The sequence below is a fragment of the Vicugna pacos genome, chromosome 19 (genome assembly GCF_048564905.1).
Source record: "Vicugna pacos chromosome 19, VicPac4, whole genome shotgun sequence".
NCBI classification, from domain to species: domain Eukaryota; kingdom Metazoa; phylum Chordata; class Mammalia; order Artiodactyla; family Camelidae; genus Vicugna; species Vicugna pacos.
In genome coordinates, this window is record NC_133005.1 from 39,487,472 (window position 1) to 39,631,650 (window position 144,179).

General features: G+C 42.0%; 1 protein-coding gene and 2 long non-coding RNA genes across 16 annotated transcripts; 1 reads left to right on the forward strand and 2 right to left on the reverse strand.

The window, feature by feature from the left end:
* Positions 1-4,728: 4,728 nt before the first annotated feature.
* On the reverse strand, positions 4,729-30,079 carry ZNF217 (zinc finger protein 217). Of its 4 annotated transcripts, none has more exons than XM_072944433.1 (6): positions 29,985-30,079; positions 14,064-15,826; positions 10,650-10,766; positions 8,353-9,900; positions 6,740-6,872; positions 4,729-4,912 (listed from the first exon to the last, which is right to left on the reverse strand). In XM_072944433.1, exons 2-5 carry the CDS (start codon positions 15,451-15,453, stop codon positions 6,763-6,765), a joined length of 3,165 nt encoding a protein of 1,054 aa, XP_072800534.1. In that variant the 5' UTR covers positions 15,454-15,826; positions 29,985-30,079; the 3' UTR covers positions 4,729-4,912; positions 6,740-6,762. The 4 variants fall into 4 exon arrangements, with proteins under 4 accessions (XP_072800534.1, XP_072800536.1, XP_072800535.1 ...); XM_072944435.1 differs by lacking the exon at positions 29,985-30,079 and adding an exon at positions 26,479-26,669; XM_072944434.1 differs by lacking the exon at positions 29,985-30,079 and adding an exon at positions 26,132-26,267.
* LOC140687466 (uncharacterized) lies at positions 26,103-100,913 on the forward strand. Of its 11 annotated transcripts, none has more exons than XR_012061835.1 (6): positions 26,103-26,208; positions 32,540-32,665; positions 37,248-37,369; positions 42,581-42,678; positions 57,326-57,433; positions 100,734-100,913. It is a non-coding gene; the product is annotated as an uncharacterized lncRNA (long non-coding RNA). The 11 variants fall into 11 exon arrangements; XR_012061834.1 differs by lacking the exon at positions 100,734-100,913 and adding an exon at positions 78,828-79,051; XR_012061836.1 differs by lacking the exon at positions 100,734-100,913 and adding an exon at positions 58,360-58,374.
* Positions 98,945-114,001, reverse strand: LOC140687467 (uncharacterized). The gene is made up of 3 exons (XR_012061851.1): positions 113,815-114,001; positions 110,033-110,148; positions 98,945-99,961 (listed from the first exon to the last, which is right to left on the reverse strand). It is a non-coding gene; the product is annotated as an uncharacterized lncRNA (long non-coding RNA).
* Positions 114,002-144,179: the final 30,178 nt, after the last annotated feature.

A 144,179-nucleotide genomic window follows, 5' to 3' on the forward strand; every position in this document is an offset into this window, starting at 1 on the left:
CTACAGCGCACAGAACGGCCCCACAACAGCAACCTGGTCCCGAAGTACAGTACTGCCAAGGCCGAGCCCTGCAGTCTGCAGCCACGCTGGCCTCCGTTCACATCTTCAAACACATAGAGGCTTCCCGATCGCAGAGCCCTCCCTGCCTCTAGCCTTATTACAGGCTGCTGTATCAAAGGCTCACACCGCATGGCCAGCAACTTTTATATTTTGGGGTCTCAGCTTGGAACCTGGCCTCACCACCCGGCTCACCTCCATTCTCCAGGTGACTCTCTCCTGGGTTCCCCCACCACTGCAGCACGTCGGAAGTGGGCCTGCGTACCGGCTTCCAGTCCGTATGCAGCACTCCCGTGGAGAGGGTCAGGCCCGAGGGGAGACAACTCATGACTTCAACTTGGATTCCTGGGACACACATCCCTAGCACTAAGCACCTAGCACTAAGCACCGAGCTCTGAGCAGAAGGTCGGTCAAGATGTGCCGAGTAATCAAAAACAGGCAGAGGCCACCAACTTCCACCTCTCCAAATTAAGATTTTTTTCTTTGAGTCATTTGATTTTTAGGAGGAAAAGTGTACTCTTTCATTCTTAACATTAATGAAACAGCCCTGAAATCAGCCTGTACTAATGTGCACTGTTCGCTCCTTTTTGCAGAAGGAAATGTGAATACACTGCCTGGGTCCCTATCTTTTCAAAAAGAAACAATGGAAGGATAAATCAAAAGCTAATTTTTAAATAGTGTCACTTTTGAGACGGGAGGGAACAGGGTGAATGGGATGAAAAGCTAGACTTCTCCGAACATACCTGGTTTTATAGCTTTGACTATGGAATTGCATGTTTTGCATAATAAAACTATTTAAAAGAAGAAAGCCAAAGCAGTGTCTAAAGATGGAAAACACTGACTCTAACAGCGGGGAGGCTGCGGCTGTGCCCACAGGTTAAGTAATTCTATTCCAGAGCACGTGGCACATCTCTTGAGTGGAAGTTACTCGGCAGAGACCCTGGAAGAATTGACGGCTGGCCCCACCCACAAAGTTCCTGATTCAGCAGGTCTGGGGTGAATTTCTAATAATTTCTAACGTTAAATTTCCTAGTGTGCTATAAGTAAAACTATTTTTTTTTCTTAACTGAAAGCTTCACTTGGTAATCATGCTGTTAGTGACAATATTAGCATCGTGATTTGTTAGTGGAATGAAGTAGGTAGGTCATATCATCAGGGATCCAGGTGTTCAGAGAATTAAATATAAATTAGTGAAAATGCTATCTTAAATTTGAATTAAAAGCAGCAGGACAGCTCGTCGATTTTTCCCCCTTAAAAAAAAAGTGTAGGGGCAGGGGGATAGCTCAGTGGTAGAGTGCCTGCCTAGCACGCACAAGGTCCTGGGTTCAATCCCCAGTACCTCCACTTAAAAAGTAAGTAAATAAACAAACCTAATTACCTCTACCCCTAAAAAAAAGTATTTCCTTGTCCCCTACGTCAAAAAGGCCCAGGAGCTGAAGCAACCCAGCTGTAATGAGTACCCCTTACCCCCAAATTGCCACCCCTAATTGCCACCTCCCATAAGAGGGCCCCAGGGTCCCTGGGGAGACCACTGCCTCCAGGGCTGCGGCAGGTAATCTGCAAGATGAGCTCAGAACTCGTTGTCGTGGCAAAAAGCTAAGGGGCTACTTCAGGCTGTGCCCAAAACATGCTGAGCCAACTCAAAGGAGACCTTGAGCATCAAAGCGACTCTGCAATTGCTTAAAATACGTCAAATGCATGATGACTTCATGACGTGACACTTTCATGCTCACTCACCAGTCACGCCTGGAAAACGCAGGGCACGGACTCCCTGCTCTCAAAGCTGGTTCATCAAAAGGGGAATCAAGCTTTATAACTTTTTTATTCAAATTGTATTTCAGGGTCACCAACCCAGCACAAGGGAGACCTTCTTTACAGAATTCCAACTAGTAAGTGCGGAAGGAATGATAGAACCTCTTCAAAAATCACCTTTTGCAATATTCCTCATGTTCAGCAATGACGCTAAAATCCAGACGAGAAAGGTTGGTGGGGAACTGGCTGCTTAGCCCGACATCTGAACCCACCATCACTTCGGACTGGAAAACCAAACACTATGCGTCCAGAGTGATACCAAAGTCCGATGGGAGGAAGAAGCACGCCCTCCCCCAAAACTGAGCGCACATCTGCTTTAAAGCTCTAGACTTGATTCACCCGTGGAGCCAGAGAAATGGTTAGATGAAGCCACAAATACGCAGTAAATCCAGACAAGAAGGTGAGAGCTTGTGTGTGACAAATGACTCTGTTTCTTCAATAAAATGCCACAAAGTGTGTGGGTGTGTGTGGGCGGGGGTGGGGGTTAGATTAAAATAGGCTTAAGGAACCATCAGTTAACCCGAGAAAGTGGACCTTGTTTGGATCCTGACTGCAACTTACCAACGTCCTTGCGACTACCTGGAAGGGCAGGCACGGAGGCTGGTCATGCAAAGTTGCTGTGCATCTAGTTAGATGTGATCAGGAAAAGCACTTACCCATGAGACACACTTACTGAAGTATTTTAGGGATGAAATTAAATCATCTTAAGATTCGCTTTAAAATACTCGGGAAAGGGCAGGGGTCACCAAAAAAAGTGACAGATGTTGCCAGCGAGCACATGGGGATTCATGATACTAATCTCTCTACTACTGTAGACGTTTAAAATTGTATTTATAAAAAATGAAAACAAAATCAGAAACCAGGGACACAATAACGACCAGAGCCCAAGACTGCAAAACACCAAATCTATATTTACATCCACATATAATAACATAACTTTAAGCTGAAATATATCATAAATAAAACAAGTAATGTCTACAGTTTGACAACTTAAGTATCAACAATTAAAATAAATCAAACTGGAATGAAATAAATACATAAACAAAAAATCCAAAGGATTGTACCTCTATTATATGTACTGTTGTCTCAAAGGAAAAAAAAAAATACACAAAACCAGTAGTATCCCAATAGTTAATACTGATGGACCAAAAAAATATATTTTGGAGAACAAGGACTGTGGGGGAAAAAAAAAACTGACATCTGTATGCATTCAGAAACGTAGTTAAAAAGGAGAAATCTAAAAGCCCCCAAATTTCAGCAAAACACGAATTGACTTGTTTTCAAATAGATTTGGTGATTTTTTTTTTTAAATACAGATTTAAATTTCAGCCCTCTATTATCATGTATCCACTTTTAGGATTTATATTTATAGTCACAGCAAGCTGTCTGGAACACTCACTGGATTAGGTCAAGATCAGGTCAATTATCTTGTAAATGTGTTAATCTTCAAAAATAGGCTATAAAAGTGCAAAACTATGAAAACAAACATCTAGATTATGTACATATGGCTCAGCTTGTGGACAGGAAAAAAGTAAATAGTGTACACTTTCCTGATACAAAGCACTTCATCGCGATGCCAGAAGACTGTTCTCCAATTAGGCCTCCCTTTGCCCACGGGAGTTAAGACTTCTCTATCAAGTAGGCGTCATGTTGCATAATGAAAACAAACAAAAAAAATCAGGATTCTTTTAGGACATTACCCTTCCTCTGATGGAGAAGGGCCGGGCAAGACAAATTAACAGTGCAAATTTATTTTGATACAGTTTCTTCATAAAGTATATTTTGTGGTCGCTAAACCCAGGTACTGCTGAATACACTCAGCCGTGGACAGAGGATTAAAGGAACAAAAGTTTAAAACATTTAGTAAGCCGGCTGGTGGCTATCCTCTCTTTTAAAAACCCAAATTGCTTGTACACTGACAAAAACGCTGCTTCAAACCAGCCAACCCTGGGAAGACAACTGAGGTCTCAGAACTGAGTCCCTCTTCCCCGGGCACCACTCCTGGTGCAGAACTGACGTGCCCGTGATTAACTTGAGTGTGTCCACAGTTAACCCAAATGCCAGGCGCACCCAGCCCTCCAAATACAAACCTAAAATTCACCCTCGTTTCCTTTAAAATTGCTTCCAATGTATGTAATTCACATGTATAGTTCAGCGTTTATATTTTTTAATGTACTAATTTAGGCAAACGCCAAAAAAAACCCCACGAATTTTCCAACAGAAATGATTAACTTGATAGAAAACAAATTTAAGTAACTCTACATACAATGTGGTATGTTTACTGAACGTGTAGCTGGCCTACAGAAGGAATACTTCTCTGTAGACACACGCACTTAAAAATCCCACAAACCACCCATTTACTCAGAAAAGGATGGTGGATCGAGGTCCTTCTCGGATGATGCCCTGAAATTTGCAGTAAAGGGCACCCAGGTCAGAACGGCTGACCTCGATCACGCAGCACGTATCATAGGTCGATGCTTCAGTTAACAATTTTGTCAAAGACAATAGACTGTGGAGGATTTAACATTATACAAATCATTGAAATTTTTTTTTAGAAACATACATTTTAAATGAAAGAGGACAAATAGCAGAAACTTGCTCAAAGTGATGAGCTACATTAGAGAAAAAGAATACACACAGTATTTAAACAAGCAGGTTTACAACATATATTTACAGATTTTTACCTGAGGTGCAAGCGTTATATACTTTCTCCCCGCCCCACCCCCCCAACCCAAATGATTTCTTTTCAGCAGCGCTCAAGTATGCAAAAAATTCCATTTCTTATTTGGTCAATTCTAAAAAAAAATATTATTTGGGGCAAAATAGAGATGTCTGGTCTCCATCTGTGTACAACCCAACTGTTTCAACTATAGTTTTTATTGCTATTTGGTACAAAAATTAACAGAACAACTTTACAAAACCGTAGTGTTCCTTATATGTTATATTTACAGTACAATCACAGCTTATTTCAGTAGCTTTCACCATTTTCTTTTTCAAAAGATGAACTAATTTAATTTCATGGAGAGTACACATCCATCAAGACCTAAGGAGGAAAAAGGTATAAAAATGATTAGAATAAAACTGAATACAGTTCAGAAAAATCTTTTAACAAAAAGTGTAACAAATAAATAGAACTATATAGAGACCCAGAAATGCAACAGATTCAATTTAAGCTTAAATTTTGCAAAGTCTCAGAAGACTAAAAAAATAGATCAGCTGCATTATTTAGGAGATGCTAATATCTACTTAACTGTGATTTACTGAAGATGATTTAACCAAGAACCAGAATTACATCAGTTACAGTTGCCAAAGACAACTGCCACCTCTAAGAAACCCTGCAAGTTTACACCTGATGAAAGGAAAACACATGACGTGGACTTAATACAGCAAATGACTCAGAAGAGCCTCCTGCATGGGAAGGCTGGTGCATGAGACCCGTGTAACACGCATTCAGTCAGCACCTGTTCGGGAACAGGTACGAAGCACAGCACAGAGGGAACACAAACAGGCAAGCCCCAGCCCCCAGCCAATATTCTGCAGAAATGATATGTGAGCTGGTCCTGAAGCATCCAAATATCAGAAGGAGGTTGTTTGCCAAGAAGGTGCAGGAAGGATGTTTCCAGGTGGAGGGAGACGCAAGCAGAGAAGCCCAGAGGCTGCAGGAAGAGGCCTGAGCTGGACAACCAGGGCCGTTCCCATTTGCCGTTATCGACTGGCTGGGACACATAGCGCAAATGACCTGCTGCTTCTAACCCGTAAGTTGTTTTCATGTTTCAAGGCAGAGTGGATTTAATCTCATCCCTGTGATGACACCACTCTTGTACTACTGATGTCATCAGAACTGCACCGGCTGACGCGCCCCATGAGCCTCGGGGAAAAATTCTACCCTGGACCTCGAGAGTGTCTCATCTCCGTACCAAGAACCAGCAGGCCGTCAGTCAAGAGACTGCTCCATGAGGACGCTGTGGTGGTTTAACCGGACAAGAGTCATCTGAGAGGGAACTAAATCTTGTCCAAGAGCCCCAATCTTTCCAACCAATTTAACTTTAAAAGCGTCCCAGTGTAACTCTCACATAGACACCATGCCCTCTGCCCAAACTTGGAATTAACTAAACTAACGTGTGTACGCCTCCCAGGACACTACCGAGACTATTAGGTATCTCTAGTTAGATACCTCTGCGATGTGAACCAAAAAGTCAAAATAAACCTACTTGCTCTGTCCCACTCCCCTCAGATAAGGTTTTATAAAGGCTTTGAACAAGAACTTAAACTGGAGGGTTGGAGCACAGGCCTTGGACGGTGCAGACCTAGGATCAAAACTAGGCAGAATAAGGCCTTGGACAAGTTACCTAATGCAAGGCTCAGTCTCCACATCTGTAAAGTGGGCCCAGAACCTCCTAATCCAGGGGTCAGCCAACTTTTTATGTAAAGGACCAGACAGTTAATATTCTCAGCTTTGCAGGCCACGAAATCCGTCAGAATCTGCTGTTGTGGCACAAAGCAACCACAGACAGACAGTATGTAAAGGAATGGCTGTGGTTGTGTGCCAATAAAACTTTATTGACAAAACGAGGTGGTGGGCAGTTGGCTATCCTCTGCCCTTGAGTCCCCTGCTATAAGAAGAGTAAATGAGTTCACAACGAGTAGACACTTCATTCAATGCCCGGCACGAAATAAATGCTTAGTAAATTCCAATTGTTATTACTGTTTTGACCATTATCATCACCACTGAGATCCAGATACCCTAAGGACTCTGTTTTAAAACACCTCAACATTCACATTAAAAGCAATTTTACTTCAGATTATTATGTTGGATAAGCTAGATGGTTTGCTTTCAATTAAATAAAATCAGTATGTTATATATGCTCACCTTTCATCCCCAAAATAGAAAAATCAAGTTTTTTTGTCATTTGGTCGATAATGTGCATTCCCAATAAAATTCTCATAGTTCCGCTTTTGTAGCATGCTGCTAGATAAGTGTTGATAAGACACTGGCCTTTTTCCTGATTGAAAAACAAAAAGTGTAAAAGGGCATTTAGAATTAAGTTCCACAATTAGGTGAGAGTGCATGGGTTGTCAGAAGTCAATTTGCAAAATTCCTAACTGATCAAATGATCAGAACACATAAGACAGATACATGTTGAGAAGTTACAGGTGACATATTTTTAAGTCCCATGAGGACATTTCTTAGCACAGCATTTTAAGTCACTAAAGCTAAAATTATCTAAGTTCTAGTCAGTCATTAGTAAGAATTAAAAAGCCAAAAGAAAACAGGAGCATAAAAATTTTAAACCTTTGTGCACCATGAACCAAAACTGGGTGGAAGAAGGAGGGAAAAGACCAATTTACTTGCAATATAAAGCTTTTCTCTTCAAGCAGGCAGTTATGACTCATGTCCATTTTAAGCATCAAGGGGGGAAAGAATGGACGCTTTTAATCAAAAGGCAGCAAAAATTAACTTTTCATCACAATTTTTATAAAATTGGAGTGTGTGAAAGCAATTGTTTTGTAATTTGCTGTCCCTACCAGATCAACTGGTATCAAGCCATCCTTGATAAGACTGTCACCACACAGAATCCTTAATTCGAAATTAATACAAACTGAGGAGTTTAAAATGGATCTGTCCCTTTGGGGCAGACAGACCCGCAGAGCTTCTGTCTGGCAAAGGCAGGCATGCTGGTTTGATCCCGTTTGCCAAGTAGGACAGGCGCCGAGGACACTCTGCTCTACCTTTTCACACGCACAGGTAACACCTCTACGAATCGCTGCCATGAGGGAGCAGGGGCTATAAGAACACCTCCACGAGGAGACAGAACAGTAACAATGGACAATCCTGAGAAAAACTTCCCTTTTAAAATTCACTTACTATTTAACCAAGGCTAAATAAGGCAGCATAATTCTGTAGGTCCTAACATCAAAGCTGTTCAAAAGATTGTTTAACCAGCAGTGCTTACACCTTCGGCTCTGGTAGACCAAGGGTCCTCGTGGGTATTTACCGAGGACCCCTCGCACCCCCTTGTGCGAGGGCGCGTGACAGGGCTCCACATCAAATGTCCATAAAATGTGTTTTCTGCCCTGAATGAGTTCACAGTCCAGTCAGGGTGGAAAGGCATGGAAGGAAGTGCCCCACATCTCCCACCTCCCAGGCTGGGCTGGGCTGGGGTGCTGGGCACTGCCTTAACGTGCAAAGGAGAAAACGAGACTAGGATGAGGTGAGGTGAGCAGGGTAGAAATGACACCTGAAATTTCAACAGCAAGGAAAGGATCAGTCTCCTGGTCCCCAGCCACTCTCCATGACCCCCACCCACCACCCCAAGGAAGGGAGAAAACGAAATTAAAAGGGAGAAATGAAACACTGAGGAATAAGCTTTCCCCTGCGGGGCTGATTCTTGGGGTCCCAGACCACTGCCACATCTAAGAACGTCTGGCCCCTTCAGAAGTCCCCCACCGCGCCCCCTTCCCCTGGACGCCCGCCGGGGGTACCTTCCAGCGCTGGGCCGGCCGCGGGGCCCGCGGGGCCGCAGGGGAACAGGGTTCCGGCCCCGCCGTAGGGCTTCTGCACGCTCAGCACGCCGGCCGCGTCGGCCTCCCCGGACCCCAGGAACCTGGGCTTGGGGGGCAGCACCGTGGGCGGAGGGCACACGCACTCCTGGGGCAGCAGCGACGTGATCCCGCGGACCACGTGGTACTTGGGGAGGTCGAAGCCCCTGCGGTAACTGGGGCCGGACTGGTCCACGTCCAGGGCCGGCGCCCCCGGCCTCAGCCTTTTGGGGTGCGGCTCCGCCAGCTCGGCGCCGCTGCTCCGGCCGCAGAAGTAGTCTCGGCCCGGGGGCACCCAGGGGCCGTCGTTCTTGGGGGGGTGGTCGGCACAGCCGTTGACGGCGCTGCTGCCCGCGGGGGGCTGGGCCGGGGCCCCCACTGGAGGCTTGAGTTTGGGCTCGGGCCTCTTGGTTTTGTCCGGAGCCGGAGAAATGCTGGTTTTAACGAGTATCTCGGAAGACTGCTGCCTGGTGGCCGTGGCCGCCTGCCCCGCGACTCCCTGCTGCGGCCGGTGGGACTTCAGGTTACTCGGGGCTAAAGTGCTGGCGTCGATCCCGGAAGTGAGGGCGGCCCTGCCGGGCCCGGCGGGGCGGGGCTTCGCCTTCTCGGACGGCAGGGCTTTGGGCTGCGCTGGGAGGGCGGGCTTGGGCTTGGGCTTGTAGGAGTCAGACAGCGGGGGCACGTCTTTTCCCAGTAAAGCTGGCGGGCATCCGGTCCGTCTACTTTGAAGTAAAGACTTGTTTCTATAGCTTTTCTGGATGTTGGGGTTGTATTTATGCACCAGTCTCTGGTGCATCGTTAAAACTTCTGGGTAACAGGTCTTGAAGGTACAAAACGGGCAGGTGTTACTTGTGGTTGCACTTTTACCCAGAGGAACCGCCGGGCACCCGTGGAGAGCCCCGAGGGATAGGTTCAGCGGCTTTTCTTGACAGTCCACGCCTGGCCTGTACTTGCAGTCCGCCGCAGCCTCCGCTCGCTTCTCCTTGTGGCCGACTTCCACGCCGTGGGCCGCACTGCCATCTGGGTGCGGGGTGACGTCCACTTCTGTTCTACAGATGAGGTTGTTGGCCTGAGGTTCAGCTGCTGATCTCTTTTTTAGCATGTCCAAATAAGCAGGGGCAGGATTTTTGCTCGTTTTATCAGCACTGTCATCAGCTGCATTTTTGCTGAAATCCTGAGTATCTCTGTGTACTGGTGAGAGGACAGCGCTGCCCAGAACGTTCTGAAAGGCAGAAGCCATCCCCTTCAGTTGCTTTGCAGGTGGGCTGCCTTTAACATCTTTGGCACCATCAAAACATCTTTTCAAATTTTTGGTTTGCGTACTGTCAGCGGTTAGAAGTGCATCTTCGGTCTCCTGGTTCTTCCCATCGTTCTTGACTTCGGCAGCAACATCGACCTGCTTGTCTTTGTGATGTCTCTCCAAGTGATACCGCAGAGAGGTCTTCTGGGCTGCAGCATAGTCACAAAATTCACATTTGTATGGTTTTTCACCTAAAACAAGAAATGTCACTCTATTATGGAAGTTTATGAAAAGCATCCAAACACAGACCTTTGAAACCAGAAGAATCTCAGACAGAAAGTGGAATTCCTTCCTCTTCCCTTCTTGCCTATTCACCTTCATATCCAGGATCAGTCATGAGTTGATTGTTTTATCACCCTTTCTACACCAAATATTTGAAAATGTGAACTCAGGTCTTTAATTTTAAAAAATTAAAAGCACACTTTAAACTCATCTCATTTAATCTTCATAACAGCCTTACAGAAGTGGGAATATTACTATCCCACTTTTACAACAAAGAAAACTGGAGCACAGAAAGGTTAAATAATTTGTCTAAAGTTGTACAACCAGTGAGTAAAAGATGCAAAAAATGTCCACACAGCCTGGTGAACACCATGCTGCAGCTGCTTCTGCGAGCTAAAGACTACTAAAGACATTCACCCCACCCCAAATCATAAAAAAAAAATACCAAAAAGCTGTGGTATTAAAAAATATTAAAGCAGTTTTAATAAGATGAGAATTAGGATAAAGGAATCAGAAATTAAACCAAAAACTTACTTCAAAACAAGTTTGTTACAGTGACACTAAAGGAGGCAAAATGACAGCTACAATCAACACACCGCATTTATTCTTCAGCTGTTCCAAGGCACTAGCAGAATATCTCACAATAAGAACAAAATCAGACCCAGATCAGGACCCTTTGAAATAATACATGCTGTAAAAAATCTTAGAAGTTCCTTACCTGTATGCGTTCTGAGATGAATATTGAGGTAATAATTTGAACGGAAAAACTTTCCACAATAACTACATTCTCTTGAGGATGTAAGATGCTTTATTTTCCCTCCATCATCATTTTTATCTTAAAACAGAAACAAAAATATTCATGTAAGAAGACAGCTCAAGTATGTGAACAGGGTGAGCTGACAAATATTCTTGATAGGAACATTTCTGGAAAGTATAAAATAATTTTTATATGAGGTGTTGGGGTAACCCAAAAACACTAAGAACACACCAAATGTTGTTTTGAGGTTGTCTGCAGTAGGACAGCATGTGTGTGTGTCAGTTTTTTGAGTGTAGCAGAGTTCACTGTTAGAGATTCAGTTCTTCATTTGCCTCTATCACAAGACTACATAACAGACTGAAATGCTTTCCCAGCAAGTCTGAAACGGGCAGGGTCTGACAAACTCAAGCAGGACCTGCATACAGGCTGGAATAACCAGCTTCATCAGAGTAAGTCATTCAGAAAACTGAGCCAATACAGATCGCCAACTTTCCCAACCACCAGAGGAAAAAAAAGTTTTTTATTTTAAGATTAAGCAAGTTGCCACTAGAGGGTAGTAAGGACAACTTAATCTTTACAGAAAATAAAAAGTTTGGCCCTGGGCAAACACCTAGGAAAGTTTGTCAAAATTTAGTAACATTTTGGAAAGCAGATTATATTGTCCACCAGCACTCACACGGGCAAAATGTAGCTGATAAGTCAAAATCTGTCCCCAAATGACAATGGTTAAACTTTAAATTTCACTCTCAGCAGGACGATCGGGACAGTGTATCTTGTGTGCAAGGGAGTAAACAAAGGTCTCCTGGGGGCGCTAATGAATGACTGTACTTCCCACACCAGCCCCCCAAGATCGTCAGAGACGCTACAGTTAAAATACCCACTCCACCACACGAGTATGTTAAGTTCCAGATGAACCTCCACTGGTCGCCGGGCATGTTACATACGTTACAACAGAAGTACAACAGAAGTCAGGTCCTCTCTTTAAATTTACCATAACTGGTCATTTTGCCTTGAAAAACTATAATTTCCAACTAAATGACCTCTTCCTGGCTCCTTCCACATTCTGCAGTCTGGATTTATAGATTTTACTGATTTTAAAAAGCCACTTACAAGCAAAACACGGCTAGCCTCCAGGTACAATAAAGACAGGACTGTATAAATCTCGGTCACCCCTAAACATCCCTGAGGACAGCATATCCACCTCCAAACCTCTACACACTCTAAAATAGCACAGAAAACCCTGGATCTAAAAAGGTGTCATAAAGACTTTTAAAAAAACAATTTGCAAGAACTATTACTAAACCTATTTATAAAAGTTAAAAAAAATTATTTACTTTGCTTTTTGATCTTACAGGTATATAAATCTACAGAAAGCCAGGCAGATAATAAGTAACAGTAAAGGAAACCTAGACGAGGAACCACACCATAATGCGAGCTCAGGAAGACCCATTCCCTAACCTGGAAGGAACACCCAGCTTTCCTTCTTGCAGTCACACCCAAAGCTGAGTCCGCAGCTGGGTTTGCGCCTCACTGCAGTCTCCTACTTCCAACTCTGTGTCAGGGTTTATGGGATGTTGCGTCACATCCACGAAGTTACGGAATGCCTTTATTCTAACACAAAGGACATGCAGTGTCCACTCTACCTGGTCCTGATCCTTTAGCATCAGCTTTGATTTTGTAGTGCTGCCCTTTAAAGGAGTTTTTATGAACAGACAAGTGAAATCATCCTTGGGAGGTGGAAGGCAAGGGTCGATGAACTGATTTTGTAAACAGGGAAATCAGGGCAAAGAAAGGTTAAGCAACATGGCATGGCTCACAGAACGACGCAGTGGTAGAACCAGACTCCTGCGAGTCCTGGCGCTCCCAGCTATTCTGGGCTCTTCTTCCCGCCTGCCAACTGAGCCTGGGTTTTCCACCCAATTCTTCTGCTCACACCAACTACCCGCAGAATGCAACTGGCCAGCTCATTTCTTTCAGGGTTCTGGGGCATCTCACAGGCCTGACTACCTCCCCATACTGCAGGCCCACGAACAGAACTGATGCTAAGAGGAATCACTTAGAAGACGAGAGGCTGTGTTTAAAGCCATTTTTATGATGTCATTAAGACACTATAATGCGTTTTCTAGATTTCTAAAATCTGAAGATTGTCAGCATGCTGAGTGCTAGGTTTCCTGTGTTCCAGGAAACTCAAAACATCCTAAATATTTGATATGAAAACTACTGCTCTCACATCCATCACATGATCAGAAAGAGAACTGGGCACTGACTTAAGAGAAGATGGGTTATCTGGGCACATTCATCCTGGGACTCATACACTGAGTTCTTAGAGAAAACAACACACAGTCAAGTTACAGTGAAAGACAGCATTTGTTTAAACCCAAGACCACTTCTGTAAACGATGATGTTTCTCCGAGACTAATTCATGTGCTCATCATTCACGTGCTGATTACACACACAGGGGTTTATGAACTCCTCCAGCAGCAGGGTCTTCTATTCAAACAAATTATTACATGGACACGAGAAGCTGCGGTTTAAGTGAAGATGAGCAAGACCTGAACCCCAGGTGGAATCCTCTGCCCGAGATAATGCCCACTGGGATGCAAGAAATACGGCAACAAGCCTTCAGTGAGGGCTTCCACTTCCTATAAATGCCTTTAGTACATTAAAAAACCTGACTGAGCAAATGAGACCTTCTTTCAAACATCTTTGGTATGTTCACATTCTCTTTACTTTACAAACTGTTTTAGTTACTGCACTGACTGTTGAATACCTGCCCGGGACAGAAAGGATGGGGTACCAGGCAGCACCGAATGGCTTCTCTAACAGTAACGTTCCTGCTCTGGCTGATAATCACTCCCAGGACCTGCTGTACCCACGCATGTCCATCTGGAATAAACATAAGAACGCTCTGGCCCCAATAGAAAGGGACATTTGGGGCCAGGTCACTCTGCCGTGGGGTCTGCCCGGTACACGGGAGGATGGCCAGCACATCCCTGGCCACGACTCACGGGGAGCCCGCACTCACCGACCCAGCCGCGACAGCCGAAACTGTCTCCAGACAGTGCCCCTCGTCCACTCGGGACTAAATCGCCCCAGCGAAGGGCACCGCTTTAGGCTGATGCCTGAGTTACAATAATGAGTGACTTTTGTTAGCAACCCAAGAAATCACCTCATTTTTAGAATGGCCAGAAGCCTTTCAAACTCAACCCTATTGTTACAGAAATGAGAAAATGAAGGCCCTGAGAGGTTAAGTGACTTACAAGAGGGTGACACCAAAAAGAGCCAGGACTCCAAACCAGCTCTGCCTCCCCCCAAGCCTGCTTGCTAGTGTTCCCGGGGCGTGGTGGGGGGGACACACACAACAGAGCAGCTTACCCAGGGGGAGCCCTTCCGGAAGCCCGTCCTCGGACCCGTCTTCTGAGCCACCTTCCCGGTCGATGGCTCCGTTCTCATCCAGGGTGGGCGGCAGGTCCGGAGAACACGTCCTCGGCTGCCTCCCGTCCACGGACATGGTCGGCGACTCGGCATCGGCCCGCCGGTCCTTCTTGTGCACCCGGGAGTGCAGGACCAGCTGGTGGTAGGTTCTGAAGGCTTTGCCACACTCGGAGCAATGTGTCGGCTTCTCTTTGTTACTGGGTAACTTGGGGTCCGCGTCCCCGGAAGGCACTTCGTTGGGGTGTCTAGGCTTCTCCTTGTCTTGTGAGAGGCCCGGACAACCGCTTTTACTTGTCTTGGACTTTCCAGAACCTTCGGGATGGCTTTTACTCGCGGTCCAAATTTCTCCCAGCTCTTCTTTGTCTGAACACGACTCATCATTGTCAGTGCTCCCTTCCTGGCCCGGCTGTTCCTTCACTTCCCGGCACACGGCGACCTTCCCTTTGGTGGCCAGCTGCCAGGCCTGGTAGGTGGTGAACGGGTCGAGCTGAGGTATCCATTTGGCCGGCTTCCTCGCGATCTCGGGGTGAGATTTTGGTCTTAAGTTTAAAAACTGCAGCAGCTCTTCCCCCGGAGATGGCATTCCCTCCTGCTGAGAGTCTGTCTGTGGGTTGCTGGGACCGGAAGCAGTTTCTTTGGTGTGCATCTTCCTGTGATCAATTAGACTTTCTTTATTTGGAAACAGAAAGCCACAAACCATGCAGATCTTGTAAGGAGATGAGATGGTCCCGGCTGCGTGCTCCTGCACCACCTCGTTGATCGTCATCGGGCTCTCCAGGCCTGGCTGCAGTCTGCTCTTGGCCCCCGACTTGCCCGTGTGGGTTCGCATGTGATTCTTCAGAAACCAGGGCTCCTTGAACCTCCTCCCGCACACGTTACACCCGTACGTGAAAGAGTCCTTGTGCTTCTTCATGTGGATCTCGACGTCGAAAGCGACTCTGAACGTCTGCCCACACACTTCACAGCTAAGTTCTTCGTTCTCCTTGCAGTTCTTGTCCTTCAGAGGTTCTGTTCTCACTTGACCTTTATCAAGAGGACTAAGATACTCGGCTTCAACACGCAGAACGGCGGGCTCACAGAGGATCGGCCGATGCTGCAGTAAGACGTGTTTATTGAGGTCTTCTGAACGTGTGAAGGTCTGACTGCAAAACATGCAGTCCAGGGGCAGGTATCCTTCTATCTGGATGATGCTTTTCTCCTGCGTGGCCCTGAAAGGAACAGCGGTGGCCCCTTTTATTGTCATGGCTTCATCTATCTCCATCTGGGAGCCAAGAGAATTGCCGATAACTTCTGGTCCGTCCATGTACACCAGGAGGGATTGAGTGGGCATGTCTCCTGTCTCTTGAGGACTGTATATAAAATAAGGGTCTGGCTGAGGAATCTCCGCAGCTGGAATAAGGCCACTTGTAGAGACTTGTCACTCACACGCCCAGCAGCCCGAGGCTTCAAAACTAGAGCAAATATTTGCTATAAAAATTCAAAAGAGTATATTCCTCTAACTTCGTATCTTCAGAAGTTTTAGGAAGCTCAGGGATAGACACTATCACTGGATCTCTCCACAAACAAGGCAGACAGACTCCCCGGTGCTTTGATTCAAATATGAGTCAGCACAAAGCATTAGTTCTCTTTGTCTTCATCAAGTGAGTGATTCAGTTGAGCAAGAAGTCAATTCCAGCAACCTGGAGACAAGGGATTTCCAAAACCTAGAGAAAAAAAAAAAATAGAAACGGTTAGCTCTGGTCAGAGAAAAGAGGAGGCTGGCCGGTGACTCACAGTGGTCTTGCCCACGTAGCAGAGAAGGGACCTACTGCAACTGCTTCACTTTTAACTAAGACAGCACATGCAGTTAAATATGCTAGTTAATTCAATCATCAGCATTTTATCCAATCAGCACCCTTATCAAATGCTAGAGATTCACTCAGTTAAGAAACTTAAAACATGGTGCTTTAATGATTTAAATCTAAAATGTAAAGTTTCAAGAGAGAGACTGGTATATTCAGCTGAATAGGTTTTAATTGCCACTAAAATGCACATGAGTATCCTTACGAACAGCCTCTACAAGTCTGGAGACTGTAAGAATGGTGAAAAACAAGATGATAATGAAAGCACTTCAGGTCAAATGTTAAAAGCCAGAACTTCAAACTGTCTCATATACAAACAAACAAACAAGAAATATAAATGCCTAAAAGCACACATTACATAGGCCAACAACATAAGCACAAAGAAATGGGAACCTGTCCTAAAATCCCCATTCAAGAAATACACACCACCTCAGAATGGGTGTTCATCTTGGTCAAGGGGAATCCTGATATATTTTAGTTCATGGGATATTCTAAACCTCATTCCACTGCCCAAATCCCGTTTGCTTTCAACAACTTTCTGCCTTCAACAGGCATCAGGGTAGGGCTTCCTTATCCAAACAACAAATAAGGAAATACATACACAAAGCTACAAATCCTCAACAGAGCTGGTTCAATATGGCTTAGTCCTCAACCAGGAAAGGGGTCCTCTAACTTTTGACCCACCTTCCACAGGATGCACTGGCCAGGTGAAAAATCTATCACTCGACTTAACTCTGCAGGCTCTGACTCAGAAGCTCATCTCCACTCCTGGAGAAGAACTAACCTCCAAAGCCAATACCCTCCACCTATGCGGCTAGCACAGGGATTGTTTTAAAATCGTCCCAACTACTGTAACTGAAGTCAGTTAATTCAACCCAAGAAAACAGTAAGACATGCAAACTATTCCCACCACAGTCAACGTTAAACTAAAAAAAAACACAACTTTCCTTCCCTTCTCCCCACTTCCTCAAAGAGCGAGGGCCAGCAGGCTCGGAACAGGAGGACACACTTCTTCCCCTTCTTCACACTCATGAAAAGAAAATTCTCATACTCCTTGTTATCTTTAGTTTTGAATAAACTAGATCTTTAAGCTTTTCTGAAGACTGCAAATCAAAGTTCAGGGTAAAGAAAGAATGGATTAAAATGTTTTATCCTAATTTCTTCGTCTTCTGTTGCAATCCCAATGGGCGGACTACCAGCTCGCCTAGCAGAACACTCCAGCGTCCTGAGTTCTGGTCCTGGCTAAGTCACAACCTTAAAGCTGTCACCCCCCCACATACCTCATCTTTCTCCATCTACGTAATGCGGAAGGTTAAATTATAGGACCCCTGCAGTGTTGTGAAACCCTGTGGTTTTGGGGTTAGATCCACATTTATGAACAGACATGCTCAAAAGAATACTTAATGATTATGCTAATCAAGATGGGAAATGATATTTGGATATGTGATTGATAATTTAGGTTTCTGTGCAGTCATTTACTCATGGGCAACAAATATATACTGAGTGCCCATGTCCTGAGTAATATTTTAACTGAAGAAAGCAACAGGATATACTCTAGAAAAGTAGTTCTCAAACCCTGGCAACACTATTTTCACCAGCCAACAGCTGAATGAGAAATAAAGAAATAATTCAATGAGCTCCACACAAATCTACATGAAATAATTTCAGTTTGAATAAAGATTGTCCTTTATTTGAGGTCCTTCCTACTTTTGAATGCCAAAGTGCTCTTTTTATAAAATGAAAAAGTGGCAAAAGCAGAGTTTGGGTTTTGGTTTTTTTTTTATGTCCTAATTTGCCAAAATCAAAGTCCCCCATGCCAGACCTCAATATTATTTACTTTTTTTTTCTTTTAAAGACTAGTCTGTGACATTTTTCAGTTTGGGGGAACTCCACTTTTCTATAAATAATCTTTCCCCAAAAGACACCAACCCTAAACTCAGTCTCTGGATTGGAAACATCATGTGGTACATCCCTATTACTTTCCCCATGGACTAAAGGCACATACTGGAAATTCCTGTCTTAGAAGAATGACTTAGTTTCAACTTTTATCTCTGAAATGGTCAAATATCTGGTTAAGTAAGTCACCATCAGCTTCCAACACAAGCCCTAAAGGACTGGTAAAGGAGGGCAGTGGGGACATCTCAGGATAAAGAAGGGCTTCAGTTTTGCCGGAAAGGGTGAATAGGATGGCTGCCGGAAGAGGAGAGGAAGGATGTCCTAGGCCGGGGGTGCAGTCTTCTAGTTTTGTCACATGGGGCAGAAGGTCCTCCAAGCAAGACCAAAGGACTTCCTCCAGGAAAGTTGCTGGGACGGATTCTAATCATCACTAACTGTGCCCAACTGTCCCCAGCACTAGACTACCTTGGGTCACAGCGATCCCCACTACTCCCCCAAAAGATACTTTAAAGGGATGGCCCATGTCTTCTGTAAGATCCTGGGGGACAGAGACTGTCCATCTGGTTCACTGCTGCCCCCCAGTGCCTAGAAGGGGTGCCTGGCACAGGGTTAGGCCCTCAAGACACATCTGGTGGATAAATGAACAGACACCACGTAACCAGTACAGGTGTAGAATGAGTATGTGCACCTCTGGCCACAGTCACCAACCATAACTGACTAGATATTAAAATTAACTTGAATGTTCATCAAGATTTCTACATGGCTACCTGTGGCTGCCATCTAATTAGCATTTCCTGCAATGTTAAGAGTATAATAAAAAAAAATGAATCACAATCATACCATAAAGTTGACTAGCACAAGCAACACTACATCACTTGGGTATACAACCCCTCCCCTCACTGACCTACCAAAACAAAAACACAGGGCAGGCTAGGGAAATCTCTCAGACCAAATGCCCTCAACTCTTGACTTAGAAACTTCAGGCAGACAAAACACTTCCTTAAACTACTAATCAGAAACTACATCACTTAAAACCAATCTGCTAAACAAAAATCAAAAATCTTCAGAGTGACTGTAATAATGAAAACTTTAATAATAACAGAACTTACAAAAACAGCCATTCAAGCCTAATTACCGTTAATAACAAATCATCATTCCAATCGAGGGAAGTGTACGAAGGCACACAGGCTTCCCAGAACCTTCGGCATCCTACGTGTGAGCACACAGGCGCCAACAGTACACCAAGGGCACTGCTGATAAAGTAAATTGTCTGTCTTGACAAAGAACTGGGGGCGGGGGGGGGGCGATAGTGACGACGACCACTACGACACACACACACACACACACACACAAACACCTATAGTCTAAATGCTTTTTGTTTGCAGAAAAATGAGCATTCTGAACACACTAAGCTTATTGAAAGGCACTTAGCAAAAATTTTTTCAGTGTCTTAAGAAAGATTTAACCTTTACTCAGGTTAATGACAGCACTTAACCATCGGCCATAGACTCCTAAAGCACCTAAAGCAAGGGGTTGTTCAGAATAACCTTATATTTTGAGAGAATATTAGGGTTTAATTTATATTGTGATCACTTAAGAAGATACTTTTTTTCTAATTTACCACAACATACGCTTTGAAAAGAGTAGGAACCATACTGCTGTAACTGCCTGAAACAGAAGTCTGAGGTCCTTTGGGTCATTATTTCTTTTAAGCAGATATTCATTTGTGAGTAAAGTTACTATGAATTCTGCCAATACCTACAGACCCTGAAATTGGCAAATATTACACATCAGACAAAGCTTAATGAAAAGCACAATTTGTGCTTAAGCACAACAAATGAGAGGTAAATGCCACCTCGCCAGAAACGGCTGTGGCTTGGAAATCCTGTTCTTTATATACAGCTGTACCCAAACTGTCAGCTTTAGGGAGAGCACACTTCTACTGCAGTGTAACAGCTTATACTACACGTCTTGGTACGGGATATTTATTACTATAGTATGGAGCAATAATGTATCCAAAGTCCTCAAAACCTGTCAAAAACACATAAAAATTCTATTCACAGCCTAGTTGTTTCAATATTCCTGTAACTCTACTCCCCCCACCACCACCCAAGTTGTAAGTGTCAAATGATCATTAAAACTCCAGTCTAAACCACTAGTCTCTGGCCAATTCATTTGTATCCTTTAAACTTCAAAATTATCTCCAAGATCTGATTAGGAAACTGATGGGTTTTTCTATAGGTTTCTTGTCTATATTTTACACATAACAATATTACATATCTGACAATGAAGAGAACTAACTCTATAGAGGCAGTCAAAACCTGCAACTCTAAACCCTTCATCACTTATTTCAAGGAAATTACCAAGGTCACACCCATTGAGCTAAATGGTCAACCCAACTTTCCTAATATAGCTGTGGAAAGATGTTTAAAAGTTAAGTGAGAGAAAAAGAATAAAATATTCAAAGTTTATATTCAACAGTTACAACCTATTCAAAAGCAAATGATTGTTCAAAGGCAGAGCTTGGGAAGATCCTATAGGACAGAGTCTCATTTTCTTGAAACTGTATGTAGGTGCTCAGTTCTAAATGGGTACAATAAAAATATAATCATACTAGCACACTGGAGTGTCAGGATTAAGAACTCTGTCTGCTTCCTCTTAAGTCAATTCAGTTAAATGACCTAATACGAATTTAAAGCAACACGTATCATTTTTAGTTTCAGTATTATCAATATTAACAGATACTGTGCTTTATAAACTGGCTTTAAAAATTCCATCTTGGCCTGAAAAAGAGAATTATAAGGGAAATTAATTTTTTAAATTTTAATTAAGCAAGATTAAGCGCTCTTTATCAGTGAGTTCATATTATTACTACTTAACCGGCACTACTTTAAATATTTTGAAAAGATTTTGGACAGGACTAACTGCAGAGAGATTTGAATGAACTTAAAAAGGGAAAAAACTAATCTATCTTTACCCATATTCTTTAACTCTACAAAGAAAACACTGCACACACACACAAAAATAACTGTATACACACAGAGATACAAATCACTATAACCATTATGTCACTCATTACCCTACACACCTACACCTCTTTTTCCACAAGGCCAAATGGTGAGTGTTATTAATTATACCCAATTTAACCAACTACAGATTATATACAAACATGGGCACTGCCTTTTAAGTCATGAGCTCTTTCTTCAGCCACATTTAATACTCCTCTCCCTATCTCTGCTGAACAAATACTAACGCTGTATGTCTGACTCTTTCAAATCACCTCTTTGCTTTCAAAATTAAGTGGGGAAAAAAGTCTCCTTTCAATTAATAAAATCACTGTTCAGTAGATTTATATACTGAACTGAAAAGCACTTATCCACTAATTTACAAAACACAAAAACACTTCTGGTATAACAGAACTGTTTTGAAGTTATCCTGATTTGTTACAGGTAGGAAATACAAAAACGAGTGTTTCTCCTAATGCTGATTCAAGAACACAAGAACAAAATCTATCTGGACTCTCAATGTCCAGTCCACAGAACTGTATTTTAAATTCGAAAGGTTTCCTGGCACACTAGAAACTAATGAACACCAATACACAAAACATTACATGAACCCACTAAAAAAACTAGCAGCTAACTCTAGGGGTGCTCTTCTGTATCAAGTGGAGGAAGGTGTTGGTGAAAAGCAACTTTGGTATAAAGGTTAAGGAATTTAAGCTAATTCTCTCATACAACTTACTCAGCTGTCTTTTCGGGTTTAGTAATTTTATTTCTCAACTTTATCATAAAATTACCAAACTGGCCCCAAATTTCCAGTAACTCACTTGTGTTGTTACCCTGGGCAGGAAGTTAATGGGGATGTTCAGAACAGTCTGTCAACAAATGCTCAAATACAAAGTTTTTTAATGAGTATCCCAATGTTAAACGTAAATGGGCAACTTGTGGTGGCACCTGGCTGACAGGCGCTGCCCCTCCATTTATTGGGGAAAACAGATTTATACAAGAATTGAGCTTGCTCGTCACGAGCTGCAGATTTTAGGAAAGGATGGTCCCTGTCCTGCCACTTCCTCAAAGTCTATCGGCCCTCATGGTCTCAATTGAAAACCCTCTGCCCTACATACCACTGCAAATTTGCCTAACTATAGTGTCAGCTGGAGAAAAATAATCGAGATCACCTCATTCCCAAAAGCCAACATTTCATCAACATCTCACCATTTCAAAAGCTTTTTATATTGCCCCCAAAATGAGGCCAGTTGTAAGGATCACGCCTCCCTTACCCAAAATTTAAGAAATTTCCTGCTGTCTTTGTGCAATTCATTCTTTCTTCCACGTGCACTTAAACTAGTCAACACCCCTCCCCCAAAAATGTGGAGATGAGGTGCACAAATCAAGACTTCCACCGCCAGGACTTTACATGCTGTAACTAAACCCTTCCCTACTTAGAATATTTAATATGACTGGGATTCCTTTAATTCCACTTCAGGAGCTGTTCTGTAAATACCTTCCAGGTTTTTATTTTGTAACACACCTCAGTAATTTGAAAACTACTCTGTATGCTCCAAATGAAGTCATTACATTTAACTTAAAATCTCATTACATTTATTTTATTCTATTGGAATGAATACTCATCAGTTTCTCCAACTGTCTCATGTGTTTCACTCATACGGTATATAATTTTAAAGTTTGAAAATATATAGCCATAGTTCAATTCTTTGACTTCACCTTTTCAATCCATTTATTACACATACTGCTACACAATTAAACTGAAATAGGAAATCAGAAATGAACCGTTTAAAACAAGTCACATCCAGCAACTTCAAAACCCTTACAGGCCATACTGGCATACGTGAGCTAGAAGAATCTGAACTCAAAAAAAAATTTTTTGAGCAAACAGAAACAAAGCTTCATGTAAAACATAAAATCACTTACAGTCCTAAGAGAGATAAAAAGTCTATCCTTTTTTTAAAGTAGTAGATTGTGAGCAGTCAAGAGTCATTAAAACTACTCGAAAGTTCTTATCAACCAATATCATGTTCGTGACAACTGTGAGAAAAGAATGTAATTTTACAAGGTGGGAAAACAGCACATCTTTTGGGACCCCTGAGGCTCTAATCAAGCGTATCAGAATTAAGAGTGCTCCGGGTTGGGAAAGCAGCCCTGCTGTGGCAAAAACATGCCATTTCATCATAAATGTTGTTAAGAGAGAGAAAGGTGATTAGCATTTATCTGAAATGAGGAGACAGAGAGACTCTGTCCTTGCCAGGCCATTATAGTCCTTAATTATTTCATCAGTTTGTAAGTGACTTGATGATTAAGTCTTATTTTCAGATTTCCTCTTGAAAAGGACCACTGGAAGGGGCTTTTATTAAAACAGGGGCTGCTATTCCTCCCTGAAGTTCCACTGCCAAAAATGGAGGATTACTAAGAACGCAGAGCTGCCTGCACCTTAAACCTTTACTGGCAAAGTCAAAACCTTCACCCCTCCCTCTTCCTCTCCAACTTGGGGGAAAAAAAAAATCAAGCTGTTATCTAAATCAATTCTTCAGGGTGAAAAGGGGAAATATTTTCTACAAGCTGTATCTAAGTGTATATTAGTTCCTTTTTGGGGGGATTAAGAAGGGAAAAGGAATAATAGGAACCCAAGATATCTACTAAACTTCCATCTCACGTGTTATTAAAAAACAGCAAAGGTAGTGTTAATTAATGTCGTGAAGATAAAATGACAGAAAGAAGTTGGACACCAAACAAAAAAGTATGTGTCCTTTACCTAGAAGTCATAATCTTTTCCCCCTCTTCCTCCGCAAGCATGCAAATCAATGTGCAATTCTAAAGGAGCAGCCTCCCTCTTCACGCCAAATAATTAAAATTCCAAACCATGAGATTATTAACCCTATTCTACCAAACAAGCCAAATAAATGATAAATTTGGCTTGCAGCTATTGACAACTGAATTTCTAAATAAGTCCCTGTCTCTTGAATTCAAAACTTACATAACTGATTTAAAACGGCAGCAATTTGGGGTGGGGGTCGACTTGGACTGAAACACCAGGATTAAACACCCACACACAACTACAGTCTTTAGAATGCTGAACAAAACAGTATCTAAAATAAACAGGACTTCCCAGAAAAAGTCATCTACCATTAAGGACACACCTTAAAAGTTCTCAGCACACATTAACTAAGCAAGCACAAACTAGTGGTCTGACTGTTACATTTTTCAGACAAAAAGCAATTAGGTTATTACTCTGCACTTGTCACTACAGACACTAAAGGCTATTTAGAAAATCTAGATCTATTACTCATTCTCAAAGTATTACAAAATTTAGTATTTTAAGTCTGATTTGATATCAATCAAGGCAGTCCATCCATTCCATGGGGGGGGGCAGTAAAGAACATTTTAAATGTACTTCTTGACACATACAAAAGAGAAGGTGAAAGGCCTCCTAAAGACCCCTACCTACTGGCCGGGCCTGGCGGGCAGCTGCTGTTACCCTGCCTTTTCTTTTGTTGAGCTTAATCTCATGTCAACTCATTCAACCAACTCAAAAGCGATGAAGACATAATTGAATCAACCTGAACTAAATCAGACCTAGGCTTCTTAAAACATACAGCTTAATGGTTCCAAACGATCTAGAAAACTAGGAAACCAGCCACTACACTCGGTGGTCAATAACAGAGGACCCCAGACCGGCCAAAGAACCACTGTACCCGCCATGTCTTTAATACACGTTAAGGAATGTTCAAGCTCCAAGCCCTATAGGCTGATCCTGAAAGATAAATTGAGGCTCAAGGAATTTCAAAGGGGAAAACACACCAAAGCCTTAAATTCTCAAGTGACCGTTCTTTTCTTGAAATAAAAAAAGAGAGAGAGAAAGTTTATACTGCTCCAAGTGTGAACAGGCTACTTGGGGTCCCAGAAGTGGCCATTAGTGGCCCTTTCCTGCTCCCGTTACTAAGCCTTGCGGGAAACTCCCCCCCACCTCACCCCACCCACCCGTCCAAGAATGCGTCTTCCCGTCCTCGGTGGCCCTACCCAGAATCCAAAAATGTGGGTTCCAACCCGGGACCTGAAGGTCTGTCCCAATCCCCAGGGCGCAGGTACCGGCCTATGCACCCCGCAGGCCACGTCTGGCCCCCTTGGAGCAGGACAGCCCGGGCAGCCCCGAATCCAGCCTCTCGGGGGCCCCCAGCAGCGCACTCCCCTCCCCATCCCGTGCGGCTCACATTTTGGGACCAAATCAAGAGTGAAGAAGGTTCTACATCTGAAACTGAGCGGTTTCGCCACTCAGCGCCTCCTGGCAGAAACTTCCCTTTTTAAAAAAAGAAAGAAAGAAGCACTTTTAGGCTAACACTGCAATCCCTCCTGCCCTTTAGAGTTCCTAGTTCTGCTTCCAGCTGGCTTTGCGTCTCCCACTAGAATTGATAAGGATAGTCTTAAAGCGTTTGAGGACTATTTTTTTTTAAGTTAAAAAAATCTTTTAAAATTAAAGGGGTGAAATAAAACCTTATCACACACATCCAGGAAACGCTGCCCGCTGCACCGCCTGCCCAGGGATGGGCAGAGGACCTGGACTCCCGGGGACGGATTTGGGGGTGCCCGGGGGCTGACGGGGGTGTGCGTCCGGGTTCGCGGCGAGGCCCAGCCCCTCCCTCGGTCCCTGTAGACGCGCCCTCCGCCCGGCCCGTGCGGACGGTCCCGGCCATTGTTTGCGGGGGACGCCTGTTAGGACGCATTGTTTTGGCTGTTTCCAACTTGCCCTGGCCCCTCCCGGGCCATCGCAGGGGACCCCGCGCCGGCCCGCTCCCTTCCGCCCGCCCCCCACGGCCGAGTGGGCAAATGGGGAGACCTGCCCAGAGGAGCCACCCAACTTTTCAGGAACAGCCCCCAACCCAGCCACCCACGCAGTCCCCGGGCTCCCTTCGTTGGGCCCCTCGCTCCCATCCCAGGGAAGGGGGCGCTCCCCTGCCCTCAAGCCATCTAGACTGTTTCCAAGAGTGAGTGTTATGGTCAAACACAGTCTGTACACACCGGGGGCTCGCCCGACACCTTCTCGCCGGCAGAATGGCTCAGAAGACGAGTGGGGAGGGGGCGCCCTAGAGGAGCGGAACAGAGAGTAGGGATGGGGGGGCGGGCGGGGCGGCAGGACCATCCGGGGAGGGGGGCGAGATAACGAGCTCCGGAGACTCGAGGGCGGGCTCGCGGGACGCCGGAGGGGCGAGGCGAGGCGCCCCTTGGGGCCCCGCGCGGGCGTGGGGCGCGCCCCCTTTACCTGCGGCTCCGGCTCCTCGGCCATTTCCTCGCTCGGCGGCGGCCGGGACTGAACTGACACCACACGAGCGAGCCGAGGTTTGAATGAGGAGGGAGCAGGCGAGAAGGGGAGGGGGCGGGGAAGGCAAGAGGGAGGGGAGGCGACGGGGAGTTTCTCTCGGCCTTTTGTGCGGACACCTCCCGGATTCCGCGCCCGCACCGGCTCCCCGAAAGAGACGCGGGGCCACTGAGTGAGGGACGAGGCCATCCCCCAGAGAGCCTCGGGGCCTCACGCCTTGAAGACCCCCCAAAAGGAGCACCCCCACCCCCACCCCAAACCCGCTTGGAGGATTTGGGGGCCGGGCTCACCTCGGGCGCGGGGCTAAGGTGAGCGGGGCGGGGGTGCTCACGGGGGGCAAAGGCGCGGGCGCCCCCTACTCGTCCGCGTGAGGACAGTGCAGGCACGGGGGGTCCCTAGAGCCGCCGGGGCCCGGCGCGTCCGGCACAGGGGGACTGTTGGGTCAGAAAGTGCTCAGGGAGCAGCTGTTGCGCCCTCCCTCAGCCCCGCCGCTCGGAGACGCCCCGCCTCCTGCCTTCACCGGCCGCCTGGCCCCGCCCTCAGTCCCGCCCCCGCACCCACGTGATCTGCGCAGGCGCGCCCCGCCCCGCCCACCGCCTGGACTCCGCCTCCTAGCGGACGAGCGCGCGCACTCCCTGTTCTCGCCCTGCTACTCCCGCGCACGCGCGCGCCTTTCACCGCCCCCACACCCCCCGCCTCCCGCCATCCGGCTTAACGTGGCCCGCGCGCGCCCCGGCGGTTCCAGTGACAGGTACGCGGGGAGGGGGCCACGAGGGCAGCGCGCAGGCGCAGTTCCTGACCTCTGCCTCGCCGCTTCCCCCTCCTTCGCAAGGTGTGCCCAGGCGAGGGGAGGGGCTGGTTGCCCCAACTCCTGGGTCATCCAACATTACTAACAAACAAAAAGCCTTTACACCCATCTGGGTAGGCTAGAAAGCAGCTGTGCACAAACAACATTTTTTTCAGTTTTAAGATCTTTTTCAGAGATAAGATGATTAAAATATTTTTAATTAGTGTCTTCATAAAGCTATCCTTTAATTGTTGCTGTTTTTCTGAAAGGGCTGGGCCTACGCCGCTATAATAACTTGAGATTTCTAAACTTGGCTTAGGTTCCAAGAATCCACTTGGCTTTGATAGAAATCCACATAGATGAAAACCAGGCTTAAAACTGGGGACAAAAAAAAAAAAAAATAGCCCTCCCCCTGCCCCTCAATGCCAACTTATTTAAAGCGTTTTCCAATTATACTTTTTATTTGCTCATTAAAAAAGTAAAAAGTTATGATTCTTAAGTGATATTCCCCCGTTTTAAGTAACCCCCAAGGAAGAACCATAAAAGCCAACAATCACATCCACCAAGTTCTCTGCCCCACGATGCAAACGAATGCAAAAGTAAAGGGAGCTTTGCAAGTCACCACAAACAAAATAGACGAGGTTTTTTTTTTTTTTTGGTATTGGCCTTGGGTGTATCCTAAATGGAAAAACTTAAAACACATTATGAAAGGCACTTAAAGTATATATTTAATAAATCAGAAGCAAAAAAAATCCCTACAAAAATGCTCCACTGGTGAGCAGTGCAATCCTTAAAAAATAGAAAATGGAATTTAAGAGTTTCTTAGCAAAGGGGAAGAATTTGCCAAGTGTGATGTTTTGCTGTCATTTTATATATAACTACTAACCCCAAATATGGTCTGGTTAGTCTTTTTTAAAAGGGAAGTGAACCAATTACTTACTCACACTTAATTAATTAGCAGTGCCAGAAGTAGATTCTTAGGCCAGAACTCTTTTTTCTTTTTTTTTTTTTTCACTCAAGTACACTGATACTGATCACTTCTACTACTAGAGTTCCTTTTCTCAGGGAAGATGAATATCTTTTTAAAAATATTTTTTAGTCTTATAAATAGTCACATCCCAAAGCAGTCCAAAGGCATACTCTTCCTAAACAAGAAACTTCGTTTAACTTATCAAAACAAATGACTTAGGGCATTGCTACAAAACAAAGAAACTATGAACAAGTGAAACCAAATTGAGTCTCCACATAAGTGTAGCCTTACTCTACATGTTAATGGATAACCTTTGAACTCTGAAACCTTGAATGCTGTAAACACAATAGCACTGATAGTTAAAAATTCTAGTGTCAAAATTGAGGAAAAAGAAAAGTCCAAACTTTTCAGTAGGAATAGGGAAACAATCAAATGTTTTGACAAATAATCGTTTCACTAAGAACAATGAGACTCTTGGCTCTCAGACCTTGTTGCTACTGAATTATTTTCTGAGCAAAAAAAAATGGTGCTTTTCCCCGTATGCCCTCACAGAGCTACCACTTTGTAAGCATAATAGTATCATATGGTTTGTTAGTTACAGTTTCTCCTCCCCCACTCCGCAAAAAAAAAAAAACAACAAAAAACAAAAACCACAACACCTTATTATGTTGTAGCTTTAAAACTGAAAGATAATTGTATTAAATCTATCTGCTAAGAGTTTTATACACGAGCCTTGTGTTTGAGCAAAGAATTACAAAGAACCTTACTCCTGGAGACGTGCCAACAAAACTGGGAAGTCGTTGCAAAATTCTGCCAGTGGCTGAGTGCTGGGTTGCAAACACATACTGTGTTTTTAAATGGACATAGAGTGATCTGAATGCGCCGTAAGACACATTCGCCCCTCAGAAGGCGGAGACTCACACTTAAGATTTATTTGGAAATCATGTATAGTTAAAATAATTAAGAATGGAAACTCCAAAAGCAACAGGAGGACACTGGGAACATTTGGTTTTGTAGTAAAACCTGAGAACTCATTATTATCGCATGAAAAGAAAATTGAAAGTCGAACGTTGGTCTCCATATACTTAGCTCCGCCCACCCGTAATCCTGTTTTGCCATCGCCCCCCACCCCACCCCACCCCCACCCCCACCCCCGCCCCAGCGAGACTATCTCTAAAGGAGTCAGGTGCTGCAGAAACGCAGGCAATACAAACAATGGAAGCAGAAATGTCCCTTCAAATGTGAGCTAATGTTCTGCACATGTTATTCGGGGAGAGGGCACAAGACCCCACTTCACCTCTTTTTAACGCGGCAGACATCAGCTACACCTCATTTTTCACAATTATCAAAACAGACCAGCCCTCCTTAAAATACATTTCCCAGTGTACGCTTATAAAATCGCACCATTATCTCTGATTTAATCCTACAGATAGGAGACCTCTGCCTTTAGCTAACTTCTGTTTCCCTCCAGCTCTTGACTGCCACCGCATTCTCGGATCTAATAACAAAACAAAACCAAAAAAAAAAAAAAAAAAACAACCCTTCTAACTTGCTATATTTAACATTCATTGGAATCATCTTTTGAGGCTTAGACTTAATTAGAAGAAGAGAATGCCTGTATGATCTTCTTATTTCGCAAGTATTTATTTTACTGTGAAACTATGATAGAGAAACGATTTGGAAACTGTATGTAAATCCCTGGAGCTGAAATGGAGCCAACAGAGACTTAAAAGAATTCAGTGTTCAGAGCAGGAAAACCTGAAAAACTGCAGTGAGGAGTTAGCAGGAAAAGAAAATGAAAAACTTAGGCAAACCTGCCAGCTTTGCAAACTACAAAGGACATTTGAGAAGGAAACCGGGGCAGCTCTTTGAACAGAACTGAATGCACTAAATGAAGTAGGGGATCACCAAGACTCCAGGGAACACTAGACTTCTCTCTTTTCTGTTAAGTGTCTTGATCCCACACAAGTCATCCCACAATTTTAAACGCCCTATAAAACATCATAATAATACATGATAAAAAAAATAGCAGAAATTACCTTTCAGAAGTGGAGGCAGGGTCTGGAACCTGGAGACTTTCTCTCCCTGAGTTGGACAGTCCACCTGACTCGGAACAAAACTGGAAGAGATGTGATTGCTGGTTTTTATAAGCAAACCAAAAAAGGGAGGGGCCAAGAATAAGGCTCAATATAAATAGAGGTTTAGTTGCAATCATGACGTGACTAACCAATCTTGACTGTATCTGTCCCATTGGCAAGTTTGGTGAGTACCCTCCCCTGCTTTACAAGCACAACTTATTTACATCTTCCTCCAATATCCTGGATGGTTTTCCAAGGTTGACCTCACTCAAAATGTAACTGTAAACTTTCTTTAAAAATTACATGGGTCACAAATAAAACAAACTAGTGACTATAACAAAAAAGAAACACAGATATAGAGAACAAGCTGTTGGTTACGTGGTGGGGAGGGGCACGATGGGGGGAGGGGACTGAGGCACAAACCACTATATATAAAATAAATAAGCTACAAGGATATATTGTACAGCACACGGAATATAGCCAATACTTTATAATAACTATAAATAGACCTTTAAAAATTGTGAATTGCTATGTTGTACACCTGAAACTTACATAATATTGTGTATAAACTATATCTCAATAAAAAATGTGTATGGGGGAGGGGTATAGCTCAGTGGTAGAATGCATGACACCCATGCAGGAGGTCCTGGGTTCAATCCCCAGTACTTCCATTAAAAAATAAATTAAATAAACCTAATTACCTCCCCCCATACCAATAAATAAATAAATTTTTGTTTATATATATATATATAAAGTACTAGGGATGTAACATGCAACATGATTAATATAATTAACACTGCTGTTTGTTATATATGAAAGCTGTTAAAAGAATAAATCCTGAGTTCTCATCACAAGGGAAGAAAAAAAATTTTTTTACTTTGTATCTATATCAGATGATTGGATGTTCACAAAACTTAAGTGGTAATCATTTCATGATGTATAAATCAAATCATTACTTTGTCCACCTTATACAGTGCTGTGTTGATTACATCACAATAAAAGTAAAAGAAAAATAAAGTACGTGGATCACGAAAACCTTGGAGCACCTCCAAATGGGGGGGCTGTGGGATGAGGGGAGGCGGTGGAAGAGGAGAGTAACTGACATCTATTGAAATCCGTTTCTCATCGTCATTTCAATAAATGGAACCATCTTCCATCCACCCACTTAAGCCAAAACCTAGTAGTCAAACATACACACACATCTTTAATCCATCAGCGGGCCCTATAATTTCTATCTTGGTATATATCTCAAATATGTCTACTGACCTTCATCTCTTTTTTTTTTTTCCAGGGGGGAGGTAATTATGTACCTTGTGCAGGCTAAGCATGCACTCCACCACTTGAGCTATACCCTCCCCCGCTACTCACCTTCATCTCTAACGCAAGGCTACTCCACTGCACCACGACCTCTCACTCTCTCCCCCAGATACACTGAGTACCCAAGGTGTCCCCAAGCTTATTCCTCTCTAGCTTTGCCTTAATGCATTCTCCACCCATAGCCCAAGAGATCTTTTACAGTGTAAATCAGATCATGTCACCGCCCTGCTAAATGGCTTCCCATGGCCTCAGGAGAAAAGAACAAACTCCAGAGCTTGCCTGCCAACCCTGTAGATCTGGCCTAACACTCCAGCCTCAAGTCTTGGCAAGCCCTTCACTTAGGGCTCTGAGCTTCAGCTATTAGGCCTTCTCTCTGACCCAGAGGCTCCAGCCCTGTGGTTCCCACCTCCCTCTCCCCATTCTTTCAGGAAGTCAGCTTCTGCTCCTCCTGCGAGCCTTAAACTCCAGGCTCTCTGGCTGGTGCCCTCTGACCAGGTGCAGGAGTGTCTTCTCTCCAATAATCCAATACTGGGCTCAGATATTCCTGTTCCAACCTCTTGAGAACTGCTTTAATCCCAGAGTATTATTTAATCTCTACGGGTTTCAATTCCTGCTCCATTAAATGGTGTGAAAAAGGAGGAGGAGGGGGAGGAAGTAAACCTTTTTAAAATTTTTTTTCAGTTGAAGTATAGTTGATTTTATAATATTATATTAGTTTCAGGTATACAACATAGTGACTCAAAATTTTTATAGATTACACTCCATTTAAAGTTACTATAAAATGTTGGCTATATTCCCTGTGCTGTATAACATACCCTTGTAGAAAGTGCAAGTAGATCCTGAAAGTTCTCATCACAAGGAAAAAAATGTTTGTAACTCTGTGAAATGATGCATGTCACTAAACTTACTGTGGTCACCATTTCAAAATGCGTGCACATATCAAATGTACTACTCTGAGCACCTTAAACTTACACAATGCTGCATGTTAATCATATCTCAATAAAGCTGGAAGAAATATATACAATAATATAATTATATTATTTACATAAATAGTATTTCTATTTATGTAAGACTCTTTGAAGAATTGAGACACACTGTGTAAAGCTTGTAAACCCAGAGTCTTGGGGGGATCTGGCACTGTTCTAGGCACGGTAAGCAACACAAATGAAGTTCTTTCCCCTTTGGAGCGTATCTTCTAGGGGCAGATGACATCAGGGTCACTGGAGATGGGAAGATGCCTGCTGTTTCTTTGGATTGGGGCTTCCTGAGGAGCAGAGACCACCAGGAAGTCGGGTGACAAGGCATTCAAAGACGGGGAACAGAAGGTGAGAAGGCTCGGAGCAGAAAGCTTGGCTTGGGGAAGGCTCTGCAAGGCGGCCAGTGCGTCGGGGCCCAGGGAGTGAGGACAAGGGAGCAAGGAAGTACGACAGGACAGGACCTTGTAGAGACAGGGGCAAGGGCTGGGTTTTGACTCCGGTAGCGAGCTACGGTAAGGTATCAAAGATGGTCAATTCTCTGTTCTCATTTTCTTGGCTACATCTGGAGCACCTGACAGAGGGAATCCTTCCTCTTCCTTAAAACACTTTCCCCTTTATTTGGGACACCACGTCCTCCCGATTTCCCCCAGTCCTCACTGGCCGCTCCTTCTCCATCCCATCTGCCGAGTCTTTTCCCCTGACCTCCAGACTCTGACATGTGCCAGCGCCCAGTGCTGGAGCCTGGTCTTTTCCCAATTCATTTCCTAGGTATTTCATTGGGTCCAATGGCTCAAAATACCATCATCTATAAGGCTCCTAAATTGAAATATTTCCCACCCAGACCTCTCCCCTCAACTCCCAAAACATACTTGCAGCTGTCTACTCCAGCTCCCTTTCGAAGGCCAGAAATTATTTCTAGGTTTCAATCCCAGACCTTCTCCCACAACCCGCCACCACTAATGCATATTTAATATTGTGGAATTGTATGAGACTCTCCAGGAAGGGACTGGACATGGAGAAGTAGAGAGATGGGTCAGCAACTGACATTGGACCCTGAATCTCTGCCAGGTAACCCACCGAGCTCAAACCGATGCAGTTACACTCATCACACATCAATTATTCCTGCCTGGCCTCTTCCCACTAGAGTCTAAACTCCATAAAAATAGGTGACACTGTGATTTATTCTCTGCTATATCTCCAAGTCTTTGCATGACGTCTGTCTATAGCAGAGATCAATATATGTTTTCAAAACAAGTGAATATAAAAATAATATTAATGCATAGAACTCAGCTGTAGGAGATCCAGCCAGAAGGGAACTGAAGTTTGGGTGTTCAGGCCAGTCACTGGGGTCTTGGCTCAGTTTCCTCATCTGTAAAATGGGGTTTATAACCTCTACTGGGCCTGCCTCATTGGACAGTTGGGTTGCCCACGTCATAGCACGGGGAAGCTGCGTGTTGTATAACAGGAAAGGGTTGTTTTTACAGTGACTCTTGTGTCTACGGAGTATTCACTCCACAGAAGACTCCACTTTTGTGTGGACTCATGCTTGAACACACCTGGAACTCCAGGCCCAGCCCCTGGTGACGTTTCCATCAGACCCAAAACCCAGAAGGTTCTGCAGTTTTTGCTAGAGCACTCAGGGTCTTTGAACGCACTTTTCTCCTCTTCCTTGACTGTTCCTTTTGGATGAGATCATGGTGTAGTGAGTGGAATGTACAGTTGGTTGGTCGGGAATTTTACTTTTTTGGTCTGAATCAGACCGGTAACTCCATCAAGAGCAGGGACTTGTCCGAACTCACCGCCAGCAGTGCCTCCTGTGTTTCTCTGCCTGGGGTGGGCTGGGTGGACTCCAGCACTGATACTTCCAAAAAGTTCTGTACAGAAGCGGGGCCCGCATGCCGCGAGGCTCAGCTGAGAGCACTCTGGTCTACTGAGCCCACCCCAGGGTACCTTTCACTTTGTGACTCGTTTAATCCAGGTGACGACCCTGTGAGGTAGGGCACTTATGTTTCCATTTTTAGAGGTGAAGAACCTGGGCACAAAAGGGATTCAGTAGCTTTCCCAAGGCCCGCCAGTAACCAGCAGCAGCGCTCGGAGTCTAAATCGAGCACCTGCCTCCAGGGCCTTGGCCTTTATCCACAGAGATATACGGCCTCCCTCAGCCCAGGGCCCTCTGCCTAGGTCCCCCTACCCCGTTCTATCTCCCCCTCTTCCCTCCCTCACTGCCCTCCTTTGCTGTACAGACACTGGCCAAGCCTCACCCCAACACCTCATGGTGTATCCCCAGGACCTTGAACCATGCCTGGCACAGTAGATGCTCATTAAACACTAGACACAAAATGAGGGCGCATACTGGGTGCCACACACTTGTTGTCTCTTATCCCATGACACGCTCCTAGCCACACAATGAAACGGCTCTCCCTGGTCTTGCTTGAAATGCAGATGTTAAAGACGCGTTCAGCCAACAGAACGCACACCCACTAGGGGCCCGCGTTTCCCCCACGTGCCGGGGAGACGGGCTGTCCGGAAAGTGAGCTCCGTGTTTGCAGGGCTACCGTCCCAGCAGAGATGCAGTCACACCTCTGTCACGGTGATCTTTTCAAAATCTGCATTGATCTTTTCAAAAGGCAAAAATCTGATCACAGTAGGACCCTGCCCCAAACTCCCTCAGAATAAAAACAAAAGTTCTGGCAGGAGCCGGTGTGAAGACTTTGTGTTTTATTCCAAGAGCACTGGAATGCCACTGAGGGGAAAAAAAATAGAAGTAAAACTGAAAGAACTATTGAACATCAAGTAAGTGTTTCTTCCTCGAGAGAGATTATCTCTCAAAAGATCTCACCCTGGTTAAACAAAGGGGCCATGGCAAACGTGAACTCAGAGTCCTCTTACTTCAAGCTGAAGTTTTCCCCTCCTTATGCCCAGGGCGGGATCACAGAATCAAGGCAGTCGCTGATAACCACGCCTGGCACCCGTCTAGCTGTAATCTGATCAATCTTCACCCCTTGAATCATTGCTGCCTTTCCTTTAAAAAGAGGAAACTGAGGCCCAGGATAGTTAAGTAGGCCGGCAGGGGTCACACAGCTAACAGTTTGTTTGCTATCTTCCAGACTCAGGCCAATGGGCCAGTTGAACCCAGTGTCAAAGCTCAACCCTCACTTATGTCCTCACCTAAATGTCCTCACTTCTAAAAATCAACACTGATGCACATTTCTCGACACCCGATTTCCTGAATGTTCAGCGGTCAGCCATGTATGGCTCTGGGGCAAGGTTGAAACATTCTCACCCAGTGTGCCTCCCCTCCCCCCATCCTGGAACAGACCTACTTCACTTGGTCGCCCAGGGGCTAGTCCCCTCCCACCTCAGTCCCTCCCTTGCGTTCCTGGTGTACCTGTGTACCCTGCCTGTCTTCCCCAACAGATTGCAAATCTCCTTTGAAGGTAGGGAAGAAAGGTCATGCAAAGTATGTCCCAACAGCTATTAGCAGAGTGCTTTTCGCACAGAGCTGGGAGGCAATGTATGTTTGTAAAATGAAAATCTCCTAGACCAGGTCTTTACCTTCCCTGCCTTCCTTCACATTGCCCCTCAGAGCTAATCGGTTAGTAAATCTTACACATCCTATCACCTGAAACCCTCTCAAATGCACCCTTTTCCCGTTTATTTCCACAGTCCCTGTTTCTTCTTTCATTCTGATCTGTGTAATAATCTCATAACCAGTCCTCCTGTCCTTGTCTTCTTCCTAACCCAGGGTACGTCTTCCTGAACTGCACAAATGACCATCCGGCTACTGCCCTGGGCAAAAATCTCCAATTTTCCCCAAATAAGTCATCGGTCCCTCTCTTAGGATGCAAAACTACACATGGGCCCAGCCAAGCTTTCAGCCAGATTCCTTCTATAAATTATTTGTTTGGGACCCCTTTTTTTGTCCCAGGCACTTGGCAAGGTAGTAATTAAAGAGTTAGGCTCCACGTACTCATGTGACTAGATGGCCAAGACAGGGTGGAGTGAAAAAAAAAATACAGCCACAAAAAGGTATGCCATTTTTGTTCAAACACACACACAATAATATATTTTCTAAAGGAAATACATGTATATGCAGATAATACATGTATGTGTGTGTATGTGTATATATATATATATTTTATATATATATGTATTGTATATATATATATGTAATATGTATTTTATATATTATATAAAAAATATACATCCGTATGGGGGAGGGTATAGCTCAAGTGGTAGAGCGCATGCTTAGCATCCACAAGGTCCCAGATTCAATCCCCAGTTTCTTCTTGAAAAATAAATAAATAACCCTAATTACCTCTCCCACTAAAAAAGTTTTTTTTTAATTTTTCCGTATGAACATATACACCCACGGAGATCATAAGAAATATGTGTGCTGATCATATTGCAATACACCCAAGTACTGAATCATTATGTTGTACACCCTGAAACTAATATAATGCTATATGTTAATTATATCTCAATAAATAAGTTTTTTTATATATATACACACACATATGCAAGTACAAAAATAAAAGCCGGTTAATTCTCAAGCGTGGGCAAGGACCCAGGCCAGTTTGGTGGTAGCTGAGCATTTTAATCCCTTTTCATGTAAAGCATACTCATGCGCCTACTAGTAAGAAATGCCGAACTGGGGTACATAGCCTTGGAAATGAAAAATAGAGAATGAAATATGTATTATCTCCATCTATGGCTTTTTGATAAACATGCGATAAACCGTTCTCTGCTTACCCACCTCCTTTCTCTACACCAGTCCCGCTCTCACTTGGAATCTCTCCAAAGCCATGTGCCCCCTATGTGCAAAAATCAGTCTGGAGCCACCCTCCCCAAGGCCCCCTCCAAATTCCACCACCCTCTCTTTGTTCAGTCACTCTCTGTTTGTTCAACACCTCCTTTGTGACACTTGCAGGGTTCTGCCCACCCTGCCTGAATGGGCCACAGGCCCCTTGAAGGGAAGACCAGCTCCCCCCACGTCATGTCAGCTGCCGGCACAAAGGAATTGTCCCATATTTAGCCATTCTACTCAGTCAGGTAAATATGCCCTCTGGATTCTTTCATTCACTCATTTACTCTCTTACTCAACAGGTATTTATTAAGCACCGACTGTGTACCAGATCCTGGTCTAGGTGCTGGGGACACAGCAGGAGAGCAAACCAATCAAAATGACTGTGGAGTTAACATCCAGTATTAGTGCATGAAATCAGTGTTATGGAGAAAAATAAGCGGGGCACAGGAAACAGAGGGGGCGGGTGGGGGCGATGTTAAAGAGGCTCGTCGAGGAAGACTTCAGAGGTGGAGGCATCTGAGTACAGCTCTGAATAGGGTGACAGTGGGAGCCATGCAGAGTTCTGGGGAAAGAGTATTCCAGGCTAAAAGATGGCCTGCAAAGACCTTGAGGCGCTGTGCCCAGTGATTCAAGGAACAGCAAGGAAGCCAGAATGGCAGAAAATGGAAATGGAGGAGATGCATAGTGATTGCCTGGGAACTTCAGGGCTTTGTAAAGATCGGACTTTATCCAGATAAGCCAGAGAGCCGCTAAATGGTATAAGCAGAAGAACAGTGACCTGGCTTGGGTACCGAGGCTTATGAAGGCCAGGGGTTGGGGGTAGGTAGGGTGTAGCTCAAGCGGTAGAACGCATGCTTAGCAGGCACAAGGTCCTGGGTTCAATCCCCAGTACCCCCTCCAAAAATAAATAAACCTAATTACCTCCCCCGCCAAAAGGGAATAATTAAATAACACAATAGTGAATAATTTTTTTAAAAAGAGGCTTGTTAAACATGATAAACCCAAGAGCACTTCTAAAATAGTACTGGAGATATTCTCCCTGGCTGAAATCACTCAGATATTTAAGTGTGTTTATATTTTCGGCTACTTTTACAACAACAACAGGACAGCGGTAACAGGAGAGAGAAGGGTAATGAAAACAGGAAAAATCAAGCAATTTACTGAGCCCCTGCTGTGTGCCAGAGTCTTAGCTCCACATCTGAGGAATCCAATCGTGCTGTTACTTGGTGCTCCTGATAACCAATCTCCATTTACATATATATATATATATATATAATTTTAAATCTATGTATAAATGAAGTATATGTAAATTCATTTGACAGATGAGGAAACTGTAGCCATCAGAGGTTAACTTGCTCTCTGACTTACTAACTCCTCTAAATTCCTTGAGGTTCTACAAGAAGAATTAAGTGGAAGTCTAGCCCAGTCTAATTCCAAAGGCCATGCTGCCTCACACCATTCTTCTCTGGTCCTAAGTCTTTGACCTTGGCCTTAGGTAAACAGAGAATAATAACACAGATCATCGATTAAGTACTTATTATAGGCCAAGCACCCGGTACCCAGGCAGTCAGAACCCCTTTCGCCCAGATTAGAAACGTGCTGCTCCCAGGGGTGATATAAATAGTGGTTAAAAGGCTTGAAATTGGCTTTCTGGGTTCAGACCAAGACTCTGTGCTACCCAGCTCTGCAGCCTTTGCCACCTCGCTGGAGCACTCTTTGCCTCTGTTCCCCCCATTTTACAGATGTAAGAACACTCACTGACAAGTGTATTTAAGAGGAATCAGTGAGTCCTCACCTGTAAAATGCTTTGGAGGAGAATTTGGCACACAGTAAGCACTTAGTTAAGACACGCTATTATTATGAATACCGGTGCCCACAGTCCCAGAAGCACGTGCAGTCACCCACTGCACGGCCATGCCAGGGCACTTATTCATGGGTTGGAAAAGAGAAGTGAGTGCATTTATAGCAAGTAAGGGATACAATTGGATTTGGACCCAGATTTGTCCTCTCCAGCACTGAGTCACTCTCAGTCATCTGCTAGACCACACAACGTAGACAAGGCAAGCAGAATTCTCTGAAGAAAGATACCTCAGTCTGGGGGGCTCCTCATGGACGTTCGGAGACAACCCACCTTTCAGGGTTCCTTGGGCATCCTCTTCAAGGTAGAGGTCAAGGGAGGCCTGAGGGACCCCTGAAGGAAGAGGTCAGAAGTGAGTGGCAGCAGGAAAAGATGTGGAGCAGAAGAGATCCAACTCTCCTGACTTTAGGTGTGCCCTCTGAAGCCACGCCCTCCACCAGGACACTGGATTGGGGGAAATGCTGGAGAGGAGATTAAGGTCGGAGCCACACCCTTAACAGGCTGGCGTGACCAAAAAAATCCAGAGTCTAGACTAAAGATCAGAGAGCTGCCCTAAATTTCTGGAGTGTAAATGATCCCAAGCCAGCTACTACACCACTTCACTTTCAGCTGATGGACTTTTGCTCAGCAGCTCCCAACCCCCAACACAGCACGTTTTCCCAGAAACCGGAAATGAATAAAACCCAGTCTTCAGAGCCTTCCTGGATCCCAATCCTGACTCCACAGCTCAGCTGCTGGGAGACCTCAGCCCAATGATTTAGCCTCTCTGCCTCATCTGTAAAATGGGAATAATAATGTTGCCCACTGCAGTAGTGCTCGTTTAAGGGTTAAATGAGCTGGTGGAGAGGAGACCTTAAAAACCTTCAAACTAACTCAGGAAACCTCAGCCAAAATGACATTAGCCATTCTTTTCTCCGGATGGCTCCCTGTACTAAAACAGCCCTTCAACCTAACTAATCCCCTTGGCTTCTTCAACAACTTTTTTTTCAGACGTGGTTAGCACATTTTGTTGACATATTTTCACAAATACCAAGCCTGCATGTCCTCTTAAAAATATTTTAAGAGATTATGTTTTGTTCCCACTTGCTTTGAGGAACGGCTTCAGCATCGTTAAGTGAGATGAAAACAGTATAAAACAAATGAGGGTAATAGGACCATCTTTCCTGAACTTTTTCAAAAAGGAAAAAACAACAGAAAGAAAAAGCAAAGAATTAAAGATTAAAATGCTGGGCTTTTAAAGACCATCTTGTTAAGTATTTTCTTATCAAGTTCCTTTTTTTCCCCTCCCCCATAAACACGACAGTAATGAGTTTTTCTTTCTCCCTGCTTCAAAAAAAAAAAAGTGTCACATAAATTTCTCCAAACTCATACAATCTGAATTTTCTACAAGGATTTGTAACTGATATGCTATATCCTTTAAAGAAAAGAAGAATGCTATGAACAGAAATAAACAGTTTCTGAAGCAGTTTTATTTGAAGTCAAGGAATAAGAACAACTGTCCCCAAGGAAACAAAGTAGAATTTGGACTCCAAGCTAAAATGGCTCTGCCTTAATCCTCTGTTACCCGGTAAAATGGGGCTGCGTTTACAGGAAACGCCTGCCATCAGAAGTTTTCTGCTAGTTTTCAACCCGTTTTCAACCGTATTTTTGCATCATCAACTCAGCCATATGGAAACAAATAAAAGCCTCAGCTTTAAAAAAAAAAAAAAAACCGTAAAGGAAAGGAAGAGATTGCTGACCTGTTCACTTCTACCTTCTCCAGGATGGTAGAAAGGCAAGAAGAAACGCAGGCTCCCCTCCCCCTCCACGACTGGGCTTCCCGGCTGGGTGGAAACTATCTCATTACCACATTTTCAACCAGCAGACCGGTTTCCTCGTTTAATCAAAGTTAGTTTGTGGTTGTTTGGCAGTCTGCGCATGCCAGGTTTTTATGGCTATAGAAAATGTGTATTTATTTATTTTGGGATGGCTTTGACCATATGACACACGAGCCAGTCTTAGCCAATGATTTATAAGAGCTCTGAAAAGCACTGCCTTTAAACATTTTAATAGAGGCTTTCTCATCCTTTGTAAGTGGAAGTGTAAATTGGTACAGTCCTTTTGTAAACAACTCAGTGAGACAAGTCAAGGGCCTTACAAATGTTCATACATTTGGGTGCAGCAGTAACACCCTAAAATCAGTCCCAGGGAAATAGCCCGAATCAAGGGGAAGGTGTTATGAACAAAGACATTCATGGCAACAAGATTTACTATAAGGGGAAGAAAAATACACACCCACCCCTCTCTCCACGTATATGTGGAAACACACAGAGGAAGCGCTAATCATCCAAATGATGCCCCAATTTTGCACACAAGCCATTTTGAAATTAGAAGTTTTGAAAAGCCGAGTCATTGAGAAATAGTTATAAGAGCAACTGGAAAAAAGATCAAGGTGCAAAATCCTATTTTTAATAAATGTCTTTTTATTAGTAAGCAAACAGAAAGAATATAATGATAAATAAAGCTGTTAAAATTGGCTTTCTTGTCAGGGAAATTCTAGTATGGACTGCACATTATGTGATACGAAGGACTTCTCGTTAATTCACTTGCTCTGATAATGGCATTATTAGTTACTAGGGGGAAAAAAGGTACATATTTTTTAGAGAAATATACCGAAGAGCATAGGAGGAAAATGGCATGGTATGTTGGAATTCGTAATACTTCAGCAAATTTTAAAAAGGAGAGAATTGAAGCAAATGTGGTTAACACCCTGAAACTGCAGAAGTGGGTGTTGGGCCTGGGGCAGCGGGGGGAGTTCATTTTTACTGTTCCCTCTATGCTACTGTTCATTTCAAAGTTTTGGTTAAAATTGTTTAAATGGCTGTTTTCTGATCATTGGGATATGCATGACCTTTTCCTGCCTCCTGTTTTTCTCCAGTGATTTCCTATAATACGCCTATGTCGCCCTGGGAAATAAAACAAACTAACATGTATTTTACCAAAAAGAACTGAAAAATAAAAAGAGCTGACAGTCCCACAGCGATGTTTTTATTGCTGTGTAATAGTGAATCCTCAGAATGCCATGATAAGCCGTGGTACCTCAGAACACAAGCCCATAAATGGTCCAGATCCTCCCTCCGTGGGATAGCAGCGGAGTCTGAGACGACGCTGTAAATATGATCAGCTGATAAAAAGGCCAGCTGCAACGAGCCATTTTAAAGATTAGGAACCATTTAAACACACACACCACACATACACCACCTCCTGGCTCTTAAGTGTGAAGTGGCAAGACACCCTGGTTTTATTTCCAAAGTTTCATGCAATAATCACCTAAGCGGCAAGCAGCGCAGAGTTCCACATACCGCCAAGCTGACTCAGAAGGAAGGGTTCCACATTCCTTAATTAGCAGCATCAGAAAAGCACCACTTCCTGCAGTGGAGTTTCCCATTTCACCAGGCGACTCAGCTGGCTCAACACACCCCACAAGTTCACGCGGAGGATTTCCACGAAACGTAGATAGTGTTACTTAATTTACCTTGTTAATTTACTTTCCTGTCTTCTGTTTTATTCTATTACACTATTCTATTATTCTCTTCAGTGGTATTCTAATTTTTTGCAGATTGAAGAGGTTCATGATGAAGTGATGCATTTTCGCCTTTGTTTCCAGGCTTCATGGACACCCCGCAAATACTGAGATCAAAGCTGGGGGCAGAATAGGTAAACAATACACCAACTTGAAAATGCAGTTCTCTTGGTTATTAATAGTCCAAAGATTCAAAGTCCTGGGCTAGAAGTTTCTTTTTCAGTACCGTTTACTTAAATTAAGTTTCTGATTCATATTAAAGTTCTCTGGCAGAACTCTTACAGGGTACAAGAACATGAGGAAGGTTTCCAAACAAGATTACACGGTTTTCCAATGTGATATATTTGATCATCTTTGAAAAGGCAGGGGCAGAACTAGCCCAACCTTAATTGAAATGTCAAATTCTCAGGAAACAGTCTCCTTGTAAATATTGGATTTACCCTTTGTAACAGTTATTTACTTTGAACTTCAGAGGTTTTGAAGAAATGTAAAATAACGTTGAGCAGGTGATTGACAGATTTGACAGACATTTTAAAAAAAAGCTATTTGGAAAACATTTTATTTTGCACTTTGAGGGATCTGAAGTCTGTTCTATAATGCATTATTCCATTTTTCTCTTTTAGACTTCTTCCTTAAACTCCATCTTTTCAGAGACTTCTCTCTGAGCACTAGGTTGATAGATTTATATTTAGTGTTTAATTCAGAACCTTAGCTATAAATATGAAAACAGATAAGAAAAGCTCACAGTCTTAGACTCCAAGATAAAGCAAGTGTTTGCCTTCTTGGCAGACCTGCCTTCTCAGGGGTCTAAAAGGCAGCAGAGAAGGCCTACTTAGGAATTTTATTTCTCCTGAAGACATCTGGCATTTGAGAATGTCTGAGGCTATTTAGCGAATAAACGAACCCTCGACTGGGTCTCTCAAGAATGAAAGCCTTTCCCTCTGACCCCAGAGAGTAATGAATTCCTTCTAACACTACATGATAATGAGGATGAAAAATATTTTTACAAATTCATGTACTTTAAATAACAATTATGTCAAGCTGAGTCAAAAGCCAAGGGCACTGGCTTCAATTAAATAGACTTTGGGGTTTTGGTGTCCTTGGATCATGTCGGAGCTATAGTTTGAGCCTATTCCTGACTCAGGTTCCCTCTCTTTGTCCCAAGACATCAGGAGGTGGATGGAGGGTGCCCCAAGATTATGATGGTGTCTCTTTGGAGACATAGAGATGTCATGGACTTTTTGTTGTTGTTTGTTATCTTGAAAACAATGCTTATAAAACAGTACTTTGCAGGAGGGTCCTGAACCCAAGACGCTGTCTGCTGTCACCTTCAGAGAAATCAAGATTGAAATAAAACTGTCCTTATTAATAATTTAGGGAGATCATTCATACCTAAGTGAGTTTTGGTTGTGAAAAACGCTGATACCTGAATTGGCTCTAAAGTCTTATCTCCTTCCATTTCTGTATATTAAAAACAGTTTCTAACCACAAGGACCTCCTGTAGAGCTCAGGGAACTATATTTAATATCTTGTAATAACCTATAATCTGAAAAGGAATATATACATATAGATATCTGAATCACTTTGCTGTATATCTAGAACTAAATCAACTATACTCGGTTGTTAAAAACACAAATAAAAACAAAACAATTTCTGCCCTCCTCTTCAAGTTATTAAAGATTTTTTTTCTCTTTTTTTTAAAAATTAAAAAAAATTATAGGTGGGGGGGAGGGTATAGCTCAGCAGTAGAGCACGTGCTTAGCATGCACAAGGTCCTAGGTTCAATCCCCAGTACCTCCACTAAAAAATTAAACTAAAAAATTAATTTAAAAATACATGAAGAAACCTAATTACCTCCCGCCGCCAAAAAAAAAAAAAGGATAGTTGATTTACAATGTTGTGTTAGTTTCTGGTGTACAGCATAGTGATTCAGTTACACACATATATATATTTTTTCTTTTTATAATAGGTTATTAACAAGCTACTGAATATAGTTCCCTGTGCTAGAACAGTAGCACCTGTGGTCAAGGTATTAAAGATTTTATGTCTTTCTTCATTTTCAAATATCCAGCAAAACACTGTCAATTCATCAGAGAAACACTGGAATTTTAACTTGTCATAATTCAAAGTTTCTGCTTTGAGCATCGGGCACCCACCACTCATGTATATTCCATTGTATTCTGGTTACATAGAATCCAGTATCTGGTTGCATAGAATTCCCTTGTATCCTGGTTACACAGAATGGTGCCCGCCCGGAGTTGCCGAATGGGCATAATCTTAGCAAACTTGCAATGGTTTGAGCACAAGCACTGCCCCGCACCATCGAGCCGGGCCTGTTGCTGGTGGCACATCAGTTAGATAGCGACTTACGAGGCCTCCTGGCCTTGCAGATATTTCTTCCCCTATCAGTGGATCAGAAGTTGGAGCATTTCCTTAGTCACAGAGACCGGCCGTTTGTTGGGATGTTTGCAGTAGGAACTACAGTTGAAGATAACAAAATTAAACATGAATGGGGAAAAATACATAATTCTTCTTTTGGGGAGTTTAAGATTGTTTTGCTGTTTTCTGATTCTTAAACTATCAGTTGTTTAGAGTAGAGATCTGATTTCTTTCTTCAGCTTTTTCCTATGGCATTTGAATGGTGAAGTCTTTCGAAAATATTTACCTTTTCTGACCAGCCAGCAACGCTTAGTCTTTTCTATAGTTCCTAAGATTAAGAAAATAAGAGAAAACTAGAGAGACTTGGCAAGCAAGTATGTAATAATCTGGCAAGGAAATTCTTGAGCAAGAGTTTACGGGTTTGGGTTTATTGGAACATTTGAAAGCAATTAAAATGTTTTTTTTTCCTCAAACTTATTTTTGTCCTTTTTCCTTTAAGCACACAGGCATACAACTGAAAAATAACATAACAATACAAATGAATCATTAAGTGGATCAGGCCCAAAAGCTACCACTAGGGATCTTTAGAGAATATTAGATGGAGTGTCTGTAAGCCATTCTCAGGCTTATTATAGGTGTCGAGACCAACCCTTCAAGAAAAGCTGACCAGATCTTCAGTCTTCAAGTCTAACTTCTATTTACTGACCTGATACAGAATATCCTGTGTAGTGTTAAAAATACCAGCTTCCCAACTGTGGGGATAGGCTCTGAAATGTTATCTATACAGTTAAACTATATATAATATATATTGAACAGATGTAAATAGGACAGAGTCCACAGTAGATGAATCAGAATTTTTCGAGATAACTCCACAATAAGCTGAAAGAATACTGTTATTAGGTCTACTCACCTGCCATGTTTTAGATACCAGAGTTCTCAGATTTTACAATATCACTGAGAAGAGATCAGAGGATACATTCTAGCATGCCATATACAACCCATAAAAGATACTTTTTGATTTTTATAGTAAGAGAGCCTTACTGTTCATTACAGAAAATTTGAAAACTGCAGAAAACACCCACGAACCCAATACATGACACTCAGGAACAACCACGGTTCCTACGTTGGTGTGTTTCCCCGAAGCTTTTTAAAAATGGCATAGTCCTTGGGTCTACCTTTCTTTCTTCTTCTTCTTTTTTTTTTTTTTTTGCTTGATCATTACAATGAAGGTTTTTCCCATATGTTAAAAATAATGTTAGCTTCTTCAATCATGCCTTGTTTTCTTTTTCTTATAAAAATTTATAAAATCCAAATGCTGTACCGGCTTCCCCTACTCCCACCCCCCACTCCCGCCCAACTCCTTTTGGCCCACAGAATGGTATAGAATATCTCTGAGAAGTGAAACAGAAAAAAAAAAAAAAAGGTTTCACTGACAGTTAAATTAAAACCCTAATAGGTAAAAACTATCATACCACTGAAACTCTTTTTTCCCTTTGTACCTTAAGATATTTCAGAGAAAATTATCCAAGAATAAAGACCACAAAAGAGGTATTCACGTTGGAAAGGAGAACCAAATGGACAGGATAATTATCTCCTTTTTTAAAAAAATCTTCACTCTGGATCACAGTGGTGACCTCTAGGGAGGGAGGGGACCTGGGAGGCTGGGGGACCACGGTGGGAGGGGGACAGGCTTTTTCTCTGTGCCCCCTTTGTACTTCTTGTTTAGTACCAGAAGCAGGTATGAACTTAGTAGGAAGCTAGACATGTAGGTTTTTTGAAGTACAGTAATACGTCTGCATCACATTCCTCCGGGACCAAGCTCATTAAAAAGAAGCAAAGCACCTCTGTTTCTCAGTGCCTCAGCTTCTCACCATTCCTCCCTTTCCCCACTTTCCACTTCAGAATCAAACTTCACGGTGGCGGTGGGGCGGGGTGGGGGTGGGGGGTGATACACAGGAACTAAAAATAGGACACCTGCTCCATCTTGCCCAGGAGTGCATTGTCAGAGCAGCCTTGACCACGCCCCCAGAGCTGGATGAGCTACCCAGGTGAAAATAAACAGCCGGAGACGGTTATGAAATGAATCCTTACAGCATTTGTATTTGTTTCTCCTCCAAACGTTTTCTCACGCATTCCCTGCCCCTGGAAGGTGAACGGATGTCGGATTCGCTCGCTGAGGTCCAGAGGGAGACATGCTGCCTGCGGGGGGTGGTGGGTGCCACACGCCATCAGGGCATCTCCCCGCTCCCTCCTCCTCCACCGCGGGTGTGAGTAATTTCGACATTTTCTGAAGCTTGAAATCCATTCTCTTCCTGAGTCAGGATGGACTTTGCCTAATCTATTTCCTGGAAATATTTCCACCACCAGCCCCCCCCCCCCGCATGGATGAGCAATTGCATGGGAGCGCAGTTTCTTCCGGAGCACAAAATGGATCATATGTGCTTATACAGATGTACAAAGATGTACAATTCGAGCTTTTCTTGCAAAGTGAGGACATGTGATTCTGGCTTTAGTTCACGGAATTAAACGTTGCAAGATTTGTGATTGATATATAGCGTGAGAATCTGCTCGGGGGCCCCTCTCTTGGTTTCTCTTTATTCTATTTCAGTGTGAGTGTCTGTCTGGCTTGAAGAACTAACCGGGGACCCACGCAGTGATCAGCCCAAGCCACTCGAACAGGGCAGACTCCTGAAACCCGAGTAGTAACAGAATCAGTCCTGATCTAACATACCAGATGTGAGTGACAAAAAGTTTGATTGTGTCATTTTCTCAGTAAGATGACCTGAGGCCAGTCCCTTGTTTGCTTTCTACATTCGAGAAAATGTTTCTAATGTGTTTTGGATTCTTCCACACTAAGCACTTTTTTTCGCTTGTTAAGAGGGCCTGGACCCCTGAGCCTAATTGTAAGATAGTATTTTGAGAACCTGTGGTGAAACTTGGGATTTGTCTCTCCCTCCTCTTTTTTTTTTTTTTTTTCCCTACTGCTTTAAAAACAAGATAAGCCTGTATGCAAATAGAGTCCGCGGTAACCACAGTAACATTCTCAACCTTATTTATTGAATTGCAGAGTCTTCCTTCACCGATTAAGCGCTATTTGCATACCTTTAACATTAGAAACATTAAGTCCAGTAATGAGTCATTCAAGACGTCTTCTGGGTTTGTAGCTCTGAAGCTGGATTCAACTGTATTAATGCCGGAATAATGGGTGTCTTCTGTGTTAAAACTTCAGGATTTTTTCTGTGCAGAGAGAGAAAGAGAGAGAGAGGTTTTTATTGTCTCGTTTTCTTTCAATTCTAAAACTGAAATGTGTCCAAATGAGTTAAAGATAATATTTGAAACAGATTTAGTTATTTATTTCATACACTAAAGCAATATACTGTATGACCTTTTCATTCTATGAAGAGATAAAGAACTTGTTATTCTCTTCTTGTCTGAATATAACCAGTCTTACAAAGAAGAGTAAAAGCTTTATATTTTGAATATCTTTTCCAGCTTGAGGTATAACTGACACGTAACACTGTGTAAGTTTAAATTGTACAACGTGTTAATTTGGTACCTTTCATTTTGCATTTTTCAATGGAAAAAAAAAAGGAAAGAGAGAGAGAGAAAAAGACAACCTCAATGCTTTTCTCAGAAAGAACAGGAAGCTTGAAGGAGGAAGTATGTGACAGTTTATTTTTCAACAAGTACACGTTATCAAGTGAATGAAATTCCTCTGGAAGCTATAAAAATGAAGATCGGAGCATGGCTGCGTTCAGATAGCACAAAACGCTCCTCAATATTTAGAACCTTTTTTTTTTTAAAGCTAAGTTATTAATGAAAGCCAATTATTGCACTTTTCCAAAAGGAAACACTGAGTCATTCATGAAATGATCTAAGATTTCGAAACTTGCTTACACCATTTTTTTTTTCCCTCCTCCTTTCCTACCTGTGCCAAAAAGCAGGCTCAGAAAAGCCAACCAGTAACCATGGCCTAAATCCAGGGAGCCGGCACCGAATTAGCTCAGCACTGCTGTAATTTAGCAAAGACTCACGCTGCCCCCAAGGGTTACTGTCCCACCAGAAGGGCCGGCTGGAAAGTGCCTCCGCAGCCCGCCTGGGTCCAGAGTGGGGGGGGGGGGGCCTCCGTCCCCCCCGGCCCCAGAGGGCCTGTGATTAACTAGTTCTGGCGCAGTCATTTGGCCATACCCTGGCCTGCCTCCAAGTTTCATGTGGAACAGCAGAAGGGCGTGGGTCCTCAGATAGGCAGGCCCGTGTTCCTAGGAGGCATTACACATTTATGGCCAGAGCCCTACAGAATTTGGCCAGAGAAGGAATGGAGAAGAGAATGTGTTTGGCGAGGAAATACTGACTTCTTGATCCATTTATCAAGAGTGCTTAAGCTTAGGCCATTAAACCGTGTCCAGAGACAGTCAACAAATGTTTGAGTCAGGAATAAACTGAGAGAGGTGGTTTTAACCTCGGGACAGCTGAGGAAGAGCATTTCTAGGTACTTATTTTTAAAAATATGACTTTAGATAAATTTACAAAAGAATCAAACCACCCAAGTTTCTGCTCTGCGGAAGCAGCCTCTTTCATCTTTACAGACAACTGTAAGTTCATGTAGATAAATAACATAGACAAGGAAATAGTGTTTGGATCCAAACAATACAGAAAGAAGCTTGGAATTGTGCCTCCTTAAGAAAATACCATACCATACGTTTGCATTGTATCACTAAAAGGATTTTATAGATACAGTATCTTAATATGACTCTGCAAGGTAGAAAGCGGAAGTGTCCCATTTCACAGATTAGGAAACTCAGAGAGACCTTGACCTTCCTAAGGTCACAACGTTAGTTAATTGCAGAACCCAAACTTAAATCCAGGATTCCTGGCAAAGAGTACTGGTCTTTCCTCAGCATGCCCTGTCCCTTGTAACCTGAGTCTGCGTGTTCCCTTCTGCACGTCCAGACTCTGGAAGCTCCTAGACCTGTTGCTTTTACGTTAAGCCTGTTCTTTTCAACTCCCGGAATTCCCAAGAAATATTCAAGTCTTGTTTCTCTCCCTACCTTGAAGATCCTGGTCCTTTTTCACAACCCGTTTGAGAAGGAAGTGGTCTCGATGCTGGTTTTCTTGTACAATAGCTTCCTCTTTTTCTCCTTGAACTTATTTTGGTCTTATTTTATCCTGACCCCCCCCCAAAAAAATCCCAGATTCTGCACCACATCTGAGGGATTTTTTTGATAACCCTTTCTCAACCACTAAGATGTTACTAATCGATACCAGTCATTTTTAATTTCCTCTATGTGTGTGTGTTTATTTTTCACATTTTTTACAATGATTTTTGTTGTTGTTGTCATCTAGGGGGGAAATTATTTTTAAAACTATTTTATCATTTTTGTGTAACTCACATGATGCGCTTCACACAATGGATGGTTGTTGCTAACACCAGTGGAAGAACTACTGCGGAGTTTTCACGACAAGCCATGAAACAGTTATTTGGGTATCACTTATTTAGAACATGCCTGGTAAGCACTGGTTAAAAATTGATGATTCAGGGGCAGTCTTTCTCAAGTGGTTTTTGTAAAATACCTAGGAGACCTTGAACATTCTGTTACGGAGTTTTACAATCACGGGGAGAAGGGCGGAGGGCAGTGTTCGCCAGGAATATTGCTTTATTGCTCAGCTAAAAGTCCCTTTGGCTCTGAAAGTCCCTCCTCCCTGGTGCCACAGGCTGGGAGAAATCAGCATTTTCTCTTCTTTACTGGCATTTTTACTATGCAGAAGAGCTGTCTTCGGTGAACGATCCCATTTTCAAAATACATAAAAGAAAACTTTCAGTTTCTTTCAGTAAATGGCTTTCCCCTACGGTTACAGATCCCTCCCTCTGGAATAGACTCTTATTTGCTGAGCCGTAGCCATTGGGGGGAGGGGGAGCTGTCACCAACTCTCATCCAATCATGGCAAACATTTTAATATCCTGCTCACCTCATCTCAAAGTGCTCTTCTAAGCATTTTACATCTACTAGCTCAGTGAATCCTTAGTACAGCCCCACGGGGCAGATGCCACTTTACAGAGGCAGAAACAGGCACAGAAATGTTAACCCACCAACCCTAGATCACACAGCTTTGGCGCCAGGCTCGGACCCATTATTCTTTGCTGCCTCCAGGCATTAATGCAACCTGCAAACCTGCAATGAAGTTAGCTCATTGACCTTTGTCCTAGAAGCAGAATTTTTTTTTTCTAAAGTCACAGGAGCGTAGGTGAAAGTCGGGAAAATCTCACTGCAGAGACTTGGATTCAATAGAGAACCAGAACCCACTGAGAAAGGGAAGGTGTGTGACATGGATCTGCGTCAAGCTTTATTTCTACCCCTTAACATTTCCTTTAAATCCTTGAGCCAAATAATTTGTTCCATTACCAACACATAGAAGTTCCCTAGCTAAATCAGATCAGCTAGAAAATACGATGTGTGTTTAAGAGTAAGCACTAGACACTTTGTCTTTGAACAAGCAGATTTATTTCAATTCATTTAAAATGCTTATAAAACTTCAACTTATAAAATGTTAAAATGTGGAGGATTGTATTCACTAGCTGAAGGACTTGTAGTTACCATCTTAAAAAAACAGCAATCAACAAACTAAGGGGGGAGGGTATAGTTCAGTGGAAGCGTGCACACTTAGTATGCAGGAGGTCCTTGGTTCAATCCCCAGTACTTCCATTAAAAAATAAAGTAAAGAAATTAAAAAGAAAAAAGAACAAGCAAACTGGAAACAGACCAAAAAGAAAAAACAAACAGAACCAAGCAAATGACAAATTCAGTCTATCCATAATATTTGAGAAAATATATATTTTGCTTAATTATATTTTCTAGTTACTCAAATGAAAGTTTTGTGTCAGCTTTTATATACTTTAAATACATATTAGAAATATATTTATATATAAATATTTCGTGTACATTAAAAAATATACAAGAAATATCTTTCAATCTTCAAGCATGTGTAATATGGAAAATATGTCATCTTTTATGAAACAAGTTTGGATAGCAATAATGCAAACCATGAGTAGAAAAAAAGTATCATTTTTCTTGGCTAATTCACAGTTCTTCATTGCTCTCATTCTGAAAAAATTGAAGGTATATTAAGTCAAATTTTCCCTACATGGACTTCACAACATTCCCTGGAAGCTTCTTTTTTGGACCAGATTCCTAATATCAGTTCTGTTCTCATGATAAATTTCTTCCTCCTTCTAAAGGGGAAGTGAAAAAAATAAAAGGGCTCAGTTTTTATACACACACACTGTTTTTTTTTTTGAAATGCAGCACCCACTCTATGGAAATTGCAGTGCAGTTTTAACAAGAGGAAGAAAAGCTATCTCTGGGACACAACTGAAATATGCAGAACTTACACAGGTCATTCAAACTTGCTTTTATTATCAAGTTGCTAACCATAGCACATACAACTGCTATGACGAGTATATGAAGCTCTCCATTCTGTGGATAATGAAACGACCTGAAGGCTCCCATCCTAAGGTGAACTCAGTGTAAATCCCACGAAATGATTTCATTTTCTGTGAACTTTTAGATTTTTTTGTTTGTTTGCTTTTGTTTTGGGGGGGAGGTAATTAAATGTATTTGTTTTTCAATGGAGGTGCTGGGGATTGAACCCAGGACCTCACACAAGCTAAGCATGTGCTCTACCACTGAGCTATACCCTTCCCCCTGAACTTTGTAATTCTTACTGCACATAGGAGAGTTATACTGCTACAGCCAAACACCATGAATGCAAAAGCCTACGCCAGTCCCTTCTCCAGGGAGAAGTAGCCTTCTATCCACCACATACAGGATGTTTTTCAAGTCTCGGATTCAAATAGATAAAAAAGAGATTTATGAAATGACTAATCTGTAATTGGAGTAAAATCATGAATGTGTGTAATACATGCAAATTTTGCACAGTGCATGACTGTTCACCAGCATATCTTTATTGTAGAGCTGCTCTACCAGGCAGTCCTCTAGGCAGAAAGGGAAGGGGTACATTGATACATAAGACTCACAAGGTCCTTGAAAATATCATTACTTTCCCACAGCCCTGTTAAAGGGGGAGCCTTGCAAAATACGCCCAGGTACATCCCTTTTTTTTTTTTCCTCTTTTCTTAGTCACTGAAAACTTATTGAGCACCTACTGTCTGCCAGGACCTATGCTGGGACAGAAATGCAGAATTGCATACTCAAAAAAAATGGTCTTAACTTGAGTCAAAGTTTTAGCCAGGCAACCAGACATTAAACAGCGAAAAGCCCAGTGGAGATCAGACATTTGTAAGCATTAGAATGACCAGAGGCTTGATTAAAAATGCAAGGTGGCCTTGGCCCCTTGGCCAGCCCCTCCCTGGGTACTGGGGGGGGGGTCTCACACTCTGCATGTCACCCCAGGGGATTCAGACGTTCTCAGCCTGCAACTTGCAGAAAGTACGTAACTACAATCGGAGTAAGTGCTCAGGAGAAAAATTTCACGGCGCTGTGAAGGCCAGCTTCCGCACGAGGAGCTGGAGGAACAGTACTTCCAGGGGCCCCTCAGAAATGTTTTTATTGTCCTTTCTTTGAAAGCCAGAAGAAAAGATGAATGTAATAATCATGAAAATATTATGAATCGTATCACAATCATGAAAATATCATCAATTCAGCCTGGATTGTATTCATCTTTATTCATTTATATATTTGCACACTTGCAAAATAGAATTTTTAATAACCTTTCATGGAGGAAGAGGCCCACAAAGGCAAAAATACCTTGGGCCCACAGCAGTCATGACTCGGCCCTGGCGCTATAGGAATATACATATATACATAAAAGGAACCCTAAGGGTGGTAAAAAGTTAGTTAAGGCTTCCAGGTAGAAGGGACAGTGGAGCTGAGACCTGAAGGGTAAATAGAAATCAGCTATACTAAAAGCACTGTAGAGGGGAATGAGCAAGGGGAAATTAGAAAAAGGAAGAGATTTCAAGCAAAGGGAACAGAGTATGCAAAGGCCCTGGGGTAGGAAGGAGCATGGAAATGTGAGGAGCTAAAAGTTGACAAGGCAGTCAGAGAAATTCTGGCCTTGGGGAGAATAGTGTGAACTGAAGGAGCAGTCAGTCAATGCTGGGCTCACAGACAACAAAGAAAAAAGTGGGTCTGTTTTTTGCCTCTCCTTTGCCTGATTCCTAGTTTGCTTCCAAGAGGAGATAAGCCTTTCCAATATATTGATTTTTGTATTATTGATTTAAAAAGTGTGCATGAGTGTCTACTTTTATTATTTTTTCATGCTAATAAACATCTAGATTTTTGTTTGTTAGGAGTTGGGGATACCTCTGAAAGAAGAAGAAAACACTCACGTTTTCTGCAAATTGAATGAACCAACTTCTTTGCCTTTCAGAAGTTTTCTTGGTTTCTCTGATACGGAGATTTGATAGCTAGGTAGGAAAATCAAGTTGTTATCACTAGGGCTATAGTTTGGAAGTCTCTCAAATGCTTTATGTCTGATTATAAGAATATTTGAGAAGATTTTCATTTCAGATACTCTCTTTTGGTAACTGGGAGGTGAGGGGAGAAATAAAACTGAATACTGTGATTTTCATCTCTCATCCCACTCCATGTCTGCAGCACAAGGCATGTGAAATTGACTGCATCATGTCACGTAGGGGCCTCCAGTAACCGTACCCCACTCATCACAAGGAGAGCAGCAAACTGTGGCAAGGAGAGGAAACACGAGGCAGCCATACTCAGCCTCAGCCAGATGCTGAGGTGCGGAAATTCTGGTCTAATATTGACGAATATTCCACTATTTCAAAAGAAACCAGATACCAGCGTTTTCATGTGAAGTCTCTCAACTTTCTTAAAAACCACACTCCCACCAAAATGTATCTGTGGCCACGTTCAGCCTGTGAGTCTTAAACTCAGGGTCACTGCTGTGGCTTCACACGACTCCAGGGGGGACCATTCATGGAGCAGTGCCTTGGAGTTGCGCAACATGGCAGCTTTGCCTTCAAATCACAACTTACTCATTCTTAATAACCTCCAGAATTTAGGCCCCAGGCTTGTTCCATTCTCTGCCTCACAGCAAGCACTCGATAAATATGTGTTGAATGAATCAAGATCTTCTTTACAAAGATTTGCCAGCTGACCCTAGCTCTTGAGAAAGGAAGGAGAATCCTTCCAAATCCTTCCTAATCAATACCATCTGTTCGTCCTGTGTCCACAGCTTATAAGCGGTCTGACCTGGGACAACTTACTTAACCTCTCTGTGCTTCTGTTTTCTCAACTGTAAATGGGAATGATGATAACTCTCCATCTTGCTGTGAGGACTAAACTAGTTACTATGTGTAAAGTGCTTAGAACTTTATCTGGCACATACTAAGTACTCAGTATATGCTAGCTGGTATTATTATTTATTATCACATCTTAATTAATCATCTTATATTTTGTGTATCTTTCCCTCAGCTAAATCGAAAAACCCTTTATATGCTGAATCTACAACTTTTATCTTGTTTCCTCATAGCAATTAACATGATAGAACATGCAGAGTAAATACTTAATAAATATAAGGGAATTGATAAAAATAAATTTTAGCAACTATATTAATTAGGATCAGAATTAGTTGTGAATAAAATTAATTTGGAGGTAGTCAATGGCTGTGTAGGACTCCATCACGTGGGAACTGGGCTCTTTCTATCTCATGCTTCCACCATTTTTTCATATGGCTTCTGCCTCATGATCCAACATGGCTGCTCAAGCTCCAGCCATTTAACTACATTCCAGAAAGCAGGAAGAATTGGGGGAGGTCAGAAAAGGAGACATGCCTCTTTAAAGACACTTCCAGGAAGTCACAGATACCACTTCCCCTTACAAACTATTGGTCAGAATGTAGTCATACAACCACCCTCAAGTATAAAGGAGGCTGGGAAACATACCCTGTTATCGGGGTGGCCACATTCCAACTAAAAGCTGGAGATTTTATTGCTGAGGGAGAAGCAGATACAGATACTGAAACAACTAGTGGTCTCTGTCCTGGCAGTTCAGTTTGATATGTGAACACCCTTTATGGTATCAAAATGGGAATGATTCCAGCCCCCTTGAAGGAAGCTGGCAACATGGGCTTAGCCATGATTTTTGTAAAAAGCACTGCTTTACCTTCTACTTAAAACCCTAAGAACACTTTTAGACTTGATGGCTTTTCATTTATAAATGTCAGTGTTCACTTATAATGGAACTCCTTAAGGAAGAAAACACAGACATAAACCCCATTGATGAAGTGGCTTTTACAAATTTTTCTTATTATGGACAATTTCAAACAAAAACCAAAGTGGAGAAAAGAGAATGAGGCACCTCTATTTACAGCATCAACAGCTGTGAACTCATGCACCTCTGTATCATTGACACACCACTCCCTCCGCCATGTTACGTTGATGAAAATTCTAGATATCATAGAATTTCATCTACTAGCATTTTAGTATCTCTAAAAGATAAGGACTTCCTTAAAAAGCATAACCACAATATCATTATCACACATTACACAATTAGCAATGTCTGTAATATCATCAAAGATTTTCGCCAGGGTTTAAATTGTCTCATAGATTTCTTTTTTTTTTTTTTTTTAAGTTCATTTGTTTGACTATGAATCCAAAGTCTTTCCAACACAGTTGGCTGACATGCCTCCAAGTTCCTTGTAACCTGTACCTGCACGGTAGTCACACGTCACATGGGGCTATTTAGACACGTTAATATTAATACAATTAAAAATTCAGTCCTTTGGCCACACAGGTCACACTTCAAGAGTTTAATTGCCATAGATGGCTAGTGCCTGCCAGTGAACCAATGCAGTGAACATGTCCATCATCGCAGAAAGTTCTATTAGATAGCGCTGCTCTGCAGGACGCCTCGACCCTTTTCTCTCCCTGCAGTTTATCTGTTGAAGAAACTGGGGTGTTTGTCCTGCAGACACTCCCGCTTTTTAAATTCTGCTGATTCCAACTCCTTCTGTCCTTTCACATGTTTCTTTGTTCTCTGTGCTTCCTGTGAACCAGGAGTCAGACTTAGAGCCTTGATCAGTTTCAGGGTTGATTCCTTGGTGCAGTTTAAGATGACAGGCAGCCCAGTTCTCAGTATTGTGTTAAAAGGCACACAAAGAGCTCACCATCTGGAGGGCTGTGCACCCGAACCTTATCAGTAGTTATTTTGGGGAAGTAGAAAGACCTTAGTTTTTGTCTTATTTTTGCTGATCTATCTTTCCATTATTTATTCCCCCAGGAGTGTGTCTTTCTCACAAAGAGTAAATAATAGCTGTTATTTATTGCAAACAGTGTGCCAAACACTGTGCTGACAGATACACTTACATGAGCTCATGGAATCCTCGTGACAATTCTGTGAGGTAATTACAATCTCTGTGTTGCAGGCAACGCTCAGGAAGGTTAAGTAACTCGGCCAAGGTCATTTGGTCAGTGTTTGGTGGAGTCTGGCTTTCATCTCTTAACTGTCTGCCTCTCAAGGGATTCTGATTTTGGTGAGTGTAGTGTGCTGCCCCAGAGAATCGATTTCTGGAAAACTCTGTCGGGTTGCTTTGCGGCAGACCCAGGTCTGGGAACCGAAGTCCATCCCTGCCCAGCCCTCTGCATCACTGTCCACAAACATCTTGGCTCCTGCGCCAAGCCCTCCTCTCAGCCGGAAGCTATTTCACAGCTGGCACGTCTGAAGCCCGAAGCCCGATGCTTCTGCAGAGAGTGTGCTCAGCAGATGCGGCCTCCTCTCCCCCCGCCCCTGGGGGCAGAGCTGGAGCGTCCACTCCCCAGACTTCCCCACAGTCTTTGCTCCCAGGTGCCACTCTCTCACAGAAGTGCCTCGGGCTGAGCTCCCTGTACATGCCGGGGACTTAGGGATCTCAGGACACATCAGTGCACCAAAACAGACAAAAATCCCTGTCCTCACAGAGGTTACAGGTGGAGGTTTGGGAGGAGAGATGAAAAAAATAACAATAATAATAAGATAAAATCAACAAGATAGTAAGTTAGATACAGAGAAAGCCAGATGGTGATATGCTAGTAAGAGAGAAGGATGCAAAAAAAGGGAGCGGGTGTTTGTGTGTGCGTGCACATGTAATTTTGGAGAGGGTGGCCGGAAGGTACTCTGTAAGGCAGGGGTCCACATGCCGGGCAGGGACTCACGGCCTGTTTTTGTACAGCTGTGAGCTAAGAATGGCTGTTTCAGTTTTAACTTGTTGGAATACAAATCAAAAGAGGAACATTTGAGAACACATGAAACTCATAGGAAATTCCATGTCAGTGTCCATAAATAAAGTTTTATTGGGTCCCAGCTCTGCTTCTTTGTTTATTGTGTATGGCGGCTTCTGCATGACAAAAGCAGGGTTTCTTGTTGCCAAAGAGACCACGTGGCCCACAGGGCCTAAAATATTGACTCTCTGGCCTTTGACAGAAAAAAAAAAGACCTGAAGTAAGTGAAGGAGCAAGTCACACATGTCTCTGAGGGAATATCCAAGTACCACCGCATATGCAAAGGCCCTGAGGTAGGATCATGTCTGATGTGTTCTTAGCAGGACAAGGGGACTCATTGTGACTGAAGCAGAGTGGATGAGGTCAGAAAGCACAGGGACCCGTGGACCACATCATGTGCAGTCCACCGTAAGGCCTTTGGAAGCCATGGCAGTTTTGCGGTGAGGGGTGACGTGGTCTGGCTTATTTTAACAGATTTCCCTATTTTAAGAATAAAGTTGGAGTGGGGAGGGTATAGCTCAATTGGTAGAGCACATGCTTAGCATACACAAGGTCCTGGGTTCAATCCCCAGTACCTCCTCTAAAAAACAAAATAAGTAAACCTAATTACCTCCCTCCTTAAAAAAAATAAAAAGAAAAAGAATAAGGTCAGGGGAGGGGGCAAGAATGGAAACAGTTACAAGGTCATTCTAATAACCTAGCTAAGAGATGATGAGGGTTTGGATCAGGGAAATGACAGAATTGCTAAGATTAATCTAGTGAGACTTTTTTTTTTTTTGGTTTGTAATTATATTTATTTTTAAATACAATTTTAAAAGGTTGCACTCCTTTTATAGTTATTACAAAATATTGGTTATATTCCTCTAGTGGGATTCTTAATACATTTTGAAGGTAGAGTCAACGGGATTTGCTCTGAATTAGAAAAAGTAGCTGAATGAAAGAAGCAGTCAAGGATGACTCCAAGGTTTTTGGCCTGAGCCAACAGAAGCCTGAAATTTTCTTTAAAAGAGTGAGGGAGATTGGGAGAAGCAGGTTGAGTGGGGAAAGATGAACGGCTTGGTTCGAGTTCCGCTACATTTGAGATGGTTTTGACATTCATGGGGGAGATGTCACGTGAAGAGCTTGGGGGGAGGCTTGGTTGGAGATGCACGTTTGGGTGTCATCACCGTACGGTTACAGCGAGATCTGAATGAGATCGCTGAGCCAATGAGTAATGACAGATGAGATGAAATAGAACTCACTGGATGCCCCCCATCCCACAGACAGCCTCCCTGGGGGGGCTCTCATCTTGTTCATAATAAACCCTAAATTCCTACAGCGTCCACCCTTTCTGACCACAACTCCTATCAACTTCTCCACTTTCTGTCCTACCAGCTCTAAATGCACCGGTTTTCCTTTGCCTCCAACGGATCCAGCTCATCCAGTCCCAGGCCCCTTGTTTGCCCCCACTTCTGCCTGGAACCCTCTATTTGCCAAATCTGCCTGCTTGCTGGCCCACTTCATTCAGGGCTCTGTTCAAACACCAACTCTGTGGGAACCTTCCCCAACTCCCTAACCCAAACAGCTCACTGTTCATCACCCCACGACCCTGTTTTATTGTCTTCCTGTCTGTAAATTCCTCTGTTCAGTATTTGTCTTCTCCTACAAGACCACAGGCTCCCTGAGGGCAAGAGCTTTGTCCTGCCCTTGAGCAGAGCCTGACACGTGGTGGGCACTCAAATATTTGCTGACTACCTTATAACAGCATGCATAACATGTGATCATTTTTACTTTTTACCTTCTGCATTCTCTACCTAAAAACCTAGCAGTCTACCCCCTAAACTTTCAGTTTAGAAGCCTTTAGAAGTCTCAGTCACAGCCTTAAGAGTCAACACTGACATGCGCGTAGTAACAGAGAGGACTTGGGAGCAAGACGTCACATCTTCAAGAGACCAGCAGGAAGCAATCCTGTGTTTCAGCAGCTTAATAAGATAATCAGTATGTGCAAATGTAAACCAGGGTGAGGGCGAGTGGAGGGGAGGGGCAGACACACCCATCCCAGCTCTTTGCTTGTTTGTGCTACTGTTTCCGGGAAAGGGGCTTCCTCTTGGGTATTTGGCAAAGCAAGTTTTGGTATTTTGGTAACTTCCTGCCTGGGCAGAAACACCAACACTAGGAGAGGGCATTTTCCAGGCATATGCAAGACTGCAGCCAAAGAGACTTTCTGTGGGTCTCTGCCAAAAAGGAGAATCAGCTCTCTTCTAGTCCTAAAATAAAAGCCCCTTGGAGAAGGGAAAAATAATAGTACTTACATTGAAAGTACGGAATTTAGAAGGGTTGCTGGCTGGAACAGAAGGGGTAGGTTTTCGGGCAGTGAAACTGTTCTGTGTGATACTGTAACAGTGGATACGCATTGCGATACAGTTTTCAAAAGGCATAGAACTGCACAATATGAAGAATGAACTTCAATATAGACAGTGGGCTTAAATTAATAACCATGTATCAATATTGGTTCACCATTTGTCCCAAATGTGGGACACTAATGGAAGATGTTAATAACAGGGACATTGTATGGGAGGGGGAGGAGGCTATGTGGCAACTTTCTGTACTCTCTGTTCAATTTCTGTGTATTCTTACATTCTGAAAAATAATCTGTTAAATAAAAAATAATAATAAAAGTTTAAAAAGCACACTTTCTAACGAGTGCAAAACTTGTGAAGAAAACCCTACATTTCATTCTTGTGTAAGTGGGAAAGAAAACCATCTTTAAGCGGACGTATCTCTTAAGAGAGTGAAGTGGAACCAGCGCCAGCCACCAGTCATGAAGCTGGGCTCCATCCACGGCTCCTGAGTTTGAACAGTGTTGTGTGTGATTTTGCCACTGCTGCTGTTGTTATTTTTAAATGTCAGTATTTTGTCATCCAAAGAAAGCCCTCAGAGCTCTGTGACTCTCAAAAGACAATATCAAATGTTTCAACAACTGACAAACCTCAGACTTCCTGTATTTCTGTAACTTGCAGTTTTCCCTTCCTTCTTCTTTTAATTTGTTAATGATCTCTCGGGCCACCGGCTCTCTGTCACACGTCCCTAACTAGATCAGGAGATCAAACGTGAAGCTTTGCTAAGTAATCAGTGTAATTTCACCCATGTGACAAGCTATTAAAACAGACCTTTCAGGGGTTTTCAAGGACAACCAAGGTATTGATTTGGCAACCAAAAACTCCTGTAGAGCAAGAAATAGGCAAGGCCAGTATTTCCACACCATCCTTATCCCTGCTCTCTCCATTCCCACTGAAATCCTGCAGGCTCAGCAAAGGAAAATACACTCAGCCACCCCCCCACCCCAACCCCAGTTCCTGACTTCAGAAAGGAATGTCACTGTTATAAATTAGACAAGGGAAGAGAAACCTCTTTTCTTTGACAACATTTTGGTTTTTTTTTTGAGATCTGCTTTCCCATACATAATTTTTCCTCCAGTCGTTACACCTTTATGAAGATTTTTTAAGAACATATTTCTTATGTAATTTGTTTTGCATTTCTGGAATGAGGAAACTTTTCTGCTTGTATTTGTTAAAATCTAGGCAAGGCGCTGGGGTGATAGATGACCCTGAGCCTTGGAGGGAAATGATTCACCGCAATACTGTAACCGAAAGTGTTCTAACACCAGGGAAGGAGGCAGGTCATTAACCAAGTTACCTGCACAAAACAGCTGTGAGAGGCACCGGCGCCTCCTCAGCTTAACCCTCAGAGGTTCTATACCCAGCCCACCTGCCATCAGCTCAATTCCTGTCCTCTGTTTCCTCTGTCCAACTACAAATAATTGATGCTGGGAACTCTTCCTTCATATTAACTTTCCAAAGACACCCCCAAATCATCCACATCTGTCCATCTGCTTCCAAATGTTCTTCGCCTGGCTTTTCTCACTTTGTACTTAAACGTTTTGCCCTTAAAACATGTTTGCACTTAAATTTGTTGGATAAATGCACGAGTAAAACCCAGAATGTTCTGAATAAATCCAAAGTTGTAAAAATAAAATACACCTTTAAAAAGATTAAAAAATAAAATGAAATACATCTAAAAAAATTGAAGTATAGCTAGTTACAATGTGTCAATTTCTGGTGTTATACATTTTATTTTTTATACTTTATTTATTATTGTATTACTGAATTGTTTTATTTTGGTGGTGGTGGTGGGGTAATTAGGTTTATTTATTTTTAGAGGAGACACCGGGGATTGAACCCAGGACCTCATGCATGCTAAGCATGCGCTCTACCACTTAAGCTATACCTTCCCCTAAAATACATTTTTATTTAAATAAAAAGCATCACACTAAAGCAATGCGTGGGAGAGGTGAACACTGAACACATCTATTACTAATAAAATGATGCCAAACAACAAAAATAAAACAAAGGGGAGACTAAATGAAAAATGTTTCTTCTATTTTCCGCTCAGTATTTTGCTGATGGCTGATCATCATCCTTTATGAAAAGTGATGTGAAGTATGTCTCATCTCCCTTTACTGAGTTACATTTCTTTTTTTTTTTTTTAATTAGATTTATTTATTTAATGGAGGCACTGGGGATTGAACCCAGGACCTTGTGCATGCTAGGTATGCACTCTACCACTGAGCTATACCCTCCCCCTCTGAGTTACATTTCAAAATTGAAAATTGGTCATTATTGATGGAAAACTGAATATTTTACACATTGGGATTCAAGTTGCCACTTGCATTCCACTTATTTTGCCTTAAAAAAGCCCGACTTGATCCATGTGTTTTGAACAAATACGCTAAAACTAAGCAGGGCCATAATATATGACTTTCATTAAAAAATAAGATAAAATAAATTACATTTTATAATTGCATCAGCATAAAAATAAATATATTAACATTAAATATTAAAATATTTTCTTCAACCTAAAAGATCACTTTTTTCTTTTGATTTTAAGAGATATTAAAACTTTTTTCATGGGCTCACTGTGTCTAGTGAAGAAGTCATCCGTGGAGGAAGATTATTTTATAGAAACACAGATTAAATAATCATAAAATCCAACAACAGATGACAGATTTTCTTAACATTAAACATTAAAAAAAAATCTGTCAGTGATTTTTCACAATTATGAAAAATATTTGCACTCAATTTTAAAAGACCAAAAAGAACTTCAGTACCAAATAAAAATCAACTGAGTATTCAAATCTGGAGAATATAAATAAATTGTGGTACCTCTATTCAGAGGAAAATTATTCCATTACTAAGAAAAGTGAGAGTTTTCAACAAACATATAACTTTTTTTTTAATGTGTGAAGTGCAAAACATATTTTTAAATGGATTTTCTCCCTAGAGTTAGTGGAGGTCTATGGAAATGGACACATATATTTAGTGGATAAACTAGCGTTGACTTTTTGGAACTTTTTGGAAGGGAGACGTCTATTGAAATGTAAACCATGTATAGTCTTTAATTCACAAATTCCACAAACTCTACTTTTAGGCATTTATTCTATAAATTCATTCCCACATGTGTGCAAGTTTATAAGGGCACAGATAGTCATGGTAACATGTAACAGCAGAAAACTGAAAAAGAAATTAATATCCGTCATAACCAGACTGGTTATATAAATTATGGTCTATTTCCACCATGGAATACTATACAGTCATTAAGAAGAATTCTGTAGTCACAGAATAGCATGACTCATTGGCCAGAACTGTATTACCTGCTTATTCTTAAGCCAGTGGTTCTTTTTTTTTAATTTTTAATTTTTTTTGACGGGGGAAGTAATTAGGTTTATCTATTTATTTATTACTTCTGGTGGAAGTACTGAGGATTGAACCCAGGACCTTCAAGCATGCTAGTCATGCACTCTACCACTGACCTATACCCTCCCCCACAGTGGTTCTTAATCAGGTGCATTTTTGCTTTCCACAGGACACTTGACAATGTCTGGACAATGTCTGGAACATTTTTGGTTGTCACAGCTGGGGTGTGTAGGGGATGTTACTACTGGCATCTAGTGAGTAGAGGCCAGGGATGCTGTTAAACATTCTACAATGCACAGGACAGTCCCCAACAGCAAAGAATTATCTGTCCCCAAATGTCAAAAGTTTTGAAGTTGAGAAATCTCATTCTAAACTGATCACTGGTAAGGAAAATGGAACATTGAGATTTGTGTGTTAAAGTAACTGAGTTTTACTTTCTGGGACAAGGGAGGGTCCAGCCTCCCCTTTGAAGTAAAATATCTAAAAAGAGTCAGGGTTCTGTGAGCAAAGAATAGAATGGTTGTTGCATAAGAAGCCAGTAGTATCTGCCATGTATGTGGAAAATCAGAGCATTGGAGGTATAGCTCAGCAGTAGAGTGCATGCTTAGCATGCATGAGGTCCTTGGTTCAATCTCCAGTGCCTCTATTAAAAAATAAATTAATTAAATTTAAAATAAAATAAAAAGTTTAAAGAAACTCAGAGAACAATATAAAAATCAGAGAACAATATGAAAACAAAAAATATTTTCATATGCATATAAAACCTTGAAACGGATAGTGTCAAACTGTAGAAGGCATTAGCTGGGGAGGAGTAGAATTTTGAGTGATTTTTATTTTGAGTTTTTGTGCTGCTTCATATTTTTTAAATGTTCTATAATCATCATGTCTTAATTTTATTAACAGAAGAAAATTTATAAAAATATTTCAGTAAAATTTAGGTATAAATCTGGCAAGAAAATAGTTCGTGAGTTTTTTTCACTGTTGCCCTTTTCTAAGATTCATGAAATTTAAAAATTGAAGTGATGACATGTATATATATGTATGACTGAAACATGATGAAACACCAGAAATTGACACAACATTGTAGACTGACTGTACTTCAACTAAAAAATAAAGAACTCTGAAATTATAAAAAATTTGAAGTGAATGTGTCTGTGAAACCTGAATAAATCTGACATTTTCTGAAAAAAACTTGATTTTCCAGATTACAGCAGAAACTGAGTTAAGCTGATACAAATATCCAGGTTGTTTAAAAAAAATTTTTTTTTTTGCTTTGAGTAATCTAATTTTCCATATATAGCATTGAATGAAAAGAGGAATGAAATGGGAGTTAGAAAGCCCAGCTTCTAGAACACAGTCTGTTAGGCATAAGAAACTGGGCAAATTTTTCATTTATCACAATATCAATAGCACCTGAAGGAAATGAAATCACTGTCTCAAAAAGATATCTGCTCTCCCATGTTCACAGCAGCATTATTCACGGTAGACAAGATATGCAAACAATCTAAGTGTCCATCAAGGAATAATTGGATAAAGAAAATATGTTTAATAAATATATTTAATAAACAGTAGAAAATTTACATTTATAATACACATATTTTTCAAATAGTGAAATATCATTCAGGCATGAAAAAGGAGGAAACCTACCATTCGCAACAACATAAGTGAAACTGGAGGGCATTATGCCAAGTAAAATAAGCCAGACAGAGACAAATACTATGTAGCATCACTTATGTGTAGAATTTTTTCTTTTTAAGTTGCACTCATAGAAACGCTCACCTTCTTGGAATCTTTCAACAGCTTCTTGTTTGTGCTACAGGGAATCAAACTTTCAAGCCCAGGGACCACAGCACTGCAAGGTGGGTCCCTGCCCAGCCCTCATGTCAGAGCGTGGGCACTGGTGGCTGAATTCAGCCTGCAGACGGGTGCCATCTGTCCTGCACAATGATTTCATTTTTCAAAAATTACCTTTTAACAGATACATGTACCCCAGTGTTCATAACAGCACAATTTACAATAGCCAAGACACAGAAGCAAACTAAATGTCCATCAACAGATAAACGGATAAAGATGTGATGTACATGTGGTTGAATACTACTCAGCCATAAAAAAGAATGAAATAATGCCATTTACAGTAACGTGGATGGACCTAGAGATGATCATACTAAGTGAAGAAAGTCAGACAGAGAAGGACAAATATCATATGCTATCACTTATAGGTGGAATCTAAAATATGATACAAATGGACTTATTTACGAAACAGAAACAGACTCAGAGACATAGAAAAGAATCTTATGGTTACCAAAGGGGAAAGAGGGGGTGTGGATAAATTAGGAAAAAGGAATTAATAAATAGACATGACTATATACAAAATAAACAACAAGGACCCACTGTGTAGTGCAGGGAATTATATTCAATATCTTATAATAGCTTGTAATGGAGAAGAATCCAAAAAAGAATATATACATATATCTGAATCATTTTGCTATACACCTTAAACTAACACAACGTTGTAAATCAAGTATACTTCAGTTAAAAAAAAAAGAAAGAGGGTGAGAAGGGATACATTGGGAGTTCGAGATTTGCAGATACTAACTACTTTATATAAAATAAACAACAAGTTTCTATTGTACAGCACAGGGAACTATATTCAATACCTTGTAGTAACTTATAATTAAAAAGAATATGAAAAGAAATAAATGTACGTACATGTGTGACTGAAACATTATGCTATGCACCAGAAATTCACACAACATTGTAAACTGACTATACTTAATTAAGAAAAAAAAAATTACCTTTTAAAGTCTAAAATCCTGGAGAATGAGAAAACAGCCACATAAATCCCCCAAAAGGGACATTCTAAGGGACAACTGGCCGGGGCTATGTAAGGCAAGGAGAAAGAAAAAAGGGATGGTGCTAGACTAGAAAAGACTTGAGCGACATTCCATGCCTGGGCCTTGACTGCATCTTAGTTTGGATAAACCAGCTACAAAAGACATTTTCTGGGGGGTCAGTGGGGAAACTTGAATATGGAGTTGTCCTAGATAAGAAATAAAGTTACTGAAATGGAAAGGTGGAGATCACTAACTCATTAAATTAGGCATGATCTCCTTTTGGTGGGAAAAAAAACACGGATGTTTATGTAGGCACAGAAAAACAGATCTAGAAGCATTAAGTGTTAACAGAGGTTGGAGTCTGAAGCTTTTTTTTTTTTATTATTATTGTTTAGCTCTATTTGTTGACTTTCTATGAAATGCCCGTAGACTGCACTTGAGATAGCAAGTGGTCATTTTTAATTAAAAATAAAATAAAATAACCTGGAGAGTTTACCTTATAAAATCCAGATTTCTGGCTTAACATGAAGAATTACAGGAAGTTACTAGAGTCCCTCGTGAGCTCAAGCAGGGATCTCCTCGCATGTGGTGGATGGGGCATGGACTCGAGTTCAGAACCACCCCATCAGGCCTGCTTGCTTATTCCATTTGTTCATTCAGCAGATATTTTTGAAGACTTTCCCCGTGCCTGGCACTATTCTGGACACACTGAATAGAAATAAGTCTCTGCTTTCGTGTGACTTAGATTCTTGTGAGGGTGAGCAAAGAGCAATTAAGTGATTATTTAACACACGTTTCAGGTAGAAATCCAACTCTGAAGAAATACAGAGATTGGTGCAAGGAGTGGTTTGTTTAAGGAGGCAGATGGATAAGCACGACTGAGGTTCAGGCCGGAGGACGGAGCTTGAGTGGGACGTGGGTGGGTCTTTAGCCTGTAGATGGGATGGAGAGGCAGGGAAGGGGGAAGTGACATGGGCAGGAAATGTGGTAGCCTTTTCTACCCAGGAGCTCAGAAGTCCTGAGGAACACAACAGTACTCTCTACCTTTTTTTTTTTTTTAATTTTAATGGAGCACTGGGGATTGAACCCAGGACTTTGTGCATGCTAAGCATGTGGTCTGCCACTGAGCTATACCCACCCCACCCTCGCCTGTGTCTTGATTCAAATGACAAATAAGGAGGTTAAAAAGAAAAAAAAGGTGAAAACAAATAGGGACCAAGAAAGCCAGCACTGATGAAGCAGTGAGGTTCTTGGTACTGAACTCCAGGACGAGCCAGGCTCACCCTCCCGTGACAGGCAGTCCAGGGGCAGCACAGGAAGTCAGCTCAAGGGCAGGGCATTGATTTGAAGCTTGTCAGTCAAAAGCTTTGACAGCACAGGTTTTTTGCTGGCTCCCCAGGGAGCGAGTGATCAGAAGGGGCTGAGCTAACCCAACCCAGTCTTCCTTCCAAACTCAGCCATCAGATTGAACCACTCCACCCACCTGCACACAGCCGGACATGTGTGAGAGAGGCAGAGAGAGGCGCACCGCCGCCGACATGAAGGGAAACTGCAGGGATGGAGTGTTCCCCTTCCTACCGCTCAGTCCCCACTTCTCGGTTCTCTTCCTAGTTGCTTCTGAGCAGAATGCACCCCCCCATCGTTGACTCCTCTTTCACTCACAACCACACTCCCAGTGCCTCCATATACGTCTTGTAATAGTAACAGGGAACATTTATCATTCTATGACTTTGCGCCAGGCTCTTTCCCAAGCAGCCTGACACACGCTAGCTCATTTAAACCTTACTGTGATGAGACCCTGATACCATCCCATTATACAGGTGAAGATGGGGCAGGCAGGCCACCTGCCTGTGGTCTCACAGGTAGTAAGTGCAGAAGCCAGGGTTTGAAGCTGCCACTCTGGCTCCAGAGTCTGCACCGTTCATAAAAGAGTCTGTGGATAAGGCTCATTTCCCTCACAGGGAAAATGGCCATTCACATCCCAGTTTCCACAGTCACTGGCTGTGTGCCTGTGTTAAGTTACTTACTGTCTCTCCAGCTTCCGCTTCCCCCTTCCAAAATGGGAAGATGAGCACAATCTTTGTGCTGGCCTCCAGGGTGGGTGGTGACAGTTGAAGGACTCAGAACAAGGAAAGCAGTTCTCAGTAATCCACCGCCCAGGGCATATCTGGGCAACTGCATGTTTTTATAAATAAAGTTTTATTGGAACACAGGCATGCTCATTCATTTACGGATCGTCTATGGCAGCTTTCCCACTGCTTGTTAGCTGAGACAGACTACATGGCTCTTAAAGCCTCAAATATGTGCTATCTGCCTTTTTACAGAATATATTTGCTGACCCCTGATCTAAAGCATGGAGTCCCTTACACCTGGAAGACATTTGATATTTACATATTGCATAAATTGAAGAGCAGACATCAAGTTCCATTTATCATTCTTTCTCCAGGTCCAGCAAAGACCTTGCACATATTAGGTGCTTTGTTAAAAAAAAAATTCTCATCATTAGTGATGATAAAACATAACTGTTATGACATAGCCTTCAGAGGAAATTGGGTAATAATAAAATTTCAGGCATGCTTTCAATTTCAAATGACCCCAATTTGCTTTTTTCAATATTCTGTAATTTCAGTTAGAATGCAAGTAATTATATAATATCGGAATATCGTTCAGCTGTTTGCATTTACATGGGGGGGGGTTGGGTGATGCGGGAGGAGACCAGCTTTGCTATTTTCTATTAGTTTTGAAGGTATAGTGATCCTAAGATGACATGTAAAACACTCTGCAAACTTCAAATACTGTTTTGCAAGTTTGCTTTTAGAGCAGACACAAAATAGGATAGGGTGCTGGATACTGTTTGATATAGTGATGATATGGGGAGGGGGGAGACAGAGTAGAAAAGAAGGCAGAAAAAGAGCAGGAGGAAGGGTCATTAGCTGAGCACCCCAGCTGAAAATCGGAGTTGTAGGAGGGACCCCGTCCCACACCAGTACCCAGTATGGGCACTTCTAAGTACACTCAATGGGCATTTTGTTCTTAGGGGAGGAATGTTAACTTCCAAGCAGAACTTAACCAGAGGCAACACTCAAGGATTCCCACGAGAACAGTCAGCCTTGTGGTTTCCCCCCAGCGCGTCTGGAACGGCAGGCCGATTTCCCCCAGCGTTCTCCAGACCGATCGTGGGCTGCCCCGTCTTGCTGCCGGTTGCGGGGTCTTTCCACTCATTTTTACCATTGATAGAAGACAAAAAGCAACAAAGACAACCACCACTCTTAGCCCAAATGAAGTACTTTTAAAGCCAGATATAAACTGGTTTGGGAACTAGCCAGTCGTTTTGCATTGGCCACTTTTTCCTCAATGAGTGCAGGAAACAGTGTTAATAGTGCTCCTTCCACCAACGTCGCCTTGCTTTATCTAATTTTTTACTTGTTTATGCAAAGACTGTAGTAACCCATGAAGAGAAACCAGCTCACAGCTGTATTTCCAGCATCTAAAGCAACACCTGACAGGTAGCCTGAGTCCAGCGCTGTTTGCGGACAGGAAGTATCAGCTGGTTCTGTTCCAACCGATGGTGCTACCATGATGAGCGAGATGAACGTGTTCCCTGCCTTCCTGGAGCTTCTCTTTCACTCCGGGGAGCCTGTCAAGGATCCTGAGAGCAAACAAATTCATTATTACTAATAGTGACAAATGCTGTGAAGGAAACTGTGCCGTTAATTCAGGGTCTCACATCAGAGAACGTGAGACTTCCTGGGTCTGAATTTTATTTCTTGATCCAGGGCTGAGACTAGGGTGAGGCTAGTGAGGCATTCGCCTGAGGCACAACATCTCAGAGGCACCAAAAACTCAGTGATTGACGTAGATATTATTTCAAAACCGTATTTTAAAAAAATCGAAATCATGCCCCCCAAAATCCATGCTGAACAAAATGTCAAACTTTTAAATAAAGAGAGAGACTAAGAGGGGAAGGTATAGATCAAGGTCCTGGGTTCAGTCCCCAGTACCTCCATTAAAAAAATTATAATAATAATTCAATAAATTAAACCTAATTATCACCACCCCCCCAAAAAAAGACAGAGATTCAAGTGAGGCGAGTGAGGGCAGCCATGTAAGTGTTCTCTGGGCTTCTTTCTCCATCTACAAAACAAGATAACAATGGTACCGACCTTCTAGGGCTTTGTCAAGGTTAAATGGCAGGGAATTCGTGCCGCTGCCGACACACAGGAAGAGCTCAATGAATGGTAGTTATTATTATGTTCACCAGTGTTATTAGTGCTATGGAAGTCCATTGTGGAAGAAACACTTGAGCAATAACATCAAAATAATTCAGAAAACTGAAAGGGCTAGTTACAGCATTTTTGTCGGACCTAAAACACCACCACTCGACGTAAGCTGCCCCATTATTATTTTACGGACTATTAAGGAAGAAAGAAGGGCTTCCCAATATAACTGCAAGATGCCATCAACTGCAAAATGCATACTAACTTCAGTTATATTAAAATGTGAAAACTAAAGTGTACCTTAGAATTGATCAACTATGGTACTGGGCCACCCTGAGCCATGACAATGAAGCGTAAACGTGTGTATTAAAGATCACCTACTTCCAAACAATTGAGGGTTTAAATAGACATTTTTGGGAAATTCTGTCTAGCTCACAGATCGAAATTCTACAATCCCCGAGCACCTAGAGCTCATTGTTTAATAATGATTGTTGAATGAAAAGAATGAATGAATGAGAAATGAAAAATTAGTTAAAGCTATAATGGAAAAGAGCCTCTGCTCAGAAACAGCAATGAAAATTATATAAAACAACAACAGATGCCCTGGAGAAAGGCAGATGGAAAACTATAGTGATAAAAAATAAGGAAGATTTGGGTACACATTTTCTTAATTTAAAAATTAAAATAGCAGTGCCCCCTGTAATCCCGCTGTGGTTAACCTGGGATGTTTTTAGAAGAACTGCGTTATTTTGACACAGCGGCACTCCGTTAAAATCGACTTCTGTGCTGAGTACCTGTCCTGTCTCTATCCTGGACAGGTAAATCTGTAGTCAACATTTTTAGGAAGTGGATCTTAAGAAATATTTTGAATGAAAGAATGAATGAATGAATTCTGTACATACGGGGGATCTGAACCTAGCCCACTAATTTAGTCCGATTATCAACATCAGAAAAATATTTGGACTACTCCCACAGAGAGAATATTCAAAGACAGCGAGCCTCCTTTCAAAGGGACTTGGCTTGCCCTCAGTTGAGGTTTATGACATTTAACTTAAAAGAAAAGCTGTCCATTTTTTAAACTATTATTATTTCCAGACATTTTATGAGAAAGGAGTCACACACATCTCTGTAACTAATGAATTATTTTCTGCTTAGAGTTAATTTTTCAGTCACTTTGCATAGTTACATAAGCTAGTTTTCTCCAAGACTAGTCGTTTTTTTTTTTTTTTCCTTTTTCAGAGTGGGGGGGGGGAATGTTTTCATCTAAATTATCTTGGAATATTATCACCATTCCACATTGTTGCTTTGTTCAGTTAAGTATATCCCTTAGCATTTATAAAATTTGGTAAATATTATTGGTGTACCTTTCTGTTTATGTTCTTTTGAAGAAAAGCAGGGGGAAAAAATTATACCTCCCATGTTGAATTAAGAGCATACAGACTTCTTTTTCCCCTTTTCAAAAAAAAAAAAAGTATTTTGGCAGTTGAAAACAGGTGCTTATTCAGTTTATTCACGATATGAGAAAGATCAATGCACATTTGAAACTCCTCTTTCTTCAGAGCAGAAAATTCTAAGGGTTGAGCAAAACAGAAAACAGAGTCCTTTCCTAAATATAGCAACGTCATATGACCCGACTCGTCTTTGTACTCAGAGCGTTAAGGTATTAGACACATTGCTTCATGGATGCAGCATATAATTACTTTAGGAAAGAGAGAGCCTGACCAACCAGCACAGATACAAATGTTGGGCTTCTGTCTGTCCTTTTTGATCTAAGGAAATAGATTGAAGAATGTTGTTGGGACGTCCCCACGTGACAGCTTGTCATTTGGGTAAACTTTCCCGCTGCACACAGAAACCCTTCTTCCATTTCTGGTTTTATTTTCATACTCTTTTCACAATGACCGATATTTAAACACTTTTCCCACAGTAGATTTTTTTTTTTCCCCGCTTGCTTCTTTAACTGTGAGTCTTCAAGCTGAGGCTAATTCAATTTTGTCAGTTATCATGATCACTCCCGCCAGCATTATATAGTTCTCAGTATCAAGCCCCTGTAATTAATCTCTGAAGGTGGCGTTTTGCTTGCTTTATTTTCAAAGGCTTCTTTATAGGGGAATTTGCACGTGTATCCTTCTTTTTCAAGAATGTTTTCCAGGTTTACTGCATTCCTGGACGTTTCCATTCAAGATTAAATTGGGAATGGGAAGTTCAAGAGCTATCACTGCATTTAGGAGTGTTTATCTGCCAACCAACATTCTTAAAATGCCATTTCTATTTTGCAAAAGGTAGATCTTTCTAGCCAAGCAAGGGTTTGCAAAACCCTAATTAAGAAGGAACCTGCTTTGGTAGGGGTGGGGGATGGGTGGAACTGCCACATATTAAAATTGAGAAAAAGCCTGCCCAAAACTGGAGAAAGGCAGCGGTTCTCCCATTGCTTTTAGCGTTGATCAGAAGGAAGGGTTTCTTCGTTTGCCCTCTGGGCCCACGGGAGGGGACGAGCAGAAGGAAGTAACAAGGATTGTCCCACACTTGAAGGAAGCTGAGGCCTCAGCTGGTTGCTAAAAATTAAATTAAAATTAAAAAAATGTAGCTCAGGCATATGGCAAGTTGTGGACCAGAACTGAGAATTTGGTTGTAGAATGCTGGTGTTTCTACTTGGAAATTTATCACCCTGTCCCCTGGACCTGTCTTTAAACAAGTTCAGTGGTGATATCCACTCATTAGTTTTGGAGGCCCCTTATGAAATCCATTTTTTCACAAATCTTTTACTTCACAGTATTTTTTTTTTTTACACTCAGCATGCATTTGAATCTTATTATAAAGTTAAAATTATTTTTTCAAACTATGTGTTTTTGACAGACATATCAAAAGACTCCAAATTTCTTTAAATACTGCTCTTTTCAAAACAACCCTCCAGAAGTTAGATTAAAAATTGTGTATGTCTCTATGACCTTTACTTGTCTTAAAAAAAAAAAAATTAAACAAACTGCCTTTTTGGAATGTCCCTTGCAAAACGATAAATCATAGCTTTATCAACTTCCCCAGAGGCCTTCAGAACAAAAGGAGAAATTTCAGCTAAGATCAATTGCTCTGTAAACTTATCCTAAGAGGTAGCATTTCCCGCTAGGTATTTTGTTCACGGTGCAGCATTTAAACAATTAACCGCAAAAACCTGCTTTCCTTTTTGATACTGAGTGAGGATCCCAGGCCTGAGGGAAAGGGCAGACACCAAGCACAGCTCAGGGATTTACCCAGATTCGGGTTTTATTTCCTTAATTGCTGAGCTGAAGCCTGCTATGTGGTGAGTGATCAAGAGTTAAGAGTTTCAAAGTTAGGTAAGCAGTAAACTCATTTCCAAGGGTTGTCGTCCCAAATTACTCCTGCTTCTAAATATGGAAGCTTCCTTTGTCCCAGTGCATGTGTATGTAGCGCTTCCCAGCCTGCGACAGTGTTCTCTCTCTCTTCCCTTCTCCCTTTTAATAATCCAGAGTACTCAAGTGCTCATTAATACTTAAGAGTATTTTGTAGTTTACTCTGTAAAACATCAAGCATGTCAAGAAGGGAAGGAATTCCTTCCATAACATTATCTGTGGACATTTTCTGCCTCTTTCTAAAATCTCCCTGAATCCTATTCCTGACTTCATTTCTGATTAATCACTTGGCTCTCAAGATTATTCAGGAACCACACTCCACCAGCCATGAACTATCTTTGGGAGATGAACTCACTAAAATGTGCTTTGTTACTTGAATTTGCCCAAGCTGCTGCATTTTTCTTTTCTAATAAAATCTAGAGATATTTCCATCTTTGCAATAAAAGAAGGTAGATTTAAAAAAACCCCATAATTTCCCCATATCTCTCTAATCAATTTCATTTTATCACGAAAAGAATTTTAAATCTCCAGAAGTAGCTGGCTTCTCCTTTTTTTTTTTTTCTTATATAGTCACTAGGTCAAAAAAAATCCACATGTAGTAATAGGAAGTGAACACATTACACATAGATTTTAAAAATCCTGTCACATACAAGTCATTTTAAACCAGAATCCTTAAAACTTTGCTCTTACAGAACTTTTCATTGAAGTATAGTATTTTCACATATATACACATATTTATATATGTTTATATATCCATCAATACTTAGGCTCAGTGAGGTTGAGAAAGTAGACCTGGAATCAAGATACTGAAACCACCACACTGGAGAATTAGAAATCATACAACTGGGTTTATCCCAGCTCTTCAATTATCTACAGGGAAATTTAGGCTGAGAAAAGCTATTTAGCTTGCCTTAGGGTATTTTACTTGGACTCTGGTTCTAGATTTGCCATATCATTTTGCACTGAACCTGTAGGGGCTCCATTTTCTCATCTGTAAAGTGGGTCCATTGGGAGACACGATTTTACGGTACTTAAATGTATGTGATTTTGAGAACTGGGATTTGGGTCATGCAAAAGAGGACAACCAGGTCTCCATGTGACCAGTCAAATCCACCTTTTCACCGATGAAATCAGTTTATTTTGGCCCTGGACAGCCATTAGCCATCTTTCACTAAAAGGCTGGGTTCTGGCAGCTGGGGTTTCCTGCACATTTTCTGTACATTTTCACCAGCCTTTGATTCAGAAGAATCCAATTAGAGTCGATTCCTTTAGTGCAAGTGGCAGCAGATACTAGACTATCCAGAATTGTCAGAATCTCATTTCCGGCTTCACCCAGCCTCCCTGTCTCTGTTTTGCATAGTTTTCAGCTTTGCCAGAATGGGTCCGTTGTACTTTTGGGAATTTCCTCAACCACCCGTCATTTCAGGCTGAACATTAATGATTTATCCAGCAAGAGTTATTAAAATTGACTGTGGTCTCTGAAAAAGGGATAGTCTGTCAAATCCACATCTTCAGACTAAATTGGATATATTTTGCACGGATTGTGATTAATGCAAGGTAATTTCAGAGGATGGCTTTTACTAATTAATAAATCAATCACCTTGACTCATCTCGGTAGACTAAACGTTGAAAGTGCGTTACTGACTTGTTCAAAACCAGGATCTCATGCATACATAGTTTAGTGGTTTAATGTAATTCTTCTTAAGAAAGCAAGCAGATTGAGCAATATTTTAATTCAGAAACAAGTTGCTCAATGTGTATCCTCTGAGCATAACAAGCTTGAGAAGGGAAGCGATAAAACCCAGGCAGTCTACTAACGTGTTCCTGCTTCTTGACTGATTATACATTTACAACCAAACTCATATTGTTACAAAGGATTTGGAGAGGTCGGACGGGAGCATCTTACTACCCACAGAAGGACTTCTGAAGTACCAAACTTCTGAAAGCACCAGACTGACTTAAAACAACAAAATAAAGAGATGATTTATCTGAGCTGTTATAACACGTCTGGCTCTAAAACTCTACAGAGCTTGTGAAATAAATGCAGGTGAATTTCTTCCCCTCTTCTGCCCACAGAGAAGTTTTGTTATTTAAAAAGCCACTGGTTATGGTTTCAAGGAAGGAAAATGGTTTGTGTTTTTCTTATCATGTCGAAAGGGATAATATACACCACTTAACAGTTAACAGACAGTGATAAGTGGCCTTTCAAAGTGTCTCCCTGCAGCTAATTTCAGAGGGGTCTGAGCCAGGTAATAATACATACACATCTGGAAACTTCCAGTAACCAAAAAGGAAAAATAAAAAAGTAATTCAATTCCTGTGTAAATGAATCTAAAAGGCTTTCTCGAAGTATATTTTCTGTTTTCTGTTACTAGAGTATTTAAAAAATTTCTCCGTGGAGGAACAGGCATTTAATGAATGTTATACAAAAGAAGGCAGAGCTCGGGTCCCAGCCCTGGAGGGGTTTACAACCACCTAGAACACTGGGAGAACTACAGTCCTGCCCTTCTAGAATATTCAGTGACTCGGCCCAGAACCCCAGACACTTCTGAGCCTGGCTTCTCCGAATGGGGATGGGGAGGCAGACAGGAGAGAGTGGGAACAGCCCCCTGAGGTGGGAGGGAGAAGAGGGATGGGGAGGAAATGAAATCAGAAGGACCCAAGCTTCCAGATCACTTCTCCACGCCCACCCTCACTGGCTGTGGCACACAGAATTCTTCTCCTTTGAATGCTGATACGGCATTCACAGCCAGTCAGGTCTCCTGAGCAGATTAACACGTAGTCAGTCAGACTTTTTTTTTTTTTTTTTCCGTTGGTTGGTGGAGGAGGACAGAAAAAGGAGGGAGAAAGAAGAAAAGGAATTTTTCTTATTTTGTAATTGGCTTTATTCCTTTGACAACTATGTAAGTTTAAAAATCTAAAGATCTAATCTGTTCTTAGAAACAATGATCAGTACATATATAGAAGCTAAAAAAAAGTGCAGTGTACTGTATATACGTATTTACATGCGATATAATGTGTATGTGCAGTCGAACTGTAAAAATTCTACCTAATAAAACTGAAAAAGGAAAAAAATTTAAAAATAAAAATTTTGAATAAAAAAGGAATTTTTTAATTTAATTTTTTGTGGGAGATAGATTTCTTTATTTATATGTATGTATTTATTCATTTATTTATTTAATGGAGGTACTGAGGATTGAACCCAGGACCTCATGCCTGCTAAGTACACTCTCTACCACTAAGCTATACCCTCCCCCCTTACTTTAATTTTTTAATTAAAACATTTTTAAATTTACTTTTTAAATAATAAAATAATAGTAATGATGACAATAGTTAACTAGTATAGATGTTTTGAAGTGCCGGGTCTAGGAGGAGTAAGGACTTTCTAGCCTTATTCCCTGAACGCCTAGTTAGGCAAATCTCACCCTAGCTGACACACCCTCAGTTTCCTAAAATCCTTTAGTCATCTTTCCTGAGGGCATTTGATGATTTTCCCGCCTTAAACTCCCACTCTTGCTAAGGGCCATCTATGTGAGACAGGTGCACCTTCCAGGGTGAAATTATGAGGTTCCCAGCTAAAACGTGGTAAGGAGAGAAGAAAATGCTGGATTCTCCTATAGTGTAATGTACAGTCTTTGCTACCCTGAACAGTCAGAGCCATTCTCCATTGGAATCCCCATTCTGCCATTCAAAGTTGCGTGACCTCAGGCAACCTCGCCATACCTCAGTCTTGCCTTCTATAAAATGGGTATAATAATAGTATCAAGCCCTAGCATCATTACGAGGGCCAAATATGTTAACACATACATCTGGCAGGGAGTAAGCTGCAAATAAAGGCTGACTATTGTTTACATGGTCGTTTGGGGGTCATCTGTTAGGACACTGCCAACTGCTGGTAACTTTCTTCAGCCTGGAATTGGGTTAACGAATAATCACCTAAGAAAATATTAAAGATCAGTGATTCTTGAGAAAATGTATCTTGCCAATATCATGACTTATCCACTACAGAAACTTCTAAAAGCTAAATTAATTTCTAAATGAGTCCATTTTTAGATTAGAAATTCTACACACTTGAGTCTATCTTGCCTCCTAAGAATATAGTACTTTCATGAGAAAAGGAACTCAGAGTCTCCTACAATTTTCTATAATGGGCATTTAACTTACACTGCGTCAAGGGAACAGGTAAGGAGAAATAATACTTTCAGGTGTAAATGGGACACCTGATTGGGCTGATTTGGGTAGTTCATTTTTAGATTTTTCAAGCCAAATGATAAATAATAGTGCCTAAAAATTTAAAAAGCCTGCTCTCTGCCTGTAATTATATTTGTTTTTATTCTTGATGTTGTTCATTTGTGGGTTCCCTCTTTTCTTACTCATTCCTGCGAACGGTCTGTGTTGATTTTATTGGACTTTGCAAAGAACCAGTGACTGGTACTGTTTTTTTTTTCATGTCACATGAAAAAAAGTTTACTTAATTACTTTAAGTTTACTAATTCCTTCCTTCCGTTTATACTTATAGGTAATATCCATACACATATGGTCTTGAAGGTACGCACCAAACAGAATAGCATTTGGCCTGGAGGAATGGAGACCAGGACTAGAACTGGAAAAGGCACCTCACAGATGATTTCACCCTGAACAAAAATGTGGGAGTTTTCTGGTCTTGTTTTGTTTTGAGATGTTACTTTCTTACAAGAAGAATGTATTCAGATTTTATTTGAATAATTAAAAATACAAAGAAAACACCCCAAGCTTCCTTAACCATCTGCTGCCCGCTGGGCTCACCTGCAAGGTCCAAAGAACAGGAAGCAGGGAGAGGGGAAGGATGGAGGGTGTGGAAGGGGGTGGGCGGGGCAGGAAGAAACGGGGCGAAGGGGGGAGCTGCTCAGGCTGCTTTCTTAGGTCGCCGTGTTCTCATTTTCTGCCTCCCCCACCCACGGATTTCCCCAAAGTGTGCTAAGACCGGCACATCTTTTAAATTTGGTGAGAGAGAGAAAGAGAGAGAGAGAGAAAGAAAGTGACGGATCACGTGATTTTCTGGAACGCAGACTCACTTCTTTATTTTGATTCTCAAGTAAACTTACTATCTCCAAAATGCCTTGCAAGCATCGGAAAGAGTAAAGTCATGTTCCACTGGAAAGGGTCACTTCTTAAGTTCACATGAACTGATTCTTTGATCCTCCCTCGTTTTGCTCTTAAGATTTACTTCTCTTTCAAATCAAATAATTTGTTTCTTTCTCATTCTGAGAAAAGCTTTCTAGATGTGATTTCCCTTTTGAAAGGAAGACTTTGATGTCCTTCTCCAGCACATCCTTTCTTAAAGGGATCGGGTAAAAGGAGACAGGCCTCCGGGGCTGAGAGCAGTTTAAAAAGTCACTTTCCAAATGCCCCTGTCTTCCCCTTCAGAGTCTTGGATTGAAACCTCCCAGCTGCTGGAAGACATTTCCAAAGGCAGCTCTGTGGCCGCGACACCCCTGCTCCCAGGGGAAGCCCCCACACTGGTGTCTTTGGACTCTGGAGGCCGGTGAAGGTGGAGGTGGCAAAGCAGAAGGGAAGCCTGTGTTCATTTTTGAGTAAAGCCATTTCCATGCGAGGATTATAGGCTTTGAATGAGCAAGAATTCTATCATTTATTTAGTCCTTGTCGCCTAGGACTTCAAGGCAGCAACAGGCGAAAATCCACGGTGGTCCATTTCAGGGGGGTAGATTTCAAGCGTCTGGTTTGTGGCGTGCTACCTTCCTTGATCCCGGTTTGGAGCATCTCTAGGGATGGCGCCAGGTTGCAGCACCTGCCCCACAGTGGCCCAAAACGCTGACAACCAGTCAAGCCTCTTAGTGAGGAATGAGATGTTTGTACACGAAATGACCTTTAATCGTGTCTTAGAAACTCGGGGCAGATCAACATGTGGTTTCAGTTATTCTGCAGAGGTTACTGCGTTTCAAGCTGTTTTGTGTTAGTTTTCAGCATTTAAATGAAGTATTTTCTCTTTCATATGTTTGATGTGGCTCAAAGAAGTTTGCTGCTTTTTCTCCCTTCTTCTCATAGGTTTAATTGTTTGATTAGATCTTTTTGTTAAGTCAGATCAAAGATGGCTTTTCTTTCTTTAGGAGAGACCTTTTCTGGTAACAAATCCATAGAAGGGATCCCATCGTAAAGAGAGGCATTTTATTTGAAAGACTTTGAAAAGGGAAACGTGGGCGTGAAGAGATGTTTTTATTTTTGTATTATGTTTATCTGTCAAAGAGTTTGATGAAAGTAGATACTCACTCTCAACTTCGGGTTGACTGTGGGAAGGCTTCTGTGGTCTTAGCTGGATGGCCGTATTGTGATGGAAACATCCACTTCATATGTCTTGATGCAGGACAATCAAAGAGCGGTAACAGTTCTTCCCCATTCCTGCCTTTAATATGGAGAGGCTGGCTTCCTGGCTTCTGCTGTTCTAGCCACCTGAACTGTCCCTTCCATGCCTCTTTGTTGGACAAACTTCTTCCTCTATTTCAAGAGGAAACTCAGGAGTTTCCAGAAAGCATGTGTGTCCCTGCAGCAACCTACGGTTACATCCACCAAGGGCCCACCATGCTCTAGTGAGATGATGTGTTTACTTGGTGGCCCGCCTCCACCTTAGGGGCAGGAAGTGTGCTGTTCCCCTTTGTCCCTCTCCCCTCCCTGCGCTTGCTGGAGCGCAACAGGTATCTGTCAATCTGAACTGAACAAAGGCAGAAACGTGGTCAGTATTTGCTTCACTATAAAAAAGGAAATTAGGGTTATATTAGGAGTATTTGGCAGTGACACGTAAATGACATCTGTAAAATGTCACTGATGGACCATGTGGATGCTCCTAGTCAGAATTTACTGGGATCTCAAATGATGCATATTTTTCTTATTTACCGTGTTACTTCATCTGTCTCTTCAATTTAAAATATCCACCCACGAGGGCAGAGTTTTTGTCTACTTTTCTTGACTGCTGTGTCCCCAGCATTCAGAACAACCCCTGAGACAGAGCAATGGCTCAAAAATTTTTTGTTAAATGGACAAAGCAATCTATACACCATTCCACCCCCGCTTCCAGTCATGATGATGGAGGGGGTGGAAATTGATATAGTCATCCAAATTCAAACCATAGATTACTAAGTAAGTCCTAGGGGTGTAATGTTTAGCATGGTGACACTAGTTAACAATACCATATTACATATTTGCAAGTCGCTAAGAGAGTAGATCTTAAAAGTTCTCATCACAAGGAAAAAAAAATTGTGTAACCACCACGCCTGGTGATGGATGTTAAGTAGACTTGTGGCAATCATTTCGCAAGGTATGCAAATAACAAATCATTATGTTGACCACCTGCAACAAATAGAATGTTGTGTGTCAATTTATAACTCAATTTAAAAAAGAGATTACTTTCTTTTCAGTTATTGGCATTCCAGGTTCCCTCGGTTACATGATGGTTGTTATAATTCTCCAGTTGCCTTGACTGTGAGGTTCAGCCTTAGGCATCCAAACAGTGCATCACAAGGTAGATGCTGTTCTGATGCTCAAAACAGTATATTCTTTATTCTTCAAAAAAAAAAAAACAAAACAAAACTCAGGAAATTCCATGAAAACATTTCAGGAAAACGCATTATTTGGTGACATGAAGAACTGCTGAAACCGAATTGTAAAATACTTCTTTTGCTGTCATTTCCTGTAGCATTCTTTAAGAGTAGGTGCTTAATACTGAACACTGGAATTTGACACAACACTGTAAAATGATTATGAATCAATAAAAATGTAAAAAAAAAAAAAGAGTAGGTGCTTAATAAGTCAGACAGAGAAGGACAAATACCGTAAGATATCACTTATATGTGGAATCTAAAAAAAAAAAAACAACTAGCGAATATAACAGAAAAGAAACCGACTCACAGATGTAGATAAGGAGCTAAGTGGTGCCAGTGAGGAGAGGGAAGGGAGAGATGGAGGTTGGGGGTTAAGAGGCACAATCTACCAGGTATAAAATAGTCTACAAGGATGTATTGTACACCATGGGGAACACAGCCAATATTTTATAATAACTATAAATGGAGTATAACCTTTAAAAATTTGTGAATCATTAGATTGTATACCTGTAACATATAATATTGTACATCAACGATACTTCAATTTTTAAAAATATGATATTGTTAAGTAAATTAATTAATAAAGTTAAAAAAAAAAGTAGGTGCTTAATAGAACTTTCTTGATTGGTCCATGGCAAGGAAATGGAAACAGTGAAAGCAGCTGGTGTGTAAAGCACAAGCTGCCTCCCTCCAGGACCAAGCCGGTGAGGCTCTCTGCTGGACCCCCACAGCACGCCCGGCACACGGGAGGCCACCCGGAGCTGAGCTGATGGATGAATGAGTGAATGAATGAATGGTGTCCATCTCAGCTACCAATAAAGAACTTGAACTTCAGGCACCATTTGAGATCATGAGAAGCTGTGGGAGAAATTTCCCCTGCATTTGCAGCCTAGTGGTTGGAGGGCTAACCATTTAATTTGAACATTAGGTGGCCATTCGTATGCCCAATTAAAAGTTTCCAACCACAGTTTTGCTTCTGTACGTACTGCCCCTGTCATTAACCGTGTGTGTAAAGTGCATTAGGTTTTTGTAACAGGAGAAACAAGGAAATACGTATACCTGTGGAAGAGAGGTGAGCATCCAATGATGCTAGGAGTGAAAAGCAACAAAAATTTCAAGCCATTAGATAATGTTTTTTCCTTCTGTAGAGCACAAGGCCTCTGAGAGCAGGCCCTGACCAACCAATCAACAAAAAAGTAAAATTAAAAAAATACTTTTAAGGCCAACACAAGGTCTGGCCAGCTAAGTATCTTTACTCAGTGTTATCAATTTGCTTTTTTTTTTGGTGTAACAAGCCACCCCCAAAATGCAGTGGCTTAAAGCAACCAACTGTCAAAAAAAAATTATTTTAAGACTTTTTTTTTTACAGTAATTTTAGATTCACAGCAAAATTGAGGGGAATGTACAGAGATTTACCAAATACCCCCTATTCCAACACATGCACAGCCTCCCCTCAGCCATTTTTTTTTCAGTTTTTTTTCTTCTAGATTAAAGTTATTTGGCTTATCTGTCCATATAAGCAAACTGTCACTGTTGGGTTCCCTTATGCCCTTGTGGTCAGCGGGTCGGCTGCTGGGTGACGGAGGGTGGCCTCCCCATGTGACTGCTGGCTGCCCCACTGGACAGTGCAGGAGTCCTCGGCTTGGACAGTTTGCTCCATGTGGTCACTCATCCTCCAGTGGGGTAGCCCAAACTTCTTCCCTCCACGGTCTCAAAGAGTGAAATATACAAAGCGCCTTGCTCAGGCCCCGTGTCCCGTCACCAGGGCTCGAAGATACTGCTAATGAATGATTATCATTGGGGGAAACTGGTGTAGGCAAAACTAGGTAATGTGATCAGTAGATTAACACAATCTGGCAGACATAAATCACTGCATAAAAACACAGGAGAGAGGCTATCACTGCTAGGGTTGTCAGATTTAGCAAAGCAATAATAGCATGCAACAGTTGGACTACATTTATACCAAAAAAATTATTTGCTGATTGTCTACAAGTCAAACTTAAACTGGGCATCCTGTATCTTTTCTGGCAACCTTACTGTTAACCCCCATGTTGTAGATCTCAACTTTTCCATTAGGATCCCTGGAATTCACTGCATGACAGATAACCAAATGTTACTTACAGAGAGAGCAGGGGGTCAGAGTCAATGGTATATTCAATAATAGTAAAGCTTAAGTTCTTTCTTTTTTTTTTTAATATAAAAAACAAATGGAAAATTTAAAAAACAAACAAAAAAGAAGCAAATAGAAATGGAAGTTTTAATATTTTCTTTTGCTACCCAGTGGATCACCCGGCACCAACCACACCCTCCACTTTGCAGACGCTCTACACTCTGCAGGGTCCCTCAGCAGGGATCACTTCGTGCTGGGTTTTGTATCACCAGGACTGGCTATGAGTTCCTTACAGAGCCCATAACTTTGAGCAAAATCATGTTTTAAATCTTCTGTTGAAGCTGACACTGGTATCCACCTCATAAAGCCACGTGAGGATCGTATGTAAAGCAGGTGTAAAATGCTAAGCACATGACATCACATCGGCTATTATTATTATTATTACTGCTTTCATGGTTATTGGCAGGCTTGGTTGGCCAAATTCGACCACAAGAAAAACTGTTATAACTCATCTTTAAAAAAAATTATCTTACAATTATTTTCAAACTCCATGGCTTTGTAAGAAAACAGTAAGTAAGGCAACCCACCGTACCTAGAGCTGGCATTCTCGAGACAGCAGGGTTTTACTTACGTTTCACACTTAGCATTAAAGTAGAACTCTCAGAGCATCTTTATGTATATACTCTTCTGCACACACAGCCCACAGCCTTGGGAACGTATGTTAGACCCTTTAAGTTGGTAAGGAAGAGCTATGTCCCAGCTGACTTCAGTTACTAGGGGGTTGGACTATGGCAATAATGATTAATGTCATACTGATACCTGCGCCAAGATCACTGACTGTGTGACCTCCTGCAAGCCACCTAGCCCTCCTGAGCCTGGGTTTTCACATCTTACCTTTTTCTAAGACTTAAGAGAGTCACGTGAGTGCAAGCTACCATGTGTGAAATAGCTAAGCTACAGGGATCTATTGTACAGCACAGGGAACAGAGCCAGTATTTCATGATTACTTTAAAAGTTGTGAATCACTAAAAAAAAAGTTGTGAATCACTATGTTGTACACCTGAAACTTTTATAATATTGTAAATCAACTATACTTCAATTAAAAAATAAATAAAAAGGGAGCTGTAAGAACACTGTGCAAGCACATTATCTTAAATTCCAACGCATTACTCACACATTACCATTTATTATGCCCAAGAAGCATTTGCCTCTTTTGTGATTGGACAGTGTAAATCCATTTTCAGATCCCAAAAGGATATCTTAAAACTATTTTCAAGTTTATGGTTGAAAAATCAGACGCTTTACTTAATCTTAAATCCCAGCCTCTTCTAATTCAGGCAGTTTTGACAACAGTCACTTTGTTTGGGTGAGAGCTGTGGGAACTTTGCTTTTGTGGGCTGAATATAGTTATTCACGATGTCAAGTACAAAACCTAACATCTAACAGGCGCTCAAGATACAGTTGTGGATGAAAGGAAGAATAAGTGAATGAGGGAATCCACGGCTGCTGTGGGATGTCCTGAGGAAACAGATTTACTTCATGCTGGCAAAGATTCTGTGCACATTTACAGGAGTGATTTCACGATCGCAGGTTGTTATAAACCTGTGCTCTCTTCAGAGCAGGTTCTTCTGGGACTGAAGTCCAGTCTAGCCCAGAGAACCACTCCCTTCAAGGAAGCATTTAACACAACAGAATTAAAATAATTGTTACCAAGTGAACCTTCGCTTTCTGTCTGGCCCAGGCCTGCATTCATAAAAGTTTTTCTGGTTAAGGGTTTGCACTCTTAGGTCAATTGATCTGGCTTTTAATGCTCGACTCATTGTTCACTACTGTGTGACTGAGCAACTTTCTTAACTGTTCTGGGCCTCCATATTCTCATCCGTAAAGTGAGCGAGCCAGTAGGACTTAGCTCACAGAGTTACTGTAATTAGAAGAATAATTTTACATTTGAATAATATTTATTGGTACTTTTTATATGTTAGGCATTTTCTCATGTTTAATCATCACCTCTAAAACCCATCAAAGTAGGCAATTTAAGTCATAAAAAAAATCCAACCCAGTACGATATAGTTATTTCATCTTGAATAACTTCATTTTATGTATATATATATATATATATATATATACACACACACATACAAACAGCTTTATGAACACTTTCATTTTTTTCTGAATTGTCCCTTATGCAAAAATATTTGCACATCCCTGGTCTAGGGTATGGTACGATGAGGAAATAAAAGGATAGCTGTGGATCAGGAGGAAGCAGTAATGGAATATAAAAAACAAGTTTGTTTTTTTTTTAAAGCAAGGATGACTCACACACTATTATCCTTTTGAAGAACTGAATTGTTCTTTGGGGAGGGGCTAGTTCCACAGTCAATACAGTCAGGAAATACAGTCTCCTCCCTTTGAAAATCCACAGCATATGTTTACATAGCAAAGGCGCTAAGAAGTTCTCCAGGAGAGAGAAGACCAGCTGCATTTTCTCTAACCCAGCATTTCCTATGCTGATCTGCCCACAGACATTTTTGTTGCCGTGGTCCTCTCTTCTGTGGTTGATTAACATTGTGGGACACTGTGGGAAGCTGTGCTGGCACTTTGCTCTGTCCACAGGAAACCCAGGCAAACATCGGGTTTGCTCAGGAGAATCAGAACAGAACGTACCTCCGTGTTCACTACTGGAGGCAGGCAAGTGACCAGCTCATTCATTTTTCAACCGATTCTTGTGGTTGTGTGCAGATGCGGCTTCAAAAGCTGAACAGCAAACGGCAGAAGACCTGGTGAATGATAGCGACAGCTAAGAAGGAAAAAAAAAAGGTGCTGTTTGCTGCTCGTACAGTGTGACAAAAGCACTGACAGGTCTTCATCCCTTCAGCCACAGCCCCACTCAGGGTGAGGTGCAAAAGGCACATCTGTACCACGTGGTGCCTGTTCTAGTAAAGCTGGGGCTCTTCTAACTTCAAGGTATCGCCAGGAGGGCTAGTACTCAATTTGGGGTCACCACCAGTACTATGGTTTCCTTCCAGTTTTATTGAGAAATAATTGACATTTAGGTGGACAGCATCATGACTAACCTTACAGACATCATGAAATGACGCCCACGATAAGTTTAGCGAACATCCGTCATCTCATCTAGATATAATATTAAAGAAAGAGAAAAAAGATTTGTTTTTCTTTGTGATGAGGACTCTTAGGATTTCCTCTCTTAAGAACTTTCAGATATACGATAACAGCAGTGTTTGATGTATTTATCGTGTTGTACACTACACCCCTGGTCTTTATTTATCGCATTACTGGAAGTTTGTACTTTTGGACTGCCTTCATCCATTCCCTCTCCTTCACTCCTTACCCCTGGTAACCACAAATCTGATCTCTTTTTCTATGAGTTGGTTTGTTTTTGAAATACAACTGACCCACAACACTATGTGAGTTTAGCTGGCACACAACACAGTGATTCGATATTTCTATACGTTTCAAAATGCTCACCATCATATTATTAGAGAAAATTACTTCTTCAGCTTCCTTATTTATATTTCTTTCCTTTTTTTTTTTTTTTTTATTCCCACTCTTTATTCAAGTTGTTTCTCTACGTAGTAGCTTAATACATTCCTGATTCTTTGGAGAGAAGTTTTTTTTGGTGGTGGTTTAAACTGTGTTCAGCTTTAAAGAAAAATTCAAAGAGAGTAAAAATCATTATGATTTTACCACATAGCAAAGGGCACTCAACACCATGGTGAACCTCATTCTTGACTTCTCTTATACACACAATAATTTCACCTAAATTCTGTGCTGTATGTCACAAATCTTTTTCTGCAGTAATAAATATCAGTCAACATAATTTTTGTTAATGGCCAAAAAATATTCCATAGTGTCACTGTGTCATAGTTTAATGTAACCCTTTGTCCTCTTTTGAGGGATATTACAATTGTTTGCAATTTATAATTATTCCAAATTGAGCCTTGTGCAAACACCCTTGTGTATCTAGCTTTTAACATTTGAAAGACGTTTTCCTTAAAGTAAATCTCTAAAGATAAGATATCTGTATCAAAGCATACCTCTGTCTTAGATTTGGTACCATATTGCCAAATTGCCTTCCAGAAAGGCTATAGCAAATTACCCTCATTCCAAATGTGCAAGAAATTGCTTCTTTTGATACCTGCAATTTTTAAACCATTTATAAGACTACCCTTGATCTCCCCTTTAATGTATTACTATTCCCTAGGAAAACAGACTAGTTCTGTACTGAAGTGGATCACTTCCCAGGGAAAGAAAAAAAAAGTCTACAGTACAGAAATAAGTTAATTTCTCATTTTGTCCACATAATTCCAAAAGATAAACATGAATGTCTCCTACAGGGAATTATTAGTGTTTTGAGCAGCACAGAGGTAAAATTTGGGCTCAATACTATAATACAGATATGAATGAGGAAAAAGTTCATCTTTTCCAAGGCTTGGGAAATGCTTAATGAGTCCCTCTAAGTAGATATGAATCTATAAAAGCAAAGATTTAATTACTTGTACAATAGACAACCTGATAATTTAGGAGAGGATACTGCCTTCCAAACCTGCTTTATGTAACTTTCTTAGAATTACTGACTGCGAATGTTTCTAAGGATGGATTTCCCTTTAGACAAGGGCATTCCAGGCAATGCCTAGTTCTTGACACATAGTAAATGTTCAATAAAAATTAGTTGAATAAATACAGGGTATATGATAAAGTTAAAAAGTCAAGTGTCCATCCTATCAGTCAGAGTCTATCTAATCAGGCAGATTTATTAAGGAACTATTAATAGGTAACTGATGGGTGTTAAGCACAAGTTCTGGACAATCTTGTTCTGGACTTTTATGTTCCCTTTAAGTACAGGCAGCAATCTGGTGCCCGAGTGCCACACTCATGGCTAGTGCATTTTTATTTTTGGCTCAGGTGATAGTCAAACATTTTGAAATAGTGGCCAACATTTCTAAAAGTAAGCTTTTACATAAAAATCTGGATGTCTGGCTTTTCTCGACTAAATGGGAGCTCTGGCCACACCAAGTCTGAACTCCCAGCCACGTGACAATGGAGCCCCTCCCAGCCGCCCCTCCCCCAGGTCGTCGCTGCGCCCACCTGGCTGCTGTCTCACCTCTCTACCTGCCTGGCCCCCGTAGGCATCCTGACTTTGCCACCCTTTTTTTTTTTTTTTAAGTTTGGATTGTGTACTTTGGAGATCTTCTTATCTTATTCTTTGAATTCAAAGAAATCTATTTGCTCTCTCTCCTCCCGATTTTTACGGACTTGATATTCCCGAACCTTCCTTGAGAGACTTTTTTTTCTTTTCTCTTTGTCTTCACCAGACTAGCAGGGACAACTCTCCAGAGAGACACGCGTCTCCGCAAACTCCCTGCTGCAGGCTGACTGCAGTCCAAGCCACCGGAATACTTTCTCCCGTGCACGTGGGGTGGGGGAGGGTAGGTTGGGAGGAAAGACACACACAGATTACGGGGGGTTATTGTCCCATTTTTCTGTTTTCTCGGCCAGTCCTGGCCGCCACACCAACCCCAGCTAGACACTTACTAGAAATATCTATTTTGGGGGGTGGAGGGGGGCATCTCAATTCTACTCTGCTTTGAATAACAACAAAAAACTGTTGACTCTCTTCCTATTATGTCATGAGACATAAAAATAGAGAAACATTTTGCCATCAGCTAAGCAGACATTTTAGACACTGAAGATTACACACAGGATAAACACAGCGCCCTTTCCCCCCCTCCTCCTGAATAACTAAGAATTAATACCAAACTTCTATTACCAATTTGGAGGTGGACTAAATCGGCTTTATTTTCTCGTCTGACAGTAGGTGCTTGGTGTCAGTGTACATTTCCTTCTTACCACAATGCTTTCTTTCCCCAAACTATTAATTTTGTTTTTATGAATAATACAGTATGGCCTGGTTATTATTTAGTTTGATTGTATGCTAGCCTCATGCTCTGCATTTTAATTTAAGTGTAACAGCTCAGGAAAAATGCAAATCTCTCCTATTCAAATTCAAAAGAAAATAAATGGATTTTTTATGGCCTAAAGGATCTATTCATTACCAAATCATTTATCTTTTCAGAAAGAGCAGTTTATATATCCAATATGCTCCAGAGCTGTCTTTATTTTCTTCATTTTTTCCTACTTTGATAAATATGCTTGCTCTTTCAAATCTCCTTTGAATCTCTGCCGATAGGGGCAGCTTATAGCCAACTGAACAAGAATATAATTAATAGCGTTAAACAAAAAGCAAAGGTGGCAGAGAAAGCTCGAGCGTATTGGATGCTAACAAAATAATAACACGTTGAAAACTTGGCTTGCAATGTTAAAAAGAAAGGTACACCTTTGGCGTTATCAAAGCAAAATGAAATGAAGGGTGGAGAAGAGACAGGAATGGTCTTTTTAAGAGATTAGCTTTTTTGGGGGGGAGTGTCTTGTTGCTTGTATCTTTGAGCTAGGAACACTAATGCTGTAAGTGTGCGCTCTGATTTTTAATTCTCACATTATCTGCTATTAGAAGTTTGGCATTTTGAAGGCCAGGCTGGATTTTTTTTCTTTTTTATTGAACACTGGCTTACATTTATACAGATAAAAAGAAACCAGTTTAGAGGACATGGCTTCTGGGAGCATGTTGGAATACACAAACAGCTATGATACACAAAGCAGTTTCCGCTAAATACCTCTCACAGGCAGTTCGAATGGCTTCCTTCTGAATTAGGAGGGCCCCGAGGTGAGAAATGGTGGTGGCAAGTGCTAGTCCATAGCCATTTTTTGTTTTTTAGATGTTTGCCTTTCTCTGGCATATTGTGCTTTAAAAATCATATGATTGCATTTAAGTTACCCAGAATGTTGACTTTCCCCATTCGTGTTTATGTATTAAATGGGATTTCAGGGCAAACTGAATGGATTTCTTTGTTCTCACTAGATGAAGTCCAGATAGATAATCTGGTTTAGTTATGGCTACATTGTTTAAATAGTGCTAATTATAGCACTTACAGTACAGTGGCAGCAGTGGTGATTTAAGTGTTCATTTTGAAGAAGGAAACAAAAAAAAAAGCATATGCCAAGCTTAAAAAATGTACAGTCATTCTAACTCCCTCCCTGAAGGCCAATTTAAAGGCTGGTTTTCAAAGAAATGTTTACCTTGAAATTCTTAAACACTGGCCATGCTTCCAAACACGAAGCCGGCGTGGGGGGTGCTGGTGATCCTGGGGGCGGATCTGTAGTCTATGCAGACGGGGCTTGTGAGTTTACACCAGTCTGCACACCAAGGCTTTCATACGCTCCCAGGAAGGGAAGGAGCCGGGTGGGACCTCCCGGGCCACAAACTCAAAGGCCCTTTTTGACTGAAATCTTCCCAAGTGAAAGGAAGGAGGCTGGTTTTTAAAGAGGTCAACGGAGGCTCTTGGAAGAACTCACTGGGCTAGCGCTCGCAGGCCAGGGACAGGGCCACCCGGGAACATCTCTCTGATAGCTAACTCCCCGAGACAAAAATAAATCAGGGATTCATGAGGTGCTTTTATTAAGGGCTGTTTGTTTTTTATGAAGAGAAATGATAGGCTTAGGATGGGACAGGAACACAGGGAACGTAGCAGCAGCAGTTTACCTCAGCTGCTGCTTTCTAGATTCTGGGGACTGGCTCTTAACTCCGGTTGTCCCCCTTTTCATGATTTATTGGGGAAATTCCTGAGGTGGGAGCAAAGGGATATATCAAGGTCTTGGCACCGTGAACTAAAACAAATAACATGTTGGAATATTTTTAGCAGATGATAATGCAGAACACAGAAAAATAGATTGAGGACGATTAAAAAGAAACAAATAGCAATGCTCTGACTTGAAAGGGATGGAATACCGATTATTCAGGAAATGCGTGTGGAATTTCTCTCTATAAATCACCTATGACTCAGGGTCTAGGTGACGGTATGAGGTTGATAGACAGTTTCAGCGCCTCTTGAGGAAGGGAAGACAAGACAATCACAACGCCGGCAGCTTTTTTGTTTCATGTGCCAAGAACAATAATACAGATAATACATTATGCTTTAAAAAAAAATTTGAGTGCAATGTGTGAATAGGATCCTGGATCAGATTTTAACATTTTTTTCCCATAAAGGACATTAATTGGTAGGCCAAAATTGAATAAGATTTGTAGATTAAATCATGGTACTGTATCAATGTCAATTTCATGATTTTGATCATTATCCCGGGATTATGTAAGAGAATGTTATCTTTAAACCAAAAATACATGCTAAAAAGGGGGGGGGGGAATCAGGAATGTGAGAAGAGTTAACTTTTGCTTGTCGCCACCTTTCCAGGAATTGTCTGTGACTTGAAGCTACTGTGATTTCATGCAAGATAGTAATTTTGGAAGCAAAAGTGAACTGCTCAGTTGTTGGGCTGACTTGCTCTACTGTTTAAGATCCTGGGCAAATTAGTGAAGCACTTGCTTTGTACCTCCATTCTCTCAGCTGTAAAATGGGTTTAATAATAATTCATTCCATTTAGTTGTTGTAAGAATTAAAGGAGATAATGTGTATAGAGCAATCAGCCAATACCCGGTTCATGGCAGGTGTCGGAAGCCGTCTAGTACATGGTGACGATTTTGCGTAAAATTATTTCTGTAGCTTCTATTTTGATGAGTTGGCTTTTGTGTGCTTGGTAATAACAAACTAGAATAGCTTGTCTCTAAATCCATGTACCTGGAAAATGTTCATGTGCTTTAGAAAACAGGGTTTAGAAGTTAGACCTAATTCTTACCAAGATAAACACTTTTACAGTTACATGGAGGTTATGTTCTTTCCTTGTGGAAAAACAGTTTATGAAAAGTATAATAAACTTGGGCTTGGAGGAATAAGGCTATCTTGGTAACAGTGAGTAGCTGTTGGTTTTCATGTGTAAGAAAGGAAATTTGTCCAAAAATAGACACTCAATAGCAATACAATAATAGCTGGCACCTGTGGGGGTGGTACAGTCCAGATCCCTAACCCCTCTGCTATCCTGCTTTTCGAGAAGTCTGAAAGTTTCAGAGTTGCAAGTAACTTTTTACAATCTACTTTTGGGGGGCATTGAGAGGCTAAAGGAGCATTACTTTCTGCTGTCTTTCTTTTGATTAGAAATGTGCTATATGTTCAAGTAGAAAACTGGGAAAACTCTACAACTGGTATCACCAAATAGAACAGGGAACGTGCTCCATAACCCTCCACCTGGAAATGACAACATTCTCAGCTGTTTGTTGTAACCAACCAACTGCAAGTTTCCTCAGCATCTCCTTACCTACTTGCTGGTGCACGTCGGTGTCATTTGAGGACAGAAGTGGCTCCATGTCCCTTTCTGCACCATGCGCAGTCAACTGTACTTGAAGCAATTGGAATATCATGATAAAGTGCCGTGCGGAGAGGACAGATAAGGCTGTTGAGCAGGCCTAGGGCTGACTGAGAAGGAATATTTGAAAGGTCAAAATTGTCAGGAGAACTAACCTATGATATGACCAGACAGAGTAGCTGTTGGGAGCGTGGACTTTAGATTCACCAGCCCTGAGAAGGAGACCTGATTGTCATGTACAGGCTGTGCCACCCTGAGCGAGCTAGTTAGGGTTGGGAAGGCTTGGTTTTCTGATCTGTAAAATGGGTTGATAATGGTACCCATCTAATAGGTGACAATTGAACAAGAAAGTGAATGTGCAACTGAAGAAGGACCATCGCTATTCGTATTATTATTGCTACATGACTGTTTGGGAGAATGGATTGGGTAGGGGAGGAACGGTGTCAACATTCCCATCTTAGAGTTTAAGGCTCCTGGTGACCCAGGAGGCCAAACCGCATTTGCAGATGGGTTGTGTTTGCTTCATTGAGTATTTAAACACGTTTAGAATGAGGCAGATTACACACACATTCAGATATTCCCCAGAAGAGTGGGAAATTCAGCTAATTCCCCCACGTGACAACCATAGCTCAGTGACTTGACTTTGATGACATGAACTCTGCTAAACTCTCTTGTCCTTCAGGGTTTTAATTCTCTCAGTGTTTGAGCCTGAGACCCTTGAGTTAATTTCTCTTTTAAATAGTTGCATTAAAGCTGATGCTGCTGGTCTGTGATCCACACTTTGAGATCCATGGATCTAAAAAATACATCTCTTGACTTTATTTGCAAAAGTGGTATTTGCTGACCTCAAAATAAAATGCAGACCATGCAGAAAGGCATAAAACAGAAAGTGCAAATCAATGGTTAATTTTGATCCTTCTAAAAGAATTTTAAAAAGTTAATTTAAGAAATTGTTTCCTTATAAACTGATATGATGTAGGCCATACCATATAATTTAAGAGCTGAAGTTTTCCTTTTCTAGACTGACCTGAAGTTATAACAAATTAAACAGAAGGAACACATGATGCAGGGAGGGTAGAGCTCAGTGGTAGAGCCCATGCTTAGCATGTGTGAGGTCCTGGGTTCAATTCCCAGGACCTCCATTTAAAAAATTATAATAATAAATAAACAAATCAAGGAATATTTTACAATGAAGGGAATATAGCCAATATTTTACAATAACTATAAATGGAGTCTAACCTGTAAAAATTGGGAACTACCATGTTATAGACCTGTAACATATAATATTGTACATCAACTATACTTCAATTTAAAAAATGATATTATAAATACATAAATAAGTTTTTAAAATGAAAAAATAGTAAGTAAATAAATCAACCTAATTACCTCACCCCCTCCAAAAAAAGAAAAAAAAAGATATTTAGTAAGAAAGAAAGAAAGAAAGACAGACAGACAGACAGACAGACAGACGTGAGGGGTGAGGAAAGTTACAATGAGAACCAAGCCAGATGGAGACTCACCTTGTACCTGATGCCTCGCTCAGTGATGAGCTCGCCTAACCCCCAGGGCAGTCTAGGATGGGAGGCACTAGATATTAGTCTCTTTTTACGGATGAAGAAATAGAGGCTTAACAGTATAAACTGACTCACATGAGGTCACATAGCTGGTGACTGTGGCGTTGGGATTTAAACACAAGCAGCTTTCAAATTACTGCTGCTTGCTCCTGGACCCACTCACTCACTCCTGCTACCCATCTTTGCCAGTTGGCATTTGTCGATTGTCCATGAAACACCAGACACCGCGCTAGGAACCGGGGAACACGGAGATCTCAGGGATGGACAGCCTGGTAGAGTGGTTCCGTGCCCCATGTTTGTAGTCATGGATTCACTATGGCCCATTTCCCCAGGAAAAGACACACGAACACAACATTTGGTGCACGACTTCAGGGGTTTCAGAGATACTCCCCAAGTTTATTCATTTATCTCCTAGCCTCCCTAGGATACTTGGTCTTGTACTGTAATCCCCAGATTTCATCCCTGTGGACTCATAGATTGTGATTTATGCCTGAGGCTTAGCTGAGGCGTTGATTGTTCAGTATCTTACACTATTTGAGTGAATACCTTGGCCTCAGTGTCCTCATTTCTAATATAGGAATGATGGGACACAGGGCCAGCTTCACGGGCGTGTGTCCAGGGCAGTCACATGGGGCCCTACGTGCAGAGTTCCACCCTTGGCTTAATGTTCTGCTGCCACCATCTTGAAATTCTTACTATTTTTTGAAAAGGGAGCTCACATTTTCATTTTGCACTGGTCTCCACAAATTTTGTACCTGGTCTTTATTAGACATCGTGGCACCCAAAGAGAGACCCGTGGAAGACTGAGCACTTGACAATAATAATTCCTGGGTGGGTAGTAATTCATCTCACCTTCCCAGTGACCCGGTGTGACTGGTTATGGTTTTCCCCTCTTTTACCAGATTAAGTGTTTTGTAAATGCGGTCAATCCCTGAAATGTCTGGTGCTACTTAGTAATTAGTGAGCTGCCTCAGTGTAATGAATCTAAAATTGTGCCTATTTGTATGAATTCCCCATCTATTTTAAACACAGAAACGTTGAATCTCTGGGGACCTGGCCCAGCTGTGCAGATATTTGCTTTCTGAAAACACTGGGTTATTACCTTCAATGTTCTAGTGCTAATTCAGGAAGCGTTTTGATCTTGATTCATCTACTGATCATGTCAGAGTCCAGCTCTCAATAATAATGAAGGTGACTGGACTCCCCCGGATTGAGCTAGGCAGTCCCAGCTGCTGAAGGTGGCTGTGGTGTGACTGGTGGGGCTCGGAGGAGAGGATGGTCTGTGGTTTCTCACAGCTGGACGCAGGTGGCCACTGGGTGAGGAGGCTGTCACATCCGAAGCGGCTGGGCATCTCCTGTTGACTAGGTCTGCGGGGAAGCTGGCATCTCTGGCCAGAATTCAGAAACTCAAATTTCACCTTGACTTTCATCCCAAGTCAGTGCACGGCCTGGAGATCTGTGCAATGTTCAGTTGTGATTATTTAAGAACAATAGGATGGGTAACTCAAAAGAGAACTGAAAGGTTTCTATTTTGGACTAAAAAAAAAAAAAATCTGTGGTACGTTTAAATGCTAAAAGAAACAGGTACCACATTTCTTAATTAGTCTTTTCTGATAAAATACTTTTTACGGTTTTCTGTGCCAGTGGTATTACTGTTCCCATAACTATTTGATTAAAAAGGAAAGCTTTGAAAATCGTATTACTGTAACATTAGAACTGAAATTATACCTATTACTCCATGCTATTGCTGACGGACCTTTCTCATTACACCAGTGGGTGAGATTTGTTTTCTTTCTGTAGGAAACCCCTGTGGCCTGCCCATGTTTGTTTGTTTGTTTGTTTGTTTCCTTCCTCCCTTCCTTCTTCTCTCTCTCTCTCTCTCTTTCTCTTTCTTTTCCTCCGTCCCTCTCTTCCTTCCTTCCTCTCTTCTAAAATAAATCAACTGGTTTCTCATGTTTTATGATATGTGCTGTTTACTACATAATTTGGGGTATGAGCTGGCTTCCTCTCATGAGTAATTCATTATATAATAGTAACACAATGCATTTGAAAAAATATATATCTAAATATTATAATCGAGCTTGATTGCATCAAACATGACTTGCAGACTGGAAGTTGACATAAACTCCCAAGTGTGTTTTTAAACACCCAGGTACAAGGCTCTGTGAACAGGCCACTGTGAACACTGAGTTGATGAAAACCCAGTTTAGAAAACTGTTACTTTATTTGTACCATTTACTGAGGTCCTGTGCTAAGAACTTAATTTATTTATTTTTTAAACACTTTTATTGTGGTATGGTTCCTGAACAGTAAACTACACATATTTCAGATGTACAAGTTGATGAATTGCTAAGAACTTTAAATAGATTGTTTCATTTAATCCTCACAACCATCCAATGAAATAATATTATTGCACTTTGATTATCTATGAGAAAAGCCCAGAGATGTTAAACAACTCCCCCAAGGACACACAGCCATCAAATGCTGGTGCCGGATATAAAGCCAGACCTATCTCACTGCAGAGCAAGATCACTTATAACCTACATGCATTCTAGGAATCCTGTTTGGTTTAGTTGGAAAAAGCAACTAAGAGGGTTAAGACATTCACAGCGCCTAGTGTTTTACTTCACTAGTATCATTTCCCTTCTCTGCAAATAAAACTGAAAGTATAATGTCTTTTGATTTGATTCTGTTTCTTTTAGTCTCCAAAGAAAGAAGACTCGTTTCTAAGCACTTAGGCTCTGGGGTAAGGCTGTCTTTGTTTAGATTTCAGCTCCACCCCTTACAAGCAACGGAGATGTGTGTTGGACGCTTCACTTTTCCAAGGCTCAGGTTCCCCGCCATCCCCCGCCTTTTTTTTTTAATTGAAGTATAGTTGATTTACAATGTTGTATTAGTTCTGGTGTACAGCACAGTGATTCAGTTATACACACACACACACACACACACACACACACATACACACACACACACACATATTCTTTTTCATTATAGGTTATTACAAGATACTGAATATAGTTCCCTGTGCTGTACAGTAGGACCTTGTTGTTTATCTATTTTATATATAGTAGTTTGTATCTTCCAATCCCAAACTCCCAGTTTATCCCTCCCTCCCTCTTTCCCCCTTTGGTAACCATAAGTTTGTTTCCTATGTCTGTGAGTTTCTTTCTGCTCTTTAAATAAATTCATTTGTGTCATTTTTTTAGTGCTATCATATGATATTTGTCTTTCTCTGACTGACTGACAGTTCTTTAATCCTGAAAGTGGAGATAATAGTAGTGATCTCCTTAATGACATTATGAGGATTAAATGAGGAGATCCGTGTAACATACAGTAGAAACCTGGCGGCTGCCTTATCAAGCCCATGTGTTCCGCTCGATGACTGAAATTATTTTTAAAAGTTGACAAATCTACCTATTAGGAAATAGATTTTATTCTTATTTTTTGAGCAGTTTTAGGTTCACGGCAAAACTGAGCAGATGGTACAGAGAGCTTCTAAATACCCCTGATCCCACACGCGCGCACAGCCTCCCGCACCACGAACATTCTGCACCAGATTAGTACATTTCTTACAACTGAGGAACCTGCACTGACACGTCATCATCACCCAATGTCTGCAATTTACATGAGGGTTCACTCTCGGTGTTGCATAATGTATGGGTTTGGACCGATGTGTGATGGCAATAGATTCACCACCCAGTATTGTGCAGAGTATTCTCACACCCCTAAAACTCCTCTACCAATTTTTAGGGGATGAATGCTCCACCAATTTCTCTCTCTTCCTGCCGCATAACCCACACATACGTATACATATACATTTATTTATCTTTTTCTCACATGTATTTTAATATAATTAGCATATAGCACTGTATAAGGTTAAGGTTAAGGTGTACAGCATAATGACTTGACTTACATATATTGTGAAATGAAGACCACACTAAGTTTAGTCAACACCCATTGTCTCAAAAAAAAAAAAAGAAAAAAAGTTTTTTCTTGTGATGAAAAACTTTTATGATCTACTTTCTTAGCAACCTTTAAGTATACCAGACATTATACATTGTACATTATATCCTAGTACGTATTTATCTTATAATTGGAAGTTTGTACTTTTTGATTGCCTTCATCCAGTTTCTCCACCCTCCACCTCTGCCTCTGGCAACCATCAACGTGTTGTTTCTATGAGTTCATCTTTTTTTTTTTTAGATTCCACTTATAAGTGAGATCATACAGTATTTATCTTTCTCTGTCTGACTTCATTCAGCATAACGTCGTCAGTGTCCACCCATGTTGTTGCATATGTCAGAATTTCCTTCTTTTTTATGGCTGAATAATATTCCATTGTACATATACACTACATCTTCTCTGTCCACTCAACTGTCACTGGACACTTAGTTTGCTTCTGTGTCTTCACTATTGCAAATAAATAGTGCTGCAGTGAACGTGGCATGCAGATGTCTCTTAAGATAGTGATTTCATTTCCTTCAGATGAATACCCAGGAGTGGCATTGCTGGACCATATGGTAGTTCTATTTTTAACTTTTTGCGGAAACTTCCTATTGTTTTCCACAGTGGCTGCACCAATTTGCATTCCTACCAACAGTGCACAAAGTTTCTCTTTCCTCCACATCCTTGCCAGCATTTCATATCTCTTGTCTTTTTGATGATAGCCATTCAACCAGGCTTGAGATAATATCTCACTGTGGTTTTGATTTGCATTTTTCTGATGATGAGTGATGTTGAGCACCTTTTCATGGACCTGTTGGCCACCTGTATGTCTTCTTTGGAAACCTGTCCATTCCGGTTCTTTGTCCATTTTAAAATTGGATTATTATTGTTTTTTTCTTTTGCTACTGTGATGTGTGAACTCTTCATATATTTTGGATATTCACCTGCTATCAGATATATGATCTGCCAATACTTTCCCCATTCAGTCGGTTGTCTTTTCATCTTGATTATTTCTTTCATTCTGCAGAAGCCTTTTGGTTTGATGTCGTTTCCATACACGAATGCCAAATTATCCTGTATCCTCACATGGCAGAAAGAGCATCTATTTAAAAAAACAAACAGATTAAATAGAAAGTCCTAGATTTCTGGCTTCTGAAATGTGTATTTGTTGAAATCGAAAATAGAAATGAACTTTCAAAAAAATAACTGGAACATGAAATTCAGAGTGATTAGATAAGTGGTGAGCCAGCATGAGAGAAAAGTGAATGAGGGGTGGGAAGGGTATAGCTCAAGCACTAGAGTGCATGCTTAGCATGCATGAGGTCCTGGGTTCAATCCCCAGTACCTCCTCTAAAAATAAATAAGTAAACCTAATTACCTCCCCCCAAAATAAAAAATAGTAAATGAGGAAAGTCACAAAGTTGGGTGTAGATACCTTTAGAGAGAGGTGAGTAATTTCTGAAATAAAAGGTAGTTTATAAGCGGGTTATGGAGGAGCTTAAATACTATGTGTGGTATTTGGGAAGCAGGGATTTACTGAAGGTTTTTGGACATAGATGTGTTGATTTAATTGGTATTTTAGGTAGAATCACTTCGGGATTTACTAGAGGCTATTTACATATTTACCAATTACCAGCCACATAGCAAAAAAGTTGGGGGAAATTACAGTGAGTCACAACAGACATGGCCTCTGTGGTAGACGACCGAGATGGCTCCAGTGAGTCCTACCTCCTGGTATACACGCCCTTGGGTGTGGGCTAAATCCAGTGACTCAGTTCTAATGAATAGAACATGATAACAGTGAGGGGCTGTCATTTGAAGGATTAGGTTACACAAAGATTGTGACTTTACTCTCTGTTGCTCTTTCCTGCAAGCTCACTTGTCCCTGAGAGAAGCTAGCTGTCATGCTGTAAGCTGCCTTATGAAGAGGAACTAAGTAAGGTCTCCAGCCAACAGCCAGAGAAGAACCATGTCCCTCAGTCCAACAGCCCATCAGGAGCTAAATTCTGCCAACAACCACTTGAGTGAGTTAGAAGTGGACCCTTCTCCAGTGACGCCTTCAGATTAAGCCATAGCCCCAGCCTACACTTTAAATGCACCTTGAGCCAGAGGCATCCACTAAAGCCACATGCGGACTCCTGACCCACTGTGATACTAACTGCAAAAATAACTCTTGTTTTTAGCTGCTGTGTTTTGGGATAATTTGTTACTCAGCAATGGCTAACTAATACTCTGTACTCACGAAACTTACAACTGAATGAGAAGTGTTCTAGCAAGGGGGTGACACGCTCACATTTTCCATTTGAAAAGTCTACTCAGCAGTGGAGTTGGGAGAGGGGTTGTACAAGGACAAGAGTGGGCACAGGGGGTCAGTTTAGAGGTACCTGCAACTGTCTGATCTAGGAAGATGGACTGGATGAGTGTCAGTGGGGAGATGAAGATGTGTGGACAGTCTTGAGAGATTCCTACACAGCAAAATTGCTAGGACTTGCTGATGCTTTGGACAAGGAGGATGAGGAGGAAGGAGGTGTCAAGACTGACTCACAATGCTTTTACCTGGGGAAGCAGGAAAGACTGGAGAAGAGAAGCTATTCAATTCCATAGGTGAGAGGTCATGAAGACACTAAGTCAATGACACTAGGACTGGCAGAAGGATCCCCAGGGCATTGTAGGAAAAAATCAATAGGCTTTAGCAGCTGATTGGCTGTTGGCTAAAGGCCTTCTGAGTAAAGGAAGAATCTAGAAGGACATCAGACCCCAAGTGTTTCTGCTGCCTCTGTTTTGACAGGCAGTGTGTGATTAGGAATACATACAACATGACCTACCCTCCAATCTGTCCGTTTATACAGAAGTGAGCTGGTCTGTGAATGGTTAGATGGAAGTAGCACAAAAAGAGAATAATAGAGCTTTTCAACATCCACAAAATATTATTATTAAAGCCAAAGGGAAAAAAATACTGTTTTAATGAACCCATCAGACACACTTGGGGACTTACTGCAGCCTTAGAACCTGACTTGAATGAGCTGAATGATAGAAGACCATGTTCCCGCTTGAACACGGTTGTGCTGATTGTCAAGTTAGAATTGTTAGTCTAAGTGGGTTTGAATGGAACAAAATGATTTTGATTTGGGCAGACCCACGTGCAGCAGTTGCAAACTTGATACGTTTCTATAGTATATGGGCTCAAAGAATGGATATACACACACATATATGTATATATATGCGCACATATATATTTCATATATACCAATATCTAATATAACATAATTACTATATTAGATAATATTATGTATACATAGAGGATATGTAATATTACACATAAAGTATATTAATTTATAATTTTATTTATTAAAATTGAATTTATACATTAGTGTATGTATAAATGAATGAAGAACTACACATGTGTATATATATGTATATATACACATATCATATATATATATATGATCCTCCCTTAATTTAGCCTTCATATCTTTAGTAATCATTCAGCCCATCTGACATCTGCACACACATTAGAAACATACCCGACACGGGGTGTCAGGTGTCATGCTATGGGACATTACAGCCTGGTGAATAATGCCATCCACCCACGAAGGCATTCAGTCTGGGTGAGGTTAAGAACCTATACACTCGTGCAGGTGAATTTAAACTTACAGGCTCTCTGCATTTCAACTCACCCCTCTACATTTTTGTTCAAACAAATTAGGCTTGTAAATACTTAGACAATTTTAACAACAAACAAAAAGCCCTTTGTCCTGGTTTTGAGGCAAGACCGACAGCACAGAACAGGACAGACAACTGCAATAGTGTCCTGACTGGTCTCTCGGCTCCCACAATCCACGCTCTGCACCGCAGTCGGAGCAATCTCTTTAAAAAGCAGATTAGATCACGTGGCTCTGTCTTCATACCCTTCCCATCTGACTTGAGACAACATCCAAACTCCTTCCAACAGCCCTGGAGCCTCTGTGAACTGGGCCACTGTCTGCCTCTCTGCATCCCGTTCTCTCCCCCGTGCTCATGATCAGATGCACCAGCTTTGTTTCTCTACCTTCACTGTGCCGAGCCTGTCCCTGCCACAGGGCCTTTGCAATCGCTGTTCTCTTCACCAGGAATGCACTTTCTGTAGAGATTCCCATGGCTGGCTTCTTCTCCTCATTCAAGTTTAGGCTCAAAGGGCATCTTATTTCAAGTCTCTCCCATTACACCATTTTATCACCACAGGAGCCCTTGTATCATTTCCTGAAATTATCTTCCCTAGCTGTGTGTGTGTGTGTGAACTGGTTTCTGTCTCACGTGGGCACCACCTCCACAAGGGCTGTGTCCTTTCAGTCTCCGTATCTGTATCTCCAGATCCCAGGACACTGCTTGGCCCCTAGTAGGTGCTCAAAAAAGGTATGTTTGGAAGTGGGTTTACTGAATAGATTGGCCCAAGCCACTCTGAATGCTGAAGACTAGCTTTGGATGCATCAGAGTGACCGTTCTCCTAGGTAAAGATTTTAATGTATTCAAATTCATTGCTACAGGCAGAATCCACGCCTTACAAACAGAGCCATGAGGTGATGGCAACCCAGCCTGTGAGTCAGTGGGACGAGCAGGGTGGCAGTTAGTTACATGTTCTAGCGAGGCGCAGTATGGGCCATCAGCTCCTGCCGAAGCAAAAGTTAGCTATTTTTAAAGACAGTTTTATTGAGATACAATTTGCATACCATACAACTCACCTATTTAAAGTATACAGTTCAATGATTTTTAGGATATTTACAGAGTTGCGCAACCATCATCATGAGCCAAATCCAGAACATCTTCATCAGCTCAGGAAGAAACCCCTTGGTCATTAGCACTCATTCCCCATTTGCCCCCAGTCCTACCTCCCTCTACTCCTGTCTCTATGATTTCCCCATTCTGTACGTTTCATATAGGGAAAATTATAAAATGTGTGATCCTTTGTGACTAGCTTCGGTTTGTCTTTTTTGAGGGGGTATTTAAGTTTATTTATTTTTTTACTGGAGATGCTGGGGCTCGAACCCAAGACTTTGTGCATGCTAAACATACACCTTACCACTAAGCTATAGCCTCCCCCTGTGACTGGCTTCTTTTACTTCCCTTAAGGTTTGCAAGACCCACTCATGTTGTAATACGTATCCATACCTTATTCTTTATTATTACCAAATATTCCATTTTATTTATCCTTTACTTATTTATCCTTTATTATTACTAAATATTCCATTTTATTCATATCCATTCATCTGTTGATGGACATTAGGGTTATTTCCATTTTTTTGGCTAATACGAGTATATGCTTTCAATCATCTTGGGTATATACTCAGGAGTGGACCAACTCTATGATTATCCTTTTGAGGAACTGCCAGCCTGTTTTCCAAAGTGACTGCAACTGTTTCACCATGTGCATTAGTTCCTGGGGACCAGGCAGCTCAGCCGGCAACACAGCCTGTCCAAGAGCCAGACACCAGGCTGATGGAGAATGCTGGGGAGGGCGAGTGAGGGAAGCGGTGATTCCTGCCAAACAAAAACCTGATTGTTGTTATGTGAATGGAGATTTGATGATATAACAAAGTGTTTCCCTGTTTGTGGTCTGGGAGAGGATTTTAGTGGTACAGGGACAAGGCATTAATCACAAAGAATCCCAAAGTGAGAACATAATACTCTCTTCATTGTCTGGTCCATCCTTATGGCTGCTCGAAGAAGAAAGTCTCAGTGTGACGCTAATGTGTCTTTAACACCTCTCTAATACTCGCAAATCCCCCTTCAGAAAACTGAGAGAGAGCAGGTCACTGGTCATCAGAGCCTTCAGCGGGCAACACTGTGGCTAGAATTGAGCACTTTATTTTTGTATATATATTCTAAATAGTTACCTTCTATTTACAGAATATGGTATTGATTTTTTCATTTTATAGCAGTGATACAGTATTTCCTTTTAAGCATTTCACATAAAGTGGAACAATATTTTTAAAATAAGCGATGGTAATAATTGTATGGGGTCCATGAGGGAATTTGAAATAAAGGCTCGAAGCAGTATTAGGGGCTAAGTATTTTTTGATCTCTTAACCATGTGACAATCACAGCTTTAAGAACTTCAGACCAATCAAGTTTGTTCGGTCCTTACAACCCTCATCCTACAGGGGAGGAAACTGAGGCTTAGTAATGTGCTCAGGGTCACAGAGCTGGGAAGCAGCAGAGCTGTGACAGGTGCCCAGGCCGTCGGCACTCACTACCCATCTTGACATGAAGGTGACAAGTGAATGACTGAGGTTTGGAGAACCCAGGGTTGATGATGCACTTGGCATGCCACCAGCTCTTAATGACTCCGTAACTGCCAGCCCCTTCTCCCTTCCTTGGAGGGAGTCCCCAGCCACCTGGCTTGAGCTAAAAGATCATGCTCTTCCAGTGACTACTGAGTGAATCAGAGGTAAGATGTGATCCAGGCTGAGCAAATCCACCTCTTCCCTGAGAATCTGGAGTTAGCATTGAAAGAGATGTGGTCTTCATGGTGGCACCATAATGTGTCAAACAGGGAGCCCCGGACACCTGTTTTCTGCAGACTAGAGCCAGTCTGCAAGAAAGAGCAGCATGAAGATGTGTGGAGAGAGGCAGAGCTGAGAGATGGTGTCTCCCTGGACTCTCAGTGATTTCTGCTTCCTAGTTCTGGTCCTTCCTGATGCCAAGGCAGGCCTTTAGTTCTCGAGTGTCTGTATCCTTTGATAAATGGCCCTTTGCAGCCTAAGCAGGCTAGATGGGGTTTCTGCTCCTTTTAATAAAAACAAAATTTAATAAAAAATGCAAACTATATGTAGATGTCAAAGGAGGACATAAGGAATTCAAGATTTACAGGGAGCACTCTCAGGAAACGTCATGCGTGTCCTCAAGAGTAGAGCGTTCGCTCGTTCACGCGTTCATCCCAGCTGGTATGTGTATCAAGCAGCGCCCGTATGCCAGGCGCTCTTCCTGACCCCGGGGACACAGTGGTGAATGTGATGGAGAGGCCTGCACTCTCATGCAGCTCATCATCTAGGGTGGGGATGGGGACTCTTGAAGATCATGTACATGCTTTGGCAATAGGGAGCCACCTAGGGTTTCTGGTTAGAAAATGATTTGCTTAGGCCTCCATTTTAGGAGAATGACTCTGTGAGAGATGTTCGTAAGACACAGAGAAGAAGACTCTAAGGGCGGGAAAACTGGGAACATTCTGATCAAAGACAGAAGAGCCCTATGATACAGTCTTATCAGAGGCAGAAGGGTAGCCCTAACATTTATGAAGTGCTTATCTTGGGCCAGGCACGGTACTGAGGACTTGACTTTTATTACCTCATTTGGGCCTCACAACACCCCTGTGAGGCAGGTGGGATTACCATCCACATTTCAGATAAATTCTCCAGTGAAAGAAAAAGTCAAAAAGGAAAGGACGGTCTAATTAGAACTGAACGACGAGAATAGAGCGCTGTCCATGAAAACCCGTGGGATGAGGACAAAACAATATTCAGAGGGAAATGTATAGCTTTAAAATACATTTACTAGAAAATAAAGATTCATAATAAACTTTTTAACCCAAGAAGCTTGGGAACAATAACAGAATAATTTCAAAAAGAATGAAAAAAAGGAATGAATGAAGTGAAATGTAAAAACTGGTAAAACAGAAACCAAAAAAAAGGGGGGGGGGAGATGTTGATTATTTTACAGATGAGAAAGCTGAAGCTCAAAGAGGTTAAATAACTTCTCCAAGTTATTTGTTATTTTATTTTTATTATGTATTATTTTTAATAATACATTTATTGTTTATTATTACCAAGGGGCAGGGAAACTGGGACTTGAACTCGGATTTCTTTGGATTGTAGGGCCTGAGTTCTTAACTGTGGTGGGCTTGGGGTATAAGAACTCTCAGATCTTGATCATTCTTCTTTCTTATGAGCCTGATAGAAAATCCACTTTTTATTTGGTTCTAGATGGCCCCTTCAGCCAGCCCCGGTATGTGAGAAATGCATGCTAAATTGGTGACTCCTAGACAGTAATTTCACTCTGCTCAGCCAGCCTAACCTGGGGAAGTGACCAGACTGTGACTTGAACTGTCAATATTTCTGCCCACAAAGGAGCAATCCTGGGCTGTCAGTTGCCTCCTAAACTCATGGGGTGAGCAACTGGCTCTGACTAGTCTGGGATTTTCCTAGTTTTAGCGCTGAAATTTCCACATCCTGGGAAAACCCTCAATCCTGAGTAAACTGGGGTGGTTGGTCACCTTAGCAGATTGCCCCCAATGCTTGGGAATTCCAGAAGATTCTGTCAGTAGAGTCCGGAGAGTCTGGGCCAGTGGTCCTCAAGGACAGACCAAGAATGAACTACATCTGCATCCCCGGAGCACCTGTTACAAATGAGGATACCTGGTCCCCCTTCAGACCAACGAATGAAGGATTGACTGGGATGTGGCCCAAGAATTTGCCTGCTCTCCGGGGGTTTTTATGCATACTTCAATTTGGAGAACGAAGCTTCTCAAATTACAGAATTCCAGGCCCAAGATGGAGATCATGGTAATAGTCACTGTGGTCAGGAAGGTGGGTAAAAAGAAGGGACAAGAGGGAAGCTGGGCTTCAAAGCTGAGCAGGCACCTCACTTCCCATTTGTCTCTGGACAAGAAACCAGCTCCCCACGCCTCAGTTTTCTCATGTTCCAAATGGGAATAATTAAAGGATTTAATATATGCAAAACCTCTGGAACCCGTAAATGCCTAATAAATTTTAGTTCCCCTTCCTTAGACTCTGATTGAGAATCATAAGAAATGGGCATAAAAAGCAACTCTGCACATGTAGACACTGCTCTTCAGAATATTTCCTATTAGGACCTCAATTAAATAAATAAATTTAAAAACTCTAAAGAAGTATCTCTTAGAATTTAGCTTCTGAAAAATAAAGTCTTTCCCCAGCCCCTCCCAAGATTCTGTCCTGTTTCTTTCCAAATTCCTCCTCTTTATGGCTTGGCTCTTAGGAAGCTCAAACACTGAAAATATAATCATTTTAAAAACAACACTTACTATTCAGCCATAAAAAAAGACTAAAATAATGCCATTTGTAGCAACATGGATAGACCTAGAGATCGTCATTCTAAGTGAAGTAAGTCAGAAAGAGAAAGAAAAATACCATATGAGATCACTCATATGTGGAATCTAAAAAAAGAGAAAAAGAGGACACTAATGAATTCACCTACAAAACAGAAACAGACTTGCAGACATAATAAACGATCTTATGGTTACCGAGGGAAAAGGGGTGGAAAGGGATAAATCTGGTAGTTGGAGATTTGCAAATGTTAGCCACTATGTATAAAAATATATTAAAAAAACAAATTTCTTCTGTATAGCACAGGGAACTATCGTCAAAATATTTAATAACCTTTAATGAAAAAGAATATGAAAATGAATATATGTATGTATATGCATGACTGGGACATTGTGCTGTACACCAGAGATTGACACACTATAACTGACTGTACTTCAATTAAAAAACAAAAAACAACCCCCCCCAAAAATGCCTCTTGAGTAGCATGTTTGTCTAGTCTTCCTTTTAATGAAATCTATCTATTGAATTGTTCTTATGGTGTACATGTTATTGGTTTTTCAAAACTTTTTATTTTGAAATAACTAGTTTCACAGAAGTTGCAAAGACAGCAGAGAGAAGGCCTGTGCCCCTTCCTCTGGCTTCTCCACTGGTTGCATCTTCCATAACTAAAGGATCATATGAAAACCAGTAACTGACAGTGGGATAACGTTGGTGTGCAAAGCTCTAGGCCACTCAGTCATGTGTGTCAACACCACCACTGTCAAGATACAGCACTGTTCCATCACCCCAAAGATCTCCCTGTTGCTACCCCTTTTAGTTATACCCTCTCCTCTCCTACTCACCATCCTAACCCCTGGCAACCAATAACCTATCCACCATTTTTATAATTTTGTCATTCTGAGACTATTGTATAAATGGAAACATACAGTGTGACATTTTGAGACTGACTTTTTTCACTCAACATAACATAACTCAGAACTTAGTTCTTGAGGTCCATCCACATCTTTGCAGGTACCATCCTTTTTCATTGCTGAGTAGTATTCCACATATTATTACTGGGTATATAATATTATATATTATATTATTTAAATCACTCCCAAATCACTCTAAGCCAAAGGCAAACTATAAATAGGATATTTTACCAAAAAAGCTCCCTGTGACTGTGTGCCAGGCAGTGTTCACATACTGACTCATACGATCCTCAAAACAGCTCTGTGAGCTGGTGGCTATTATTTATCTCCCTTTTCTAGATAAAGAAAGTGAGGCCCAGAGAGGTTAAGACACTCATCTAAGGTCACAAAGCCAGGCAGTCTGGCCCAGAGCCCAGGCTCTCAACCATGACTGCTAATTGTCTGCACTGCTATACATCTGCAGCCTCATCCCCACATCTCCTGAGCACAGCCAGTGGGACCGGCTCTCCTGGGAGACCATCAGCGCCACAGCTTTCCAAGCAGATGTGATTCAACATGTTCAAACAAAACAGCAGGAGTCAAATTCCTCAGGCTTAGTTCTCCTGACTACAGAGTACATCTATGGATAGAATTCCAGACACGAATAAAATTTTCGTTCCATTTTGAGATTCACAGAACCAAAGACGAATGGAAACAAGATGAAATACATCAATCTTATGGGTACCATCTGTGTTTTTTACACAGAATTATGCCAGAATCAGTTTTTTTTTTATAGAGTCTTTAAAAAAAATCGTTAATTATGGTAAAATATATATATATATATTATAAAGTTAGCTATTTTAATCATTTTTAAGTGTACAATTCAGTTACATTAATTACATTGACAATGTTGTGCAACCATCACCACTATATATATCCAAAACTTTTCATCACTCCAAACAGAAACTCTGTAACCATTAAGCAATAACTCTCCATTCTGGTAGTCCCTGGTAACCTCTATTCTAGTTTCTGTTTCTATGAATTTGACTATTCTAGATTATTTCCTATAAGTGGACTCATATCATATTCATCCTTTTGTGTCTGATCTCTTCCACTTAGCTTAATGTTCTCAAGGTTCATCCACGTTGTAGCATGCAACTTCATTCTTTTTTAAGGCCGAATAATATTCTTTTGTACACTTATATCACATTTCATTTATTCACTCACCTGTAGATGGACTCTGAGGTTGTTTCCACCTTTTGACTCTTGTGAACAGCACCACAGTGAACACTGATGCTCAAGTTTCTGTCTGAGATCTTGTTTTTCAATTTTGGGGGTTGCATCTAGGATTAAAATTGCTGGGTCATATAGTAATTCTGTTGAACTTTTTGAGGGACTGCCTGATTCAATTTTTGAACAGAATGTTTCCCAAAATGAGGAAAAGAAATAGACAAACAAACAAAAAAAACCACACCTGAACGTCAGAGCTTGGCTCAGAATAGGTATTTTGCAGTGATTACGTGGAGTTTTTTTTTTTTTTTTTCCCCTTCCTATCAAGCATTCCATCTGTAATTCTGCTAGTTAACATTCAGAAAGAGACTCAGAAAAATAGAGCCTGGGGTTTTCTTTTTTAAGTAAGTGTTTTCTTCGGAAGTCCTGATAAAGTAAAATTTCTCTAGAACTTGAAACTATTTTAAAACCATGCTTAATACTCAAGTCAAAATAAGTCTCTTTTTCCAAGTGTATCTTTGTTTAATGTTTGAAGATACACATGAATAATTACACACTAGACCAATGTTAGGCAAACTGCATTGATACAGCTCTTTCCTCAAAGATGTGTTTCCTTGAATTTTCTTTTTTCTTTTTTTTTTATTGAAGTAAAGTCAGTTACAATGTGTCAATTTCTGGAGCACAGCATATACATACATATATTAGTTTTCATATCCTTGAATTTTTAATTTCCTGGACACACAATTAGTGAATTAGTTTTCCTCGCAAGATCTCATTTTATAAGTAGGCAAGGTACTCTCTGTCTTAAATATGTCACATTTGATTTCACCACATGTGTGACTTCTCTAAGACTGAGATTCAGCCCCCAGGCATCATCATTGGAGGATAAAATTCAGTAAGAAACTCAAAAATATTTCAGGAATCTTAAATATTCTATTTACAGATAGGGTAAAATATGCTCTCAATCCATGGAACCAGAGTATGTGGTAAACAGAATTCCCTGAAGAAGCAAAAAAAAAAAAAAAAAAAAAACCCACCCTGCTTCTCCACTCTGCACTCTGGCGTGTGCATGTTCTTGAGTTGAAAGCTCCCTTCAGTTCTGAGAAGCAATTTGTTATTTCCCTCTAAACCCCTCAGTGATGGTTAAGACTTTCTTCCCAGTTGAATCAGTCTGCTTCAAGAATGCACTTGCAATGATGTTTAATCCCTTACTGGGAGCCTAGAAACGGTTTCTTGCCGGAAGTAGGAATGGTCTCTTCTAGAAATTCCCCTTCCTAAGCGGGACATGATAACCCACATTTGGGGCCAGTAACACCCCATCAGTGTCCCTTTAAACAAGAGAAAAGGGCTCTACTTGTATCACAAACTACAGTAACTCCATTTCTAATCCCAGACATGCAGTTCACAGGAGCAGAAGCAGTCTAGTCGATTTCAGATCTCGGAGGGTAAGCAGACACTTTCCAACACTGCACAGCTGTCAGACCAGTGGCATGCTGACAGAAAGGCTCTGGGGGAGCCTTGACTGTGTTTGCCAGTCTCAGTGGTGTAAATGCTCCCACTCTGGTGACGTCACTGAAGGCAGAGTTGGGAATATACGTGCAGATGACCCTCCAGAGCCAGTCCCAGGGCTCCAGGATACCACTCTCTCAAACTCCTGTGACTCAAGACCGAAGAACCTAAATCTCTTGAAACAGCAACATCCTACTCTTTCTTGGAGAAAGTGAAAAATGAGGTTTTGCTACACCCATTATCTCTATCACAAAATCTCAGGGGCACTGCTAATTCTTTCCGAGGAAGAGAATTTAGTTAAATTATTCCAAAGTGGATGTTAAACCTCAACCACTGTTCTGATCCAGAGGATAAGCATCTTGAGAAATCAAATTTTTTTTGGTATTGGAAAAAAAAAAAGCATCTCATTAGTGCCTCCCTGCTGTGAAATTAATCCCATTTAAAAATAATTGTCACATGTGCTTTAGGACTCGGAGTTATTTTAACAAAATGTTCTTGTCATGTTGATGTCATTCTAATGACATGTTATTGGTATTTTTGTTCTCAAAATGTGGATGTTTCCCAGGAAACTGACCAGTGGGAAGGAAAGTGGGTGGGGAAGTGAAAGCGTGTCAGAAATTGCAAGTTAACATTCTGGTTAATTCTTCTGGTTGAAGTTCTACGGTAACTACATGTTTCTAGGGAAGAAGAACTTTCTGATTTCTTAGGGAAAAAAAATCCTCCTTTGGGATCCTTTAACCTTCCTTAGCAAATGTCTGTGGAACACTTATGTAGCGTTTTCTATACAGAACTGGTGTTATTGATTTCTCTCCTTATTCTATTCGACCAGGCTCTTCATCAAATAGCCGGTTTCTTTATCTCTTTGACACTCTCCTGTGTGCAGAAAAGCACCTGGGTTTGTTTGTGGAATAAATGACCTGAACTATTTTCAAAATCAAAAGATATCATCAAGATTCTAATGGATTCATCTTTTTCATGAATTCATCCTATGCAACTGAGCCCCCTTTAAGCCCACTACCGTCATGGATTTATTTAGCAATCACCTCTATGGAAAGTTGCATAAGAGGTGGCGGTTTTTGCAAATGGCTTAAGCAAATGACTAGCTGCTGTCCTGTGGGTTAAGGTGGTAGGTTAATAGTGTGGGCAGAGAGCCAGGGCCATGGGGTTGAATCACGGCTTGGTCACTTGCCACTGAGACGGGCAGTTAATGGTTCTGAGGGCTGGTTTGTTCATCCATAAGCCGGGATCACATCTAACGTTTAAGGATATTGTAAAGATTAAATGAAATTGTGTATGTAGAAGATCAAACAGGTTGCCAGGTCCAGAGTCAGCATCATTCAATGAATGTTCCTGTCCCTGTCCTCTGTCCTCTGTCGTCCTCCCAACACCCGCCTTTTTCTTCCAGCTATTTACAAAAAAACTTCCAGTAAAATATACGTAACATCAGACTTACTATGTGAGCCATTTTAGGTGTATAGTTCAGTGGCATTACTGTACGTCAAAACCGCTGTGCTACCATAATCTTCATCTGTCTCCACAACTGAAACTCTGTACCCATTAAACAAGGACTCCTCCCCTAACCCCCATCGCCATTCCCAGCCCCTGACGACCACCATCCATCCTACTTTCTGTCTCTATCAATCGACTATTTTAGGTCCCTCATAAAAACGGAATCATACATTATGCGTTCTTCTGTGTCTGGCTCACTTCCCTTAACATCATGTCTCCAGGGTTCATCCACGATGTAGCGTGTCTGACTTTCATTCCTTTGTAAAGACTAATATTCCATTACGTGTATACACCACGTTTTGTTTATCCGTTCATCTGCTGATGGATATTTGGGTCATTTTTACCTTTTTGTTATAGCGAACCATACCGCTGTGAACATAGGTGTACGAGTCTCTGTTCGAGTCACCTCCCCTTTCAAAAGCGTGTGTCACAATCCTTCATTTTCACCCAAAACATTGATGGTATACATTCTAGAACAACTTCAAGACTCCTTCCTCCTGTCGGTGTTCCCTGTCCCCTCTGAGAGACTCCCGGTTGTCACTCTCTCGCCCTCCACTCGGCTGTGTTTTCCTCCTGAGTTATCACTCATCTTATACCTTAGATATTGATCTGTTTGTTAACTGTCTCCAGGCTCTACTACATAAATGCCAGCAGAGTAGGGACTGCCTTGGCTGTATTCCAGCCCTTAGGACAGTGCCTGGCATACAGTAGGTGCTCAATAAAAACGTGTTGAAAGACCAAGTGACACTTGGTTGTCTTACCTCTGTCTACCGCCTACTCCTCCTGGATCACCACAGGGGGCACAACCTAGTTTAAGAAAGATGTCCATAAGGCAGGTAGGGAAAGCCAGCAGCCCTGCCCCAGAGTCCGCTGGACAAATACCTGCAGCCAGAGGCGGGAGCCAAGCTCTTGAGTCATTCCTTGAGCATCTCAAACAATCCAGATGTGGCACTGCTCCTCCCAGAGCCTGGTCTGACACATGGCCTTGATCCCCAGGATCTGGAGCCAGCTCTGACTCACCTTTAAGGTGAGTGAGGCTTCAGAAAGGACAAAACAGGACACACGACAGTCTTGTTTCCAAACAAAGCGACCTCACCTCGCTCCAGATTGTTTTATTGGGAAAATGTTGTCTGGCGGAGTCCGCTGGCTCAGCTGACTGCCTGCTTCACTCCTGATGTATTCATATGGAGAACTTTTTCTTCCCTCTCTGTCTCTGTCTCTTTTTCTTTTCTGTTCCTGAGGTTTCACAAAGATCCTCAGTTGCTTTTGTCTGGACGGGTGGCAGCCAGCAGAGGGACAATCCTGTCTTCTCCAGGCTTTTAGCAAAGTAGAGAGCCCCCAGGAGCAGACTGGGACTGGGACACAGGCCCCAGAGCACTGGATTTCACCATTCAGTCTCTGAGGTCACTGGGGACAAAATGAATGCCCTTTGCGAACTCAAAAATGTATTATTTGTCAGCATTCGTACTAGCTTGTGCTGGTTGGAAATGAATCATAGACCTGCTCTCCAGCTAGCTGTTGTAAACTTGGACTAGTCACTGAACCCCCCTGGACCTTGGGGTCCTTATTTGTAGACTAAAGCAGCTGGATTAACAACAACAAACTTTTAAAAAACTTGTGCCTTGTGTGCGCACGTAACACCAGTGTGCTCAGACTCCAAAAGACTCGCTCTGAAAGGGTCTTTGCAGGAAAAACGCAGGTGTCCCAGCTTTGCTCTGATAGTCTCAGCCTGGATGTTGTAAGAAGTCCCAGATCCACCCAGAGATGCTGGAAACCAGCATCTCCAGGGTCTTAAGAGGTGAGGAAAGGAGAGGGGCAGCTGACCTTACTTTAGGGCCATGGTTCTCAGCAGGGGATTTTGCCCCCAGGGGCCCTTGGTGAAGTCTGACACATTTTGGTTGTCCCATCGCTGGGCGGGGGGATGCTTCTGGCATCTAGTGGGCAGAGGCCAGGGATGCTGCTGAGCATCCTACAAAGCACAGGTCGGTCCCCACAATAAAGAATGGTCCAGCCTCCAGTGTCAGTAAGATGAGAAACTGCCTGACGGTGGGCTTAGATGAGCCGATGGCAAACACTACTCTTCTTTCGCAAGCCTACTCCTTAGGGCTTAGGGCCCAGGGCCCAGGGCCCAGGCCAGGACTCCTGCACTGACTCTTCCCTAAACCAGGATGTCCTCCTTACCTTCTCCTCCCCACCCCAGGGGCCCTTGCTTGTTACCTTACTCCAATAATGTGAGGTTCAGCTGTGATGTGTTCAATTTCAGTTATTCACTCAACAACCAGTTACTGAGCACCCACTGTGTACCTGATCTTGCTGCGGGCACTGGGAAGGTAGTGGTGAGCTCGGCCCTTGGGTCCCATCCCTCCCCCAAATGATAGTTTAAAGGAAAACAAAGAGGAGCCCCCCCACCCCCAGTGGTGCAGGGGTGTGGGTGAGCAAAGGCTCCCGTGCGGAACCACCATCCTCTTCTTCCTTCAAACCACATCCCTGCAGGCTGTGCGGGTGCTTCCCTGGGCTCCGCGTGTGAATGATGGGGAGTTTGGAAAGCCCAGGGTTAGCGATGCGTTTGGAATGCCGCCAGCTCACGATGACTCCCGAACCACTCCCCTGTCGCCGCCACCTCCCCTTCCACGGACTGGGTCCCCAGCCACCCGGCTTGAACTGGAGATCCTGCTCTTCCAGCTACTCTTGACTGAATCAGGGGCAGGTGAGAACTGTGGACACTTTATTATTTTGTTTGTTTGTTATTTTTCCCTTTATTCTTTTTTTAAAAATTTAATGTAATTTAATTTTTAACACCTTTATTGTGGTCCCGCTCCTGTATAGTAAACTACACGTATTTCAAATGCACAATTTGATGAATTCTGATAGATGTAGACACCAATGGAGCCACTGCACAACCAAGAGAGCTAACATTTAGGCGAGAGCTGTGGATTCTTTAGCTCACCACCTTCTTGCCTATATTTTGTATGTGTCCCTGTCATACTACAAACGAGTGTGTCCTAAACACTTCAATAACTGTATTTGAAAATACTTGGCTTCCTTTGTCATCATTTGTATTTTACTTTCTGTATTTAAAAACATCATCCTGAGAAAAGGTCGACGTCTGTCAAATGGCCCATGGCACTTAAATGTGCTGAGAACCTCTGTATCTAGCGTGCATCTCAGATGGGTGGAGGGCCAGGTTTGACAGGCGTTGAACGGCATCCCTGAGCTTCACTGAAGTTGGGACCTAAATGTGGGGATGGGCCAGGCTGTGCAGAGCGCCTGCGGAAGACGCCCGCCCCGGGGAGGAGCATCAGTGTCAAGGTTCCAGGTAGGAGCTCTGACAGAAGATGGGCTGCATCTGGTTGCAGTTGTGTCCAGGTATGAACCAATGTCCTAGCTGCTTTCAAAATCAAGGCAGTTCCTCTTCTTCCGACTCTTCCTATTGGCTGAGGATGGAGCCAATAATAAAACACTACCATTCAACTGTCACTGACTGGAGGAGACCAAGGAGACAAGAACACAGTGGGATATTCTGAATAGGATCCTGGAACAGCATAACCTTCTGAAGGTAGAAAAGCTGGTGCAATCGGGATGAAGTCTGTAGTTTAGTGAGGAGTACTGCATCGATGTCAATTTTTTTTCATTTAATAAATGAACTCTGATCTATAAGATGTTAATAATTGGAGACGTTAGGTAAAGTCTATGTGGGAACTCTTTGTAGTGTGTGCAGATCTTTTGTAAATCTCAAAATACTTCTATATAAAAATACCAAAGAAAAAAGAAAACAGTAAGTTTAGACTGTTTTCCATTCTCCATCAAAATACATCAATATCACGATAATTACACATTTTATTGGGGGGGTATTATTTAACCTTTTAAATACCCTATTTATTTTAAAAAATCAATACTTGCTATGATACCTAAGGTACAAAAGGATGTCAAATCTCCTAAACCCTGTTCCAAGCGACCCAGTTCTTTTCTGGGAGAAAAACCTATGTTACAAGTTTCTCCCGTATCTTTCCAGACTTACTCTATGGCTGTGTAAGCAATCTGTGTGGTGTACATTTTTTGTTTATTTTATTTTGCAGTGTATTTTGGAGATTGCTTCATATCATAGTGAAGTACTTCCTCATTCTTTTTGATTGCTACATAGTATTCCATTTAATTAATTCATGTAACTTGTGTCCCATGGATGAGAATTTAAATCATTTCCTCTCCTATGCTGACAAATAGTGCTGCAATAAATAGCCCTGTGCACTATTTCACGTCAGTGGGAGTACATCTGAAGAAGACATTCCTAGGAGTTCTGCATACATTTTAGAGAAAAGGAAAAACAAACCTCAGCTGAATGTTTTCATTTAAAACTTGAGAGGTGATAAAACATATTCTCAAGCACCAGCATTTTTTTTTTTTTTTGGTGTGGTCGCAGGGGGAGTAGGGGAGGATTCCGTGTTCAAGAAAAGGCTTCCTTCTCCAGGGCAGGAGGCAAGAGAGCAGGCTTCAAATAGCTAATCTGGCAATAAAAACCAATAGAATTTACACACTTCAGAAATGACTTGAAAATAATTGGGGTTGGTAGGCATCTGCCTGATTCCTTCTTTCAGGAGCTAACAGGTTGACTCCTCGCAGGCACCAGGAGAGCCCCGCCCTAGCGTTGGCAGTAACCCGCATGTTCCCTGGTCACTCTAAGGGCCCTTAAAGCTCTCACACTGGTCCCCAGGCAGACCTGGCCTTGAAGAAAGATGCTCCGCTCCTCTTTCCTCTGTCTGCCAGTGGAGGAAGAGAGCTTGTTTTGCTTTTTAGCTTTCTAAAATGTTCTTAAAACCTTTTCAATGGCTTGTGACATCCAATTTTTCATTTCATTTGGAAAGAAAGACTATTTTGTCAGCTCACAGGCTCTTTACCTCAGCCCCAGCGAGAGGTAACTGTCTAGGCTGCTCACACATCCACTCCACAAAGCCCAGAGCGGGCCCCCTGCCACCAGAAGGTATACTGATAGTTAGTCATGATAATACAATTATAATATCTACCATGTCTCAAGAATTAATTATTTCACAAGCACTGTCGTTTAACTCTACAGCAATCCTATGAGACAAAACTGCGATTATATACATGTTACAGGAAAAAAAAAACCAAACCGAGGTCTCATTTAACAGGGGTTAAATTATGCTTAAGCTAGTCAATAGTAGAGAATCTGAATCTGGGTCCAAAACAAATGTTCTGGAACATACTATAGCAGTTGATTCTCAACCAAGGGTGAGGTTGATTCCCAGGAGACATTTGACAATGTCTGGGGACATCGTTGATCGTCACAATGGGTGGACGGGAAGTCAGTACTGGCAACTAGTGAGCTGAGGCCAGGGACGCTGCTAAACAGTGCACAGGGCCGCCCCACAACAAGATTTTTCCAGCCTAAAATGTCAGAAGTGACACGTTTGAGAAATCCTAGGATACGTGGACAGGTAGTTCAAATCCAAAATAGTTCCGAATGGCATATGTATCCTCTATTCTTCTGGAAGCAATGCATTCAAATTAAACACCGTGTGATCAACATTATAAAATTTTGAACTGTATTAAGATCATGTGACATAAAATATTAAAACTGTCCAATCACAAAATTAGATATGTTGTGAATTTCCTCTCAAATTACAAATTTGTCAAGAAACACAGTTTTGAGGCTGTAAGGTTGAGTAAGCGTAAGCTGTCTATGATACAGCCACAGGACAATGCCAGTAAGCTGAAAAACAGAAATGTTTTGATTTATGGGTTTTTCAGGTGCAAATCTGTTGCAAAAATACATCTGCCCTGTATTGAGAACTGAATTAAAGAACGGAGTGCAGATTTTTATGTGCCTGTAGGTACATACATATTTTTGATTTGTCTCAATCTATAGAGATTTGCTGTAAAATATTCTTTAACCAATACTCTAGGACTTGCGCATAATTCTTCGCAGAAATTATTCCTCAGATAATTTGCTCTTATCAAACTTGTAATTATCCCAACAAATACGAAGTTGCCTTTGAATGAGACGATTTCCATAGCGTACAAAGCTGGATAATTTTAGATTGTTCCCGTGTCTGAGTCCCCGGGAACGTCTGTGGGCATCTGGAGGCAGAAAGTATGCTTATTCTCTAGTGAAAATGATTGCCATTGTCGTGAGAGATGCTGGGAGATGACAGTGAATTGCTCAGCCCTTGCAGCAGATGCCAGGGGAAATGCCTCTTCCATCTCAGATGTTCCTTGAATGGTTTTTGTTAATTGGAGCTACGGCAGGAACGACCGAGACACTGAGATCAAGACGGATGACTGCTTATTGGCTCACCTGTTCCATTTGGGCCCATTCGCATTTCAGCAAATGAGTCACGGTGAGGTACGATGTGCTTCTCCAAAGATAAAAAGGGAGATTGTAACATAGGGGTTAGCAAACTCCCTCTGTGAAGGGCCAGATATTAACTATTTTAGGTTTTTGTGGGCCAGATGGCCTCTGTTGCAACTGCTAAACTCTGCCCTTGTGGTGTGAAAGCAGGCACAGACAATAGATAAATCAAAGAGCATGGCTGTTTCCCAACAGAGCTTTATTTACAAACGCAGGCAGTGGGTCTAGTTTGTCAACCCCTGGAGTAAAGCATAAATATTTAAAGATGTAATATGAATAGGTAGGTATAAACAGATACTTGAAGTGTGGCAGGGAAGGTTAATTGCCTTTCCACCACCCACTGCCCCCTCTTCTTTAAGAACAGAGGCTCCATACTGTTGGGGCCAGCAATGTCTCCTGTTCAGTATATCTATATCCTTGTCTCTCTTGCCAAAAGGAATGACTCTTGAAGTGAAAGCAGAAAATATAGATGAGACAGATGTCTGGGAATGCTCTTAAAAGAAGCCCTATTTAGCTGCAGACGCTATTTTGCATTTCACCTTTCTCTCTTTTCATGGCTGGAACATGAGAATGACTGGTGGAGCTCAAGTGGCCATTTTGTGATCAAGAGGGCGAGTACAAGAACTTGTCAGAAACCTCAGCCTTTATATCCTAAAGCCAATGAACCAAAGCCAGCCGTAGCCGACCTCTGAACTTTGTTACATTGAACACTTAGGCCACTGTTGAGATTGTGTCTCTACTTTCTACATGACCAGAATTCTGATATGTTGATAGCAGAAGTATAGTGCAGCTTACAAATACTAGATGTAATAGCAAGTTAAGGCTATTTTAACTATGAGGAGGCAGTATTTATGACTGAAGTCTATGTCCATCACAACTGGTGGCCAGTCCCGACTCTAATCCTGACCTTAGATAAGTAATCTCTATACTTCAGTTTCCTCCTCTGCAGAATCGGGATAATAGTATTACATGACTTGCAGTATTGTTGAAAGACTAAAATATGATAATGTGTGTATAAAGTAACTAGCACATCATAAGTACTCAAAAATATTAACATTATTGTTACTGTTACTATTATTATTTTGTTGATCTGGTGAATGACTGTTCACTTCTTTGAAATAAGGACGTAGATGAGAACAGTTTGTGATAATGCTTTTTTTCCCATCCTCACTTTTCAGGTGCCCCTTTTATTACTAGAACAATACACGGAAATCCACCCATAGTCTCAGGGTTTTTCATAGTTATTATATGTCTGGCAGAGTGCTAGGTTCTGGGATTTTTTTTTTTTTACATTTTTATTGATTCATAATCATTTTACAGTGTTGTGTCAAATTCCAGTGTTCAGTACAATTTTTCAGTCATACATGGACATATACACACTCATTGTCACATTTTTTTCTCTGTGATTTATCATAACATTTTGTGTATATTTCCCTGTGCTATACAGTGTAATCTTGCTTATCTGTTCTACAATTTTGAAATCCCAGTCTATCCCTTCCCACCCTCCACCCCCCTGGCAACCACAAGTCTGTATTCTCTGTCCATGAGTCTATTTCTGTCCTGTATTTATGCTTTGTTTTTGTTTGTTTGTTTGTTTTTGTTTTTTAGATTCCACATATGAGCGATCTCATATGGTATTTTTCTTCTCTTTCTGGCTTACGGTTCTGGGATTTTTGAGATGAGTAAGACAGTTCCTGTCTTCATCGGGCAGTGGCAACTTGGACAACATTACATATAATCGTTGGGTGGATGACAGAAATATGAATGGGGTACGGGGGGAGAATCACAGGTGTTCAGTTCTATAGTGTTGAGTGGAAATGGTCTAAAAATATAAAGGAACTGGGATCTAAAACATGAGTGATGAAGACAGTGGTATTTTATATTATGCTATTAATAAGTCATAATAATACGAGGAAGGATTTAAAAATCAAAGATGACATGTTAAATATTTCTCATTTCCCCCTCGCCAGCCACCCTCAATCTGCCCTCCCTGCTCTGCGAGTGCCTTTCCTGGACTCTGTGGGCAGGTTTCCCTGCTCTTTTGTTTCCACCTGAGTTTGGCCAATGGAAGGCCCCTGCAGAGGACTGGAGGGAGGAGGAGGATGAGGTCTGGGTGTTTCTTTCCCCAGTTTTCTACCCGCCCCGGCTTGGCTGCTTCTCTCCACTGAGGGCCGCAGGGCTTCTCAGGTGACCTTCCCCCACTGCCGCTTTCTTCAGGTTCTGGCAGCCGCTCCTACCTTTGCCTCTTCTCCTGGCCTTGGAGAGTCAGCTCAGTGCTCACGCTGCCAGCCCCATGGTGTCCACGATCTCTTGTTCTTTCCTCTTAACTCTGCTCGCATCTTTAGAATCCTCCCTTTGTTCATCTCTCTTTGGATACCTACCCTGTTTCAGGATGGCTGGATCCTGACTGACAAACTCAACTGCCAACAAGGGTAAGATATGAGTGTAGTGGGCCAAGCCTGGTGCAATGGGGAGGGGTGGTGACTGCAGTAAACAGATGAATACCGAAGTGGCAGCTGCTACTTGGCTCTACTAGCTTGTGCCATTTGAAAACAGGAGCCTAGTGTTGCCAGAGCTTCTAATTTATCAGTAGAAGCTGGACATGCACATTTTAAAAGAAATCTCCCCATTTCTAAAAACATTCTGTGGGTCAAAGAAAACATGTTTAAATTTGACTGATGGCTGCTACGGCTATGAGCCAACAGCCCTGGTCATCAGGGGACTGGGCTACACTATGGTAATATTCATGACGGCCACCTTGGGCAGACACAGCACACATTATTTCATTTAATCCTTTCAACAGTACCAACTTGAGGGAGGTCCTATCATCCGCCTCTTATAGCGGAGGACACTCATCTATAAATAAAGGGTTTCAAGCAGATTAAGGGATTACTAGGGACACACCTAGGTAAGAAAAGGCAGTAAGGTTCTGGAGCCCCAAGGGCTGCATCTCAGACTCTCTTCCCCGTTCTTCTTGGCCAACTGGGTCACCTTGAGTGAGGCACGGAGCCTCAGCCTTCCTCATCTCTTTACATCTGGGACTGAATCAGCCTTTTTTTTTTTCCCCTACAGGGCTCTTCTAATCTTAACCCAGGCTCCACAGATCCCCTAGATAACAAATGGGTGATTTCTGGAGAGATCTATGGAATCCTTGGCAATTTTTTACGTGCATATGTACATTTTTCTGAGGAGCTGTACTGTAGCTTTCATGAGGCTCTCAAAGGGAGAACCACAAACAATTAGGACCATCTGTCAGGGTGTTGGAAAGCAAATTAAAAAAAATAAGCCAGACCCACTAGGATGGTTGTAACAAAAGAAGATGGAAATAACAAGTGCTGGTGAGGATGTGGAGAAATTGGATTGGAACTCTCGTATGTTGCTCGTGGGAATGTAAAACAGTGCAACTATTTTGGAAAACAGTTTGGAAGCTCCTCAAAAATTAAATATAGAGTTACCATGTGACCTACCAATTCCACTCCTAGGTATATACCCAAGAGAACTGAAAAACTGTATCCACACAAAACCTTGTACTCAAATGTTCACAGCAGCATTATTCGTAAGAGGCAAAAATGAAAACAACCCAAATGTCCATCAACTGATGGATGGACAAATAAAATGTGGACTATGTACATAACAGAATATTATTTGGAAATAGAGAATAACGAAGTACTGATAATGCTACAAAATGGAAGAAACTTGGAAACATTATGCTAAGTGTAAAAAGCCAGTCATAAAGGACCACCTATTGTACATTCCTTTTACAAGAAATGTCTAGAAGAGGGAAATCTATAAAGATATGACATATTTATGAAGTGAATGTTAGAAAAATCTGTTTCATTCATTCATTCACTCACCCATCCATCCATCCTCCATCATCCATCCATCGATTTATCCATGTACCAGTGTGGCGTTGCACACCCACAAGGCACTATGTACTGTATTAAGATAAAAGGATTAAAAGGTGAGGAAAAACAGCCCAGCTCCTGCCTTCCAAGAGCCTGTAGCGTTGTGGAGGAGATCATCAACAAACAGAAGGGGAGAAGTGGGTGGTGTTATGAAATTATGTGATAATCCGAGGAACGTGACTTGGTCCTGGGGTAGGGGCATTCAAGAAAGGCATCTCTGAGGGACAAAGGAGTTGAAATATGGAGGTGAAATGGGAGTGGAGGTTGGAGAGGGGGAGAGAGCACTCTCCTCAGGGGGAAAGCAAAACACCTGAGCCATGGTTCTGTGGCGGGAGGCAACCCCGGTCACTGGAAAAAGGCCTGTGCGGATGCAACCAAAAGACAAAGTGGTGGGAGAGGAGCTCAGAGAGGGAGGCAGGGGCCTGGCCAGGCAGGGTCTCTAAGGGTTGAAATGTGCCCGTCAAAAAGATATATTGAAGTCCTAGCCCCCAGCATCTCAGAATGTGACTTTATGTGCAAATAGGGCTGTTGCAGATATAATTAGTCAAACTGGCGCAGGGTGGGCACCTAATCCAACATGCGGTGTCCTTCCTAGAAGACACAGACACACAATGGAAGGCCGTAAGATGGCAGAGGCAGAGATCGGGGTGATGCAGCTGTGAGCCAAGGAATGCCAAGGACTGAAGGCCAGCCAGGAAGTGGCAAGGAAGGCCTGTCCTCGACAGCTTTGCGAGGGAACATGCTCTGTTGACACCTCGGTTTTGGACGTCTGGCCTCCGAGCTGTTAGGCAATATGTTTCTGTTGCTCTCAGCGGCCTAGCCTGTTGTACCTTGTTACAGCATCCACAGGAGACTAGTACAAAAGCCATCACAGGATTCTGGCTTTTGTCCCAAGAGCATTGGGGAGGCCTGGCAAGAACTGAAGCGCGGTGGGGAAGCGGTTGGTCTGGCTACACTGGGAAGATGGGTGGGAGGAGAGTGCATGCAGGAGAAACTGGTTAGGTGACTGAGGGGGACTGGTTAGGAGCCCACAGGGAGACTAGTTAAGAGTTTGATCACACAGGAGAGAGATGACAGTAGTTTGGAATAGGGGCTGAGGGTTAAAAATGAAGCTGAAAGAAGGGATTTGGATCCCTAATGGTGAATGAGAGATGGACATGTCAACAACGGCTGCAAGGCTCCTGGTGGGTCAGCTGGACGGAGGGTCCGCGCCCACTGCGGAGCAGGCGAACCCCAGGGAAGACCAGACTCCACTCAACACAGGGTCTGACAGCAGACTGAGATTCGATATAGTGAAATACACACACACACACACACACACACACACACAATAAAGCTCTTTTAATTTATACACATAGGATTCTAATAAATACACCCTGCAGTGCCTTTTATTTTTACAGAATAATACTTCTGGGTGTCTAGTACAAATCAGCCCACGGAAATTGACCTCTTTCTTATGAATGACTGACTGTCAGCCTCATAATCCATTGTATGGATGCAGCTTAATTTACTAAACCAACCTCCTACTGATGCATTTAGGTCGTTTTCAGGTTTTAAACTACTTGATGGCAGGTTTTTCCCATTTTTAAAAAACTTGACCCACTAAAAGAAATACATTTTTATATTGAGATACCCAGTATGCAAACATATAACACACACACTTATATGTAGTGCGTGCACACACACACACACACATATATATATCTTGAAAAGTTTTAAAGAACAGTACTTCCCCTTCCTGTGTGTCCTTTACTCTGCTCCATTCCATTCCATTCTATGAAAAAAGTGAGAGCTGAGACCCACTGACTGCTCTCACCACCTGTTGGCAGGTCACAGCCTGCAGTTGGAAAAACACTTTCAGAGCATATTTACTAAATGAAAAGGGAAAATGCTTACTTACACGCTACTATTCTGAACATTTTCCAAATACAATTTATTTAATCCTTACAGAGTCCCGAGGGGCTAGGAATCATTATTCTTCCCACTTTTCAGATGTCAAAACTGAGGCACAGAGAGGCTGGACAAGCAGCCCGAGGTCGTGAGCTGCCGTGTGGGAGAGCAGTGCTTCAAACCCAGGCAGTCTGACAGCAGTTTATTTTCTTAACCATCAACCCACGGTGCTTCCTCTAGCCTTAAGAACTGATGTGAGACTAAGCAAATATTAGAAATGTATGATTCTAAACAGCCTGATTCAGTGTCAATATACCTCATTCGGGGGATGTACGTTCCTTTACAAGACAGTTAAACAGGACGTGGCAAGTGCTGCTACTCACACACCTTGATGGCTATAGAGCTGAACAAAACTCCCCAAATGTATCAATCTCCTCCAGAAACTTAGCATCAGCAACACCCCCACCACCACACTCCCAAACCCCCAAATCCTCAACCCTGCGAATGATCACTGATGATCACTGTCAGCGCTGGACTTACAATAAGATTACAGAAGCACTTCTCATTCAGAGGGAGTGTGGAGCTTCCCTATTATTTATTGATTTCCCCCCAAAGTTATCAAGTTCTAAAGCCTAATTATTAGTGTAATAGTTGGCCGAGATGTTTGGAGAATTGTAAGCCCCTTCAGCTAATGCATGGCATATGTCGGAGGGATTCAGCTAATTCACATATCTGTCTGCACTATTAATAGGGAAGGTTACATGCCAATTATCCAGGCTTCAATCAGCCTGTTTGGATACAATAGAGGCAGTGTTCACACACTCGATGTGACACATTCCTTCCCGGCATCAGAAGCAGCTGGTCCAGATAAAGACCACTGGGGTTTTGGTATCTAGGAATCACGTCCGTGGAAGAGCTGGAGTCGAGACTTGATTGCTCCATCGACTTCAGGTATCTTTAACCTGGTTTCTTTTGAAAAAATGTCTAGTGGGTTTGTAGTTCACTGGTCTTTAAACATTTCCTGTTCAGACTTGTTGGGTGGGTGGGTGGAGGTGCAGAGGAAGAGGAGAGAGACAAAGGCACAAATAGCTTAAACAACAAAGGAGAGAATAATAGGAACGGGTGAATGGATTCCAATAAAACACCCCTCACACACACATTCTTGTGCCCAGTTTTAGAACCAAACAAGCTAAGACTTTCCCCCTTAAGATTTCAACCTTGTGTGCTGAAAAAAATATATATGTATATATGTATGTGTGGGGGTTACATATATATAATTTCACCTCCATTTTTTTCTTTTTTTTTTCTCTTTTCATTTATTTTTTTCTCCTCTGCTTCAGAAACTGGACTAGAAGTGCTGTAATCTCAACAGAAAATGCTGCTTCCGGTGGTATTTTTAAACCAGGAACAGAAGCAGAAGTGTCTGGAGTCATTCGAGAAAGCCCCAGCACTCCTGAGAGCTGTTCTCGAATTTTTGTTGGCACAGAGCATGGATCAGTGATCAGGGAGTGAAAATGGCAGATGTTGGGGGTTTTTGGGGGAGGGGAGGCAGATACCTGAGACTCTCCAGCAATCTCTGCTACCCTTCCCCTTCCCTCCTTTTCTCAAGATCACAATATTAAAACAGCACTGCTTCCCACTTGCGTAAGGTCACACAGCCCAACAATGGCACAATAGCCACAAACAATCCAAAACAGCCCGTCCCAGGTCCTGCCTCCCAGGCAGTTGTGTTACCCCGCTGACATTACCTAAATACGCCGGCAGACCGCAATACCTTAAAAAAAAAAATTACCGACAGCTAATAGACACCAGGCAGACGCAACACGCCAGCCGCTGTTTTGTGCGCTATTTCAGCTCAGGGTGTATTTTTTCCCACCCTCCCAGATGAAAATACAGTAATTAACTCCATGCAGAAGGGGGATGGGGGAGGAAGCTCTTTTTTTTTTTTTTTCCTTCTCCCTAGACTTGAAAAGAAATTCTGGCAGATAATTTGGCTGAACATGAAAAGGGAGAGGCTGCTTACAGCCGTCCAAATAAAGTGCTAGGTCGGTGAAGCTCCACGGGCTGAGCTGGTTATTTCACGGCATGAAAAGCAGACATTTATCTGTTCCCATGGAGATGTGTTTTCTACTAGTCAATCAGGCACTGAGGAGGTCAGACAATAGCCGGTAGATCATTTTTTCATCTTGAGAGACAGTTGAGTCCCCTTTATTTTAACATTTCACCTCAATTTAAAGGCATCAAAACGATGGCTCAGAAATACCTACAAACACAGCCATTATAATTTCAACGGATCCAAATTAACAAGAAACTCCAGCTGCCAAGGAGGAAGAGGGGGCGTGACCGGCCTCCCTCCTCCAATTTCAAATCATCGGTTGTTCTGGTCACACCCCTTATTTGTATAAATTTGGCTTCTCAGTCTGACCCCTCCCTCCCGAATAAAATAATAAGGTCATGACTTAAATGTTGAAAGTTTCCAAACGACTGTTGGGAAGCAAGGAGGAACAGTTCAAACAGAACACCATGGAAGCAAGAAAAAGCTGCCCCAGAAAAGAGAAGGAAAAAAACAAAACCCAAAGTGCTGGAAGTTGGATGAGTTGTAAACTTCATTCTCAGCACTTCCTTGCCCAAAAAGTGCACATGCAGAAATGATTAGGGCCGCTCTTTGACCTGTGTGTTTGTCATCAACCCCAGAAAGCAGATCACATCCATTTGCAAAATATGCTTATTTCAGTAGGTGGACAGAAGTGTAAGCGCCTGGAAACTGGGACTCACATAAAGACTAGTTAAACGATCTTCTTTCACGTGTGCCTTTTCCCATTCCATACCGGCACATGCCTAAGGCAGAAGAAAATGTGAGAGGTCTTCCTAGAGCTAATTGAGAGGGGAGAGGGCATTTCCACGGGATCACATCTGAGGCAGACTATCAAATGCGACTTAAACAGAAGCCCGTTCACAGGACGGCCACATAACAGAAAGCGGCAGCCAGCCAGCGTCAGGATTTTATCATTAAGTAACTTCATTCTTGTTAATGGAGTCATTCAAGTGCAGCTCAGCGGCGCAAGGCAGGAAAGTAAATACAAGTATGACTCCTGCTCACAAGCCCGGCCTCCGGCTTGACTCTGCATTTCCATCTCCCTGAAGGCAGAGGCTTCTGCTGCTCCCCGCGGGCTCGCTGGAACAAAGACACCAACTGGGCCACCTCGGAAAGCCATTTGGAGCAGATCCAGCAAACAGCATAGAGGGGAAGGGGGAACACCCCCGGCCTCCCTAATCCTGGATATCGTCTCACTGTTCAGGAAGCAAAAAGCAGCAATCTACCTTGAGGGTTCTCGGGAGTTTGATTTCCCTGGAAAGACATGGCCCACATTTCTCTTGTATTGTGGGGGCAGGATTTGACCATTTCCCTCCCTCCCTCTCTTTTTTCTCACTTTAGTTTTTAAAATTTAAAAATAGAAGCAATCTGTCATCTCTCTAAAAGATTCAAACAGGATAAAAAATTAAGGTGAAAGATTCCAAGTTCCTCATTCGCTTTATTCAGGATCCCAATCGAGATAGCTGATAACTGCTTTTAATAGTATGACACATCTCCTTCCAAACGTGTTCCATAAATACACACGTGTGTGTAGACTCACACAGACATGGTCTCTGTTTTAAATATACCACTGGAATCATTTATGGACACTGCTATACAACTCCTTTTTTTTTTTTTAACTTAAAATAGCTATCAGGAATTGTCTATGTCTGCATGTTTTTTTTAAATGAGCTATAAGTTTTTGAGAAAAATGATGTAATGCGGGCTTCTGGGGTGGAGTGGGAGAGGGAATTCAAATCAAGGGGTTTGTGGTGAAGGGGGAACCTTCCCCTCCCCTCCAGATAATCACTTAGTTTTTAGTGTATGGGGACCAGTCTCCCCATTTATTAGCATATATGTCTTATCAAATACTCACGCTTTTTTTTGTCTTTACCAAGTATCTTTCACCTTCCATTTTTCAATTAGCTTTCTTGGAGAGTGGTCCATCTTAGGAAAAACTGACGTTTTAAACAGTGGCATAGTATATCTTTGAAGGATGTTCCTTAACGTATTTCACTTGTCCTTTTTGATGGGCTTTGGGTGGACTTCAGTCATATTCTAGTGTAGTGTACATCCTGTGATTCTTTGCTCAAACACACTCAACTCTTCCTGAAGGCAACTCCTTTGCTCCACACCTGTCTTCAAATTGATCTTCATCTGAACAACTGATCTAATTAATTTTACAAAGAAGGTTTGAAAGTGGTATTAACCCCTTAAAAACCTATTAGGAGCACGTGCCCCTTCCTGTAGTTTTTATTCTTTCCTCCAGCTTGAGGGTGAGAGGCTCATGAAAAAGAAAAACAAAAGTCATGTTTCCCCCGAACCCAGGAGTCAGTCAAGCCAAGCTCACTGCATAGCTTCCCTTGCCTGCTATTATTACAAGTGCATGCTTCATACTGACTAATTCCTTCCCATCAACTCCTTTTATCTTGGGCTCAGAGAGAGATCACAGCTCACTCTTACAACTTAGGTGCAGCTTCCTGCTTTTTTTTTTTTTTTTTTTTTTTTTTTTTTGCATGCAAGAGTGACGGCATTGGGCCTTTAGAACACAGTGTGTCCTTGGAAAGAAGTGGGTGGGAGTTAGCGTTCAGTAGGTTGGCGAGGGAACACCCCCTCCCGGGGGAGGAGTCTGATTTCATTATCCAGTTGGAAACCTGGTGAAATCATGGATACGACTGCATCTCTTTGCTCAGCCAGTGAGGTCTTTTTGTTCTTTGTCTTTGCAGTGTGTACTGCAAATTTCTGTTACGCCTGGGAAGAAGGAAATTTGAGTTAAAGAGCAGGGCAGCCTTGTAACAACTCAGCTAATTGAAAAATTTAATTCAGGAAGAGATGCAACGAGGCCAAAACGAAAGAAGAACTGGGCCTGTCAACGTTCACAGCAGGAAAGCCGAAGTTACCATCCCCAAGTTAAAAACTATGTGGGGCTGGAAACTATGTTGCCTGCTGTACTTGTCATTGAAATTCACAATCCTGTTTGCTGTTTACCTTGAGGCTTGGGGAGCTCGCCTGCTGGTTAGGAACAAAGAGGCGGGGTCTAGGAAGAAATGCTAATAATGAGAAAGGGAGGATTCGAAACCTCAGAGAGAAAGGGAGGTGTAAATAATACGTGGGCATTTGACAATCAGCACAAAGAAATGAGAGACGAAGCTAACGCCCGATGCCAGAAATCCTAAAAACTCCAGTGGGAAATGCAGACGTAAGAAAAATGTCCCAAGGGAAAAAAAAAAAGAAAACAAAATCCCAGGAGATCATTGTCCTCTGTGATGCTGGCTCATGGAGTAAATAAAGGTTGGTTTTGCCACCGTGCTCACGAGCAGCGCTGTATTCAGAGGAACCAGCTTCATGATACGCCTTTAAGGATTCTCTCCGGGTCAGCGGGAGCCTTTGGACAAAATGAGTAAACTTGGGAGACAGAATTTGTCTCCTTTTTGGAGTCGAGATTGGGGCAGGAGGAGCACTTGGCGGGGGCAGAGTTATCCCTCTTCCTGAAAAGCCCAGTCCACTGGGTCATCTGTCCACCTCTGCGCCTGTCTTTTTTTTTTTTTTTTTCCTCCCAGTACCCAATCTTGAATGGAATTGCTTAGGAAAGATGGAAAAGGCAGTTTAGCCAAGAGCTAAGGCAGCACCAAGTTAAACTCGCTGGACAAGGGAAATCTCTTCCAGAGGCTGCCCTGCGGTAAGTGTGACACTTCCTAAATGCGTGATTTGCGCAGATGGCTATCTCTACGGTAAGAAAAGAAGAGGAGGTAACGTTTCTAGAACGCTTTCATGGAGCAGTTTATACATGGACCCATTTTATTCTCTGACCCTAATGAAGTAGTAGGGTTATGTCCATTTCACAGACAGAGACTCCGCCAGATCACCAGCTGGAAAATCGGGGAGGCAAAATATGGTTCTAGATCAGGGGTTGGTAATTACAGCCTGATGGACAAATCTGGCTCAAGGCCTGTTTGTGTAAATAAAGTTTTATTGGAACACAGCCATGCTCATTCAGTTATTACATAACCATTATATATTGCCTATGACTGCCTTTGAGCTACAATGGCCGAGACAGTATGGCTCACAAAGCCTGCAACGTTTACTGGTCATTCTTTTACAGAAAAAGTTTGTAGGGGGGGAGGGTATAGCTCAGTAGTAGAGCGCATGCTTAGCATGCACGAGGTCCTGGGTTCCATCCCCAGTACCTCCATCAATAAATAAGTAAGTAAACCTAATTACCTCCACTCTAAATGCCCCCCAAAATAAATAAAAGTTTGCAGATCCTTGCTGTAGATCACCCAAGCTTATGCTCTTAAACCCGTGTTTCCTTCTGCTCCAGAAATGCCTCTTTTTTAAAAAAAGTGTTGTTTAACAGGAAAAATGAATCTAAAATGTCAGAAATTATAATAGTTATTGGAGAACTGAATCTGTTAGGAGCCCAAGAATCTTTAAAACAAATTAAAAAAAACTTTTCTTCCATTTCCCTTTTTGCTTGGCCTCAAAATCTGAAAATGCTTTTATCCTAAACTTAAACCGAAAAAACCTTCATTGCTTTATCAGCTTTATCAAAACTGCATACAAACACTCATCTAAAAACCCACATTTCGAGGGTAATTTCCAAAATCATGAAGAAACAAAATATGGTTTTCCAGGAGACTTCAAAAAAAAATGTGTTTTTATATATGTTATTTTCAAAACTGCAAGTACAAATACATTGTTAAAGTGAGAAGCTACCAGATTTTAATCTGATGTTTACCCAATGAGAGTAATACACAAACTCTCAGCATTTGGAGCTTTGTTTATAAATGTAAAAATTCTGCAACCAAAGGAGAATGAAAACTAAGGGCAGCTGGAGCTCCTTACCCAACAGTGATTTCCTCTTCTTTTCCTACTAGAAATCGGGGACCTTGGAAACTGATTCATGTTGACACATGAGCTGAGTTTCTCTGTGTTGTAGCAGTGGCTTAGTTCTTCACAGGTTTCCAGGATTGATGAGTGTAGCCAGGGATCCAGGTTTAAAAACAACGTAAGTGAACAACATTAGTAAGTCTGTACTGTTGCGTGGCCATGCAGGCTGTGAGTTCTGAACCCAGGATGCAAAGCCCTCTTGGTCACTCTACAAGGAAGACCTTACTGTTTTCATTTACTAGACAAGAACAACAAGGTGCCTCAGCTAACACATGACGGAGTGGCCCCCAAATCCTGACCCCCAACTCCGTACTCTTTCCCTTCTAAGAGGAGGTCGGTCATTGATTGTTCATCCTTTTATTCGGCCAATTCTTACTTACTTGGTACCTACCATATATCAGGCACAGTCCTTGGTTCTGGGGATTCCACAGTGAGCAAAACAGGCAATAAGTCAACAAGTTAAAGAATAGGGTATTTTCAGATGGGGAGGAGGGCTGGGAAGGGAACTAAACAGGCCAGATGGGATGGAGAGTGTCAAAGTTGGCGTAGATGGGGGAAGCCAAGGAAGAGACTTGCATGAGGAGCAGAGGTTGCAGGTGAAGACCTAGACTCCAGGAGAAAAGTTCCAGGCAGGGGAGAGAGCACAGGCATGTTCCTTGAGCTGAGGAAGCTCTTGGTATGTTGAGAAGTTCTGCTGATTCCTTCTGGATCTCACCAATGAATCATTAAGACCTGTCCAAGCTTGAAGGTCTTAATTACTGCTTTCCAGGTGCATGGTTAGCAGAGGGTTTATCCTCAGATCTAAGACATTTGGCTCTGATTTCCTAAGCCTGCTACCTCCTTCCCCTTGTCAGATAGGGGAGAAAGATGCTCCCCATTTATTGGTGACCGGAAGTAATAATAACAGTTACCAACTCCTGAGTACATGCTGTGCAGTGTAGTAATTGCTTAATTGTGTTATCTCATTTAATCTGCAAAACAACCCAATGTACTACAGTACAGCAGCAGTCTTAAAACAGGAGGATGTTATACTGATAGGTTTAAGGGAACTAAGTTCTAGAATCTACAAGTTTATACTTATGTGTACTTATTACTAAAACTGTCTACAAATGTTCCCGCATGTCTACATTCATAATGACCCTTTTTCTACATTACAGAAAGGTCTACGGAGCATTGAGGGGGTAGCTGGTGCAATAATCTTCCAGGTAACAAATAAACGGATTAATCCAAATGTTGGTTTTAGGAAACCCACCTTTGATGATTACTCAAGGCACCTAAAGGTAGGCTCCATATTACTTTATCTTACGTGCATTTCTTTCTAGAGAATATTCCAAACAATGACAGAAGTTTAACAATATTGTTTATGCTTACAAATGTACCTGGAATGTCTTCTAGAACCATCAAATATTTCAGGATACACTGGATATGTCTCAGGATAAAAAATTTATATATTTTTTTTCAGATTTAGTGCATGCTATTCAATACATTTGTTAAAACTTATTTTATCAAATCATATAGTGAATTATGGATCCCAGTTACAGTCACCCACTGTATTATTTTTTTCATACAAAATGCTTACTATTTTCTATTTCTTGTTAAGAAAAAATGGTCTTATTCAAATTGTGGTTAAAAAATTTAGGATGTCAACTTAGAAATATGCAAGGGACTACATTTTTTTTTCTTTCAAAATTATGTTTAGCAGATCCTGATTTTTGGTTATTTACCTAATAGTAATCACTGATTATTTTCTTTGTTGATAAAACACAATTTACATATATCTATATCTGTATCTATGTATTTTTGGATTGCTATGTGCTTCAGGGAAAGCTGGAACCTCAACTATCCCAGGGGATGGAGTTTTGTTTGGTAAACATCAATAGTTCTCAACCCTGGCCACAGGTCAGATAATCTTCAGAGCTTTAAAAAATTGTCAATGCCTGGACCCCACCCCCAGCTACTGTGGTTAAATTAGTCTAAGCAGTTAAGATAATTTTATTTCCGTTGCTAATAACTGATTAAGGAACTGCCATACGATGTAATTCTAACCAATGAGCAGTGAAGTAAGGGGGCTGGGGTGTGTTTCTGGGAAAGTTATTCTTGCTCTTGAAAAGATAAACAAGGGAAGGCATGTCCTCTCTTTCAATTTTTTGACTTTTTTTAGGTGGATAAATGCCACCAGGCTCTGTGGCAGCCATTTTGTGGCTATGAGAGACAAACCAGAAGTTCAGAGCCAATACACCAAAGTGGGCAGAACAGGATCAAAAGAACCTGGGACTACACTAATTGAGTTAATCAACCCTGGAGCTGCCCTAAAGGGAAGATATTTATGCCATATTTTAGATGGCTTCTCTCTTTCCCAAAGGTCTAAGCATTTTCAATTTTATAAAATAAGGAAACTGAAACACAGAGAGGTTATGCTGTCTGTCTGCAGTCACACAGCTGGTAAGTGACAAAACCAGGGTTTGAATCCATCTGAATCTAGCTCCTGTGCTCTGAATTCTGTGGTATAGAACAGTGAGCAGCCAACTATGGCTTGTGGGCAACCCCCACTCACCACCTGTTTTTGTAAATAAGGTGTTACTGGAGCACAGCTAGATCCAGTTATTTTATGCATTGTCTGTGGCTGTTTTTTCCCACTACTATGGCAGAATACTTGTGACAGACATCTTAGGGCATGTAAAACCTAAAACATTTACTGTCTGGCTCTTAATGGAAAAAGTTTGCCGACCCCTGCTGGTGTAAACCAATCACGGTAATCTTATCAGTGACTGTCCAGAGGTAACTAAATAAACCAGTTTTGGCCAATAAGACTTAAGCAGAATTCTGCTGGGGAGACACTTCAGAGAAAGACATTTCCCCATCGAAAGAGGTGTTCAGGAAGGTGACGACCTCCCTGCTTCCTGCCTCTGGATGAGGACAAGATGACGGAGTTGCAGCAGCCATCTTACATCCACAAAGGGAAGGAGGGTAAGTACATTGAAGACGGCAGAGAAGACACATGGAAGGAGGCTAAATCTTTGATGACATCTTTAATCCTCCTGTCCAGTGTTGTAACTCCCTACCTCCGGATTTCATGTCGTGTTAGATAGTAAATAGTTTAAGTCACTTTTTACAGGCTGTTTCACTAGTTGCAGCTGAATTTATCCCATATGATAGAAACCCTATGTCTGGAATTACTTTCCGTATTTTACACTTAAGAAACTCAGAGTTCAGAGAGATAAAAGGACTTGCCTAAGGCTGTATGCATCAAGCTAAATCTGTCTAGATCCAAAGACAACCCGTTCCATCACCCCTGATAGTCACATGTAAACTCTCAGCATCTGGGGCTCTATTTATATACATTAAATTTGGTAATCAAAGGAGAATGAACACTAAGGGCAAATGGAGTTTCTTCTTCTTCCCTGCTAACAGAACCTGCGTTTAGTTTGGCCAGCAATGCACCCAGCTCCAAGGGAACGGAGGATATTTGGTATAAGCCAGTCATGAAATTCTTTTTCCCCTTTGTGGGAAGTTTTACCCTCTAAATATTCTGATGCCGGGGTGGGCCCGGGGTGAGGCAGGAGAGCCTGTGTGTCTAACAAGCTCCCAGCTGATGCTTCTGAACACACTTGGACTAGGACTATTCCAGGCCAGAGGTCGACAGTCTTTCCTCTGTAAAGGGCCAGACAGTAAATATTTTAGGTTTTGTAGGCCAGTCTGTTGCAACTACTAAATTCTGCTATTGCAGCAGCTCAAAAGCAGCCACAGACAACACATAAATGAGTGGGTGTGGCTGTGTCCCAATAAAACTTTATTTACAAAAACAGGTAGAGGGCCGGGTTTCACCTGTGGGCCATAGTTTTCCGATCCCTGGCTTGGACTAATCATGGTTCATGTCCTGGTCCCGGGCTTGTCTTCTCCGACCACAATGCTGACTAAAAGCAGGACCAGAGGCGATTCTCTTAGGAAGGAAGACATGGGTGATGGCTGTTGGATGCCAGGTAAATTCTTGTGATCTAAGCCAATTTGCATGAAACAGTTCTTAGGTTATTTCTGGCAGAGGTGAAGTTAGTTGTTTTCCCACCACCTAGCTAGCAGTGGTCATAAAATCAAGTCTCTGTCCAAATTCTGCTACTCTTACAGCCAAACGTTCCTTAGCAAAGCAGGTGCACAGCAATTCATACAACCTGTCCCAGAAGCTCGACTAAAGTCCCAGCGCTCGATTCTTTCAGGTGCTCTGGTCACACCCTAAATACAAGGCAGGCATAACAACATTCCAAAAGCAGGATTCTGTGCGCCCTGGTCAGAATGACATCATCAGAAGTCTTCCTAAACCAGTGGCTGGACACAGAATTAATTCGGGAAGAAGCGGGGAAGGGTGCAGGTGAAGGATGGATTGTTATATCCCGTGCCGCATTCTAGTCAACTCACGAGGCTCCCATTCCTTTGGTTTCACCAATGCAAATCCATCTCTAATATCATCACGTGAATTAACTAGTCCCTAGTTTTACCAACGAAAAGCCTATTTCTGAATTACAAGAAGCATTAGTTATAGCGGCTGCCAAAAGGTGGTCCTTTCTGCCATGGTGTTTCTAACTACCTCTAAATAAATCCTTCTCTGTCGTCAGTTAGTTGACCACAGTCCCACAGCTGAATTTGGACTAACTGCATGGACAGCTTATCACACTGGTTATACTGAAGTATGTTGACGTACAGACTCTATAACTGAGAGATAACCACCTGAGTCTACTATGTGCTGCCGAATTAGAGATGCTGTGTTTCAAATTCTGGCTGAGAGTGGACACTCAAAAACAAAAAACCAAAACACAACAGTGTGCCATAGTTACCATTCAGAGAACTCATAAGAAATCAAGTAATACCAGCTTTTGTTCTGTGAGCTAACTCAGCCCAGTGGCTTCCTGTGCCTTATGTAACTTTTCACCTCTACCAGGTAGAGATACAGATAAAGAGAACAAAGCACAGATGGGGTGAAAAACCTTGTCCTTGGCTCTGCTGTCAGGAAGCTGGGTTCAAATCTGATCTGTCGCTGACTAGCTGATGAGGTAAGTTGCTAACGCTCCTTACAGGCCGCCATGCAGCGCAACAAGGTGTCCACTTGGGTGGAATACGGTGCTACTGGTTTTGCTTTCTGGAGTTGTCAAGAAGTGGCCTCGTGTAAAATGGAGACAATATTGATTGTGAAGCTTAAGGACGCCAGGCACGGGAAACAGCCCAGCATCTGCACGTGGTGAGCTCTCAGGAGAGTCTGTCTGCTGTTTCCCTTAGCCCGATTTCCAGATAAGATCCAGTCTCCGAGAGCTTAAGTTATTTTCCCAAAGACAGAGGCAGAGTCTGTGAAAGTAATAGCTGAACAATAGTGCCACCCACTCTGAAATCATATATTCCAGGGGGTTGGGTGAATCTTTTATGTTAGGCTTTTTAGAAAGTTAAGGACACCTAGCAAAGGTCAAGTTTTGCACTTAAGTAAGAAAGTTGGAAAAATATTTAAACATGGTCTTTGGCCAGTGTAGACTGAGTTAGATCCAAGAGCTGCTTATCAGAGTTCTTGCTCTCACGTGTCCAGCAGAGAAAGTTCAAAGAGAATGTGTCCTCATCAACTTTAGTGGGTGTTGATCCTTTTGTTCCGTCACCCACCATGTGAACCCACTTCTCAAACTGGGGGAGTTACTCCCCTGTGACTCTTGGTAGGAACAGAGCCCCACTTCTCACCATAGAAACCGAAAATGTTGAAAATTCATTTCTAGCCTCCCTGGCAGCCAGGGTGTCACACGTAATCTAGGACTTGACCTAGGACTTGCCAGTCAGAGGCAAGTGCCCCAGACTTTTAATTGGGACCTTGTGATGCAAAGAAGGATGGGCTGTGTGTGTGGAGTGCATTTTAGTGACTTGTGACAACAACATTCAATTATTGATGGCCTTGACTTTCGTTCCAGTAGCAGAACCCAACATCCACAACCAGTATGGGTGGTGGGCCCAGTGCAGATTGCAGGCTTTAGACAAGGGGCCAGCAAACATTTTTTAATAAAGGGCCAGGTAGGTATTTCAGGCTTTGGGAGGCAAGAGGCAACAGCGAGGCTTTTATGGAGATACTTCACAGCCATGAAGAAATGTACAAACCACTCTAGCTCCTGGCCCTTGGACTGGCAGGTGGCAGGAGGGTTGGCTTGCTGATCCCTGATCTGGAGCCCCGAGGTGCCATTAGTGCTGTCTTCACTACATCGCTTCAGAGTGATTCTGGACATCATTCCAGCTGCCCAGGAAATGGGGTCTTTGCAGATGTAACCAAGCTGAGATGAAATCACACTGATTGGGGTGGGCCCCAGTCCCCCTACTGGTGTCCTTCTAAGAAGAGGAAAATTTGAACACAAAGAAACAAGGGGAGAAACACCATGTGAAGAGATGGAGGCAGAGATTGGAGTGATAACAGCCACAAGCCAAGGAACTCCAAGGACGGCTGGAAGCCATGGGAAGCTGGGCCTGGGACAACTCGCCCTCAGGGCCTGCGGACAGAACCATCCCTGCCCACACCTTGATTTCGAACTTCTAGCCTCCAGAAGTGGGAGGGAACACATTTCTGCATGTTCCGACTCAGCAGGGCTGGAGTGGGCCTGAGACTCTGCATTTCTAACAAGCTCCCAGGGGATGCTGATGCTGCTGGTCCCCTGACCACAAGGGAGGAACCCTGATCTCAAGAGTATCCCTCGAACACTCTTCGGTTCTCCTTATCCATATTCAGTGTCTATGTATTTTAAAATTCCAGCTTCTTTCTTTTCCTTTTTTATTTCTTCTGTTGTATTTTGAGTGATGACTTTTCCTAACCTGGGTTCCTCTAATTCTGACCGGTTTCTCCCACTTTACTCTTCATTTAAGGAAGACGAACTGAACATCTCCTTGAGCCCTGGCCCTCAAGGTTCAGGGATGCCTTGAGCCTTCTTTAACGTGTTATCTGCTCAGTCTTCCATAGCTTTCCATCACTGTTAGGATCAAGTCCAGACTCCACGCATGGCTAAAAAGCCCTGCTGGACGTGGCCAGATGGAGGCTGGCTGGAAGGAACTGTCTTTCCCCTGCTGCATGGTTTTGACGCTCAGATGAGCTAACACCTATAATGGCTATAGCGCAGCACTCAACATTGAGCAGGTGATGCACACAAGGGAGCTCTGTGTTGCTAAGATCCGGGGTTTGTTCTCACCTGGGGGTGGAGGGGAGAGAACTTCGCCCCACCCAGGCACGTTGGCAATAGCTGGAGATGTTTTTGGTTGTCGTAATGGGGGGCAAAGTGCTCCAGCATCTAGTGGGTAGAGGCCAGGAATGCTGCTTAATATTCCACAAGGTACGGGACAGCTTCTTCCATCCCTACTCCCTGTCCTGCAATGACAGGGAATCATATGACTCCAAATGTCAGTAGTGCTGACGTTAAGAAACTGGATGAGGCCACCAGAAAGAACTTTCCAAAACCTCGAACTCCTCTCTTTTACACCTAAGATCAAATCCATCACCATTTCACATTTCTCTCCGTCCTACTGTCTTTTTCCTGAACCCACCAAAGCAACCTTTGTCCTTTTGCCGGGAGCATTATTCCTACAGATCTTCTTCGATGGCTGGTTCCTGTTCATCCTTTAGGGCTCATTCAAACGTCCCCTCCCCAAGGAGCCTTCTCTGATTCCCTCTGCAAGGTTATGCTGGTTATGCTCAATTAGGCGGCCTATTTATTGCTTTGTAATATCTATCACAATCAGATTAGACACGTATTTTCTTAGTTGATAAGTTGATTGTCTCCTGCACTCAAAAGTGGGCACCATGATGAGCTAGAGTCACGTCTTTCTTGATCAGGGGTTTGTAAACTACGGCTCATGGGTGACATTTGGCCTTTATCTCTTTTTGTAAATAAAGTTTTATTGAAACACAGCCATGTCCATTCTTTCATGTATTGTCCACGGCTGCTTTTGCTCTACCACAGCAAAGCTGAGTAGTTGTAATAGAGAATGTGTAACCCACAAAGTGAAGCTATTTATCTTTTTCAGAAAGCATGTGCCAACTCTGGTTGTGGTTATTGGTCACCTGCTCCAGCGCAGTGCCTGGCACTTACTGGGCACTCAGCAAATACTTACTGAATATATTAAGTGCCCTTTACAGGCGTTAGCTCATTTATTCCTCCTTACCACTCAGAAGAGCTGGATACTATCCAAGCTCAAGCTTAAGGGTCCACAGAGCTGAATCTCCAAAGGCATACTTAAACAAACAAACAAACAAACAAACAAATTTGGCAGCAAAATCTGATCAGATCTGACCTGACTCACTTGGCTCCAAAATATGATTTGAAAGTGCTCACTATCACTAATTATTAGAGAAATGCAAATCAAAACTACAATGAGGTATCACCTCACACTGGTCAGAGTGGCCATCATTAAAAAGTCTGCAAGTAACAAATGCTGCAGAAGGTGTGGAGTAAAAGGAACCCTCCAACACTGTTGGTGGGAATGTAAATTGGTGCAACCACCATGGAAAACGATGGAGTTCCCTTAAAAAACTAAAACTAGAGTTGCCACACAATCCAGCAATTCCACTCCTGGGCATTTATCCAGAAAAGATGAAGACTCTAATTTGAAAAGATACATGCACCCCAATGTTCACAGCAGCACTATTTTACAATAACCAAGAAGCTGAAGCAACCTAATGTCCATTGACAGATAAATGGATAAAGAAGATGGAACACTAACTATGGAATACTACTCAGCCATAAAAAGAATGAAACAATACCATCTGCAGCAACATGGACAGACCTAGAGATGATCATACTAAGTGAAGTAAGTCAGACAGAGAAATACAAATACCATATGATATCACTTATATGCGGAATCTAAAATAAGCTACACATAAACTTATTTACAAAACAGAAGCAGACTTACAGACATAGAAAACAAACGTATGGTTACCAATGGGGAAAGGGGGTAGGGGAGGGGTAAATTAGAAGTTTGGGATTAACAGGTACAAACTACTACATACAAAACAGATAAACAATAAGGTCCTACTGTAGAGCATAGGGAACGATATTCAGTAACTTGTAATAACCTGTCATGCGAAAGAATCTGAAAAAGAATATAAATATATATTTGAGTCACTTTGCTGTACGCCAGAAGTTAACACAACATTGTAAACCAACTATATTTTTTAAAAAATTTTAATGACTTGAACAGGTGGGAAGCCATTTATTGCCTATATTTATCTCACTAATTCGACCTTTGTTTCTCTGCAAACACATCAGTGAGATGGATTAGCGGTGCTGCCCCAGGCCCTGCTGGAGATGCTGTGTATCAGATGGCACAGCACCGGTCCACACTTCTAAAATCTGAAAATTCAGAATTTCAAAGCATATTTGGCTATAAGGGTTTGGATAAAAGATAAGAGGTGCAGATGTGTATTCTTCCTTATTTTAAAGCTGGGGAATAGAGAGACTAAACTGAAAAACAGTGCTTTTTTAGTGGGCGACACAGCCTCAATTTGAACCCAGGAATCTGATTCCTGAGTTGTGTCTGGAACCACTAGGCTCTCTTAGGAGAGGGGGCTGGTGCTCGTTGGCTGGCTGAATTAAGGGGTAAATGAAGCTGCCTGGGCCTTGTTCCCACCCCTGGGCTGGTTTGCCTGCTGCTGGGGAGATGCCTGCCTTTTCTGTGTCAGGCCAAGTGCTGCAATTGCAAATGCGTGTGTAAAACATGCAGTGCACACACACACACACACACAAACTCAGAAAGGACTACATACGATGATGTTTCCTGGAGCTCTGTGGCTGCCTGTTGTTTTCCGCAGTCTCATCTGTATGAATCAGGTGACAAAGCCCACTAGTAACCAGGCAGGGGAAAGAAAACAGATGCTTTTCCAGCCAGGCAGCATTGAGCCGGGCAGTTTGTCATTGTGGTTAAACTCTGCCTCCATCAAGGCACAGCTCTTTGTGAAAAAATTACTACTGTTTTCTCTCACTCTGGCTTTGGGAGCTGCTTCGGTCCTGAAGACTCAAAGCCACAGCTAACAGGAAAAGCGTAATTTGAGAATAGGGTGATGGGGTCCAGTAACGCTGTTTCCGAAAGCTTGAAGGCATTATTTCCTCCAGTCAAGAGGGGAAGTGAGCCGCCTCTCGCATGCTTCAAAGCTTCCTTAAGAAGTTGCCTCTAGAAGGCAATGGAAAATCCACATGGTTTTAAATGTGCCTGAGTGTCTTCAAAAAAGGAGTGAGATGGGCTGGAGCTCGGCCAGGGGCTGACGGTGTTGATTAAAAGACAGTTATAGATGCGTGAATACTATATTATTTCCTCTTTGTTTAAAAAAAAGGGCACGTTCTGTGTGTGTGTGTGTGTGTGTATGCTTGTGTGTGAAAATACAGAAGAAGGATAAGAACACTCGCTCGGCATTAACACAGGAAGTAAATGAGAAGTAGGTGGGGGTGGAGGAAGGCGTGCGTGTCAGAGACAGAGGGCGATTTTCTATTTCCAATCAGAGGCACTGCAGTATTCTTCCTCTTCTTGTGTAATCAAAAAATACATAAAAACGAATGAAAGTAACTTTGCAAAAACAAACGAACAACCAACCAAAACCCCCCTCAAGGCATCACTTCAACACAAACAGAAGTCCCTTTAACTGTTAAGAATTAGGAGGCTCTGGACACAAAAGGACGTCCTGGTTTGGGGCACCCCTAGTTCACTCATGTTTGGAAGCTGACTTCAAAGGCTACCCCATCTCCAAACAAGGTGGACTCCCCAACACTGTTGTTGAAACCTGCCTGTTGAACAAAGGGAAAATGTTTAATTCCCACTCTCTTGCTCATACTCTGCTTAAAGTTATTAACACTTTTTTTTTTCAGAAATAGGAATCATCCAAAGTGACTGATGGTCTTTGTAATTTATCCTTTAAAACACACATCCTGCTAGATTAAGGCATCAAATCCTGCCTCTCTGACTACTGAAGAGAAAAATCACATTTTACAACCAGCCTTTTTCAGAGACTAAGAGAAGAATGCACCAGATCCCGGAGGATCTTTTAGATTACACACAAAAACACTTTGGTCTGGCTGAACCATAAAACAATCTACTTGCCCTTTTACTTTCAGGTTACTTTTCAGTTGAAGTTTCGCTAGATTGCCTGTTGCTTTTTTCACTTTATTTTTTATAAATCAGGTTAAACAGAGAGGTGGGTGGTATGATGAAACTGAGGACCGGCCTCCCCCTTCCTGAATCTGTCTCTTTCTGCACAGACAACAGGACTTCAGCCACAGCAAGCCACGGACTGAGAAGCTTTTCCAGCTATGAGTCTGAACCTGGCTTCTCTCTTAGGAGAACAGTGTGCTTAATTACTGGAGCTTTAATTGTATGTGCTGAAAGAATAAACGACCAGCCTGGGCGGATCTGAAAGATGTGTGAAGCTGGCAAATGATTCTTTCAAGACTGGGACTTTTTTTTAACTTGACAGGATACAACTCTGGTTGGCAAGTTTGTCAGTCTCCCTGAGGTTTTCAGACTTAGGGAACTGTGTCAGAAAAAGTCTATTTGCACCCACCTTTTAGAATATGTTTTTATTAAACGAGGATGGTACAAGAAATTTGTTTTCAGTGACCAGACAAGATAGAGGTCCTTTGAAAGCTTGATCTAAATGTTCGGTTTTGTTCCTGTCCTTTTTAAAGCACCATTATCACATAATTTCTTATTTGATCCTTAGAGCAACATGGAGGCTGTCAAAGTAAGCAACCTCCGCCTTACAGATGAGGAAAGAGAGGCATAAAAGGTTAATTCATGCATGTAAACAATTAGCCAGGGAGCCTTTAGGGTTCCCAGTCTCTTGTGCTCAACCTTTTCAGCGAAAGCAGGTATCCTTTCTATCAGGCTTTATTCAGGTGGAGTTCAGTCAACTCCAGCGCTCATCTGGTGCTAAAGGTTCTGGAAAATTTTCCAAGAGTACAATCAAGTTCAAAGAAGAGGTTTACTTAAGCATGATTCATCCCCAAATACCTACCTCAG

Coding starts and splice junctions, on each gene's coding strand:
- ZNF217 (XM_072944433.1), bottom strand. CDS start 15,453: ATGCCCACTCAATCCCTCCTGGTGTACATGGACGGACCAGAAGTTATC. Junction 10,767..14,063: donor TCCGGAAGGGCTCCCCCTGG/GTAAGCTGCTCT, acceptor TTCTGTTTTAAG/ATAAAAATGATGATGGAGGG. Junction 9,901..10,649: donor TCATCTCAGAACGCATACAG/GTAAGGAACTTC, acceptor TTCTTGTTTTAG/GTGAAAAACCATACAAATGT.